Here is a 144,179-nt window from a genome sequence, read left to right on the forward strand (position 1 = left end):
TCTGTCTTAGAGTGCATTCACACCACATTTTCGCAATACAGTTCCCGTATCAGGTTTTTGATGAAAAACGGATTCCTCAAAACCTAACTATACTGTATCAAAACGTGTACAAATTTTAACCCGTATACAGTTAAATAAACGTATACGGTTTAAAAAATTATGTCCGGTTGCATCTGTTTTTTAAGAAAAAAAGTATATGTTTTTAACTTTTCACTCCATTATGAATAAAGTTTCACTTGTTTGAGATTCCAAGAAAAAAAACTGTGCAGTCAAAAACCGTATGGTGTAAACCAGATGGAACCGTACACACATACAGTTCTGTACAGTTCCCATTGACTCCCATGTTAAAAAAAACATATACGATTTAGTAATGTTTATCACCCGGACCAAAAACCGTGGTAGGCTACGGTTTTGGGTACGGCAAAAAACTGACAAAAACGTACAGGATGCAAAACGGACACAACCTGATGCCTCTTTTGGCTTACAGTTTTCAATGTAGAGTCAATGCATGCAGTTTTCAATATGGTTCCATATGGTTTTCACATAGAAAACGTATACAGGAACTGTTTTGCAAAAATGTGGTGTGAAAGCACCCTTAGGGTCTGGACTGCTGTGCTGACATTCTACCTTGTCTGTTTGGTGTATTTCCTATTACATGGCAAATGCAAACCTTACTCCTTCCAGCTATGTCATTTTTCTATCGGCTTTGGCCCTGCAGGAGCTGGTTTGCACTGCTGCCTAATATTTGGCTTTAGGTTGCAAGGGCAGCTGGGTTTCCTACATGACAATGGATCTGGTGTTCTATTTAAATAAGACCCTTGCCTATCCACCTAGTCTGAAGGTAAAGTTCTATGTTTTGTCTCAAAATGATTCCTCTATATTTTGACCCTGTTCCTGTCCTGTCACCGTGTTTCTAACTCTGTCCTAACCTTGGCATTAGACCGTGACCTAGGAATCTAACTGGGAAAGTCCATACCTCCATCTAGGTGTTTAAGGTAAAGTCATATCTTTAGTGCATAACATATCCAATAATATTCCAACAACTTTAAAAGCAATATCATAATAAAATATGCTAATGTTTGTTATGGTAACACATTTCATAAAAGAAGTTTTGATTATGTATTTAAGATATGCATTGCTTGCATAGCATTTAAATGAAACATTAAATATAATTTAAACATAAGTCATAAAACTTGTCTGACATTAAATAAATTCATCAAATACAAACAAGGTAACAGGATATATATCTGTAGTGTTTGAATGTGTTTCTTGAAGCAATAATGCACAAAGACACCAAATGTGTTCAAACGTGAATTAAAATATCTAGATTGGTGTGGGCCCTTCAGGTATAGGCCTACTAGAAAAGCCACCAGTAGGCAGGAATGACTGAACGAGACATAGGCTGGTGTCATATCAGGAACCCGAACACTGTAGAGCAGGGGACTTAGCTAAAATATATGTATATGTGTAAATGCAATGGGATAACCTAAAACACCAGAAATGTTATTATTATTACTATTAATATTATAAATATTATTTTAACCCCTTAAAGGGGTACCCCACTGAAAACATCTTATCCCCTATCCAAAGAATAGGGGATAATATGTTAGATCACACAGGTCCGCTGGGGACTCCCACAATTTCGGCTGCGGCACCCCTGTCATTCGGTGAACAGAGCGAATTCCACTCTGTGTCAGATGACTTGCGATGCCAGCCACCATGCCCCCTCCATTCATGTCTATGGGAGGAGGCGATGCCAGCCACCATGCCCCCTCCATTCACATCCCCTCCCATAGACATGAATTGAGGGGGTGTGGCGTGACATCACAAACGCCGAAGCTGCAGGCCCAGAGATCGTGGGGGTCCCCAGCAGCAGGACCCCCACAATCTAACATCTTATCTTCAATCTGCACTGGTTGGAAAACGGGTTTACCATATGCCTGGAATTAAATGCCTAGAATTAAATTTAACTAAATACCCCTAACTCCCAAAAGGTCTTGTTGGTTCATAATTCATGCTGGGAGTTGTATTTCCATAAATGAGCACTTTAAATGTGGGGCTTAAACTGAGAGACAACAACCTCCAACATAGCCAAGCAAATATATACCTTCATGACAGCTTGAAAGCAGTGCATGCCTCACACATGACCTCTAGAAACCTGGATGACCACCAGGGAATAATGTCTGCAGCTCAGCGGCACATACTACTTTTCCATTTATATCCATTTAGATTAAGAGGTTAAATTAAGTATAAACATCATGTTTTGTTGTGGCCCTGAACAGCAGAGGTATGTGGTACTAAATTGTCAATCTGTAAGAAACTACAAAAAATCATGTTTTCTTCAAATTGAAAGGTACTTTATATTCCCATAGCACAATTTTATCTGAAGTTATTCAAAGTGAGTATTTTATGTACAGTGCAGGGGAAGACGTATCTTCAACAATTTGCTGCTTCCTTGACATTTGTTTTAAGTAACTGAATAGAAAGCAAGGTGCCTGCATGAAGACCTTGTGTTACTTGCCATTTGAAAAAAGCATGCAAAATTGTGTTGTTGTTTTTTTCCGAAAAACCCTTTAAGACCATAAGCTTTAATAGGTATAATACAAGCCAATGGTGTAAACAGTAAATAGTTTCCCCTGTGAAAACTCCTTTTTCATTTTATCAACCTGTCAATCAAACAGGTTGTAAAAGTATGGCTGAGGTTTTTCTTTTTTTCTCCGTTATCATAAAAAAACCTGTACGCAGTTCCAATTTACAGATGGAGAGCAGCAGGACCCACAGCATACTTAGGCTATGATCACAAAGCATAAAAGTTGCTGCGGAATAACAAAAAATTTTTTTACAAAGTGTGACCATACTCTAAGGCTAGGTTTCCACTTGTTTTTGTTTCTGCCAGTTTTTGGAAAACTGCCACTGCAGTATTTGAGCCAAAGCCAGAAGTGTATTCAAAATAAATAGGACATATAAAGGAAGGACTTACACTTCTCCTCCCTTATGGATCCACTTTTGACTTTGGCTCAAAAACTGCAGTGACGGTACTCCAAAAACTGCCAGAAAAAAAAAACAAGGGAAACTTAGCCTAAAGCTGAATTTACACATGGTATTTCAGCTCTTATTTCACAAGCCTCATACTCAAAAATGAGCTCAAAATGTTTTGTAGTGGGTGCACCATTACTTTCAATGGTAATACATGGCACAGCTCACATTGGGAATTGGGGCAAAAATGTGTCAGAATATGCGACATTCCGAGAGTTTTCCCTTAAGAATGTATAGAGAGGTTGCGCCATGAAAAATAAGGTCCAACTTATAAAAGTGTGCAGAATAAGGTTCAACTCAGAAAGGTATGCAGCAGAAATCAGAGGCTACTTTGGCCACACACTACACACCAGCTTAAGGAAGCGCAAAGAGCGTGAAAAGGCCCGTCCCGTTCCGGTCCATGTTTGAATAAAACTAAATTGGATGGTGAGTGCTTTCCTGTCTTCTGTCTCTATTAAATCACTGTTTTCCAGGGGTTGTGTGGTTTCAGAGGATAATAAGATCCTTGTGGACTGGTTGCCTTGTTCTGGGCCCTTTTAGGAGGAGGAAGAGTCAGACAATATAACGTTTCCCCTACTAGTGCTAAACAACAAACACAAGAAGGTGAATTAGTCTTTGGAGAGTGTTGTAAAGGTGGTGGAGGTGGAAGCAGTGGTGAAGCATAGCACTAGTGAGACTGGTGGTGATAAGCATTGTGGGAATACTGTAAAGCATCATGATGATTTTGCTGAAAGGGAGCAAAAAAAAAAAAAAACAAGATCAGCAATCAGAAGTCCATACTGAGAGGAGTGGTAAGGACAATGAGGAGGAGCTTGATGATGATGATGTCATGGTGCTGTTTCTGCAAAAAGAAAGTAAGGCATAGCCACGGTCTGAGTTAGGAATTACCCCTCTACATAAGCACATGGAGCAGGCTCATAGGGCCTGGCTACAACTACCACTAGTACACCACTACCTGTTGTTTGCTGGAAACTACAACTACCACTGGTCCACCACAACATGTGAGGTTTAAAAAATTACTGTATGTAAACTGTCAAACATTTACCCACTGAATTGTTGGGCCATTTAGTGAGTGGAACCCAGTGGAAAAATTCTACTCGGAAATTCTGGTGCAGCAGTCTCCAATTGGAATTCTGGACTTATTCTCATTCTTTCAGCTTAGTCTGCTTGGACATGCATTGCCATCTATGGAGATGGAGCATGTCCAAGCAGTCCAACACTAGCTAATTGAGTTGGTCCAGAACTTTTCTGGATGGATATACTGCCATCTGAATGGGCCCTCATTTAATGAAAAATAAGTGGATATAATGTGGACATCATTTTGCAGATTTAAAAACTATGTGAATATAGCCTGAATGTTTTATTTCCCAATGATTAAAATGTGACCCATGGGTTTGATGGACTTATAATTCTAAAAGGGTCCATTTAAAAATAAAATAAAATTGTAAAATGGCATAAATCCATGTAACACATTAATTCCTCACTATGAGTATTGTTACGCCGAGCGCTCCAGGTCCTCCCCGGAGCGCTCACAGTGTTCTCCTATTTGCAGCGCCCCGGTCAGACCTGCTGACCGGGTGCGCTGCGATAATGTTCCCAGCCGGGATGCGATTCGCGATGCGGGACGCGCCCGCTCGCGATGCGCATCCCAACCCGCTTACCAGACTCGTTCCCCGTCTGTGCTGTCCCGGCGCGCGCGGCCCCACTCCCTAGGGCGCGCGCGCGCCGGGTCTTTGCGATTTAAAGGGCCGGTGCGCCACTGATTGGCGCATGGGTTTTAATCAGTACCTTCACCTGTGCACTTCCCTATTTATACCTCACTTCCCCTGCACTCCCTTTCCGGATCTTGTTGCCATTGTGCCAGTGAAAGCGTTTCCTTGTGTGTTCCTAGCCTGTGTTCCAGACCTCCTGACTACGATCCTTGCTGCCTGCCCTGACCTTCTGCTACGTCCGACCTTGCTCTTGTCTACTCCCTTGTACCGCGCTTATCTCAGCAGTCAGAGAGGTTGAGCCGTTGCCGGTGGATACGACCTGGTTGCTACCGCCGCTGCAAGACCATCCCGCTTTGCGGCGGGCTCTGGTGAAAACCAGTAGCAACTTAGAACCGGTCCACCGACACGGTCCACGCCAATCCCTCTCTGGCACAGAGGATCCACCTCCAGCCTGCCGAATCGTGACAAGTATGTTGAAGGTTGTCATGAGATTTTACTTCTGCATTCTCCTCTCTCTCTCTGAGATTTAATACAGAAAATAGTTGTCCGGGCACAGCTCTTCTACCTAGATAAAGCCGCACTCGTGAATAGAGATTTCAGGAACTAATTCACACCGCTCCGCAATGACAACCCCATGTGGTGCTCACTAACAGTGAAACTACTCAGCAAACAGTCTCTGCATAAAGAACAGATGTAGGGCACTCCCCAAGCTGGTCGTACAGCGGATAACTTTATTGAAGATTTTTTATAAGCAACTTACAGAACTTTGGTGCAGGATGGACAGGTGAGCAGCAGCAGGGCTACAAAAGTACTGTACTTGTTCTTAAGTTAAATAATAAAGAGGTACAATTGTTCTTGTAAAAAGTATAGTAACACGTAGTGAAAATTCCTACAATGATGCAGCCGAGAAATCTGAATATTAAAAAGTAATTTCAATTTCTTAATGACTGTCAATATGCCCTTTTATGGCACTCAGTGGTCGCTGAATATAAAGCAGTTTAGGAGCTGTGAGTGCTGGCTGTAGATTTATGTGGTGATTGCAGGCTGTATCTTAAAGCCTACACTTTCCTACAACTGCAGGCATTGCACTTAAAAGGGTACTCCGGTGGATTATTATTATTTTTTTTTTAAATCATCTGGTGCCAAAAAGTTAAACAGATTTGTAAATTACAGATTTGTAAAGTACTTATTAGCTGCTAAATACTACAGAGGAAATTATTTTCTTTTTGGAACACAGAGCTCTCTTTTTAGGAACTGTCCAGAGCAGCATATGTTTTCCATGGGGATTTTCCCCTATTCTGGACAGTTCTTAAAGTGGACAGAGATGTCAGCAGAGAGCACTGTGGTCATGATGTCAGCAGAGAGCTCTGTGTTCCAAAAAGAAAATAATTTCCTCTGTAGTATTCAGCAGCTAATAAGTACTGGAGGGATTAAGATTTTTTAATAGAAGTCATTTACAAATCTGTTTAACTTTCTGGCACCAGTTGATTTAAAAAAAAAGTTTTCCACCGGAGTACCCCTTTAAGTCAGATCCTGGCAGTTTAATTCCCTCAATAGTGATTGAGCCATGCAGAGAGTGAACTAGCAGATAATGCATCTTTTTGGGGGTTTGATTGGCACCCCTGCATTAGTATGGCAGTAAGCTGTAAAAACAATCTAATAATTGCTTCTAAAAGTCCTCTTTTCCCATTTATCAAATAAAAATAGTTGCTGCTACTACATGCTGAAAAGTCCTAACTATTATGTTATACATTCTGAATGATGGTGAGAAGTTCAGCATTTTCTCTTTTTTTCCCCCCGACTTGTGTGTCTCCATAGAAAATAGCAAGCAAGTCTAAAACTAAATTCCCCACAAACACCCCCACACACACACAAAAGAAAAACAAAAAAAAAACCTGTAAATTAGGGCCGCAGTATTTTGATCAGTATCAGTAGAACCCTTATTTGCCAATTGCACCAATAAAAAATATAAATAAAATAAACACTTTTCTATTGTTCTTAAATTAATCCCCTATTACAGATGTTCAGGAAAACAAGGATGACTGTTGGATTTCAACATCTATTAAAATAAAGATGTTGACTAACTGGAGAACACACATGCATATCGGGAAGTCGTGGGCTGTTAGCTCTCTTGTTTATTGTGTGTTTGTCCACCTTAGTTCTATATAAAACATATATTATGTCATCTCTATAAATACCAAGATGATAGAATTGATCAGAATTATCTAGACAAGTTAAGGGCTTTACTACACACAGACACAGTACAGTGCTCCCAGAAATAAGCCCCATATTGTTTAAAATATACCATGTTTTGTGTTAGCCAGTTATTTATTGTACATGTTATTATTGATTGGTGTGCTTACAGTGGGGATCAAAAGTTTGGGCACCCCAGGTAAAAATTTGTATTCATGTGCATAAAGAAGCCAAGGAAAGATGGAAACATCTCCAAAAGGCATCAAATTACAGATTATATGAAAGAAAAGAAAAGAAAACTCGGAGCGCCTCATAGGGTATTATCCTTCATTACATTAGAGATAAAAACGTATATATTCACAGGGTGCTCATCAACACTAGTGTATGCCAATCAATCCCTCTCCGGGCAGAATACCAGGGATATGCAGCAAGGAGAAGATAATCGGGTAAGGAACCACATGTGACCACCCGTCGTATATAGGCAAGAATTCAATTTAAAAAAAACATACTCCAATTGCGCCAAAAATCCCTTAAGTGCTAAAAATGAACCAGTCATCCAAATGTACTAAAGAGCTGAATTTATTTGTCCATAACTATGGACAAATAAATTAAATTACAAATTAGACATTCTTATAATATGCCAACAAAAGTTAGATTTTATTTCCATCATTTACACTTTCAAAATAACAGAAAACAAAAAAATGGCATCTGCAAAAGTTTGGGCACCCTGCAGAGTTAATATCTTGTACTGCCCCCTTTGGCAAGTATCACAGCTTATAAACGCTTTTCGTAGCCAGCCAAGAGTCTTTCAATTCTTGTTTGAGGTATCTTTGCCCATTCTTCCTTACACAAATCTTCCAGTTCTTTGAGATTTCTGGGCTGTCTATCACGCACTGCTCTTTTAAGGTCTATCCATAGATTTTCAATTATGTTGAGGTCAGGAAATTGTGAAGGCCATGGCAAAACCTTCAGTTTACATCTCTTGATGTAATGCCCCTTGGATTTCGAGGTGTGTTTAGGATCATTATCCATTTGTAGAAGCCATCCTCTCTTTAACTTCAGCTTTTTCACAGATGGCATCAAGATAGCATCCAAAATTTGCTGACATTTTATTGAATCCATTTTTCCTTCTACTCGTGAGATGTTCCCTGTGCCACTGGCTGCAATAGAACCCCAAAGCATGATTGATCTACCCCCATGCTTAACAGTTGGACAGGGGTTATTTTCTTAAAATTGTGTTCCCCTTCTTCTTCAAACATACCTTTTCTCATTCCGGCCAAAAAGTTCAATTGTAACCTTATCAGTCTCCAGAACTTGTTTCCAAAATGCATCAGGCTTGTCTATATGTTCATTTGCAAAGTTCAAACGCAGATTTTTGTGGTGAGGACGTAGAAGAGGTTTTCTTCTGATGACTCTTCCATGAAGACCATATTTGTACAAGTATCTCTTTATAGTGGAATAATGTACCACAACTTCAGTGTCTGCCAGATCTTTCTGGAGGGATTGTGCAGTCAAACGTGGGTTTTGAATAGTTTTTCTCACAATCCTGCGAGCTGCTCTGTCTGATATTTTTCTTGGTCTTCCATATCTTGCTTTAACTTCCACTGTTCCTGATGACTGTCATTTCTTAATTACATTCCGAACAGAGGATATTGACATCTGAAAACATTTTGCTATCTTCTTATAGCCTTCTCCAGCTTTGTGAGCGTCAACTATTTTCAGTTTCAGATTTCTAGACAACTGCTTAGAAGAACCCATGGTGCTGATTGTTGGGGCAAGGTCAGATGAGTCTGGGCATTTAAAACCTTTGAGACTGACATCACCTGGTCTTCCCAGAAGATGATTGAGAACAATCCATGACACTGGCAGGTCTCAGCTTTGCAAAGGGGCAGCGCATGCTATAAATTCTGCAGGGTGTCCAAACTTTTGCAGATGCCATTTTTTTCTGTTATTTCGAAAGTGTAAATGATGGAAATAAAATCTAACTTTTGTTGACATATTATAAGAATGTCTAATCTGTAATTTGATGCCTTTAGGATATTTTTCCATCTTTCCTCTGCTTTTTTTATGCACATTATTACAAATTTTTACCTGGGTTGCCCAAACTTTTGATCCCCACTGTATACTTTTCTTGATTCATTGTGATTATTATTTTTAGTATTATTAGTGTTGGTCTTTCTTTAAGATAACTATCCACTCTTTCTTGTTTCTATCTATCTAATGATCAGTTTAAATGCATGTTATGAGATGTTTATCAGCTTACATATATACAGCCTATTTTATTAAGAGGATTGATGCATTGGGTAGATTTCTATTGATCTATGTAAACTCCTGCACTAAAAATAGCAGCCCCAAAGTATTCACATAACATGGCCTAACAGAATGAAAAGAATGGTCTAACAAACCAGATTAGTACTTGGAGGGTTGTAGTCCAAGGCCTAAACCAGGAGATCATGAGGTAGTAGAATCAGTAGATGGGGGAAGTCCAAATCCAGTCTAGGGGTATGTTCACATGGGCAGATTACCTGCAGAATTTCCTCAGCAGATTTTGCTACCAATGACTTCAATTGGTCAGCAGAAAATCCAGAATAGAGCCAGATTTGCAGATTTTCCTTCGGACCCATTGAAGTCAATGGTATGAAAATCCGCTGCTGATTTTCCACAGCAAATACGCTGTGGAAAATCCGCAGGTAATCCGCCTATATGAACATATTCCAAAGTGAGACAGGTAGCCATGTTAACAGAGAGACATGCACAAGATTGTAAGCACTGGGAAGACATAGATACTGCGCCTTTTGCTGGAACGTGGCCAGGAAAGTATAATATTATACTTATTTGTTATCAGACAATCATGTACACATATAAACATTTCTTGTTAACCTTAGGCAAAGCTCTCATGTATCAATGTAATGGGTAGAGCTTTACTAATAGATATGAGAATATCTAGCTTAACTTTGTGATTACTTGTGAACATCAAACTCTAATCTTGTGCTCTTGGATCTTCCAGACCCAAGACGTGAGCCTGCTAAAGCAGCCTATTGTTTTTGTTTTTATAATTCCCATTTTCCAAAACATGTTAGCCACAAGAATTATCTATTCAATTGCTGTCTAATATATCTAATCCTTTGACATGCTGTTTTCACAAGATGTTTCATGGATATATTATCGGTGAAAAGATAAAGGATGGATAGATAAATAGATAGATAGAAAGAAGAACAGATTTGCTGCAGCACACGAGGTAGTGACAAGTGGTTTATTTCATTCCAATTGCTACGTTTCAGCCGCGCATGCGGCCTTTTTCAAGCACGCATGCGGCCTTTTTCAAGCACGCATGCGCGGCTGAAACGTAGCAATTGGAATGAAATAAACCACTTGTCACTACCTCGTGTGCTGCAGCAAATCTGTTCTTCTAGCATTACGGACCCGGGACCTGGGACCAGCTGCTGCGTGCACCCACTTCTTCATATTTCTGAGGTGCAGCCCACCCTGTATTTTCTAGATAAATAGAAAGATAGATCATTTCTATGTGAGGAGCTCTATGTATCACATTAATTTAATTTATTTGTGCTGTTCATAAGGTAGGTTCAGGGACTAGGGGCTTGTAGTGTCTTGGGTAGGAAAAAGCCATAAAGTGGTTTTCCATAATTGCAAAAACAGAACTAATGTCTTCAAAAAACAGCACTACACCAGCCCAAAGGTTGTGTGTGGTATTCCAACTCAGATCTATTCACTTCAATGGAATTGAGCTAAAATAAAACATACACCTTCGGAGGTGTGTTTTGTTTTAGGAAATCAGTTCTGTTTTTCTGGTCCTAGATAACCTCTTTAAGACCCTTGCTGCACTGTGTTAGCACTTTTTGGGAAGAAAACTGTTGCTCTGAACATGTTGCATCCAAACTTAAAGGGAAACTAGCAGCAAGTTCATCCACAATAAACCCAATACACAGCAATATAGTGAGGGGGAACCTGAGTAAAATGATGTGTTACTTACTCTGATCTGTGGTCCTATTGTAGACTTAGAGCCTTAGAGCCTTGCATACAATCCTGTGCGCAATGGAGGCAAGACCAGCTCTGTGAACTTCACTGCCTACAACCCCCCCCCCCCTTACTGCCACATGCCCACCCATCTCTAAACATCCATATCCCATTCAGAGAGGTCACGTGGGCAAAGTCTCTTATTTCATTAGGACTTGATCGTTGTGAAGAGGATATGCATATTCAGAAATGGACCAACATATGGCAACAGAACAGAAGGGACGGAGGCAGGGAAGTTTGAAGAGCCAGCACCCGCCTCTATTGCAAACAGGAGTATACTTGTATATTACCAAAAGAGGCTCTAATCTGCAATGGGACCTCACTTTAGAGTGAGTAATAGATAATTTTACTAAGGTTCACTAACAATATAATTCTGTGTACTGGGTTTAGCGTGGGTGAACTTTGCCTTTAAGGAACAAGTTGCTGCCTATTTATGATAGAGTGTAAAAACTTACTGTTTATTTATAGTTGGTAATGCATGAGTTTGTTAAAGGAGATCTGAAGCCATAGACACTTATACCCTAACCGCATGATAAAAGCCTGATCACAGGGGGTCCGAATGTTAAGAACCCCACAATCAGTTGTATGAGGCCCCTTCTGTCGCGGCTCTCCGGGGCAGGAGGTGTGCATCCCCGCCTCCCCCATAGAGCTGTATGGAGGGAGCGTGTCATTGACCTCAGTAAGGTTGACGACACGTGCATTAGCCACACAGGGCCTCGGTAATGCTGAATCCCCGTGTGGGAGATCATGGGGGTCCCAGCGGTCAGACCCCCCATGATCAGACAGTTATTCCCTATCCTGCGGATAGGGGATAAGTGTCTATGGCTGCAGTACTCCTTTAATGTTTGTTTTGTATCTAGCAACCTATATACTGTATAAATGAAAAATAATTGTACCTTTCTTTTGTTTAGACTTTAGACTAGTGTAAAATATAATACTTTAGGACTCAGTCACACATTTTGTGTGGCCGCTGAGACCAGTCGGAAATGCACCATCTCCATAAAAGGCTATGCATTCATTTCCAGGCTGTGGAAGAGAGAGGTGGTGTCTGGTAACTATAAAAGAAAGTATACTAAGCAATTGTCTGAGCTAGTGATTGTGTGTCTGAATACAAGAGTGTGAAGTATACAAGTGAGTGTAAGTATAAAAGTGAGAGGGACTTGAAATATTTTATTGTCTGTTTTTTCTACTGTTCATTTTTGCAATCTACAAATCTAGTATGGCCTCCATGTTGGAAAAGGCAGTCCAGTGTGGATCTTGCATAATGTATGCAATCCTTGAACAGCAGTTTTAGAGTGCATATTGTTGTGCAAGATGTGTGCGAGTTGTTCATTTGGAAGCCTAGATCCTGGATCTAGAGGAGCAACTGGTAACACTGAGACGCATTGACAAATTGGAGAGGAGTCTCCTGCTCACTGAGCAAGTACTCTCTGGGGTAGAGGTGGGGGAGGATAGTGAGATGGAGGTGCAGGACAGTCAGGCAGCTAGCTGGGTTACAGTTAGAAAATGGGTTAGAGGGAAAAGTGTCAGGGAGGCTAGTCCTGAACTAGCACACCCCAACAAGTTTGCTTGGTTGGCAGATGAGGGGGATGCCATCTCAGAGCTAGCAGTACTGCAGCAGGACTCTGACCACAAAAAGGAGGGAAGGAGGAGTGCAGGGCAGGCCAGACAGGTACTGGTAGTGGGGGACTCAATAATTAGGGGGACAGATAGGGCGATCTGTCACAAAGACCGGGATCACCAAACAGTGTGTTGTCTTCCTGATGGTACATATTGGCACCAATGGCAAAGTAAGAGGTAGGTTGAGTGTCCTTAAAAATTATTTCAGGGACTTAGGCCACAAGCTTGAGGCAAGGATCTCCTATGGAGATAAAAAAAAAAAAATTCTGATAGGGGTTTGCTATAAGCCACCAAACATAATGGAAGAGGTAGAAGATCAATGATCAATTATTGAGGCAAATAAATAAGGCAACAAATCAGAATGAGGTGATAATAATGGGGGACTTTAACTATCCTGATATAAATTGGGAGACTGAGACCTGTTAATCTCATAAAGGAAACAGGTTTCTGACTATAGCTAAAGACAATTATCTGTCCCAAATGGTACAGGGCCCGACCAGACGGGGTGCCCTACTGGACTTAATATTAAACAGACCTGACAGAGTAACTAATGTGCAAGTAGAAGGACGCCTAGGAAATTGTTCTTCAATAAGGGAATCTCTCGAGGGGCCACAAAAACATTGAACTTTAGGAAGGCAAAGTTTGATCAATTCAGAGAAGCCCTTAACAATATAAAATGGGATAATGTCCTCAAAAACAAGAATACTGACATGGGAACAAAAGGGTCAGAAATAATGGATGAATAGAAATGTTAAGGGGGCATGAAATGACAAAAATAAAGCATTTAAACTACTTAAACAAGACGGCAGTGAAGAAGCATCAAAAAGCTTTAGAGAAAAATGTAAAATATGTAAAAAAAACTGATAAAAGCATCAAAAATAGAGACAGGAACACTTATTGTCAAAGAACTTAAAACTAACCACAAAATGCTCTCTAACTATGTAAATAGCAAAAGGTTAAAAATGAAAGTATAGGCCCTTTAAAAAATGATATGGAAGAAATTATAAACAGGGATTAGGAAAGAGCAAATATATTAAACAAATTCTTCTCCACAATATTCACCGAGTAAAATGAAATGCCAGGTGAAATACAGCAAGATAAGGTAAACTCCACAGTACAGGTCACCTGTCTAACCCAGGAAGAAGTACAGTGCCGCCTACAAAAATCTAAATAGACAAATCACCAGGTCCAGATGGCTTTCACCCCCGTGTTCTAAAGGAATTAAGTAATTTTTTAAAGAATTTTTAATATTCAGGGACTCTATAGTGACAGGGACTGTTCCCCAGGACTCATGCATGGTACATGTGGTGCCAGCATTTAAAAAGGGGTCAAAAGGTGACCCTGGGAATTATAGGCCTGTTAGTTTAACCTAATTGTTTGAGGATTTTCTAAGATATGTTATTTTGGAGAATAAATGTATGACCCCATATCATCATGGCTTTATGAGGGATCAGTCCTTTCAAACTAACCTGATCAGCTTTTATGAGGATGTGAGCTCCAGGCTGAACCAGGGGCAATTGCTGTATGTTATTTATCTGGATTTTTCCAAAGCATTTCACATGATGCCACATAAAAGGTTGCTGCATAAAATGAGAATGCTTGGACTGGGGGAAAATGTGTGTAAGTGGGTAAGTAACTCGCTCAGTGATAGGAAACAGATGGTGGTTATTAATGGTACTTATTCTGATTGGGTGACTGTTACTAGTGGGGTACCACAGGGGTCAGTCTTGGGTGCTTTCCTATTTAATATATTTATTAATGATCTTGTAGGTTGGTTGAATAGTAAAGTAGCAATCTTTGCAGATGATACTAAACTCTGTAAAGTGGTAAACACGATAGAGGATAGTGCACTGTTACAAATGAATCTTGATAGGTTGGAGGTTTGGGCTGGGAAGTGGAAGATGAGGCTCAACGCAGATAAATGTAAGGTAATGCACATGGGGAGGAAAAATCTGGGCTGGGATTATGTATTAAATGGGAGAACACTTGGGACAACTGACATGGAAAAGGACTTGGGAGTCTTAGTTAATAGTAAATTTAGCTGTAGGGACCAGTGTCGGGAAGCTGCTGCCAAGGCAAATAAAATCATGGGGTGCATCAATAGGGGCATAGATGCCCACGACAAGGAAATAATTCTACCATTGCACAAATCATTAGTCAGACCACACATAGAATACTGTGTACAGTACTGGGCACCAGTGTACAAGAAAGATATAGTGGAGCTGGAAAGGGTTCAAAGACAGGCAACCAGAGTAATACGGGGAATGGGAGGACTACAGTACCCAGAAAGATTATCAGAATTAGGGTTATTTAGTTTAGAAAAAATAAGCTTAGGGGAGACCTAATAACTATGTATAAATATATCAGGGGACCGTACAGAGATCTCTCCCATGATCTATTTATACCCAGTACTGTATCCATAACAAGGGGGCATCCTCTATGTATTGAGGAAATAAGGTTTCTACACCAGCAGAAGGTTCTTTATTGTAAGAGCAGTGAACATGTAGAATGCTCTGCCTGAGGAGGTGGTCATGGTTAACTCAGTAACATAAATTAAAAGGGGTCTAGATGCATTTTTGGAGAATAATAACATTACAAGTTATGGATGCTAGATCTATTGGGACAGAAGGTTGATCCAGGGATCTATTCTGATTGCCATGTTTATAGTCGGGAATGAATTTTTTCACCTCTAGTATGAGGGTTTTTTGCCTTCCTCTGGATCAACTCAGTAAAGACTCATTAGGGTTATATGTTGAACTTGATGGACTCTGGTCATTTTTCAACCTTATGAACTATGGGGGACATTTATCATTGCAAAAACCAATAAAATCACTTTTGAATACCATTTTCTTAGCACACATAAGCAAAAATGTATGTTGTGTTTATTAAAATTTTTTTTTACCAATTTTCCCCCCCTAAATTTACTTACCCATTTTTTTTTCTTCTCATTTCAGATCCGTCTATCCTGTGGGCTACTTCAGATTTGGTGGACTGCGATGAACAGCATATATTTTTTTGTTTAATATTAACAACATTTTGTAATATGGGCTTGTTGCTGGAGTGTTTTTTTTAAAAGTTTTTAAATGTGTTTTTTGTATTTACTTTACAGGCTTAGTAGTGGAAGCTACTTTATTGACGGAGTCCGTTATTATGCCGGGGCAAAGTGTTAGCTCCAAAAACAGCTAGCGCTAACCCCCTATTATTACCCCGGTGCCCACCGTCACAGGGGTGTCAGGAAGAGCCTGTATCAACAGGCCCGGAGCTCAAAAATGGCACTCCAGGGCCTAGGCGGTAAAAGGCTGGCTTTATTTAGGCTGGGGAGGGCCAGTAACATTGGTCCTCGCCCATACTGGTAACATTAGGCTGTTGCTGCTTGGTTGGTATCTGGCTGAGAATAAAAAAATACAGGGAACCCTATGCATTTTTTTTATTATTATTTAATTATTTATGAAAAAATGCATAGGGTTCCCCATATTTTCATTCTCAGCCAAATACCAACCAAGCAGCAACAGCCTGACATTACCAGGGTGGGCGAGGACCATTGTTGCTGGCCCTCCCCAGCCTAAATAATGGCATCATGTTACCACCTGGGCCCAGGAGTGCCATATTTGAAGCTCCGGGCCTGTTGGTAGAGGCTCTTCCCGGCACCCATGTGGTGGTGGGTACCAGTGTAATAATCGGAGGGTTACCACTAGCTGTTTTTGGTGCTAACACTAAGCCCTAGCTTAGTAATGGATTCCGTCTATAAGCCACTACTAAGCCTGTCAAGTAAATAAAAATAAATAAAAAAAAACATGTTTAAAAAACTTTTATTCCAAAAAACACTGCATGCAGCAGTGCTGGGGGGAGATGTGCAAGCAGGTGACAAGCTTGTCACCTGCCCCCACTGCATGACTACAACTCCAAGCATGCCCTTACAGTAAGGACATGCTGGGAGTTGTAGTCATGAAGCGCTGCCGGGTGACAAGCTTGTCATCTGCCCGCCCATCTAACACACTCCCTCCATGCCGCACAATTACAATTCCCAGCATGTCCTTACAGTAAGGACATGGTGGGAGTTATAGTAGATTTGTGTGGGTGGGAGATGTGCGGGCAAGTGACAAGCTTGCCACCTCCCTGTATATCTCCTACCCGCTCCTCCCAACGTGTCTGTGAAAATAAAGGTAAAAAAAGTCACCTGCCATTTTTTGTGCAACTTTTTGCACAGCTTCGCTCCCCGACCACCTGCCCACATCTACCACCCACCCGCTAGCTATTGCAGGACTACAACTTCCAGCATGCCCTTACAGTGTGGACATGCTGGGAGTTGTAGTCTCAACACCTTGCAGGCAGGTGGTAGATGTGAGTGGGTGCCAGGGAGCGGAGCTATGCAAAAAGTCTCACAAAAAGTCTCAAGTTTGTAAGCCAGGTCTAACCTTGCTTACACTTGCGGCTTTTTAAAGGGGGTTTTGCGACTTTTATTTACTTACGTGTGATTCTCGCAATGATAAATCCTGGACCACTGCAAAATAAAAACTGAAAATTACTTAGGTAGGGCAGATTGGTATTTTTTGCTTACCCACAAAAGTCGCACAAACAATTGTTTAGGCGCACGGGCGGCTTTTTGTGTGACTTTTGTAAGCAGACAAAGCTGCTTAAATCCCTTGATAAATCTCCCTCTCTGTTACTATGTTACCTTTCCGAGAAAATTCTGCTTAAAGAATTCACATCTTCGCTCTTTCTGAAAAGTCAGGAATTTGAAATTCCATGGCAGATTCCACCTTGGAAATTGACCCGTGTGCACAGTGTAGCAGAATGCCATGGAAAGCAACGGAAGGCTGCTGCTTTGGAATTTCCAAGTGGCATTGTTGCACTGGGTTCCGCTCTGAAATTCTGCTGTGTGAATGGGCTCTAACCTTGAAATTACTCTATCATTTTCCACATGAACCCTAGAAACAGGCTTCATTGCATTTGTGCCAGATATAAATGTGAGAAACCATCGGGCAAATGTTTAACAATGTAGATGATCCGGCATTCGTATGTCAGTAAAGAAACTCTTGCTTTGTTGAGCTTTCCTAAAAATGTCTTCATAAGATACACACACTAATATGTTTTAAGCCTCAGTGGCCCTTAATCATGGTCACATTACACAGAAAACAACTAAAGTGTTTAGATCTCATTGTAATATGATCACTAGTAAGGTCAACAGTGGCCTGAAACATGTTCATATGTCTCCTGTTAAGACATTATCTTTACAAGAATCAATAAAGCCAGAATGTTTCTACTAAAATATGGATTCTGAAACAAATAATTTTTGTCTAGCAATGTGGTTCAAAAATATATTACCCCCATCCTCCACAAGATGTCTCTGTAACACATAAAGTAAGCAAGCATTCCCAAAATACCATACAAATAAGTAAAACATTATATAGGAGTCATAATTTTTTTTGAGCTCTATTCTTTATTATATTAGCACACATAATCACTACTAAGAACCTTTTTTTTTTAGAGAAGTTCATCAGAAAAAGCACAGTAAAGTACATTGTATAAAAATAATTATAGGCATAAAGATTACTGTACTGAGTTTTTTTTGGTACAGGCTATTCTTTATTTAATGGAATCACTGAACAGACATAACCTAAAGATACAAGTAATGAATTAAGTAAATTAATATGCAGTACAAAAACAAAACAATAAAGATGACAAAACGTTTGCAAATATTATGTTCGAGGGCACAAGTTTAGTATGAAATGCACAATTATAGATTACAGAACAGAACCTAAGGCTGTATTCACATGCTGTGACTAATTAGTGGTACCACAAATTAATACCAAGTGCTCAAATTGCCATAATTGTGGTAAAAATTTTATTAGCGTAATTAGCCTAATTGCTAAGAACATGCAATTTTTACTGCAATTTTGGTCATTTGCAGCCAAAAAAAATGCACACTGTAATTAATTGTGGTACTGCCAATAAACTGCACTGTGTGAACACAGCTACAGGCTACATTCACACTACCGTTTGTCTCTGGGCAGTGTAAAGCCAGTTATTTTAGGATCGTGAATAGCGGGAGAAAAAAATAGTGCTTGCATTGACTATAATGGGATCCATCGGGACCCGTAATTACCTGTTATGACCCGTCAAACTCCAAAAAGAGTTTGACGGCCGTTATTGGGGCAGAACGGTAGTGTGAAAGGGGCCTTGGATAGGATAACACCACCTTTTCTTTATTTATCCAAACTTTAGTTCACATAATAAACATACAAAAATAAATATGATGAGCCAGTAAATAAATCCAAGGTTAAAATAACTGAGTAAGATAAAACAGCTTTCTATGTCCTACAAATTATTTGATATTCACCTTGTGACTTTAGCTATCCTACATTTGCCAAATCACTCTTTCACTTTAAGGGTCCGTTCACACAGAAAATCTAGTGAGGAAAATGTCCTGACTGAATTTCTGTTTTGATTTGTGATCTACTGCATTGAGCAGAAATGTACCTAAATTGTGGCAATTTGCCACAGACATAAGTGTTGTTCCCTTGGCAAATGATACCCTCCTGATAGATTATTGCAGAAGAGAAAGGCTGTGTCTCCACTTGGCAGTTTTTTGGGAAAATTGACACTGCAGTTTTTAAGCCAAAACAAGAAGTGGACGAATGAGGAAGGAGAGGAATAAGTCCTTCCTTTATATTTCTCATTCCTTTTGAATCCACTTGTGGTTTTGGGTTCAGTGACGGCAGTGTCAGTCGTCCCCCCCCCCCCCCCAAAAAAAAAAGACAAGTGGAAATGCAGCTTGAACACATTCAGTGTTCTGCCAGAATCCAAATCCTTGTTGGAAGTTCCATCAGGGAACTTCCGATGTGTGAACTGAGTGCAAAAAAAAAGCCTTTGAAATCAATGGGCGTGTTGTGCAGTCTCCACACAATGGCCCTCATTTACTATTCTAAACCCGACTTGTTTTGTCGGGTTTTTTTGGCGCATCTTTGTCTGCGACATGTTGCAGACATCGTGCGCCAGTCTGCGACATGATGTGACATTTTTTTCCCAACGGACCCGATGTGGATTCTCCCAAAACCAAAAAAGGGGCGTAACCCGACATTTCTGAGCTTTCCCACGTATTTATAAAGGTTTCCAACCCGAATATGTTGAATTGTTGTGGATTTTTCCCCGACAACTCAGAGGAGTTGGAAACCAAAACCAACAAAACCCACGTGCGACAAACAGGATGCAACATAATAATAAATACCAGGGGAAAAAAGCAGTCGGGTAAGAAAGCAAGATAGACTTACAACCCGATTTTCTAAGTAAATGAGGGCCAATGTCTATGAGGAAATTCCACACTGATTCTCCTTAATGGTACGTTCACATGAGCGGATTTACAGCGTATTTTACGCTGCAGATCCGCTGGTGAAGGCCCACTCTGTGCTGTCTTTACATGTGCCTGCTCGTAGTGGCAATACGCCGCGACGAGCAGACACACTGCAGCGATGTCTGCGGCGTACTCACACATCGTGGCCACTCTCCCTGCTCTGAGCTAAGCAGAGAGCTCCTGCGATGTGCGAGTATACTGCGACTCGCAAATCACGTGGGTCTATTCACAAGTATAGTATTCTGCGCAGATTTGATGCGCAGGATTTGAAGCTGTGTACAGAATAGCATTACAACTAGTCAACTAATCCGCCTCAAAAGAATTAATAACACAAAAGAGGCGTACATAAAACAAGCTTCAGAATTGGAGACCCGTCTCCTACAACGTGGTTATCCATCTAAGGTCTTAAAAACAGCAATTCCAAGAGCCCAGTTATTAAGAAAAAACCTGAAAAATTCCAACAAATCACAAAGATTCACGTTCACATTCAAAAATACCTCAATGAACAATAATATAAGACAAGCCATTGACAATAATTGGTATATACTTCAACAGGATTCAGATTTAGAAACATAACAGAAAAAAAAAACTATAATCACATATTGAAAAAATACTACAATACATAATTACATAAATAAACTGAAAATAAAAAAATCTAAAGCAAACAATTGGTTGAGTGACACCCGCCCAAAGGACAATTTTTGTTGCGGTTCATGAAATTTTTGTAAATGCAAGAGCAAAATTAACTCCCTCAATTTAGTGGGCCACTACATACAAATCCAACAGTTCGCTACTTGCCCCACGCTATATGTGGTTTACTGTCTAGTTTGCAGATGTGGTTGTTTTTACATAGGCAAAACAATTGGACCCCTGTTCCATAGGATTAGGGAACATATTCGTTCTCTCCAAACAGGTATAGGAGCGAACAGCTGGAATTCCCATATGCAAAGCCATCATAACAATGACCCCAATGCATTCACATTTGCAGCTATAGAAATATTTGAATAAACTGAACGCAGCTTGAATAAATATCAATTACTTAGAAACAAAGTCAGATGGATAACCCGTACAAATGCTACAGGCCCGCTTGGCCTGAATGACAAAAACGAACTAGGGGCCCTTTTATCATGACCTCCAGCCTTTCTTGCAGCAACATCACTAAAGAGTTTGTTTATAACCACAACATAATGTGTATAACCCATTATGTGTTTTTGTTTACCCGTGTAACCATAGCAATCTGTTCATGTTAAAAACATACCTTTTTCTGTAGGTCATCTTACCTGGCCTGACGAAGTGCCTCGGCGCAATAATGATCCGTCGCCAGCTCCATACCACCACGTCTTCTCCACCTGCTCCCTTCCACGATGTACCCCGCATGTTCATGTGAACAATAAAGAAGCAATTGCAAGCAAGTCTGGGTGAGCGCTCCACATTTCTATTTCTTTTAAATATGCTCTCCTCCTTTACCATGTTGATTTCCCTTATGTATTTAAATGTTTCTGTCATATCCCCTCTGTCACTTCTTTCTTCCAAGGTATACATGTTAAGGTCCTTTAACCTTTCCTGGTAAGTTTTATCCTGCAATCCATGTACTAGTTTAGTAGCTCTTCTCTGAACTCACTCTAGAGTATCTATATCCTTCTGGAGATATGGCCTCTAGTACTGTGCACAATACTCCAAGTAAGGCCTCACCAATGTTCTGTACAGCGGCATGAGCACTTCTCTCTTTCTACTGCTTATACCTTTCCCTATATATCCAAGCATTCTGCTAGCATTTCCTGCTGCTCTATTACATTGTCTTCCTACCTTTAAGTCTTCTGAAATAATGACCCCTAAATTCCTTTCCTCAGATACTGAGGCCAGGACTGTGTCAAAAAATCTATATTCTGCCCGAGGGTTTTTACGTCCCAGGTGCATTATCTTGCACTTGTCCACATTAAATTTTGGTTGCCAGAGTTCTTACCATTCTTCTAGTTTTCCTAAATCCTTTTCCATTTGGCGTATACCTCCAGGAACATCAACCCTGTTACATATCTTTGTGTCATCAGCAAAACGACATACCTTACCATCCAGACCTTTTTCAATTTCACTAATGAAGATATTAAACAAAATTGGTCCCAGTACAGATCCCTGGGGTACCCCACTGGTGACAAGACCTTGCTCTGAATATTCTCCATTGACTACAACCCTCTGTTGTCTGTCACTCAGCCACTGCCTAATCCACTCAACAATATGAGAGTCCAAGCTCAATGACTGTAGTTTGTTGATAAGTCTTCTATGTGGGACAGTGTCAAAAGCCTTACTAAAATCTAGATATGCAATGTCTACCGCCCCTCCGCCATCTATTATTTTAGTCACTCAGTCAAAAAAAATCAATAAGATTTGTTAGACATGATCTCCCTGAAGTAAACCCATCTTGTTTTTCATCTTGCAATCCATGAGATTTTAGATGTTCGATAATCCTATCCTTTAGTAGGGTTTATATTAATTTCCCCACTATTGATGTCAGACTTACTGGCCTATAGTTGCTTGATTCCTCCCTATTACCTTTCTTGTGAATGGGCACAACAATTGCTAATTTCCAATTTTCTGGGATGACTTCTGTTACCAATGATTGGTTAAATAAATATGTTAACAGTTTTGCTAGCTCACCACTAAGCTCTTTTAGATTTAGATTTGAGTGTATTTCTTGAGGTCCCTGTGACTTATTTGTCTTCACTTTAGACAGCAAACATCCTCTGTAAAGACACATGCATCAAATGATTCATTAGTCTTCCTCACTAATTGAGGTCCTTTTCCTTCTTTTGCTTCTGTAAAAACTGAACAGAAGTATTCATTAAGGCAGTTGGCTAGCCCTTTATTCCTTCTACATACCTTCCGCCTTTGGTTTTAATTTAGTTATTCTTTGTTTTAGTTTCATTTTTTCATTTATATATCTGAAGAATGTCTTATCCCCTTTTTTCACAGACTGAGCTATTTTATTCTTCTGCCTGTGCTTTAGAAGTTCTTATAGCTTTCTTGGCCTCTTTCTGCCTAGTCTTGTAGATTTCCCAATTTTCATTGCTCTGGGTTGTTTTATAATTACTAAATGTTAGCTTTTTGTTTTTTATGATTTTGTCCACTTCTGCCAGTACCACAGTGGTCTATTCCTTTTTCGTCTTTTACTGACAAGTCTAATGCAATTTTCTGTTGCCTTCAATTATGTGTCTGTTAAGTAGTCCCATTTCTCCTGGACTCCATGTAATCCGTTCGTCTCTGATAGGGACTCATTGATGACTAATCTGATTTTTGAAAAGTCTGTTTTTCTAAAATCTAAAACCTTTGTTTTTGTGTGGTGTGACGCCTTCACTGTTCTTATATTAAACCACAATGACTGGTGATCACTAGATCCCAAGCTTTTGCCTATAATAACATTATATACCAAATCCCCATTTGTGAATACCAAATCTAAAATGGCCTCCCTCCGGGTTGCCTCCTCAACCACTTGTTGTAGAGATAATCCCAGTAGGGAATTTAGAATACAGTATCTGTACTCCTGGCAGAACTAGCTATTTTGGCTATGACCTATGTTAAACAGATCTGGCAGCTACATACGATATGATTACAGAGTTACATAGTAACATAGCTCCAGTAGTCCGGTGACGTTTCAGAGATTTGAGAAAAGGAGGTAACTCTCCAGAAAAGTCACCAATTACTGGAGCTCATTGCTTGTGAGCAATCCAACTTTACCCAGAGGAAAGGAAAAAAGACAGCCAGGAAAGATACACCTCTGATGGGGTGATTAAAGTCCTAAATACTCTGTTTCCTTAAGGACTTCCGAAGACTTTAGCATCAGGTGAATATAAATGTTTGTATCCTGTTTAAAGCTTTTCTTTGAAATACAAGGAATCTTTGGATAAAAGACAAGCATAAAATGCAATCTCAGTTATACGTGTTTACTTTGTTGTGTGAACTTGGTGATTTCTATTTAAAGCACAACAGACTGTTCACCTACACTGTAAATACGCTGGGTTACAGTACAGGTCAACAGGAGTATAATTATATTTTACTTACCAAAATCAATCCAGCCATTTTCTAGACATTGCCCCCATTGCTAAACTGCAATTATGGGGGAAGACAGCCTATCAAGTTTTCCTGCATCTGCCCTGTGTGCCGCACTATGTCCGCCCATGTTCTGCATATTCATAATTCTTCTCTCTGACTTCCTATCTCTATACCCTCCTTATCTCTTTACAACTCCTTAACTACTTTATGTCATAACTGTACCTTATGAGATGTTAATAGTATAAAGATATGTCTGATCGCAGGGGTCCCGCCGCTGGGAACCCTCACGATCTCAGTGCAGCACCCTGCATTCTAAACAGTATGTTTATAACATACTTTAGAAAACAATGCTATGGAGATGAGCAGCAGAGAATAGACATTTCCCGGCGGTGCACTGATTGCTCTAGGAGCAGGGCAGCAGTGAGGACATGTCAGGCAGGGTCTTTGAATGAATGAAGCCTAAATGTGGGATATACTGGCTTCATTCATTCACCGCACTGTGTTTAATAAAGTGTGTGTATTTGTGTTTCCCTTTTTTTTCTCATTTTTTTTTTTTTACATTTTTTGGGAAGTACTATTACTCCCAGCATGGAACAGACTGTTCAATGATGGAATCTGTAGTACCTGTACTAACAGACAGATCGCCCTGGGTGTCACTCCTTATACCCAATGCGATCGTCCTATCTATTGCAGAGATGGTGCAGCTTTCTCCTGCGCTCGCATCTTTGCACTATGCTCCGGCTGGCCAGTGATGTGAATATAATTCACATCACTTATTCATATTTCCAGCAGAGAGCATATACTCATATTACAGTGGGACCAGAGAAGAGTGGCCGGCCGCCCGCATCTAAACATTATACAGGATGATTGTAGCGGGTGTCAGAAGTAACACCGCTGCGATCTGTCTATTAATGCAGGTATTACAGCTCCCAGCATGGAGCAGAATGTGTTCCATGTTGAGAGCAGTAGTATCTGCAGTTAAGGACAGACACAGCAGGTGTCCCTCCTGACACGCAATACGATCATCCTATCTAGATGCGAGAAAGCTGCCTGAATCTATACATTATACAGGGCGATCGCAGCAGGTGTCAGGAGTGACACCCAGGGTGATCTGTCTATTAGAAAAGGTACTACTACTCCCATCATGGAACAGTCTGTTCCATGCTGAGAGTAGTACTACTACCTAAAAAAATTAAAAAGTAGAGAAAGAAAAGTGAAACACACACACTTTATTAAACACGTGATTAAAATACATTACTAATAAAAAGAATCGTCCAAATCACAATTTTCTAAAATTCACTCATCTCTAGTATTCATTGTTGGGATAGATGAGACATTACATACAGTATATTGATTAAGTTGTATTTTCACTTGATTGGGGTAAGGATGTCTCTACGGAGCTTACAGAAAAATTAAACAATCCGAAATGAAAATTTGTAGGGGGAAGCTTGGACATGAATATAATAAGCTAATCTTTGTGCATATGATATATCCTTTGTATAAAGAGAAAATGATTGTTACGGGTCTGTGCCTAGGGCAGTAGTGTTGAGGGGGTAGCATTTCAGTGTTTAAATAAAATAATGGTGTCCTTGCTGCTGCTGCTGCTGCCATGCTATGGACTGGAGAAAAAAAACTATATTTTCCTGCCAATTTTCAGCGGCTGCATGATCATTATGTGATGAATTTGTGGTGGTGTTATGGGTGAGATCAACAGTAACTCTGCAACAAAATCCACATGTAACTTATACACCTTCTGCTGTGTATTTGTGACAGATCTGCATGAGAACATTCCAAAGCTTGTGAAATCCCCCTAATGGGGTATATTCAGTCCAGGTGCAGCATAAGCTGTAAACACGGCCCTTTCTATAAGAGAAAGGATTAAGATGGAGGTTCAATGGCCTGTCCTCCATTCATGAACTGTTCCAGGCTTTGTATTAAATTATTGCAAATAATAATACCCGGGGGCAGCCCTCTCTATTTGTTTATGCAGCGAACCTTCTATCTCTTTAGTGATATTAGGGGGTCTGTAGATTACACCAAGTATTATTTTTTCAGTATTTCCCTCCTTTTGTAATTCTACCCACAGTGATTCCACATCCTCAGAATCATCACACACTATGGCATCGTTCACACTGACTTTCATACCACTTCTAACATACAGACAGACTCCACCACCTTTTTTGTTCATTCTATCTTTGCAAAACAATGTAAACCCCTGCAGATTGACAGCCCAGTCATGCGAGGAGTCCAGCCATGTCTCAGTGACCCCAACTATATCAATATGTTCCTACAGTATCAAGGCCTCAAGCTCCCCTATTTTATTTGCTAGGCTTCTGGCATTTGTGAACATACACTTTAAATTTCCATCCTTTATGTTATTGGGGTTAATGGGATTCAAGGGTGTAAGTTTTATTTTCCTATTAAGCCTATTCCTATTAACTATTCTAACCCCTCCCTCCGCTCCACCCCCAGGTACATTTATAATTCCCACCTCTCTATCTACACTATCTTCCCCTTCTTTGCTGTAGGTTCCCTCCCCCCAAGTCCCTAGTTTAAACACTCCTCCACCCTTCCAGCCATCTTCTCCCCAAGCACAGCTGCACCCTCCCCATTGAGGTGCAGCCCGTCCCTACAGTAGAGCCGGTAACCAACATCGATGTCAGCCCAGTTCTCCATGAACCCAAACCCTTCCTTCCTACACCAGCTTCTGAGCCACTTGTTTACCTCCCTGATCTCCCGCTGCCTCTCTGGTGCGGCTCGTGGTACTGGTAGTATTTCAGAAAATACTACCTTGGAGGTCCTTGCCTTGAGCTTGCGGCCTAAGTCCCTGAAATCATTTTTAAGGACACTCCACCTATCTCTTACTTTGTCATTGGTGCCAATATGTATCATTACTGCTGGGTCCTCTCCAGCCCCGCCCAGCAACGTGTCAACCCGATCCATGATGTGCCAAACTCGTACACCAGGCAGACAACACACTGTTCGGCGATCCCGGTCTTTGTGACAGATCGCCCTGTCTGTCCCCCTAATAATTGAGTCCCCCACCACTAGTACCTGTCTGGCCTGCCCTGTACTCCTCCCTCCCTCCTTACTGGCGCAGACACCCCCCTGGCGGTCAGAGGCAGTATCCTGCTGCAGTTCTGCTAGCTCTGTAATGGCATCCCCCTCATCTGCCAAGCGGGCAAACTTGTTAGGGTGTGCCAGTTCAGGACTAGCCTCCCTGACACTTTTTCCGCTACCCCGCTTTCTAACTGTAACCCAGCTAACTGCATGACTGTCCTGCAACACCGTCCCACTGTCCTCCCCCACCTCTACTCCCGAGAGGAGTGCCTGCTCAGTGAGCAGGAGACTCCTCTCCATGTTGTTAATGCTTCTCATTGTTGCCAGTCGCCCCTCTAGATGCAGGATCTGGGCTTCCAAACAGACAACTAGCACACATCTCGCACAACAATATGCACCCTCAAACTGTTGTTCAAGGATTGCATACATTGAACAGGATGTACATTGGACTGCACTTTCCAACATGGAGGCCATTTAGTTATGGGGATTTCACAAATGTATAGGCAAAAACAGACAGTCAAAATTACACTTCAAATTTTTTGTAGACCTTGTGGGTTCAGAAATTAACACTCACAGCGATCTCAACCTCCTGCTTTCAAACTCCTCTTTCACGCCCCCTCTTACACAGCAACATGCAGAAGAGCAAGCTCTCAATAAGAGTCCCAAGCTAAGATTTATACACCTGTGCCTAATCTACTCCTCCTCCCCCTAGAGGTGGAACAGAGAAAAAAAAAAAAAAAAAAAAAAAAAGAGGATGTGTATAGGTTACAAGATGACTTGGATAGACTAAGTGTCTGGGCATCCACTTGGCAAATGAGGTTCAATGTGGATAAATGTAAAGTTATGCATCTGGGTACTAATAACCTGCATGCGTCGTATGTCTTAGGGGAGATTAAACTGGCAGAGTCACTGGTAGAGAAGGATCTGGGTGTACTTGTAGATCACAGACTACAGAATAGCATGCAATGTCAGGCTGCTGCTTCCAAAGCCAGCAGGATATTGTCATGTATCAAAAGAGGCATGGACTCAAGGGACAGGGACATAATACTCCCCCTTTATAAAGCATTGGTACGGCCTAACCTGGAATATGCTGTTCAGTTTTGGTCACCTGTCCATAAAAGGGACACTTTGGAGCTGGAAAGGGTGGAGAGACGCGCGACTAAACTAATATGGGGCATGGAACATCTTAGCTATGAGGAGCAATTAGAGGAGTTACAATTGTTTAGTCTTGAGAAGAGACGTTTAAGGGGGGATATGATAAACGTATATAAGTATATTAATGACCCATACAAAAAAGGACGAGGGGGCACTCCCTCCGTCTGGAGAAGAAAAAGTTTAGTCTCAAGGGGCGACACGCCTTCTTTACCATGAGAACTGTGAACTTATGGAACAGTCTACCTCAGGAACTGATCACAGCAGGAAAAATTAACAGCTTTAAAACAGGATTAGATACATTCCTGGAACAAAATAACATTAATGCTTATGAAGAAATATAAAATCCCATCCCTTCCCCCATATCGCGCCACACCCCTACCCTTCAATTTCCTGGTTGAACTTGATGGACATATGTCTTTTTTCGACCGTACTAACTATGTAACTATGTAAAATATCTGATTGTGTGCACACTCTCAATGTTGTTGCTGATCTTGGAGCATTGCACTGCCTGATGACTTTATTAATAAAGAATAAATTAGAACTTTGTCCTCCATTGAACCCTCCAGTGGCCATCATTTGACTGGTTAACTACCGTGATCTAAACAGTCAGTAGTCAAGTCTAGTAGTCTAGTGGTCAGATCGCCCCAAGACAATTGTGGGGCAATGTAATTGTGGGGAGATGATAAGTTGCTAGGGAAGCTTGGGGTCTTACATCTGTTCCTTAGGCTTTACTGGTTCTGTGATTGCTTTGATATCGCCACATGTGTAATTGTCCGAACTGTTATACAAAGACGTTACTGATCCTTCACAGTAAAAGGTGTAAATGAAAAAAAATTCTAAACATCAAAATTGCTGATTTCTGGTCACATCACATCACAGAAAAAATGCTATAAAAAGTGATCACATATACACAAAAGTGGTACGAAAAAAAATGAAAGCTCATGGAGCAAACAAATGTACCCTAACACATCTCTATAGGTGAAAAAAAATTGCTAGGTAATGAAGGAGTTAAAAGCACTTTTTTTTCTATCCCAGCTTAGTTATATCCACATTTTGAACCATTTTATTAGAAGCAACTGTGTCTTGTGATTGTAATCTGACTATCAGTCCAGAACGTGGGCTCCTTCAGACTTCAGAATCCATTAATTCCCTCTTGGCATGTCTCAAAGACGATCCCCTCCCACCAAGCTCCGCCTGCAGATCTTTTTAAAAAATATAAAACATTACAATAATAATAAACAACACCATAACAATTATACAAAGAACACGCACCTGTACAATATACAGCAATGAGTCCATATTAGTCCATGAATGACCATCAATGTGTTTTCTGGTCCCACCTCTCTCTCACCAAGCACACCACTATAATAATTATCCCACACATGTAAACTAAACACTACTTTCTCCTAATAAAATAATAACCCTACTCATAATAGCAACAAAAAGATGACATAGAGAAACCCATCAATGACCAACAGCAAATAGAGGAGAACATGGAGAAGCAACATCTTAATGGAATACACGAGTGTCTGAAGCTTGGGTTAGGCTACAGAAGTTCTATAATACTGAATTGTATTACGTGTTGCTCATAAATAAGACTCAGCATTGTAGCTGCAGTGGGATAAGAGGTGTAATTGAAAATTCACTGTTAATTAGGGAAACCATATCAAAGGAGAAGATGAAGTAAAGATGGCAGAACAACAACTAAAACAGGTGTATACAAGGCATAATACAAAGGCCAGGACAATTTTCTTGTTCCTAATTTAGTTTTGCCTCCACGCATTCTAAGTGTCATAACTTTTATATTTTTCCATCTACAGGACAATATGGAGATTATTTTTATATTTTCTTTTTTTTTTTAAGCTGTAATCCTCTGGTAAAACATGATAAATAAATATTCTTCAGATCGGTACAGTTACAAAATTATTCAATTTATTTGGTTCATTTTTTACTTCTATTTAAAAATTGAAATCCTTTGATTTCCTTTGATTATATTGTCTTCCTAAATCTTATTTTTTCTGTTTATAGAGCTGACTTAGGACTCATTTTTTATATCTGTGGTCTATATTTTTATTGGTACCATTTTGGCAAAAAGTTTTTGGGAATAATACTGGATTTTTTAAATATATTTTTACCATTCACTGTTTTAGATTAGTAACATATTTTTATAGTTCTGACATTTCAATATTTTCATATTTAAAAAATGGAAAAAGGGGGAGGAAATTTTATATATATATATATATATATATATATATATATATATATATATGTTACGCCGAGCGCTCCGGGTCCCTGCTCCTCCCCGGTGCGCTCGCGGCGTTCCTCTCTCTGCAGCGCCCCGGTCAGACCCGCTGACCGGGAGCGCTTCACTGACATTCCTGGCGGGGATGCGATTCGCATAGCGGGACGCGCCCGCTCGCGAATCGCATCCCAAGTCACTCACCTGTCCCGGCCCCCGGCTGTCATGTCCTGGCGCGCGCGGCTCCGCTCCTTAGGGCGCGCGCGCCAGCTCTCTAAGACTTAAAGGGCCAGTGCACCAATGATTGGTACCTGGCCCAATTAGCCTAATTAGCTCCCACCTGCTCCCTGGCTATATTACCTCACTTCCCCTGCACTTCCTTGCTGGATCTTGTTGCCTTGTGCCAGTGAAAGCGTTTACTGTTGTCCAAAGCCTGTGTTTCCAGATCTTCTGCTATCCACATTGACTACGAACCTTGCCGCCTGCCCCGACCTTCTGCTACGTCTGACCTTGCCTCTGCCTAGTCCTTCTGTCCCACGCCTTCTCAGCAGTCAGCGAGGTTGAGCCGTTGCCGGTGGATACGACCTGGTTGCTACCACCGCAGCAAGACCATCCCGCTTTGCGGTGGGCTCTGGTGAATACTAGTAGCATCTTAGAACCGGTCCACCGACACGGTCCACGCCAATCCCTCGCTGACACAGAGGATCCACATCCAGCTAGCCGAATCGTGACAGTAGATCCGGCCATGGATCCCGCTGAGGTGCCGCTGCCAAGTCTCGCTGACCTACCCACGGTGGTCTCCCAGCAATCGCAGCAAATTGCCCAACAAGGACAGCAGATGTCGCAGCTGACCGCCACGTTACAGCAACTTCTGACACTGCTACAGCAGCAACCATCTCCTCCGCCAGCTCCTGCACCTCCTCCGCAGCGAGTGGCCGCTCCTAGCCTCCACTTGTCCCTGCCGGACAAGTTTGATGGGGACTCCCGACTCTGCCATGGCTTCTTGTCTCAATGTTCCCTGCATATGGAGATGTTGTCGGACCAATTTCCTTCTGAACGGTCTAAGGTGGTGTTCGTAGTGAGTCTTCTATCTGGAAAGGCTTTGTCTTGGGCCACACCGCTCTGGGACCGCAATGATCCTGCCACAGCCACAGTCCAGTCCTTCTTCGCTGAAGTCCGTAGTGTCTTCGAGGAACCAGCCCGAGCTTCTTCTTCCAAGACTGCCCTGCTGAACCTGGTCCAGGGTAATTCTTCAGTAGGCGAGTACGCCATCCAATTTCATACTCTCGTTTCCGAATTATCTTGGAATAACGAGGCTCTCTGCACGACCTTTAAAAAAGGCCTATCCAGTAACATCAAGGATGTGCTGGCCGCACGAGAGATTCCTGCCAACCTGCAAGAACTTATCCATTTGGCCACCCGTATTGACATGCGTTTCTCTGAGAGACACCAGGAGCTCCGCCAGGAAAAAGACCTAGATCTCTGGGCACCTCTCCCACAGTATCCTTTGCAATCTACGCCTGTGCCTCCCGCAGAGGAGGCTATGCAAGTGGATCGGTCTCGCCTGACCCAGGAAGAGAGGACTGGCCGTAGGGAAGAAAATCTTTGTCTGTACTGCGCCAGTACCGAACATTTCTTGGTGGATTGCCCTATTCGTCCTCCACGTCTGGGAAACGCACGCGCGCACCCAGCTCACGTGGGTGTGGTGTCTCTTGGTACGAAGTCTGCTTCTCCACGTCTCACGGTGCCCGTGCGGATTTCTCCTTCTGCCAACTCCTCCCTCTCAGCCGTGGCCTGCTTGGACTCTGGTGCCTCTGGAAATTTTATTCTGGACTCTTTGGTGAATAAGTTCTGCATCCCGGTGACCCGTCTCGTCAAGCCGCTCTACATTTCCTCGGTCAACAGAGTTAAATTGGATTGCACCGTGCGTTACCGCACAAAACCCCTCTTAATGTGCATTGGACCCCATCACAAAAAGATTGAATTGTTCGTCCTTCCCAACTACACCTCTGAAGTCCTCCTCGGTCTGCCATGGCTCCAGCATCATTCTCCCACCCTTGACTGGACCACCGGGGAGATCAAGAATTGGGGCCCTGCTTGCCGCAAGAAATGCCTCACGTCTCCTCCCAGTTCTGTCAGGCAAGCCTCAGTGCCTCCTCCTACACCTAGTCTCCCCAAAGCCTATAAGAACTATGCTTTGCCTCATCAGAGCCCCTGTCCTGGTAACACTCTGCCCCGTGCCAAGCTTCACCCTCTGCCCTCCCTCCCCATTCCCACTCCTGCTGAACTGCCTGCATTTGATGAGGAAACCCTACAATCGCTCCCAGTGTCCTCGTCCCACGTGAAGCTATTGCCGGACAAAAAAAGGGGGAGACCTAAGGGGGGGTACTGTTACGCAGAGCGCTCCGGGACGCGCCCGCTCGCGAATCGCATCCCAAGTCACTCACCTGTCCCGGCCCCCGGCTGTCATGTCCTGGCGCGCGCGGCTCCGCTCCCTAGGGTGCTCGCGCGCCAGCTCTCTAAGATTTAAAGGGCCAGTGCACCAATGGGCCAGTGCCTGGCCCAATTAGCCTAATTAGCTCCCACCTGCTCCCTGGCTATATTACCTCACTTCCCCTGCACTTCCTTGCCGGATCTTGTTGCCTTGTGCCAGTAAAAGCGTTTACTGTTGTCCAAAGCCTGTGTTTCCAGATCTTCTGCTATCCACATTGACTACGAACCTTGCCGCATGCCCCGACCTTCTGCTACGTCTGACCTTGCCTCTGCCTAGTCCTTCTGTCCCACGCCTTCTCAGCAGTCAGCGAGGTTGAGCCGTTGCCGGTGGATACGACCTGGTTGCTACCGCCGCAGCAAGACCATCCCGCTTTGCGGCGGGCTCTGGTGAATACCAATAGCATCTTAGAACCGGTCCACCGACACGGTCCACGCCAATCCCTCGCTGACACAGAGGATCCACATCCAGCTAGCCAAATCGTGACAATATATATATATATATATATATATATATATTTTTTTTTTTTTATATTTTTTTTAATACTTTTTGGATAATTGCATTGATACATTTTATCCGTGATCTACTGTTTTAGCCTGTAACGACAGCCACAGGGGTCTGGTAAAGGCCTCAAGCTGCTGTGAGTGTCCTAAAGCACCAAATAAATGCTTTATAGCTGTTTATTTGCTGCTATCAATGGGTGGGGCTGCTGATGTGTGGGAGGGAGGAAAGAGACCTCATACTTACAAGCATGGAACTATGGCATGTGTAGTTTAGAGTATGAAATTCAACAGGAAATACCCAGTTCTGGCAGGTATGTACTACTAAAATCACCTTATGGCGGATAATCCCTTTAAATAGCCAACATCAGAGATCACTTCATGCTGGCCATTGACAGTGGCTGTCAGTTGCCAAACGCAGCTGACAGCCACTAGGTATGGAGACAGCTTGGATCCCGAGTTCACTTCATATCTCCTTAACCCCTTAAGGGCGCAGGATGTAAATGTACGTCCTGGTGCGGTGGTACTTAACGCACCAGGACGTACACTTACGTCCTGTGCATAACCGCGGGCATCGGAGCGATGCCCGTGTCATGCGCGGCTGATCCCAGCTGCTGATCGCAGCCAGGGACCCGCCGGCAAAGGCCGACGCCATTAACCCCTCAGGTGCCGGGATCAATCCCGGCATCTGCGGCAGTGCGCGATTTCAATGAATGATCGGATCGCCCGCAGCGCTGCTGCGGGGATCCGATCATTCAGAACACCGCACGGAGGTCCCCTCACTTTCCTCCTTCCGGCTCCCGGCGTCTCCTTCTCTGGTCTGAGATCGAGCAGACCAGAGCAGAAGATTGCCGATAACACTGATCTGTTCTATGTCCTATACATAGAACAGATCAGTATTAGCAATCATGGTATTGCTATGAATAGTCCCCTATGGGGACTATTCAAGTGTAAAAAAATGTAGAAAAATGTAAAAGTAAAAGTTAAAAAAGTGAAAAATCCCCTCCCCCAATAAAAAAAAGTAAAACCTCCGTTTTTTCCTACTTTACCGCCAAAAAGCGTAAAAAAAATAAATTTTATAGACATATTTGGTATCTCCGTGTAAATGTCCGAACTATTAAAATAAAATGTTAATGATCCCGTACTGTGAACGGCGTGAACGAAAAAAAAAAAGTCCAAAATTGCTACTTTTTTAATACATTTTATTTTTAAAAAAATTATAAAAAATGTATTAAAAGTTTTTTATATGCAAATGTGGTATATAAAAAAAAGTAAAGATCATGGCGCAAAAAATTTGCCCTCATACCGCCACTTATACGGAAAAATAAAAAAGTTAGAGGTCATCAAAATAAAGGGATTATAAACGTACTCATTTGGTTAAAAAGTTTGTGATTTTTTTTAAGCACAACAATAATAGAAAAGTATGTAATAATGGGTATCATTTTAATCGTATTGACCCTGTTTTTTGGTTGCGCCATACATTTTATGATATAATGAGTTATGTAATTACAAAGGACAACTGGTCGCGCAAAAAACAAGCCCTCATACTAGTCTGTGGATGAAAATATAAAAGAGTTATGATTTTTAGAAGGCGAGGAGGAAAAAATGAAAACGTAAAAATTAAATTGTCTGAGTCCTTAAGGCCAAAATGGGCTGAGTCCTTAAGGGGTTAAAGGGGTACTCTGCCCCTAGACATCTTATTCCCTATCAAAAGGATAGGGAATAAGATGTCTGATTGCGGGGGTCCAGCTGCTGGGACCCCCCCCCCCCGCATTCTCTGTAAAGCACTCCGCATTCTAGGCAGAATGTTTAGAACGCTGGGTTGCCACAGCGGGAAATGTGGTGTAATGCCATGGCCCCTCATGGCATCATACTATGCTCCCTCAATTCATGTCTATAGGAGGGGACGTGGTGGCCTTCACACACTTTCCCATAGACTTGAATCTAGGGGGCATGACGTGATGTCACAAGGGGGGCGTGGCATGATGTCACGTCTCCCGGAGCTGGAATCCAGCATTCTAAACATACTGCTTAAAATGCCGGGTGCTACACGGAGATTAAGGTGGGTCCCAACAGCGGTACGGGACCCCTGCAGTCAGACATCTTATCCCCTATGCTTTGGATAGGGGATAAGATGTCTAGGGGCAGAGAACCCTTTTTTTTTTTATAGCACCATGATGTTTAGTTACATCATGAGTTGTTCAGAGGTTAATAATAGCTTGTGCTGCCGTATAGTGGAAAAAAAAGCTGCTCTCAAGAATAGATTTTACCATCTTAAAGATGAGATCTGGGAAATAGGCAACACATTTCACCTTTCCTTAATTTATTATAAGTAGTAAAGTGTCATCATTTATTTATAAATACAATAATTATTTTCTTGAGGAATAAAAGCTAATAAAAGTATCATGTTAATAGTTTTATTTTTCATTTAAGGTATTGAATGTTGTATGAAGTAATATGATCATCTTTGTTTCTCACCAAAAATATGCCCAAATAGCATCAGAGCCACAAATGGAAAGGATTTTAGTGAGTGCTGCCAAAAGAATGTCAGATTGTAATGTCAAATAACTAAATCTTTTCTTCAAAGTGTTGAATAAACGCACCTGTCATAAAACTTTACCTGACAAATCCATGTAACTGCACTTTTACAACTACATCCTTTCAAGAATATCACTTTACTAAATAATCTAAATATACTTTTCAGAATTTGTGTGGGGAAACATGATAAGAAGCATTCACTCTTAGAAATACAATTGTTTACCATATTCTGGCTTACTGTTTTAAACCAGTATTACCCTTCATGCCACTATGAGAATGGGATGCTGAGTTCCATGATACCATGTGAATGCTGAAAGTGATCACAGAGGCTTATAACTGGATAAATAAGTCCATCATGTTGTTTTCCAGGGAGTACTATATGTTAGAGGCTAATCGTCAGTTGTCTTATAGTACAGTTTATGAAAGATTAAAAACAGACCCACACCTCAAACTATTAGGATTAAATCAGATCCCTACTGCGTAGGGGAGTTGAAACAGCGATTTTATGCTAATTATGCACCGCCCAAAGGGTATACTGGTACTGGCTCCCCTAAGTACATAAAAATAAAGAAAGACCACTATTGTTGTGGGCAGGGGCTTAGTTACTGAGCCCCTGTCCCAATATTTAGATTGGGTCCTACATCCACTGTTACAATCCATACCTTTATTTGAGAAAGATATGAACCACCTATTGGAAATACTGGCAGATTTTGGTTGGCAACCACATTTTTCTTTAGCCAGCATAGATGTGGAGAGCCTGTACACCCACAGCCCACAAGATGCGGGTGTACAGGCAGTCCGACTCCGGTTGAGCTTTCTTCCACAACATGATGTCCAATTTACAGAGCATATATGTAAAATGTTAATGCTAGTATTAAATTATAATTAGTTCCAGTTTAACAATAGGTGATATTGTCAAAAAGACGGGACAGCGATGGGACGCAAGTTTTGCTAATATCTTTTTGGGGGTGCTAGAAGAAAAATGTTTTTTTCCTGTTTAAACCGTTTTAAGCACTGTACGTTCGTTACATGGATGACATCCTGATTGTGTTGTCTGGCTCACAGGATCAGTACAATGAGTTGATAATATACATGAATAGCAACTCTGACAACATGACATTTACAAGTAATTTTGGTAACAGCAAGATTGAATTTCTGGATGTCAGATTAGTGGTGCAAAAAGAAGTACTGGAAATAGAAGGATATAGAAAGCCCACGACAGCAAACTCTTTGCTAAGAGATGACAGTTACCACCAACGTCAAGTAAAGAGTTTGTTGTTGTATGGGCAATTTTTAAGATCACGCTGGACCAATTCAAAAGGTGTTACTTTTACCCTGCAGGCTCGAGTATTATGGACCTGATTAACCCCTTAAGGACGCAGGACGTAAATGTACGTCCTGGTGAGGTGGTACTTAACGCACCAGGATGTACATTTACGTCCTGTGCATAACCGCGGGCATCGGAGCGATGCCCGTGTCATGCGCGGCTGATCCCGGCTGCTGATCGCAGCCAGGGACCCGCCGGCAATGGCCGACGCCCGCGATCTCGCGGGCGTCCGCCATTAACCCCTCAGGTGCCGGGATCAATACAGATCCCGGCATCTGCGGGAGTTCGCGATTAAAATGAACGATCGGATCGCCCGCAGCGCTGCTGCGGGGATCCGATCATTCATAACGCCGCACGGAGGTCCCCTCACCTTCCTCCGTGCGGCTCCCGGCGTCTCCTGCTCTGGTCTGAGATCGAGCAGACCAGAGCAGGAGATGACCGATAATACTGATCTGTTCTATGTCCTATACATAGAACAGATCAGTATTAGCAATCATGGTATTGCTATGAATAGTCCCCTATGGGGACTATTCAAGTGTAAAAAAAAATGTAAAAAAATGTAAAAGTAAAAGTAAAAAAAAAGTGAAAAATCCCCTCCCCCAATAAAAAAGTAAAACGTCCGTTTTTTCCTATTTTACCCCCAAAAAGCGTAAAAAACATTTTTTATAGACATATTTGGTATCGCCGCGTGCGTAAATGTCCGAACTATTAAAATAAAATGTTAATGATCCCGTACGGTGAACGGCGTGAACGAAAAAAATTTTAAAAAGTCCAAAATTCCTACTTTTTTAATACATTTTATTAAAAAAAAAATTATAAAAAAATGTATTAAAAGTTTTTTATATACAAATGTGGTATCAAAAAAAAGTACAGATCATGGCGCATAAAATGAGCCCCCATACCGCCACTTATACTGAAAAATAAAAAAGTTATAGGTCATCAAAATAAAGGGATTATAAACGTACTAATTTGGTTAAAAAGTTTGTGATTTTTTTTAAGCGCAACAATAATATAAAAGTATATAATAATGGGTATCATTTTAATCGTATTGACCCTCACAATAAAGAACACATGTCATTTTTACCAGAAATTGTACGGCGTGAAAACAAAACCTTCCAAAATTAGCAAAATTGCGTTTTTCGTTTTAATTTCCCCACAAAAATAGTGTTTTTTGGTTGCGCCATACATTTTATGATATAATGAGTGATGTCATTACAAAGGACAACTGGTTGCGCAAAAAACAAGCCCTCATTCTAGTCTGTGGATGAAAATATAAAAGAGTTATGATTTTTAGAAGGCGAGGAGGAAAAAATGAAAACGTAAAAATTAAATTGTCTGAGTCCTTAAGGCCAAAATGGGCTGAGTCCTTAAGGGGTTAAAGGAGCGAGGTTACCCAAAGACTGTTCTGCAAAATGCATTAGATATACCCAGAAATCAGTTACTATGCAAACATAAAGATAAAAGGTCTTACAATAAAAATCAAGAAGGGGAAAGAAAATATGGAGGAGAAGAAGGTTATACTACTAGTTCAAAAACATTAACTTTCTTGTTTAAGTAACCTCATGGAACAGACAGTAAAAAAAAGCTATGAATAAAAATTGGCCTATATTACAAAACAATTACTTACTTGGAAAAGAACCCCTGAATAAACCACTAATTTATCTCCAAAGAACCAAAAATATACATTAAAGGCAGGTTGAATAGTGAAGAGGAGGAATCTAACTGGTTATAAAAACAAGTACAAACAGGAAACAGGAAAATTGCGGCCTGCAGTACATTGGGCGGACTACTCAAAAGTTGCGCAGCAGGATCAATAAGCACAGATTTAACATAAGGACAGGATTCCTTTTACATGGACTTTCCAGGCACTGTGCCCTGGCCCACAAAGGGATTGCTAAACCTTTCAATGTTACCCCTGTTGATCATGTTCCTAAATTCCGTTCGGATAGATTTGAAATACTGAAGAGACTAGAGATCTTCTGGATTTTCAAGTGTGGATCTCTCCAGCCTACTGGACTCAACGAAGTCTCTGAAACTATCCTTGTGTAATCTCTATTACACACCCTAAATATTTTAAAATACTGCCTGCTCCTTCAATTCCAACTTTCACACATCACCAGTATGCCACACCAAATACTGACAGTCCTACATACCTCACACGGTATACTGTACATACTGTATTATATGCCAACAGCCCTACATACGGCATACCTGGGTATACCTGGGACATTACCATTCCCACCCTCCCCTATCCCTGGCAATAATAGGATTTCTTCCCAATAGGAAAAAATTGTCCCCATCTCTACCACACCACACACTTCATACGGCTGCTGTATACCCTACACAGTATATTCGGTTATAGCTCCTTATATGTTACTTTACCCCTTGTCCACCTAGCAAGGTGCCTCACAGCACATCTAGCCGGTCACACTACCCTCCTACCCAAATCTGTGTCAGTTCTTCTAATACAGGTCCGCCCCCTTTCTCTGTGTCAGTTCTTCTAATATAGGTCCGCCCCTTTTCAACTCTGCCACCGCCGCATATCGCCCCGCTTCTAATACAGCTGCATATCGGCCCGCTGCATATCGGCCCGCTGCATATCGCCCGCTTCCAACACAGGTCCGCCCCCTTTCAACTCTGTCACTGCTGCATATCGCCCCTCTGTGCGATAGCAGACCCACCCGCATTGGTACAATACCTTTGTAGGTCCGCCCCTTCTCAACTCTGCCACCGCTCCATAGCGCTAAGGGATCTGACAGCTCCGTAGTCAGAGTGATACGCACGGAACATAGGTCTCCGCCCCCTGACCTATCAGGAGCATCTCCAGCTCCACTTACCCAATCAGCCTTGTTTTCCCTCGGCTGCAGTAACAACGACGATATCACTCTCCGGCCGATATTGTTTCCCAGTAAGGCAATCCCTGCACATACCTGCATCAGATTGCCCTTACCTCACATTCCCTTGCAAGCTGCTGACTTCCCGGCCGTCTAGTGCAGATACAGGAATGCACTCGTACGGCATCGGGTTCCAGCTACAGATGTTCTACTTACCCACGCTACTTGCGTAAACCATGTTTGTGAATTGCCAAATGAACGTAACCTTTAAGGTTGCGTAAGGAATGTATTTTAACCGCATCTGTTCACTATGTTGTATGCACACTGCCAGACGAAGGGTCCAGTTCGGACCAGAAACGCGTTGCTTTCTGTGCTAATAAAACCACGTTTAGACACTGAGAAGGGTCTACAGAGCTTTCTTTACATCAGGACCAGCGCCACCAACGGCCCAACTTTGCTTTTTTCTTGTTACTTACACTGCTGGGACATCACCTTTGCTCCAGAGGACCGTGGCTGCAGACCTGAGATATCACCTAAGGCTATCACAGATGTTGTGCTCTCAGCACAACGAAAATAGGTGAGTGTTACAACTTAACCTGTTTTCATCTCACCTATAAACATCCTTCACTAGGGGCGCATATCCCTGTTTTTTTCTTCTATCTTTTCTATACTACAGTCTTCTGTGAATGTGCCCAGGCCTACTCCTGTGGTCGAGGAGGTTTGGCCTAATCAGTGGGCACCAACTGAAGTGCCTCGGCCTACTGCCCAACAGGCACCAACCAATGTTCCCCCAGTGACAAAAGCCGCTGCAGTGCAAATGGTGATCACCATCAGCCCCACCATTACAGAGTCCACTTTGTCCCGGGTGAACTGGAACACCTGAGTGAGTCCATTAGAGGGGGCACAGTCCCGTGGACTCTGTTACATGTACCAGGCTCGAAAGCAGTCCGACCAGCGAGGCTGGGATTGCAAGTTCCCAAGTTAGGTAAGTCTACCCGTGATAATTCTGATATGTATCATTAACTTTCTTTGTGAAGAACTTTTGTTCTCCACAGGTTTTGCAACGTTTAAGAAAAGTGCCTGACAAACTTGTCAAGAAGTTTATTTGTAACTAATTGAGTAAGTGTACGTGCCCGGCTTGCCGTGATTCTTTACTAAGAACTCTAAAATGTACCAGGACTGTGGAGCGGTATAATGAAAATATGTATATACCATTAGAGTTATATATTTCTGCTCATTACCTTATATATTTCTGCTCATTACCTTTGCACAAGTAAATACTTATATTTGTGTACTATAACGGTTATGGTGTGCTGTAATAAAATGTGTATAATATGTTTGTACAGAGATATCTAAGGGTATAATGTCCTTTATTCATGGCGATCTATCTGGGATGTATCCTGACCCAATCAGGAGAACCGTAGCCACTATCTCACCCCCAGGTACAAAGATTAACTTTTAATGTTGCTCGCAAATATTCCCAAATTGAATTTTAATCGTGAATATTGCATATTTGCGAATTCACGAATATTGCGAATATAGCACTATATATTCGCAATTACGAATATTCGCTTTTTTTTTACAGTACACATCACAGTGATCACTGATCATCCCTCTCTGCTCTTCGAATAGGCGCATATTCGCGAATATTGAGCCCTCCCTTCTTAAAAGGGATATTCCAGGATTTTTTTTATATGACTATGCTACAGGGGCTGTAAAGTTAGTGTAGTTCATAATATAGTGTCTGTATCTGTGTGTGACGGTTTTCTCACAATTCTTATGTAATTTTCACTCCAATATTTATTTTTAAGAGCATACAAAATGACTAGTGTTGCTCGCGAATATTCGCAATGTGAATTTTATTCGCTAATATCGCATATTCGCGAATTCGCGAATATTCACGAATATAGCACTATATATTCGCAATTACGAATATTTTTTTTTTTCACAGTACACATCACAGTAATCATCCCTCTCTGCTTCCAGCTTGTGTGGTGTAAAGAAGGCTCTAATACTACTGTAATAAAAAAGCACAAACGGATGCGTTCCGTAGTGTAACACCAAAGGTGAGTTGGTAACGCTAAGTGTGAATTGCGCTTACCACATGAAGTTGTACTCCAACCAAGTACAACAATGGAACAGGGCGTATCATCAAAGGGTCTCTGCAGCTTCGTCCCGCTGAAATAGAATCACGATAAAAACAAGCAATTTCCAGGTAGCAGAGTGGGATCAATGGAAGCGCTGAGACCAGATAAGAAGTTAAAAGGATTTATTTCCTATAATACAATGCGTTTCACGGTCACCCACTTCCTCAGGCAGCGGGAAGCGGGTGACTGTGAAATGCGTTGCATTATGGGAAATAAATCCTTTTAACTTCTTATCTGGTCTCAGCGCTTTCATTGATCCCGCTCTGCTACCTGGAGATTGCTTGCTTTTATCCTAATACTACTGTGTGAAACTGGCGTACGAATTTCCGCATATGTGAAAATTTGCATATGTAAAATTTCACATATGCAAATTTTCGTTTATGCAAATTTTCGCATATGCTAATTTTTTGCATATGCGAATTTTCGCTTATGCAAATTTTTGCATATGCGAAAATAAAACGCAAATATTATTACGCGAATATGCAAATTTAGTGAACATTTGACGAATATTCGGCCATATATTCTCAAAATATCTCAAATTCGAATATGGCCTATGCCGCTCAACACTAAAAATAACGGCTGTCTCGGATTTTTCCCAGCTTGCAATGCGGTCGAGACCTGACTCACTAGTAAGCTGATGACACGGAGCCTGTCTGCTTCAATGGGTGGAAAGAGCAATCTGCAAGTAATGCAACAGCTAGAGGCACCCTGATTGAAAACCACAGGTCTGCAGCTAGTTTATGTTTCAATGGGTGGGGTGGCTGATGTGTGGGAAGGAGGAAAATGGAATCATGGGATTTGTAGGCAAACAAGAAAACTGAAATCAGGAAATACAAGTTCACAAAAAGCTAGCCACAGTGTTATGGTAATCTCACAGCATAGCCATTTAGCCCAAGACAAGCGCAGATCCTTCCTAAGCATGTCCATTACTGCCTGCCAGGGACGTACTAAAATCTCCTTATGCTGGATAATCCCTTTAATGGTATACAGAACAAATAGGCTAGTGCATTGACTCTGTGATTTTTTGCCCTCAGCAACCAATAGGCCCGTTGTGGTCTATGGGGATCTCATGGAATGTAAAACTGTAAGGTAAGCAGGAGGGACTTGGCAGTATAGTTTGGGAGACCCGTGCGGTGTTTGCGTCCCGGGTGGGAGGGAGTGTTACAGTGTTGTGGTTTAACATTTTTACTCGTGATTGACGAATGTAGGTCAATTGGTAATTAAGAAAGCCTTTGAACCGTGGGAACTTTTTCAATTGGCAATTAACTGAATGTTTGAACCGTGGGAACTAGGTTAATGGGGTAAATATGGGTATTGGGGTTAATTGAAACTGGATGTAATGTGTAAGGCTGGGTATGAATGAATGATTCATCAAAACCAGTGTAGAGGAAGAGTGGTGCAGTTGCCCATAGCAGCCAATCAGATTGCTTCTTTCATTTTTATCAAGGCCTTTGAAAAATGAAAGAAGCAATCTGATTGATTGCTATGGGCAACTGGGCAACCTTTATTCTGCACAGATATTGATAAATATCCCATTTAGAGGGAAATTTATCAAAACCTGTCCAGATGAAAAGTTTCTGAGTTGCCCAGAGCAACCAATCAGATTGCTTTCTTCATTTTTCAGAGGCCTTTTCAAAATTGAAAGAAGCAATCTGATTGGTTGCTATGGACAACTCAGAAACTTTTCCTCTGGACAGGTTTTGATAAATCTCCCCCTATGGGGAGATTCATCAAAACCAGTGTAGAGGAAGAGTGGTGCTGTTGCACAGAGCAACCAATCAGATTTCTTCTTTCATTTTTAACAAGGCCTTTGAAAAATGAAAGACGCAATCTGATTGGTTGCTAGGGGCAACTGGGCAACCTTTACTCTGCACAGGTATTGATAAATATCCCATTTAGAGGGAGATTTATCAAAACCTGTCAAGAGGAAAGGTTTCTGAGTTGCCCATCAGATAGCTTCCTTCATTTTTCAGAGGCCTTTTAAAGCCCAATTTGATGGAGTACTACAGTGATGGCTGACCTAATGAAACATAGCACTATGAAAATACAAAATACCTTTTGTTGTGATAAAATTTAGATCTGGGATTTCGCTGGGATATTAACATTCTTAAATTTAAACAATTCCATTGTAGCTCTGGCTGTATGGTTTGGGCCATTGTCCTGCTGAAAGATGAACCTCCATCCCAGTTTTCCATTTTAAGTCTGCATTGACTTGGATTTGGCTCCATCCACCTTTTCATCAATTCTAACCATTTTCCCTTTACCTGCTGAGGAGCAACCCCACAGCATGATGTACCAACCACCATGTTTCCCTTTGGTGTGTTCAGGGTGGTGGGTTCAGGGTGATGGGGAGTGTTAGGTTTCCGCCACACGTAGAAATTTGCACCGTTCAATTTTGGTCTCATCTGACCAGAGCACATGCTTGCTCTAACTCCCAAATGGCTTGTGGAAAACTTCAAATTTGATTTCTTGTGGTTCACTTTCAACAATTGCTTTCTTCATGCCAATCTTTCAAAAAAGACCAGACTTGTAGAGTAAATGACTAACAGTTTTCCTGTGGGCAGATTCCCCAAGCTGTTTACTTTTGCAGCTCCTCCAGAGTTACTATGGGCCTATTTGTTATGTCACTGATTAAAGGAGTACTCCACTGTCTCAGCGTTTGGAACATTTTGTTTCGAACGCTGAGTGTAGGAGCTGGGGCCTGTGATGACACGACTATGTCCCCTCGTGACATCACACCACGCCCCTCAATGCAAGACTGATGAGACTCAAATGCCCATTTTTGTAACTACAATAACCTAGGCCCCTCCCCTTATGAATAAAAAGGCCAGACAGCAAATTAACTTTTCTTAAATGGGTGGGGTAGGCCACAGCATTTATTTCTTCTTTTTTTATAAATATAAACAAAATAATAAGGCCACACCATTGTACCGGTGCACAGGTCCAGACTGAAAACCTGACAACTTTTCAAACCGCCACTGTGACTTCACTATCAGGAACACCAGCTGCAATGAGAAGAAAATACAAACATCAAAAAACAAGCAAACAAACAAACAGGGAGGGAGGGACAAAACCTCCAGGTCCCAAACGGGGAGTGCAAATCACCTCAGACGGGGGATATATATAAAAGAGGAGGAGGGGGAAAATACCAGCAGCTCAGGAAAACAATAGCAGCCCTTGATTGGCTGAGCTCCTAACTCTCATCCTCTCCCCACCAGAAACAGCAGCAAGAGGAGGGGGGGGGAGCAGACCTGCTGGAGCCTAGAATTTAAAGGAGAAACAGCTCATCAGTCGGTAGACAATCTGGATGAACCACCGCTTGCCAATTCAGTCAATTGTAGGGGGTGTGATGCCCACCATGCCCCCGCCAATAGACTTGAATTGAGGGGGCATGACCGTGATGTCATGAGCCCCGATACCCACCCTTGGCGTTCAGAACAAAAGTAAATGGGCACTGTAAGATACAAAAACTTTTGATATATCGTAAGGCGTGCAAAATCAATAGGTTTTGCAACTGTTTTCATTAGAAATTTTTCAGTATTTCATACTGAAAAAGCCAGTCAAACAACTGCCCCCCTGCCTGCTTGGACACATACTAGTCCTGCTGTGTCCATGCGTCATGGACACACTTCCTTGATTGACAGCTGTGAGCGCAGGGCTCACAGTTGGAGGAAAAATCCTCCCACTTTCAGCTTGTGTCCCGCTACTGTCAGTGAGGGCAAGCTGGGAGTTGTAGTTTTGCTAATGCTAGGGGAGATGTGAGCAGACAGCATACTGAGGGAGGGAGCGGAGACCTGCACAGTGAGGCCACACCCCCTCGCTTTGAGAGGAATTCAGACTAGTGAGGTAAATTAAAAGTGTAATAAAAAAATAAATAAAGGTGCTAGACACATAAAAATTAGATGTGCATGGTCAGCATTAGGCACTGAGTGATATATAAAAAAAAATTTGTTGGATCTGACGGGTAGGCTTTAAGTTTGTCCAGTCTGTCAGTTTGACAGACTGAGCCTTGTCTTGGTAGGTATGTGTCTTGGTAGGTTTTACTGCTGTTCGTTCAATAATGTTCTCTAACAAATTTGGTGGCCTTTACAGAGATTAAATTACAGATTTACTAATAATGTGACTAGCAAATGTCTGAGCCTGAGTGTTTTCTGTTTTAATTATTTAACCCCTTAAAGATCAAGAAACATCGGAGCGATGCTTGGATCATGCGCGGCTGTGTCCCGACTGCTGATTGAAGCCAGGGATCCGCTGGTAATAACCGACATCCTCTCTCACGCAGATGTCTGCCATTAACCTTCTCAGATGCCGTGATCAATACAGATCACGGCATCTGCAGCAGTGCGGTCAGAAATATGGATGATCGGATTGCCCGCAGCGCTGCAGCGGCAATCTGATCGTCCAGAATGGCGCACGGAGGTCCCCTCACCTGCCTCTGCCGCCTTTCATGGGTCTTTTGCTCTGGTCTGAGATTGAGCAGACCAGAGCAGAAAATCACCTCTAATACTGACCAGTGCTATGCCCTATGCATAGCACTGGACAGTATTAGCAATCAAAGAATTGCTATAAATAGTCCCCTATGGGAACTATTAAAGTGTAAAAAAAAGAAGTAAAAAAAGAAAAAAAAATTGAAAAATCCCCTTCCCAATAAAAATGTAAAGTGTCCTTTTTTTCCCCATTTTACCCCCATAAAGTGTAAAAAAACAATATTAATACACATATTTGGTATTGCCACGTGTGTGAATGTTTGAAATATTAACCCCTTCATGACGAGCGACGTACATGTACGGCGCCGCGAAGTGTCACTTGGCGCGCGGCGCCGTACATGTACGTCGCGGGAGCTCCGCGTCACCGGTAGCGGTGATCGGGCCAGGATGACTGCTGAGAACCCCCCATGACCGCGATGCGCGCAAATCGCAGGTCAATTCAGACCTGCGATCTGCGTGATTCCGGGTCATACGGGTCACTGGTGACCCGGTAAATAAGGGATCGGGGGTGTCCGAGACACCCTTGATCCCCCAGAAGGGATAGGAGTTTGGTGGCAGGGGTGCCACCCCTCCTATCCCTGCTATTGGTCGGCCGAGCGACCGACCGATAGCAGACCGGGGAGGGGGGGTTAAAGTTCGGTTCCCCCGCTTTGCCCACCTATCGGTGTCCAGGCAAAACGGGGGAACCGTCCAGGGAAGGTGGGCGCCGAAGGTCCCTTACCTGGATCCCGGATCCCCGTTCGCAATCCTCCCCCATGTGCGGCAGCGGCGGCAGCACTACTTCCGGGTCCTGGTAGGTGAGTTGTTGCCTAGCAACATCCGGAGGGCCACAGTTTACAGTGGTCTCTAAACCGTGGCCCTCCAGATGTTGCAAAACTACAACTCCCAGCATGCCCAGACAGCTGTTTGCTGTGTGGGCATGCTGGGACTTTTAGTTTTGCAATATTTAGAGGGGTTCAGGTTGTAGATCACTAAGTGGTTTCAAACTGTAGCCGTCCAGATGTTGCAAAACTACAACTCTCAGCATGCCCAGACAGCAGTTTGCTGTCTGGGCATGCTGAGAGTTGTAGTTTTGCAACATCTGAAGGGCCACAGTTTTGAGACCACTGGACAGTGATTTACAACCTGAACCCCTCTAAATCTTGCAAAACTACAACTCCCAGCATTCAGGAACAGCATAAGGCTGTCTTGGCATGCTGGGAGTTGTACTTGCGTGCCTCCAGCCATTGCATAACTACATCTCCCAGCATGCCCTTCCGCAATCAGTACATGCTGGGAGTTGTAGTTTTGCAACAGCTGGAGGCACACTGGTTGGAAAATATTGAGTTAGGTCATAGAACCTAACTCAAGGTTTTCCAGCCAGTGTGCCTCCAGCTGTTGCAAAACTACAACTCCCAGCATACATGGTCTGTCAGTGCATGCTGGGAGTTGTAGTTTTGACCCCCCTCCCATGTGAATGTACAGGCTACATTCACACTGGCGGCAGATTACAGTGAGTTCCCCACTAAAAAATTTGAGCTGTGGCAAATTTTCCGCCGCAGCTCAAACTCCTAGCGGGAGACTCAGTGTAATCTGCCGCCAGTGTGAATGTAACCTAAAAACACTACACTACACTAACATAAAATAAAGAGTAAAACACTATGTATACACACGTACACTGCCCCCCCTACCACCCCCCTCCCCTATAAAAATGAAAAACGTATTGTACGGCAGTGTTTCTAAGATGGAGCCTCCAGCTGTTGCAAAGCAAAAACTCCCAGCATTTCTGGACAGCAATTGACTGCCCAAGCATGCTGGGAGTTTAGCAACAGCTGGAGGCACCCTGTTTGGGAATCACTGGCGTAGAATACCCCTATGTCCACCCCTATGCAAGTCCCTAATTCAGGCCTCAAATGCGCATGGCGCTCTCACTTTGGAGCCCTGTCGTATTTCAAGGCAACAGAATAGGGCCACATATGGGATATCGTCAAACTCGGGAGAAATTGCCTAACAAATTTTGGGGGATTTTTCTCCTTTTACATCTTATGAAAAGGAACAGTTGGGGTCTACACCAGCATGATAGTGTAAAAAAATTAAAATTTTACACTAACATGCTGGTGTTGCCCTATACTTTTCATTTTCACAAGAGGTAAAAGGGAAAAATGCCCCCCAAAATTTGTAACGCAATTTCTCGGAGTACGGAGATACCCCATATGTGGGCGCAAAGTGCTCTGGGGGCGCACAACAAGGCCCAGAAGGGAGAGTGCGCCATGTACATTTGAGGTGATTTGCACAGGGGTGGCTGATTGTTACAGCGGTTCTGACAAACGCAAAAAAAAAAAACACACCCACATGTGACCCCATTTTGGAAACTACACCCCTCACAGAATGTAATAAGGGGTTCAGTGAGAATTTACACCCAACTGGTGTCTGACGGATCTTTGGAACAGTGGTCCGTGAAAATGAAAAATTTTGCACAGCCCACTGTTCCAAAGATCTGTCAGACACCAGTGGGGGGTAATTGCTCACTGTACCCCTCATTACATTCTGTGAGGGATCTAGTTTCCAAAATGGTATGCCATGTGGGTTTTTTTCTGCTGTTCTGGCACCATTGGGGTTTCCTTAATGCGACATGCCCCCCGAGCAAAATTTGCTCACAAAAAGCCAAATATGACACCTTCTCTTCTGAGCATTGTAGTTCGCCCGCAGTGCACTTCAGGTCCACTTATGGGGTACTTCCATACTCAGAAGAGATGGGGTTACAAATTTTGGGGGGTCTTTTCTGCTATTAACCCTTTAAAAATGTGAAATTTGGGGGAAAAGCAACATTTTAGTGCATTTTTTTTTATTTTACATATGCAAAAGTGGTGAAACACCTGTGGGGTATTAAGGCTCACTTTATTCCTTGTTATGTTCCTCAAGGGGTCTAGTTTCCAAAATGGTATGCCATGTGTTTTTTTCTTGCTGTTCTGGCACCATAGGGACTTCCTAAATGCGACATGCCCCCCAAAAACCATTTCAGAAAAACATACTTTCTAAAATCCCCTTGTCGCTCCTTCGCTTCTGAGCCCTCTACTGCGCCCACCGAACACTTTACATAGGCATATGAGGTATGTGCTTAGTTGAGAGAAATATAAGTATACATTTTCTCCTTTTACCCCTTGTAAAAATTCAAAAATTGGGTCTACAAGAACATGCGAGTGTAAAAAATGAAGATTTTGAATTTTCTCCTTCACTTTGCTGCTTTTCCTGTGAAACACCTAAAGGGTTAAAACATTTATTGAATGTCATTTTGAATACTTTGGGGGGTGCAGTTTTTATAATGGGGTCATTTATGGGGTATTTCTAATATGAAGACCCTTCAAATCCACTTCAAACCTGTTCCTGAAAAATTGTGAGTTTGAAAATTTTGTGAAAAATTGGAAAATTGCTGCTGAACTTTGAAGCCCTCTGGTGTCTTCCAAAAGTAAAAACTCGTCAATTTTATGATGCAAACATAAAGTAGACATATTGTATATGTGAATCCCAAAAAAATAATTATTTGGAATATCCATTTTCCTTACAAGCAGAGAGCTTCAAAGTTAGAAAAATGCAACATTTTAAATGTTTTCATCAAATTTTGGGATTTTTCACCAAGAAAGGATGCAAGTTACCACAAAAATTTACCACTATGTTAGAGTACAATATATCACGAAAAAACAATCTCAGAACCAGAATGATAAGTAAAAGCATTCCAGAGTTATTAATGTTTAAAGTGACAGTGGTCAGATTTGCAAAAAAGGGCTTCGTCCTAGAGGTGAAAATGGGCTCCGTCCTTAAGGGGTTAAAATATAATGTTATTGATCCCGTACGGTGAACGGCGTGTACGTAAAGAAAAATGGTGCTTTTTTGTCAAATTTTATTGAAAAATTTATTATAAAAAAATGAATACAAGTTTTATATACACAACTGTGGCATCAATAAAAAGTAAAGATCATGGTGCAAAAAATGGGCTCTCATACCGCTGAAAAATTAAAAAGTTATAGGTCATCAATATAGAAGGATTTTAAACATACTAATTTGGTTAAAAAGTTAGCGATTTTTTTTTAGCGCAGCAATAATAGAAAAGTGTGTAATCATGGATAACATTTTAATCATATTGACCCACAAAATAAAGAACACATGTCATTTTTACCGTAAGTTGTACGACATGAAAGCGAAACCTTCCAAAATTTGCAAAATTGCCGTTTTCTTTTTAATTTACCCACAAAAATTAGAATTTTTCTGGTTGTGCCATACATTGGTCCACAAAAAAAAAAAATCATACTGGTCTGTGGATGGAAATACAAAAGAGTTACAATTTTTAGTGAGTGAGTAATATTTCTTTGCTAAGCATTAGAATACATTATTTGCTTCTCTTTTTTTCTCCTTTTAGATGTTCATAATTGAAGTGGTGTGTTACCACTTTAAAACAAACTCCCACATGCAGACTCTAATCAGTAGCAAAGCCCAGCAGCTGTGTAGGTCTAGCAAAGGCCTTACGCTGCCATGACAATGGATCTAGCTGTTTAAATGCCACTATAAGGTTAAACCCTGAAGGACCCAGACAATTTTTACTGTATGACCCGGCCATGTTTTGCACATCTGACCACTGTCACTTTAAGCATGAATAACTCTGGGATGCTTTTACCTTTCATTCTGATTCCGAGATTGTTCTTTCGTGACATATTCTACTTTATGCTGCTGGTAAAATTTTGTCGATACTTGCATCATTTCTTGATGAAAAATTAAAAAATTGGATGAAAAAATTGAAAATGTTGCATTTTTTTTTACTTTGAAGCTCCCTGCTTATAAGGAAAATGGACATTCCAAATAAATTATATATTGATTAAAATATACAATATGTTTGCATCATAAAGTTGAAATTTTTTTAACTTTTGGAAGACATCAGAACGCTTCAAAGTTTTTTTCACAAAATTTTCAAATTGAAATTTTTCAGGAACCAGTTCAGTTTTGAAGTGGATTTGAAGGAACTTCTTATTAGAAATATCCTATAAATGACCCCATTATAAAAACTGCACCCCTCAAAGTATTCAAAATGACATTCAAAAGGTTTGTTAACCCTTTAGGTGTTTCACAGGAATAGCAGCAAAGTGAAGGTGAAAATTTAAAATCTTTATTTTTTACTCTGGCATATTCTTGTAGACCCAGTTTTTGAATTTTTACAAGGGGTAAAAGGAGAAATCTTCCTAAAATGTGTAACCCAATTTCTCTTGAGTAAGGAAATACCTTATATGTGTATGTCAAGTGCTAGAGGGTCACTAGAGGGCTCAGGAGGGAAGGAGCTACAGTGGGATTTTGAGGGTGAGTTTTTCTGAAATGGTTTTTGGTGGGCATATCACATTTAGAAGCCCCTATGGTGCCAGAACAGCAATAAAAAAAAAATACAAAAAACACATGGCATACTATTTTGGAAACTACACCCCTCAAGCTACATAACAAAGGGTACAGTGAGCCTTAACACCCCACAGGTAATTGACGACTTTTCATTAAAGTTGGATGTGTAAATGAATTTTTTTTCCACTAAAATGCAGTTTTTCCCCCAAATTTTACATTTGGGCAAGGGGTAATAGGAGAAAATGCCCCTCAAAATTTGTAACCCCATCTCTTCTGAGAATGGAAATACCCCATATGTGGATGTCAAGTGCACTGCAGGTGCACTACAATGCTCAGAAGAGAAGGAGTCACATTTGGCTTTTTGAAAGCAAACTTTGCTGAAATGGTTTTTGGGAGGCATGTTGCAGTTAGAAAGCCCCTATGGTGCCAGAAGAGCAAAAAAAAAACAAAAAAAAACACATGGCATACTATTTTGGAAACTACACCCCACAAGGAGTGTAATAAGGGGTACACCCCACAGGTGTTCATTAAGTGGGATGCGTAAGGTCAAAATCTGATTTTTTTACACTAAAATGCTGGGGGTACTCCAAATTTTTCATTTTCACAAGTGGTATTAGGAGAAAATGTCACCATAAATTTGTAAGTACATTTCTTTGGTATAAGGACATACCTCATATCTGGGCGTAAACAGCACTGCGGGTGAACACCGGTCACGGAAGAGCAGGAGCTCGGTCAGGGGCCTTGAGCTTCTACATAGCGGCCTATGGAGCCAGAACAGTGGGACCCCGCCTCAAGGAGCGTTACATGGGGTAAACTAAGTTACTAAAGTGGGGTACAGTAGGACATGAAATCATAAAAAGGTTGTGTTCCCAGAATGATGACCCAGAGCATAGCCAAAACTTAAAAAAATTTGCCCACCCCAAACCCTATGCTCTGAATCATCATTCTGGGAATGTGATGTGTGTGGCTGTCCTTAACCTGTTGCCTCAAATGTGCACCCGCTCAGGTGGAGAGAGAGCGTTGCACATTTGAAGCAACATAAAAAAGTCCACGATGATAGTGACACAGTGACCCATGACCCATTCTTGGAAAAATTCCCCCAGAGATCTCATATATTTTTTTTAATTTTTATAAAATAGTTTTTTTGGGCAATTTAGTGGTTTTATGGGGTTACAATTTGGAATGTACTCTGGACTTGGTACATTGGGGTCAAATTATGGAAAATTAAAATGAAAAGGGAAAATTTTGTACTGCATGGAAGTGTGATACTCCCTGAAGCAGTTTTTAATGCAGAGGTCCGGATCATCGGGGCAAGTGTAACATTGTGACACACTCTGCATCTTTTCTGGGATCGTGTACCTATATCTTCAGTTCCTTGGGAACTCTGGCCTGCTCTTTCCCGATTGTCAAACAGCATGAGGCCCCAAAATGTCCACATTTCTGCTGCATCAATGGTGTACCATTCATTGGACCTGGCCAAAAAAGTGTCTGGGTGGTGGGCAATGAAAAGCTGGGCGTACAGATTTGTCTGCTCCTCCATTAGATTGACAAAGCTGTCACTGAAAAAATAACTAAAATAGTCAATTTCAGTGAATCCAGCAGTGTCAATCCTGGATTCCTGAGTCACCAACAAACTCAGGAATCCATGGCTGATAACCCTCTGGGGGTCTCCAGACAGGTTCACCGGAAGGGGGCTGCGGTACACTTGTTTGCGGGGTCGTACTAGTGTCAGCCACTGGGTCACTTTTATGGGGGGTGCGTTACCTCACCTGACGGCGTCTCCGCCGCCGTAAAGGGGACTCAACATCAGTACAAGATGATGAGGAGGACAAGGAAGAACACAGGAATGTAGGATCTTCCTCATCCTCACTGGCAGATTCAGAGTCGGAGGCAAGCAAGGCGTATGCCTCCACCCCCGAAAATGCCCAGCAAGCCATCACCTTTTTTCTACAGTGGTGGGGGCGGTGGCAGGGGGGGAAAGTATGTAGTGTGTGCTTGGTGTAACTTTAGATATAACAGCGTGTGATTATAAATCACACACTGTTGTATGGGGGAAAAAAAACTGCTGTGGCCCGAAAAAAAATGGGGGGGGGGGCCAAATACAGCACCCAGAAACCCTAATAGGGCCCGGGTCATGCTGAAAAAACTGCGGCAGACCCTTGAAAACCTATTAGGGGGCCGGGGGGGGCGGGGTTTGGGAATTGCTTTTTTTTTTTTTACCTCCCTGGCGGTATGATTCTGTCTGGAAATTTGTACCAAAAGCGGTACAATTTTTTGCATTGAAATTCCACACCTCCCCCCGTCACATTCCCCCTCCCTTGTCACATTTCCCCCCCCCCCCATATCACATTCTCCCCCTCCTTGTCACATTCTCCCCCTCCTTGTCACATCCCCCCCCCCCTTGTCACATTCTCCCCCTCCTTGTCACATTCTCCCCCCTGTCACATTCATCCCCCCCTGTCACATTCTCCCCCCTTGTTACATTCTTCCCCACCCCCTGTCAAATTCATCCCCCCCCGTCACATTCTCCCCCCTTGTTACATCCCCCCCTGTCACATTCATCCCCCCTGTCACATTCCCCTCCTTGTTACATTCTCCCCCCCCCTTGTTACATTCTCCCCCCTCCATGTTACATTCCACTCCCCCCCCTGTCACATCCCCCCCTTGTCACATTCCTCCCCCCTGTCACATCCCCCCTTGTCACATTCCCCCCTCTGTCACATTCCCCCCCCTTGTCACATTCCCCCCTATGTCACATCCCCCCCCTATGTCACATCCCCCCCCCCTTGTCACATTCTCCCCTGTGTCACATTCCCCCCTCTGTCACCTTCTTGTCCTGCAGCAGTATACACTGGGTTTGCCGGGCAGATTTCAAACCTAGTGTATTTGCTGCAGAACAAGCCCTTTCCCCTTCAGCCAATCACAGGCTTTACACCACTGCGGTCTGTGATTGGCTGAAAAGTGAAAGGTCCTGTAAAGATGCATAGTGAAGAGAGCAGGGACCAGAACGCACGGAGGGGAACGACATCTGCAGGAACCGGGATTAGGTGAGCAAAAGTTTTTTTTTTTTTTTCTACCTTTTTACTTTTACACTTAGCTCAGTGTTTTTCCACCAGGGGCCCTCCAGCTGTTGTGAAACTACTGCTCTTAGCATGCCCGGACAGACTTTGGCTGTCCGGACATGCTGAGAGTTGCAGTTTTGCAACATCTGGAGGCCCCCTGGTTGAGAAACACTGACTTTTAGTATATGTCTTTACCTGCTCTGGCCGGCCCCCGCCACGGGAGCCGACCCGAGCAGATAATCACATATTTTCCCGGGGGCTGCATCACTATATTGCAAAAAGCAAAAATCGCGATTTGATTGCTTTTGCGATATACTGTGCAGCCCGCACAGCAACTCTGCAATTCTACCCCGAGCGTGACTCAGGGTTACCGCTTCTAGCAGCGAAAATTAACCCCGAGTCACGCTCGGGAATACCGCTAGGCTGGTTAAACTTTTTTTTACTTTTTTTTTTTTTTACAGTCCTACCTGTCCCTTTAGTGTATTATTTCCCTGCACTACACAGATGTCTTCTGCCCTGTGGGGCTCCGATCTGGCTCCGATCTGGCTCCGATCTGGCAGAGGGTGGGGGGTCCCTGGCTCCTTGTAGCTCTGCCAGCTGACTGAACTCAGTAAGCTGGCAGAGCGGCGAGTGATGAGAAGAGGTCATTAACCACTCCCCTGCCGGCCAATAGCAGTGATCCTGGGGGGGGGTGATGAAATCACCACCTCCCTAAAGATACAGGAGGTGATTGAGGGTGTATCTCACATCACTGGAATCACCGCAAATTGCCAGTGTGAATTCACTGGCGATTTGTGGTGATCGCCGACATGGGGGGGGGGGGGTCTGATGATCCCCCCTGGGCATTTGTGCGGGATGCCTGCTGATAAATATCAGCAGTCACCCCGGTCCCTGCACGGCGGGGATCGAAATTCCAACGCGCAGACCCGTACTTCATGGGTCCTTAACCCCTTAAGGACCAGGCCATTTTATACCTTAAGGACCGGAGCGTTTTTTGCAATTCTGACCACTGTCACTTTAAACATTAATAACTCTGGAATGCTTTTAGTTATCATTCTGATTCCGAGAATGTTTTTTCGTGACATATTCTACTTTAACTTAGTGGTAAAATTTTATGGTAACTTGCATCCTTTCTTGGTGAAAAATCCCAAATTTGATGAAAAAAAATGAAAATTTTGCATTTTTCTAACTTTGAAGCTCTCTGCTTGTAAGGAAAATGGATATTCAAAATATATTTTTTTAGGTTCACATATACAATATGTCTACTTTATGTTTGCATCATAAAATTTATGAGTTTTTACTTTTGGAAGACACCATAGGGCTTCAAAGTTCAGTAGCAATTTTGAAATTTTTCACAAAATTTTCAAACTCACTATTTTTCAGGGACCAGTTCAGTTTTGAAGTGGATTTGAAGGGTCTTCATATTAGAAATACCCCATAAAAGACCCCATTATAAAAACTACACCCCCTAAAGTATTCAAAAAAACATTCAGTAAGTGTATTAACCCTTTAGGTGTTTCACAGGAATAGCAGCAAAGTGAAGGAGAAAATTCAAAATCTTCATTTTTTTACACTCGCATGTTCTTGTAGACCCAATTTTTGAATTTTTGCAAGGGATAAAAAGGAGAAAATTTTTACTTGTATTTGAAACCCAATTTCTTTCGAGTAAGCACATACCTCATATGTCTATGTTAATTGTTCGGTGGGCGCAGTAGAGGGCTCAGAAGGGAAGGAGCGACAAATGGTTTTTGGGGGCCATGCCGCATTTAGGAAGCCCCTATGGTGCCAGGACAGCAAAAAAAAAAACACATGGCATACCATTTTGGAAACTAGACCCCTCAGGGAACGTAACAAGGGGTAAAGTGAACCTTAATACCCTACAGGTGATTCACGACTTTTGCATATGTAAAAAAAATATATATTTTTTTTTACCTAAAATGCTTGGTTTCCCAAAAATTTTACATTTTTAAAAAGGGTAATAGCAGAAAATACCCCCCAAAATTTGAAGCCCAATTTCTCCCGATACAGAAAACACCTCGCATGGGGGTGAAAAGTGCTCTGCTGGTGCACTACAGGTCTCAGAAGAGAAGGAGTCACATTTGGCTTTTTGAAAGCAAATTTTGCTCTGGGGGCATGCCGCATTTAGGAAGCCCCTATGGTGCCAGAACAGCAAAAAAAAACACATGGCATACCATTTTGGAAACTAGACCCCTCGGGGAACGTAACAAGGGGTAACGTGAACCTTAATGCCCTACAGGTGTTTCACGACTTTTGCATATGTAAAAAAAATTTTTTTTTTTACCTAAAATGCTTGTTTTCCCAAAATGTTTACATTTTTAAAAAGGGTAATAGCGGAAAATACCCCCCCCAAAATTTGAAGCCCAATTTCTCCCGATTCAGAAAACACCCCATATGGGGGTGAAAAGTGCTCTGCTGGCGCACTACAGGTCTCAGAAGAGAAGGAGTAACATTTGGCTTTTTGAAAGCAAATTTTGCTCTGGGGGCATGCCGCATTTAGGAATCCCCTATGGTGCCAGAACAGCAAAAAAAGAAACACATGGCATACCATTTTGGAAACTAGACCCCTCGGGGAACGTAACGAGGGGTAATGTGAACCTTAATACCCTACAGGTGTTTCACGACTTTTGCATATGTAAAAAAATATATATTTTTTTTAACCTAAAATGCTTGGTTTCCCAAAATTTTTACAATTTTAAAAAGGGTAATAGCAGAAAATACCCCCCAAAATTTGAAGCCCAATTTCTCCCGATTCAGAAAACACCCCATATGGGTGTGAAAAGTGCTCTGCTGGCGCACTACAGGTCTCAGAAGAGAAGGAGTCACATTTGGCTTTTTGAAAGCGAATTTTGCTCTGGGGGCATGCCGCATTTAGGAAGCCCTATGGTGCCAGGACAGCAAAAAAAAAACACATGGCATACCATTTTGGAAACTAGACCCCTCGGGGAACGTAACAAGGGGTAGTTTGAACCTTAATACCCTACAGGTGTTTCACGACTTTTGCATATGTAAAAAAATATATATTTTTTTTACCTAAAATGCTTGTTTTTCCAAAAATTTTACATTTTTTAAAAGGGTAATAGCAGAAAATACCCCCCAAAATTTGAAGCCCAATTTCTCCCGAGTACGGCGATACCCCATATGTGGCCCTAAACTGTTGCCTTGAAATACGACAGGGCTCCAAAGTGAGAGCGCCATGCGCATTTGAGGCCTAAATTAGGGACTTGCATAGGGGTGGACATAGGGGTATTCTACGCCAGTGATTCCCAAACAGGGTGCCTCCAGCTGTTGTAAAACTCCCAGCATGCCTGGACAGTCAACGGCTATCTGGCAATACTGGGAGTAGTTGTTTTGCAACAGCTGTAGGCTCCGTTTTGGAAACAGTGGGGTACCAGACGTTTTTCATTTTTATTGGGGAGGGGGGTTGTATAGGGGTATGTGTATATGTAGTGTTTTTTACTTTTTATTTTATTTTGTGTTAGTGTAGTGTAGTGTTTTTAGGGTACAGTCACACGGGCGGGGGTTCACAGTAGTTTCTCGCTGGCAGTTTGAGCTACGGCAGAAAATTTGACGCAGCTCAAACTTGCAGCCGGATACTTACTGTAATCCTCCGCCCATGTGAGTGTACCCTGTACGTTCACATTGGGGGGGGGGGGAATCCAGCTGTTGCAAAACTACAACTCCCAGCATGTACGGTCTATCAGTGCATGCTGGGAGTTGTAGTTTTGCAACCGCTGGAGGCTCCGTTTTGGAAACAGTGGCGTACCAGACGTTTTTCATTTTTATTGGGGAGGGGAGAGGGGTTGTATAGGGGTATGTGTATATGTAGTGTTTTTTACTTTTTATTTTATTGTGTGTTAGTGTAGTGTAATGTTTTTAGGGTACAGTCACACGGGCGGGGGGTTCACAGTAGTTTCTCGCTGGCAGTTTGAGCTGCGGCAGAAATTTTTCCGCACCTCAAACTTGTAGCCGGATACTTACTGTAATCCTCCGCCCATCTGAGTGTACCCTGTACGTTCACATTGGGGGGGGAACATCCAGCTGTTGCAAAACTACAACTCCCAGCATGTACGGTCTATCAGTGCATGCTGGGAGTTGTAGTTTTGCAACAGCTGGAGGCACACTGGTTGTGAAACACCGAGTTTGGTAACAAGCTCAGTGTTTTGCAACCAGTGTGCCTTCAGCTGTTGCAAAAGCTACAACCCCCAGCATGTACGGACAGCGGAAGGGCATGCTGGGTGTTGTAGTTATGCAACAGCTGGAGGCATACTACTTTGGCTGGGGATGCTGGGGATTGTAGTTATGCAACAGCTGGAGACACACTGGTTTGCTACTTAACTCAGTGTGCCTTCAGCTGTTGCAAAACTACAACTCTCAGCAGTCACCGACAGCCAACGGGCATGCTGGGAGTTGTAGTTATGCAACCACCAGATGCACCACTACAACTCCCAGCATGCACTTTAGCTGATTGTGCGAGCTGGGAGTTGTAGTTACACAACAGCTGAAGGTACACTTTTCCATAGAAAGAATGTGCCTCCAGCGGTTGCAAAACTACAAGTCCCAGCATGCCCATAAGGGCATGCTGGGAGTTGTGGTGGTCTGCCTCCTGCTGTTGCATAACTACAGCTCCCAGCATGCCCTTTTTGCATGCTGGGAGCTGTTGCTAAGCAACAGCAGGAGGCTGTCACTCACCTCCAACGATCCTCGCTGCACCAGGTCAGTCCCTCGTCGTCTCCGCCGCCGCCGCTGCTCCTGGGGCCCCGATCCCAACAGGGGCGCCAGGGATCGGGGTCCCCAGCACCCGGGGTGCACGTCCCGCACCCGCTCACGTCCTCCGGAAGAGGGGCGGAGCGGGTTGCGGGAGTGACACCCGCAGCAGGCGCCCTGATTGGTCGGCCGGTAATCCGGCCGACGAATCAGGGCGATCGTGAGGTGGCACTAGTGCCACCTCACCCCTGCTGGCTCTGGCTGTTCGGGGCCGTCTCTGACGGCCCCGATCAGCCAATAATTCCGGGTCACCGGGTCACTGGAGACCCGATTGACCCGGAATCCGCCGCAGATCGCTGGACTGAATTGTCCAGCGATCTGCGGCCATCGCCGACATGGGGGATCATAATGACCCCCCTGGGCGATATGCCCCGATGCCTGCTAAACGATTTCAGCAGGCATCGGGGACCGGCTCCGCTCCAGATGGTTGCGGGGGGCCGGTAAAACACATGACGTTCTCATACGTCATGTGTCCTTAAGGACTCGGAAATGGAGACGTATGAGAACGTCATGTGTCCTTAAGGGGTTAAGTACCAGGGCGTCATGACGTGGGTCATTGCATGGGATGGGTCCTTAACAGGTTAATAGATGGTTAGGGTTAATAGTTGGCTGTTGCCAGGTATGGTGCACGCTGAGTCCACAGCCCGCTCCATGCTAATGGCCCCATTATGTAAATAAACATTGTTGGTTGTTAGAGTTTCTTTGCATTTTATGATATATCTATAAAGTAACAACATTTAAAGTTTTCATTTTATTTACTTTTATTAGAAATGACAGATATGTCTCCTTTGAAGTATTTTGCATGCCATTGAGGCTGCTGTATTTAAAGGGGTTATCCAGGAAAAAACTTTTTTTATATATATATATATCAACTGGCTCTAGAAAGTTAAACAGATTTGAAATTACTTCTATTAAAAAATCTTAATCCTTTCAGTACTTATGAGCTTCTGAAGTTAAGGTTGTTCTTTTCTGTCTAAGACCTCTCTGATGACACGTGTATCGGGAAACGCCCAGTTTAGAAGCAAATCCCCACAGCAAACCTCTTCTAAACTGGGCGTTTCCCGAGACACGTGTCATCAGAGAGGTCTTAGACAGAAAAGAACAACCTTAAATGGGCACTGTCACCAACTTTATTTTTTGATATGTTGTAGTACTTATGTACTACAACATATCTCTAATATACTTTTATTATTTTTTTTTTCATTAAAAAGGTTTAATTTACATTTAAAAACCGGCTACTGAAAAAGGACTGATTTTGGAGTGGCAATCAGTCCTTTTTCAGTTAAGCTGCACTCGCTCCCTGCCTGTCAATCAGACAGGCGGGAGCGAGTGCATTGGCTCCCCGGCCACTGGCTGGGAGGCCACTCCTCCCGCACATCGCCGCCGCCTCGTTGCCGCCGCTGTCCCTGCACGCCCGCTGCCGGACTCTGCAGTAACTGCAAGTGTACTGAGGGAACGGGGTATGCGGGGCGGGGGGGGGGAGGAGGGAACGGGCTAGTGCCGTAGCGGGGGGGGGGGGGAGAACGGGCAAACAAAAAAAAAATAGGATGGTGGGAGCTACCCTTTAACTTCAGAAGCTCATAAGTACTGAAAGGATTAAGATTTTTTTAATAGCAGTAATTTACAAATCTGTTTAACTTTCTGGAGCCAATTGATATATAAAAACATTTTTTTTCCTGGAATACCCCTTTAATCAACAAACAAAGGATTGTCCACTGTGTAGTAAAGCTGTAGTCTAAGCATTGAATCTGCTGATACTGGGCATTAGTGTTGCTCGCGATTATTCGCGAATATCGCATATTCGCGAATATTCACGAATATAGCACTATATATTTGTAATTACGAATATTGTCTTTCTTATTTTTTTTCACAGTACACATCACAGTGATCACCCCTCTCTGCTTCCAGCTTGTGTGGTGTAAAGAAGGCTCTAATACTACTGTGTGAGACTGGCGTGTGAATTTTCGCATATGCAAATTTCAGGTTATGGTAATTTTTGTATATACTAATCTTTGCATATGCTAATTTTCGCATACGCAAATTTTCGCATATGCGCAAAATAAACGTGAATATTACAAATATGTGAATTTAGCGAATATATGACGAATATTCATCCATATATTCGCGAAATATCGCAAATTCGAATATGGCCTATGCCGCTCAACACTACTGTGCATAACAAAGTCTTAAATATAAACAAGAAAGTCATCCTGTGGCAAATAACATAATTCTTATTTTATCAGCAGCTTAATGAACACTTTGAAAATGTTGGTTAAATAGATTTTTTTTTACAACTTACTCACATTTGTAGCGCATTCAAAAAAGTCTTCAGACCCTTTCACTTTTTTCACATTTTGTTATGTTGCAGCCTTGTACTGAAAAAAAAAAAAAAAAAGATCATGTTTTTATTTAAAATATCGCTGTACTTTGCTCTATTCAGCTTTCCCACATCCCAGACCAGTCTCCATCAACAGCATGATGCTGTCATCAAGATGCTTTCCTGTACAGATGGTATTAGGAAGATTGATGCTGCAGTGATAGCTGACCTGAAAGTTTCTCCTCCTGCACTCAAGATCTTGGAAGCTCAACTAGAGTGACCATTGTGTTCTTGGTCACCTCTCTTACCAATTACTTAGTCTCTTCAATTACTTAGTGTTGTGGAGTGGCAAGCTCTAGAAAGAGTCCTAGCCCTAATCTTCTATTTAAGAATTGTGGAGACCACTGTGCTTTTGCAGAAATGTAGCAGAATTTTCAGGCAGTTTCTTTCCCGCCTCATTGCTTGGTGTGTGCTCTGAAATGCATTGTCAGCTGTGAGCCCCTTTATAGACATGAATGTATATTTCCATTGTAATGTCCCGGTACTGTACTCGTACTGTACCTTGTGTTATAAGTCCCCAAAGTCAGAGTTCCTCCATACTGATAGGATGCTCTTAGTGGGATAACCCCTAGTCACCTCTTCCTCCTTTAATTTTATGTACATATTATATTTAATGTATAGTGTAAATATTGCTTCCAGGACCTTAGGTCACATGATTGATAATGTTAAGGTTAAGGACCTTCCAGGTCAGGTGCTCATGTCACGTGGTGCACCACAATGCTTTGTATTAGGACTGACAGGTCTGGGGACCAATAAGCTTGAAGCCTGCCCCTTGAGATATAAGGGCGCTGTTATCCAATCCTCGCTCTTTTGTTCGGTTCTTTCCCTTGGGATATGACAGCGAGCGGAGCTCTGTGTATACCTGCAAGACAAATCTAGGCCTGAAGCCTGCTATCTTCAGCCGAATACAAAACCGTGAGTTCAATCTAACTTAATCCTAATCCTACATGACTGCTGGACCTAAACAATTCCCCTAAATCCAGTGGAACAGCGTAAAGCAAATACGCTGCTACAAGCTAATTCCCTATACTGTCCCAATCAAACCTGTGAGGAACCTAAAGTCTAGTCCTCTGTAAAGATTGTTACTATGTTTAAACTGCATAAAATCTGCAGTAAAGTTATCTTCAGTTTACTAAAACTACGGTTGTGGACAATCCTTTATTCCTCCCTATCGTTCCTGGGACGGGTGGCGGTAGGATATATAGACTGAGAGGAACCCGCTCCCAGGCGTCACAACAGTTAAGGGTTAATCCAACACCCTTACATCACTGCACAGCTACACCCTACCTACCCTACACCCCCAAGCTACCACACTATAACACGCTCTGAATGTTCCACAAGTGACTCAGATAAATGGGGAAAAACATCTGAAAGATAATAAAGAAAAATGTGAGGTCCCAGAGCAAAATTTCAAGTGTCATAGCCTACGTTTGAATCCTTTGTTTTCACATTCTGTTCTTTTCTGTCTGACCACAGTGCTCTCTGCTGACACCTCTGTCTGTCTCAGGAACTATCCAGAGTAGGAGCAAATCCCCTTAGCAAACCTCTCCTGCTCTCGACAGTTCCTAAGACAGACAGAGGTGTCAGTAGAGAGTAATTGTGTTCAATTTAAGCACAAGGCCCAAACATGACAAAATGTGAGAAAATATTTGGGTCAGGTTAACTTTTTGAGACATTACAGGGTCATTTCTTAAAAGGCAATTCTGTTTTGAGCAAATTGAGGCTTCTGGTATTACTTTATCAGGCTTCAGTTGTAGTCCAACTGTCTTGATTCCAGTGGGACATCGGAGAACAAGGAGACTTGGTGCCAAAGGAGGATGTTGGACCAGGCAGACTGTTTAAAGGGATCTTCTGCTGTTGGACAGTGTCTTGTGTTTAAGTTACTTTATTCCTAGGTATTGTTATTTTGTGGCTATTTATTTCATGTAGTTTCCTACCTGGCTCATCCCTGACCAGTCTTCTCTTTAGCTCTACATTAGCTCTACATATTCTTGTCTTGTACTTTGGTACTTCTTTGGTTCTTTACCTCAGCCTTGTCCCTGACTTCATTTTTCGCTGTGATGTTACCGTTTACTCGTATATTCTTATAATTCATATAATCTAGCCTGTTCTTGACCACTTTTTATTTATGGTACATTAGTCCAGGGCAGTTTTTTCAAGCTCAGTCCTCAAGAACCCCCCCCCTGGTCATGTTTTCTGGATTTCCTTAGTCTTTCACAGGTGATATAATTATGGTCAGAAAATCAGGCGTCACCACAGTTATATCACCTGAGAAAGACTAAGGAAATCCTGAAAACATGACCTGTAGTGTCAAGGGCCAGGAGAGTGACCTTGGTAATTTTCAACAATAAAGTCAACATGTCCATATAGAGGTTAAATGGAGAAAAAACATCTCTCTATGTTTTAAGAAATAACAAAATATAACTGCAGAACAAGCCCACATAAGCTATCACATTACAATACCAAGCAAATTGAGCAAAGCCATGGGCTGTCCTCAGACAGTGACCTGTCACCCACATTACTATGTCCAGTTGCAGCATTTGTGGATGGACATAAAAGCTATCACACTACAATTACTAGCAAGCTGAGCAAAGCATTGAGCACTGACCTGTTACCTGCATTGTTGTGTCCAGTTGACATATTACAAATCCTAGTAGTGTCACTGTAGAATGAGCACATAAAAGCTATCACATTACAATACCCAGGAAGTATACTGACATGTATTTTAAAATAAATACGAAATATGCATTGAAAGTAAATGCGGAATATGCATCTAAGGCAAAGTTACATGTATTTTCTAGGTTTACTTAAACATACAGCAGTTATACCTGGGTTTAACATAAATATGCATTAAAAGAGTTAAAAGTGAACACAAATATAGGCATCTAAACCCAAGTTATGTGCATTTTCTGGGTTTAATTAAACATATAGCATTTGTACCTTGATTTAACATAAATACACATTTGGTGAGTGCCAATCCCCCCCCCCCCCCCCCCATAAAAGAAAAAAAAAACAAAAAACACAACAATAACCATTAAATCTTTTTCAACTAGAAAACAATGTCTCTTAATGGAATGGTTGGCAGAGGAATCAGTAAAGGAGCACCACTGCAATGTCCTCTGCCAGTAAGCATGTTGGTGACAGTAGCAGCTCTGGAAGCAAAACCCTTTTGTCTGGGCCAAATACAGGTAGCAAGAGCAGCTTGGTGCCTGGTGGTAGTAGTATCAGCAGCATCAGCAAGGGAAATCACTGTCTTCCAGGGGTTTGTGTGGTTTTGGAGGATAATATAGTCCTTGTGGACTGGTTGATTCATTCTTTGTTATGTCAGGAGGAGGAAAGGTTTACCGTAATGACATTGATCAAGGTTTCAAAGGATTCCTAATTATCTACTGTTACATGGCACAATGGAAATGTCCATCCTAGTCTTTTTCATTAACTCTGTTTATGCTTTTCCCTTAGTGCTAAGCAGAAAGTTGTGTGAGTACACTCAGCCTTTGGCGTGTGTTACAGAGGTGGTAAAGCAGTGGCCAAATATAGCAATAGTAAGATTGGTGGCGGTAGGCATGGTGGAAATGCGGTAAGGCATCATGGGGAATATGCTGAGGGGGTCAAGGAGTCCATGATCAGACATTAGAATTTCATGCTGAGAGGAGTGGTTGGGACAATAAGGAGAAGTTTGATAATGATGGTAGTGTTAGTCTGGATGTGGGAACCAGGTGAGGAGATGTCCTGTTCAGAGCAGGAGGGTAATCATAGTGTCAACGAAGAAATGTATTGTTACGCCGAGCGCTCCGGGTCCCCGCTCCTCCCCGGAGCGCTCGCAACATCCTCGCTACTGCAGCGCCCCGGTCAGATCCACTGACCGGGTGCGCTGCGATACCGCCTCCAGCCGGGATGCGATTCGCGATGCGGGTGGCGCCCGCTCGCGATGCGCACCCCGGCTCCCGTACCTGACTCGCTCTCCGTCGGTCCTGTCCCGGCGCGCGCGGCCCCGCTCCCTAGGGCGCGCGCGCGCCGGGTCTCTGCGATTTAAAGGGCCACTGCGCCCCTGATTGGCGCAGTTGTTCTAATTAGTGTGTTCACCTGTGCACTCCCTATGTATACCTCACTTCCCCTGCACTCCCTCGCCGGATCTTGTTGCCATCGTGCCAGTGAAAGCGTTTCCTTGTGTGTTCCTAGCCTGTGTTCCAGACCTCCTGCCGTTGCCCCTGACTACGATCCTTGCTGCCTGCCCCGACCTTCTGCTACGTCCGACCTTGCTCTTGTCTACTCCCTTGTACCGCGCCTATCTTCAGCAGTCAGAGAGGTTGAGCCGTTGCTAGTGGATACGACCTGGTTACTACCGCCGCTGCAAGACCATCCCGCTTTGCGGCGGGCTCTGGTGAATACCAGTAGTAACTTAGAACCAGTCCACTAGCACGGTCCACGCCAATCCCTCTCTGGCACAGAGGATCCACCTCCTGCCAGCCGAATCGTGACAGTAGATCCGGCCATGGATCCCGCTGAAGTTCCACTGCCAGTTGTCGCCGACCTCACCACGGTGGTCGCCCAGCAGTCACAACAGATAGCGCAACAAGGCCATCAGCTGTCTCAACTGACCGTGATGCTACAGCAGCTACTACCACAGCTTCAGCAATCATCTCCTCCGCCAGCTCCTGCACCTCCTCCGCAGCGAGTGGCCGCTTCCGGCCTACGACTTTCCTTGCCGGATAAATTTGATGGGGACTCTAAGTTTTGCCGTGGCTTTCTTTCACAATGTTCCCTGCACTTGGAGATGATGTCGGACCAGTTTCCTACTGAAAGGTCTAAGGTGGCTTTCGTAGTCCGCCTTCTGTCTGGGAAAGCTCTGTCATGGGCCACACCGCTCTGGGACCGCAATGACCCCGTCACTGCCTCTGTACACTCCTTCTTCTCGGAAATTCGAAGTGTCTTTGAGGAACCTGCCCGAGCCTCTTCTGCTGAGACTGCCCTGCTGAACCTGGTCCAGGGTAATTCTTCCGTTGGCGAGTACGCCGTACAATTCCGTACTCTTGCTTCCGAACTATCCTGGAATAATGAGGCCCTCTGCGCGACCTTTAAAAAAGGCCTATCCAGCAACATTAAAGATGTTCTGGCCGCACGAGAAATTCCTGCTAACCTACATGAACTCATTCATCTAGCCACTCGCATTGACATGCGTTTTTCCGAAAGGCGTCAGGAGCTCTGCCAGGATATGGACTTTGTTCGCACGAGGCGTTTTTTCTCCCCGGCTCCTCTCTCCTCTGGTCCTCTGCAATCCGTTCCTGTGCCTCCCGCCGTGGAGGCTATGCAAGTTGACCGGTCTCGCTTGACACCTCAAGAGAGGACACGACGCCGCATGGAGAATCTTTGCCTGTACTGTGCCGGTACCGAACACTTCCTGAAGGATTGTCCTATCCGTCCTTCCCGCCTGGAAAGACGTACGCTGACTCCGCACAAAGGTGAGACAGTCCTTGATGTCAACTCTGCTTCTCCACGTCTTACTGTGCCTGTGCGGATATCTGCCTCTACCTTCTCCTTCTCTACTATGGCCTTCTTGGATTCCGGATCTGCAGGAAATTTTATTTTGGCCTCTCTCATCAACAGGTTCAACATCCCGGTGACCAGTCTCGCCAGACCCCTCTACATCAATTGTGTTAACAATGAAAGATTGGACTGTACCGTACGTTACCGCACGGAGCCCCTCTTAATGTGCATCGGACCTCATCACGAAAAAATTGAGTTTTTGGTCCTCTCCAATTGCACTTCCGAAATTCTCCTTGGACTACCATGGCTTCAACGCCATTCCCCAACCCTTGATTGGTCCACAGGAGAGATCAAGAGCTGGGGTACTTCTTGTTTCAAGGACTGTCTTAAACCGGTTCCCAGTACTCCCTGCCGTGACCCTGTGGTTCCTCCTGTAACCGGTCTCCCTAAGGCTTATATGGACTATGCTGACGTATTTTGCAAAAAACAAGCTGAGACTTTACCTCCTCACAGGCCTTATGACTGTCCTATTGACCTCCTCCCGGGCACTACTCCACCCCGGGGCAGAATTTATCCTCTGTCCGCCCCAGAGACTCTTGCTATGTCTGAATACATCCAGGAAAATTTAAAAAAGGGGTTTATCCGCAAATCCTCCTCTCCTGCCGGAGCTGGATTTTTCTTTGTGTCCAAAAAAGATGGCTCCCTACGTCCTTGCATTGACTACCGCGGACTTAATAAAATCACGGTAAAGAACCGCTACCCCCTACCTCTTATCTCAGAACTCTTTGATCGCCTTCAAGGTGCCCACATCTTTACCAAACTGGACTTAAGAGGTGCTTATAATCTCATCCGCATCAGGGAGGGGGACGAATGGAAAACGGCATTTAACACTAGAGATGGACAATTTGAGTATCTGGTCATGCCCTTTGGCCTGTGCAACGCCCCTGCCGTCTTCCAAGACTTTGTTAATGAAATTTTTCGTGATCTCTTATATTCCTGTGTTGTTGTGTATCTGGACGATATTCTGATTTTTTCTGCCAACTTAGAAGAACACCGCCAGCATGTCCGCATGGTTCTTCAGAGACTTCGAGACAATCAACTTTATGCCAAAATGGAGAAATGTCTGTTTGAATGTCAATCTCTTCCTTTCCTAGGATACTTGGTCTCTGGCCAGGGACTACAAATGGACCCAGATAAACTCTCTGCCGTCTTAGATTGGCCACGCCCCTCCGGACTCCGTGCTATCCAACGTTTTTTGGGGTTCGCCAATTATTACAGACAATTTATTCCACATTTTTCCACCATTGTGGCTCCTATCGTGGCTTTAACCAAGAAGAATGCCAATCCTAAGTCCTGGCCTTCTCAAGCGGAAGACGCATTTAAACGGCTCAAGTCTGCCTTTTCTTCTGCTCCCGTGCTCTCCAGACCTGACCCATCTAAACCCTTCCTATTGGAGGTTGATGCCTCCTCAGTGGGAGCTGGAGCGGTCCTTCTACAAAAAAATTCTTCCGGGCATGCTGTTACTTGTGGTTTTTTTTCTAGGACCTTCTCTCCGGCGGAGAGGAACTACTCCATCGGGGATCGAGAGCTACTGGCCATTAAATTAGCACTTGAGGAATGGAGGCATCTGCTGGAGGGATCAAAATTTCCAGTTATCATTTACACCGATCACAAGAATCTCTCCTATCTCCAGTCTGCCCAACGGCTGAATCCTCGCCAGGCCAGATGGTCTCTGTTCTTTGCACGTTTTAATTTTGAAATTCACTTTCGCCCTGCCGACAAGAACATTAGGGCCGATGCTCTCTCTCGTTCCTCGGATGCCTCGGAAGTAGAGCTCTCTCCGCAACACATCATTCCTCCTGACTGCCTGATCTCCACTTCTCCAGCCTCCATCAGGAAAACTCCTCCAGGGAAGACCTTCGTTTCTCCACGCCAACGCCTCGGAATCCTCAAATGGGGTCACTCCTCCCACCTCGCTGGCCATGCGGGCATCAAAAAGTCCTTGCAACTCATCTCTCGTTTCTATTGGTGGCCGACTCTGGAGACGGATGTTGTTGATTTTGTGCGGGCCTGCACTGTCTGTGCCCGGGATAAGACTCCTCGCCAGAAGCCTGCTGGTCTCCTTCATCCTCTGCCTGTCCCCGAACAGCCTTGGTCTCTGATTGGTATGGACTTTATTACAGACTTACCCCCATCCCGTGGCAACACTGTTGTTTGGGTGGTCGTTGATCGATTTTCCAAGATGGCACATTTTATTCCTCTTCCTGGTCTTCCTTCAGCGCCTCAGTTGGCAAAACAATTTTTTGTACACATTTTTCGTCTTCACGGTTTGCCCACGCAGATCGTCTCGGATAGAGGCGTCCAATTCGTGTCAAAATTCTGGAGGGCTCTCTGTAAACAACTCAAGATTAAATTAAACTTCTCTTCTGCTTATCATCCTCAATCCAATGGGCAAGTAGAAAGAATTAACCAGGTCCTGGGTGACTATTTACGGCATTTTGTTTCCTCCCGCCAGGATGACTGGGCAGATCTTCTACCATGGGCCGAATTCTCGTACAACTTCAGAGTCTCTGAATCTTCTTCCAAATCCCCATTTTTCGTGGTGTACGGCCGTCACCCTCTTCCTCCCCTCCCTACTCCCTTGCCCTCTGGTTTGCCCGCTGTGGATGAAATACCACCATATGGAAAGAGACCCAAAATTCTCTCTTACAGGCTTCATCTCGCATGAAAAAGTTTGCCGATAAGAAAAGAAGAGCTCCCCCCATTTTTTCTCCCGGAGACAAGGTATGGCTCTCCGCTAAATATGTCCGCTTCCGTGTCCCCAGCTACAAATTGGGACCACGCTATCTTGGTCCTTTCAAAATCTTGTGCCAAATTAATCCTGTCTCTTACAAACTTCTTCTTCCTCCTTCTCATCGTATTCCTAATTCCTTTCATGTCTCTCTTCTTAAACCACTCATCATCAACCGTTTCTCTCCCAAACTTGTTTCTCCCACTCCTGTTTCCGGTTCTTCTGACATCTTCTCCGTAAAGGAGATACTGGCCTCCAAGAAGGTCAGAGGGAAAACTTTTTTTTTGGTTGACTGGGAGGGCTGTGGTCCTGAAGAGAGATCCTGGGAACCTGAGGACAATATCCTAGACAAAAGTCTGGTCCTCAGGTTCTCAGGCTCCAAGAAGAAGGGGAGACCCAAGGGGGGGGGTACTGTTACGCCGAGCGCTCCGGGTCCCCGCTCCTCCCCGGAGCGCTCGCAACATCCTCGCTACTGCAGCACCCCGGTCAGATCCACTGACCGGGTGCGCTGCGATACCGCCTCCAGCCGGGATGCGATTCGCGATGCGGGTGGCGCCCGCTCGCGATGCGCACCCCGGCTCCCGTACCTGACTCGCTCTCCGTCGGTCCTGTCCCGGCGCGCGCGGCCCCGCTCCCTAGGGCGCGCGCGCGCGCGCCGGGTCTCTGCGATTTAAAGGGCCACTGCGCCCCTGATTGGCGCAGTTGTTCTAATTAGTGTGTTCACCTGTGCACTCCCTATGTATACCTCACTTCCCCTGCACTCCCTCACCGGATCTTGTTGCCATCGTGCCAGTGAAAGCGTTTCCTTGTGTGTTCCTAGCCTGTGTTCCAGACCTCCTGCCGTTGCCCCTGACTACGATCCTTGCTGCCTGCCCCGACCTTCTGCTACGTCCGACCTTGCTCTTGTCTACTCCCTTGTACCGCGCCTATCTTCAGCAGTCAGAGAGGTTGAGCCGTTGCTAGTGGATACGACCTGGTTACTACCGCCGCTGCAAGACCATCCCGCTTTGCGGCGGGCTCTGGTGAATACCAGTAGTAACTTAGAACCGGTCCACTAGCACGGTCCACGCCAATCCCTCTCTGGCACAGAGGATCCACCTCCTGCCAGCCGAATCGTGACATGTATAACCAAGGTGGGGCAAGGTGGGGCACCAAATTTAGGTCTGTTGGTCTTAAAAGCTCAGGTGATGGTGATGCTCTTGCATCTTTAGGCTTTTGAAAAAAAAACTTCCAGAGGAGAGGTACAATCAGATGGTGGTTTTCCCTGTCCAATATTCTGCCATGTGGAAATTCTTTTCTACCAGGAGCAGAAAATGTGCCACTGTGCCATCTCTGCAAACAGAAAGTAGGACATGGCTAGAAACTACAGTAAGTCTCTACAAATGCACATGTAGCGGGCGGAATCAAAAGGCTGCTTGGGGCAGTGAAGACACCCCACAACGTAAGGAAAACCTTATCCATACTTCTGCTTTAGCTTCCCATCTGTCTAGCAGCCAGGCCCTGTCCACAGTTAAAGCATTCTCTGTCTTGTCCTCATCTGTCATGTCCACCTCCTCAATCCTGTCAGTTATCTATTAAGAAATCTATATCATAAAGACAACAGTATTCACCCGGTCACCCTGTGAGCCACAATTCACAACTGGCCAAGCAGTGGGGTTATAATTAATTTGGGTGCGGGAGGGGGGGGGGGGATTTTGGGTGTCCCTAGGCCTGCTGGTAACAGTATATAAAAAAATGCCAGTATTTTTTTATATAGAATGCAACATCTAAATTGAGTGCTGCTGCCACCTGTCTGATCCTGCAGATAGCAGGGACTTCTGGTCACTGTTCTTTAAAACAGTGTGGTGCGGTGGGTGCCAGGACTGTGTCTCCAGTGGGCTTAGGTGCAGGCAGCGTCTCAGCAGCGGGTCTGAGGCTTGGTGACACTGATGAGTGACGCCACTGACATCCTCCTGCATGGCTCTTCAGCACAACATCAGTGTCACGTGTCAGTCCCAGCAGCCACCGCTGTTCACTGAATTAAAGTGACCATGGCGCCGGCTGCGCGCTGGCACTCTAGAACAGCGACCAGCAGCGGCAGCACACAACTTGGATGCAGCATCCTATATTAAAAATACCATACAATAGCCATTACATTGCCGGTATTTTTTATATATCAATATCAACACACAGGGATGTTGCTAGGTCTCCAGAAGACTGAGGCCTAGAGCCCAAAGCCCAAGTCATGCTTCTAACCACACTTTCATTCATGCCCAATCGCACACAGCCTCCTCCCTAAATATACTCCCAACTATCAGTGGGCAACTGTACAGTGTAGTATCAGCAATAACACTCCTATCAAAATCATACTGAGACCAATATTACCAATAATTCCAGTATACAAGGAGGGGAGTATTGTCACTATACACACTACAGTAGGTTGTTAGGCAGTCAAGTATGTAGTCAGATAGCCAACTATATAGTTCGGTCACAGTTTGTCAACCAGGGTACATTCAGCTGTAGCAAAACTACAACTTCCTGCATGCACAGATAGCCTATTTAGGTAGCCAGTATGGAAGTAGCCAGGTATATAGTTAGCCGAGTATTTAGGTGGCCAGGTCTTGGCCAGGTAGCCCCCTCCTCCCCCTCTTCTCCCTCCCTACCTACAAGTTGTGCAAGGTTGAAAAAAAAAAACTAAACAATAAAAAACTAAGCAAAAAAATATACAGATACTCACCTAGCAATTAGTCCCTCACAGTGATTAGAAGTAGAGCCTTCCTCTCCCTCCACAGTTTATCATGCCTGTACTGCGTGGGGGCAGAGGTCACGCTTGCCTGTCAATGTAAGCTGCAGGCTTACACTGAGAGGGAGCTTTCTGCTGTATGCATGTCTACGTGCATACAGATGAAAGAGGCATTCTCTTATGGGGATCCAGGTCAAGTGTCCTGGGTCCCCATAAGCGAGCGAGAGGGAGCCAGACTCCGGCCTAAGGGTACCCTTACCTAGACAGGGCCACGCGCTGCGGAGGTCCTCGCTATGCCAGTGTGGCCAAGGTGGCATTAAAAAGTCCACCTTGTCCTGCAAAACACAAGCCCTCATATGGTTTTATTGAAAAAATAAAAAATTTAGGGCACTAAGAAGGTGAAAAATCAATGGAAAAAAAAGTGTGGACATTAAAGCCCGCAAGACATGCCAGGAAAAAGAGTTTACCTTTATTTCTTTCAATATTGTTCAACTTGTTGAGCTGTTAATAAAAAGTGCAGAAAGAGTAAGTTTGCATCTCGTAGTATATTATAGTAATTTTATCAGTGCAGCAAGTCATATTTTCTAGAAACAAACATCATTCACAATCCTACAAACTAACAATGACAGTGTTTGACAATTAATGAGAACACAGAATTTATCAACACTGTCCAGGTGGTATTTTTCTTATAACAGCTGCCTCCTAATATAAAATCAACCCACTCACTTTTCGCTCTCTCACTCAACAGCAATACCATATACTGTAAGCTATCTAAAAGGATTAAGTATTTATTCTGACTGTGAAAAACAGACCAAGGTTACTTTGAATATATTTGTATACATCACATTTCATTCCAGTAGAAATTTACAGTTATTTACTGTTATGGTGACACAATCTATGCGTGATTATGCATTTGTGTTTCCATTTGCCTCTCCTCGCATTCTGGGAGTTGCAGTGTTGCAAAAGCTGGTTAGGAAACACTGCATTAAGGTCACAAGCCAGAAATGTATCAAAATACCTTTGGCAAAGTCTAGACTGGAGTGCAGAGTCTAACTAAACCAAGTCTATTTAACTGTGCTACAGGGGTTGTAAAGTTAGTGTAGTTCCTAATATAGTGTCTGTACCTGTGCTTGATGGCTGGTCTTGCAATTCTTATGTGATCCTTGCCCCAATATTAAAGGGGTATTACGGGCAAAACATCTTATCCCCTATCGAAAGGATAGGGGATAAGATGTCTGATCGCGGGGGGCCCGCCACTGGGATCCCCCGCGATCTCCCTGCAGCAGCCCGCACACTATGTGTAGCTGCGTCTGCAGTTTCGGAAACCGCCGGGTTTCCAAGACGGGGATGTGATGTCATGCCACGCCCACTCCAGTCATGTCTATGGGAGGGGGCGTTGCGGTTGTTACGCCCCCTCCCATAAAAATGAATGGAGGGGGCGTGGCGTGACATAATGTCCCGTTCTCGGAAGCCCAGCAGTTTCCGAAACTGCAGACTCAGATATGCATAGAATGCGGGCTGCTGCAGAGAGATCGGGGGGGGGGGGGGGGGCTGTGATCAGACATCTTATCCCCTATCCTTTCGATAGGGGATAAGATGTTTTTGTCCGGAATACCCGTTTAATTTTTAGAAGCATATAAAATTAGTGGTGTTTCATCTTTTCCCATGTTGCAGTATGGCCCTGAGACATCGCTAGTCAGGTTTGAAAGGGAGCCTGTGGATAGGAGGGAGATCATTCTGCACAAGGCTGCATGGAATTGTACTTTTAAGCACAACACAGCAAGAAAGGCAGCTCAGCTGTGTTGCAATAGGTGGATGACTGAAATGTGGGCGGAAAAAAAGTTATATCACACTTACAAACAAGTTATCCTGGGACTTGTAGGGAGGACATTTCAACAAGAAATAGATGTTCCACAAAAAGAAAGCAGCAGTTTGATGGGGATTGAAAACATAACATTTAGCTCCAAGACAAGCATGGATCCTTCATAGGCATGTACATTACTGTCTGACAGGTAAGTACTAAAGTCCCCTTATGTTGGATAACCTCTTAAAAAAACAGCCCCCACAAGGAGGTACGGACATTGCACCAGTAGGATTTCCAAAATAATCAAACACTGGCTTCAATAGTGACAATGCAGAGGTAGTTCTTAGTTAGGATTTGAGTCAAGAGTTGGAGAGCAGTCAGAATGTGGCAGGTTAACAACAAAATTAGTTTAGTCAGAAACTAAGCTAAGAGTTAAAGCCAGGAGTAGGACATTGGGAACCCGATAAACAGTCCAATGGGTGAGGCAGAGTTAATATCCAAGAACAAGGCAGAGGTCAAGATCAATTGGTGGACAGAAGCAGTAAAAATAACACATTAACCTCAGTCAGCAGAAAAGGCATGGCAGGACGATTGTCCTTTAAAAAGGTGGCAGGGATGATGTTCTTTATAGATGCTGTTACATTGCCACCCTCATACTGCTATGTGAAGTTCATGTTGTTATTTGTTCACTAATGCTCTCTAACAAACTCTGAGGGCTTTACAATCAGTTGTATTTGTACTGAGGTTATAATTGTAAACAGGTGGATCCTCTTTACTTTTGTCTAACCAGATTTTTGATTCACAGTGATGGGGGGAAATACATATGTGCTCAATACTTTTCAGATTTTTATTAATTTTGAAATTCATGTAATATTTCCCCCACTTCCAATATCATGTATTGGTATATAATATAAAATCATACAAAATCCCGCATTTACAATAGTGATTTTAGAGAAATGTTTTTTGTTCAATGGAAGTTTGTTACAGAAATAATAATTTGTTATTTTTTAACCTGATGCACATTTTTTAACCCCATAAGGGATTTTTCCATTTTTGCACTTTCGTTTTTTCCTCCTTACTTTTAAAAAATCATAATTCTTTCAACTTTGGACCAAAAAATCCATGTGATGGCTTATTTTTTGCGCCACCAATTTTAATTTCTAATGACATCAGTCATTTTACCCAAAAATCTACAGTACATTTTTCGGTAAAAATGACACCTTCTCTTTATTTTGTAGGTCCATACGATTAAAATGATACCCTACTTATGTATTTTTGATTTTGTCGTACTTCTGAAAAAAATCATAACTACATGCAAGAAAGTGTATACGTTTAAAATGATGACCCCTATAACTTTTTTATTTTTCTGCATGTGGAGCGGTATGAGGGCTCATTTTTTCTGCCATTTTTAGCAGTACTATTTTTGTATTGATCGGACTTATTGATTGCTTTTTATAAATTTTTTCATAATATACAAAGTGACCAAAAATACACTATTTTGGACTTTTGAAGTTTTTTGCGCGTACGCCATTGACCATGCGGTTTAATTAACGATATATTTTTTATAATTTGGACATTTCTACACGTGACAATACCACATATGTTTATTTTAATTCAGTTGTTTTTTTAAAATGGCAAAAGGGGGGGGGGGTGATTCAAACTTTTATTAGGTAAGCGGTTAAATGATCTTTATTAACTTTTTTTCACTTTTTTTTTTGCAATGTTTCTCATAGGAAACCATTAGTCAATGATTCTGCCACTTGACTGCTCATACCTTGATCTCAGGCACTGAGCAGTCATTTGGCAATCAGACACCAGGAGGCAGGTAGGAAGAAAGTCCTACAGCTGTTTGGGAAGCCGTGATTCCCGAACAGCCCCCTGAGCTAACCGGCTGCAGTTTAGTTTCACTTTAGACGCGGCTATCAACTTTGAACATCGCGTCTAAAGGGTTAATTGTGCATGGTACTGTGATCAGTGCCACGCGCTATTAGCCACGGGTCCCGGCCGTTGTAAGAGGCCGAGCCCGACCCGCTATGACATGGCCCCGCGTTATAGAAAGGGAGCGGACTCAGTGCATAGAGGTACGTGATGGGTCCTTAAGAGGTTAAGTAACAATTTTTATTGTTTATCAAAACATACAATAAATATTGGAGCAATGAGACAAGTCAGGGGATACAAGATGAAACAAAGAACATAACAGAAAATCTTGTACAAAATTTGCCCACACAAACTAGACTGCAAATACTAGCAGCTGGAGACACACCATCAGGAGAAAGTGAGGCCATATCAGCAACCAATAGCCCAAGTGCCATACCGAGTTAATTCTGGTGAGCCTATTGTACACCAAACTAAGTCTCTGGCACAGAAGCTTGGTTTATCATCGAGGGCATGCATAGCCCCAATATCAAAACATGAACACACATACAAAAAGACAGCAAACTGACAAAAACGAACAAGCATACAAACATACAGAAAGACCTACAGCTGCCACAAAGAAGAACCAGGATGCACACTCCCCTAGGGATCAGGGGGATGTTCAATGGACATCACATGGAATCCACCACAAGAGATTTTTGGTTTGTCTCCCGTCTTCCCCTCCCTGCTAAAACAAAAAAAGGGAAAGACAGAGGAGGGATTGCCGAGTGGTCCGAGTATACATGACCAGCCTGTACAGATATGATCCCTCCACATGATCTTGTAGAGCGCTCCATGAACCGTATGCACATTTTTACAACACATATTTAACCACCAACCTAGAAAAAATTTACAGAAAAATACAACAGAAGCACTAGCTGTCCAGCTAGTAGAAGCAAGCCACTGATGTCTGTCATCTTCTTAAAGGAAGCAGATGACAATGTAAACTGGATAGATTTAAAGCTATCAAAGTCATAGAAGGATAATGATATCTCAGCAACATGACTTGAGCCAGTATCAAGTCGATTCCTCCTCCTCAATAGTTAATTTGCCAATACTATAAAAAAAAAGTGTTTTTATGCAAGTGTGAGATTTTCATTGGGGTTACCTCTAGAGATGAGTGAATTTCTTAAAAAAATTAATTCGGACAATTAACAAAAAAATATGGTTTGGTCTGAATTTATTTGCGGTGAATCCCTATTAAAAACTGCTATTTCTGGTCTACAGAGAGCCTCAATAGGGGTGGAGAACACTTGTCTTAACACGCATAGGGAGTGTGCTGTGTTAGTGAAATAACACTGTTATTCAGTATAAAATGCAGTTTACAGGCATCTCTATTAGAATCACTGCCGTAGAGTGTCTGGATGTGACATGAAATTTTTTGATTACCCATTCTGGTGAGCATTGAGCTGGCGGTCCTCCGCCAGGCGAGATACCACCTGTTCCAGCCCCTGCCTCTCAGTGCCCCCCTGACTGTGAAAGTGTGAATGTTTCCTTTAATCAGTTATGATTCATTGTTATCGCTCCAAGTTGTTTCATTAAATTCTTGTGATAATTCCACGGGTAATATGTCGACGACCACAGGGCCTCAGTCTTGAAAAAATGTCATCGATTTTTTTTAAATTTAGCTTTAAGATTTATATTAGATTCTCAAGTTAACTGTGCCTGCGTTTACTTTGAACTAATACTGTATGACCACAAAACACAAGGAGTCCCATGGTGGCACCATGACAGAGTCTAGAGGTTGGCCGCAGCATGAGGAGACCATCATCGAGCAGAATGACATAGTCTGGAATTGGTGGCAGCAAGAAGAGACTATATAGTGGCTGAATGACACAGCCTAGAGTTGGCAGCAGCATGAGGAGACCATAGGGCCTCACAATCCCTAAGATTAAAATACCAATTTTCTAATTTAAATTGAAGATTTATGGTAGCTATTGCTACCATAAACTATTTAGGTAATATCCCAGCAGCAAGTGGAGACCATTAGGGCCTCACAATCCCTAAGATTAAAAGATGAATCTTCAAATTTAAAATGAAGATTTATGGTAGCTAATGTTACCATAAAAATGTTTAGGTAATGTCCCAGCAGCATGAGTAGACCATATAGTAGCTGAATGACACAGCCTGGAGCTGGCGGTAGCATAGGGGGACAATAGGACTTCACAACCCCAAAGATTAAAGATACATTTTCAAATTTAAATTGAAGATTTATGGTTGTTAGAGCTACCATAACATTTTTTTAGGTAATATCCCAGCAGCATAAGGAGAACATATAGTGGCTGAATGACACAGCGTGGAAGTGCCGGCAGCATGAGGAGAACATATAGTGGCTGAATGACACAGAGTGGAGGTGGGGCAGCATGAGGAGAACATATAGTGGCTGAATGACACAGCCTGGAGTTTTCGTCAGCAAGAGGAGACGATATAGTTGCAAAATTAAATAGCATGGAGGTGGCGGAACCATGAGGAGACCATATTGTGGCTGAATGGCACAGCCTGGAGTTGGCGGCAGCATGAGGAGAAAATATAGTGGATGAATGACACAGTGTGGAGGTGGCGAAAGCATGAGGAGAATATGTAGTGGCAGAATGAGACATCCTGAAGGGGGCAGCAGCATCATCAGGAGTCCTGAAAGTGACCCAGTGAAAGAGTGGTGCTGTGGGTGGTAATTCCAGTACCCGGTGACAAATGTGGGTGAAAAAATGTCTGATGCGTAGGAATGTTTGTAAATAGGGAGCTGCGCCTTAAATCTGTTTGGCACTATCCATATTTAGGAAGTGTTGATGTGACACCATGGTCAATCTACTCTGATGCATCAGGCATTGGTGGGTGGAAATCCTGGCTGATCCATGCCTGATTCATCTTCACAAAGGTAATTCTCTCCACATTTTTCGGGCGCAGATGAGTTCTCCTTGCGGCAGGGCTCATGTCCTGCAGGAACGCGTGGGAACTGAGTTCTTGCACTTTTTCCACAGCAGGAACACCGTTCCCATTAGCAGAAGTCCTGCAGCAGCAGCCCTTGAGTGGAAATCTTGGGTGATTTACCACACATTTTTTCTCAGGACTTGACCCCTGCCTTGGGGTGACTTTGGCCCCCGCCACAATAAACACCCGCTCTGATGGCACACTACTGCCCATGCAGGACGGCTTTTCCAGGGCAAACTCTGCTAGTTGTGGCCACAAATCAAGTTTGGCTGCCCAGAAGTCCAGCGGATCTTCAAGTTTCGTTTGCATGGGCATGTCAAGGTATGCCACCACCCTCTGGTTCAGGTCCTGCTCCAGGTCTACCTGCTACTGATGAATTACTTCACAATGCTGGTGAAGAAAGGTACTCATCGGCGACTGTAGACTCAGGCTGCTGCTGCTGGAGCTTGTTCTGCTCCTGCAACCCCACCTCTCCCCAGCAGCCATGGCAGTGGATGGTGAGCACATAGGGCCCCCCGAGTCAGACCTGCGAGAGGATAGACGATGGTGCACATAGGCATCGGCCAACTGACTATGTAGGATGTCTCTGTAGTAGATCAATTTGTCCTCCCCCTCAGTGGATGTAAAAAAAAGGCCCCCATTTTGTGCTGGAAGCGAGGGTCCAATAAAGTGGAGAGCCAGAAGTCATCTCTCTGCGGAATGGTGACAATTCAGCGGTCACTATGCAAGCAACTAATTATGCATTGAGCAATTTGAGCAAATGACTCGGAGCGACTCCCTGCCTCCATCTCCACTGCATCCTGCCACGGTGTGTCTGGGTCCTATGTCTCGCCTTCCTCATAACCCTCTGGCTGCTCTTGCTCCTTCTCTCTCCTGTCAGTTTACTAGAGAAACTGCCCATTTTGTGAAACCTAAACTGTGCTCCACTGTTCCCCTCCCCTTCTTCTCCTCCAGTTCAGCCCCCACAGGGTTAATGTGGCGGTGAGATATAGGCGCCACGTCTCCAGTGCCCTCACCAGCCATTGTTTCACCCACTTGTGGGAAATGAAGCAGTGTAATGATGTTCATCCCATAATGTGGCTTCCTCAAAGGGGCTGAGCAAACGGCTGGTGTTACGTATGAGCTGCCACTGGTTGACATTGAAGTTACACAGGGGAATACACCTATCCGCTTGGATCATCAAGAATTATGTGATGGATTTTCTCTGTTCGTATAGTCGGTCCAAAATATGGAGGGTGGAATTCCAACGTGCTGAAAAGTCGCAAATCAGACTATGTTGGGGGATACTGTTCTGACGCTGCAGCTCAAAGAGGGTATGCTTTGCGTTGTATTAGTTGCTGAAGTGCATTTAAAGTTTCCTTTCATTTGTTAGGATGTCTTGCAAATGGGGGGAAGACTTCAGGAACCAGATTGAACACGTGTGCCATGCAGGGCGCTTGGCTCAGCCTTCCTTGTTGCAGCGCAGGCAAGATGTTCTTCCCATAGTCAGTCATAATGATTCCCATTTTCAGTTTTCGTGGAGTAAGCCATGCTCCGATTTCTTTATGAATAACTTTTAGCAGTTCCTCCCTGTGTGACTCCGTTCGCCAAGGCAAACCATGTGAAGAACAACGTGACACCGCCGTGCCCTGCACACATGGTATGCTGAAGGGGCACTGAGCCAGGAGGACACGGTGGAAGATGAGGAGGTGGAGTCGCACCCTGTCACAGGACCAACGGCCTGAGACCGTGGAGGAGGAAGCGGCGTGACCTGTCCAAGTTTGTGTTGTGGCTGTGCAGGCACCACATTCACCCAGTGGGCCGTAAAGGACATGTATTGTCCCTGACCGTAGTAACCGCACCAGACGTTAGCACTGTCATGCACTTTGGTACACAACGACAGGCTCAAGGACTTGCACACCTTCTCTTCCACAAAATTGTGCAGGGCTGGTACTGCCTTCTTCGCAAAGAAATGACGGCTTGGGACTCTCCGCCTCGGCTCGGCACAAGTTCTCTGAAAGGTGCAGAGTCCACCACTTGAAAAGGAAGGGACTGCAGCTCCAGCAACTTGGACAGGAGCACATTCACATCAGAGTTCTATTGCAGAGAGAGAGGGACAGAGAGCAGTGTGTTGCACAGAAAAGCTTTTTTTTACAGCAGCGATTCACCTCAAGCCCAGATCCAGCCTAGAAGCACTGATAGGGAAGGGAAAGAGATTGAGAGAGAAAGCGCAATTGTGGGTGTCTTAAAGCAGCGATTCACCTGAAGCCCAAATCCAGCCTAAAAGCAATGACAGGGAAGGGAGTGAGATTGAGAGAGAAAGTGCATTTTTGGGTGTAGTACACAGCGACTTTGTGCTGCAGTACTGGTGTGTACAAAAACTGAAAAGCTAACAGTAGCCAGCCAGGTAATTAAACTCTTCAATTTAAATTTGAAAATATATCTTTAATGTTTTCAATTGTGAGGCGCTCTGGTCTCCTCTTGCTGCTGCCACCTCCCAGCTTGGTCATTCTGACACTATATGGTCTCCTTACGCTCCTGTGACCTCCAGGCTGTCATTGTGCCCCATGTGGTCTCCTCATGCTGCTGCCACATTGCATAAACATTTGAAAAAATTATTTTAATAAATACATTTTAATAAAAATGCCCCTCCAGCATACCATGTGTGCAGGGCACGGCGGTGTCACGCTGTTCTTCACATGGTTTGCCTTGGTGAATGGAGCCACACAGAGAAGGAACTGCTAAAAGTCATTTATCAAGAAATTGAATCATGGCTTACCCCACGAAAAATGGAAATGGGAACCATAGTGACCAACAATGGGAAGAACATATAGTCTGAGCTGCGACATGGAAGCTTGAGCCATGAGCCCAAAATTGGACCCAAAATTTTATGGAAATCTAACAAAAGGACAGGTTTGCAAAAAAACAGCATGTGCCACCTACACCACCAAGTATTGATGCAATGCAAAGACTTTTAAAAGGTGGAAGGGAACAATGTATGGTCCATTGTAACAGGTTGGGGTAAAAACTTCCCCTGTAAGGCCCTACTCTCGCTCTATTAATTCCCTTCTTGGCAATTGTTACTCGTCTTAAAAAGGGCAGCCCCCCACACAGGAACCTCTCCCTATTTCCAACTGAAAACCCTGGGAAATGGCAGTGTTTGTAGGGGGAAATGGGGAGAGGTTCCTGTGTGGGGCCGCCCTTTAGGGTGAGTAATACTTGCCAATAAGGGAATTAATAGTGTGAGAGTAGGGCCTTACAGGAGAAGTTTTTTCCCCCACCAGTAACAATGGACCATTCATTGTTCCCTTCCACCTTTTAGAGGTCTTTGCATCAAATCAAGACGTGGTGGTGTAGGTGGCACATGGTGTTTTTTGCACACCTTTCCTTTTGTTAGATTTAAAAAAAATGTCAACCAGTTGCAGCTCATACATGACACCTGGCATTTGCTCAGACCCTTTGTGGAAGCCACATTATTAGTCGGTAACCAGGATTACGGAATGAACTGCGTCATTCCACTGCTTCATTTCCCACACGTGTTGAGGGGGACAATGGAGCACAGGCAAGGTTTTGCAAAATGGGTGGTTTTTATAGTCATCTGACAGGAGTGGAGGAGCAGGCTGTGGAGCAACAGGGTGATGAGCAAGACAAGACAGAGGACCGCTATTTGGTCTTCTCTTGCTGCCGCCATTACCAGACTGTGTCATTCTGCCACATTATTATCTCCTCATGCTGCTGCCACCTCCAGGCTGTGTCATGGTCTCCTTATCCTGTTGGTACCTTAAATTAAACTTTTAAATTTTTAATCTATCTAAAATCTTCAATTAACATTTTCAAAAATATCTGTAATCTTGTCTATTGTGAGGCCCTATGGTCTCATTGGGCTGCTGCCACCTCTAGGTGCTGTCATTGTGTCGCCATGTGACTCCTTGTTATATCCGGGGAACATTAAACTTGTGAATCTAATCGAAATCTTAAATTTAAAAAAATCTATGTCATCTTTTCAAGACTGAGGCCCTATGATCATCAATGTCATATATTCACACTCTCACATCTGGGGAGGGGGGGGGCACCGAGAGGCAGGGTCTGGAACAAGTGGTAGCTCGCCTGGCATAGGACCGCCAGCTCGATTTTCAGATACAAGTACAAACTTTTTCACTGCAGCCACTTCTAGCTTTATGCACTAAATGAGCTCCGGTCTAAGTTGCTGGTACTGCAGTCACTCCCTTTGGAAGTGGACACTCAGTCATGAGCATAGGGGTGCGCTGAGAGGCAGGGGCTGGGACAGGCAGCAGCTGACTTCGCGGCAGACCGCTAGCTCAATTTTAAGATACAAGTACAAGCTTTTTGATTGCAGCAACTTATATACTGCACCAAATTTTACACTATTGGAGCTGGAATTACCGCAGTTGCTGGCACCAAACTTACCCTTCAATGAGTCCTCAATAGAGATGAGTGAATCAAATTAGACAAATCTAATTTTTTTTTTAATTCACTCCTTTCTAGTCGTCATCATGTATTACTTCTGGAATTACCACAAGAATTCAATGAAACAGGTTGGAGTGATAACAATAAACCATAACTGATTAAATGAAACATTTGCAGTCCCACACAGTGTAAGACATAAGAAGCAGGTAAGAGGCAGGTCTGGAATAGATGGTAGCTCACCTCACAGCAGACCACCAGCTCAGTGCTAACCAAAATGGGTGTTCGAAAAATGTAAATAAATTCAAATTAAATGAAATAAAAACTACATTAAAAAATATTTTTAATCTTTTCAATTTTAATGCAATATGGTCTCCCTGCTGCCACATCCAGATGCTCTCCGGCAGTGATTCTAATAGTGATGCCTGTAATCTGCATGTCATACTGAATAACAGTATTATTTCACTAACACTGCACACTCCCTATGCGTGTTAGGACAAGGCAAAGTGTTCTACACCCCAATTGAGGCTCTCTGTATGCCAGAAATAGCCATTTTTAAAAGCGATTCACCACAAATAAATTCAGACCAAAAAATTTTTTGGGGAAAATGTGGTGAATCAGCCGAATAGAAGTTTTCAAAAATGTGCTCATCTCTAGTAGTGGTGTTGGTAGGGGCACAGGTGACAGTGGCATTCAACAGTAATCTAGAGGTGGGAATTATGAGAGTGGGCAGGGAGCCCACAATACATCCAAGTGTGAGAAAAGTTTTACATCAACAAGTAGTACATGGTCATTATTATCATCATTACTAAACAATCATCATGTTTAGCTTTTCTTTCTCCTCCTAGTCGTCCTCCTACTTCTCCTTTCCAGCATCTGTCCTCTTTTCAGAATGTATGAGCAAAAAAAACTCTGTTTCAGATTTATCAATTTGCCTGAAATCAAAACTGTCTGGTTTTGCCCATCACAGCTGTTTCAGGCAGATTGATGAACATGGCCCTAAATGCCCACTCATCTGCTTGTGTTGAAAGTCAACTCTCACCTGGCCAAGTTGCTGGCAGTCCTGTGGGTGCCATAGTAAATTCCTCTGCCATTGGGCCACTCTGCTGTGGTGGAGGATAGCTAGAAAGGGAGACAGTTGACAGTGATACGGAGGACATTGGCTGGAATTACTTTGGCTCTTGAGCGTCATTTGTATATTAACAAAAAAACTAGGTTCACACTATGAAATTTCCAACAGAATTTCGGTGCAGCAGATTTCCATTTCTGGTAATGGGAGTCTGCTGCACAATGAACACTGTGGAATTTCAGCGACAGATGTTCCTAGGCTGAAATTCCGCCACCAAAGCATGTTTACATGCTTTTTTATTATGGTACTACATAAAAAAAATAGTTATTCTTAAAACTGCCCTATTGATATGACTTTTTTTTAAATACATTTTCATTCCATTTTTTTATGTGACCTAAAGTCAACAATTTTGGACTTTAGTATTGTTTTGAGGTTTACATTGTTATAGGATCATTGAAAGGGGTACTCTGCTGGAAAACATGTTATTCCCTTTCCAAAAGGAAAGGGGTAAAGATGTCTGACCTGGGAACCACAATGAAGGATCATATTATGGCACTCTATTCCCAGATCCGCCTGAATGGTCAACTTTCCCATCCTTACAACATTTGTAATAGCATGAAGCAAGGATGCCCCTTGTCCCTGCTATTGTATATTGTATGCATGGAACACCTTTTCATAGACATCTGACAGAATCCAGATATAAAGAGTCTTGATGTCCCCTCGAGCCATTACAAATGTTCTGCCTATGCAGACAACCTTCTCTTCTATCTCTCGTCCCCTCTATAAATATATTAGCCAACTTAGGTGGGGCTTGTAACCTGCTTCCCTCCTCCCATTGTATTTGTGTGCTTGCAGCCACACTGGAGGGTACCTGGGAGGAGGCTGTGAGTCAGCCTAATACTGCTGTAATTGCCCACTGGCCCCTGGTATTGCCCATACTGCACAGGTAGGTTTAGTGTTAGGTCCCGTGCCACTTGAAAAACCTTGGCGTTGGTGTGCAGGCTCAGGTATGTCCTTCATACAAGGATTTACTGGCTAATGTCTCAATTTTAACATCAGTGTTGAGGGTTAGCCAATGTCATTGTTTACATCTACCACAGCAGTGCCCCTAAATTCCTGTATTATTCTAATTGTTACACATCCACACTGGTTATCTGGTGTAGGATTCTATTGTGGCACTTGTTGTCCGCTGCAGGCATCCTCCATTGTATGCATTTTTATGCTGGGGATCGCCCCTAGCAACAGATCACAAGGGCAGGATCTGCTCCCCCAGTATATATGCACAACTGCATTTGGGGCTGAGCACCTCTAGCCCTTTGAGACCACATCTTTGTTGTTGTTTAAACTTTATACCTGGAGGTGTGTAAACTCTATATGTTATGCGCCTTGAACATCTTCCAGACAGCATTAAGGAGCACCTGTGAGGCCAGCAACTATATTAGCCAACTTAGGTGGGGCTTGTAACCTGCTCTCCCGTTCCAAAACAACTAGCCTTTTAAGTGGCAAACCAAATCCCTTAAAGGAAAATGGTCATCACTTTCCCCGAACTATAACCTGATACACTGGGTTATAGTGTGGGTGAACAGGAGACCGATGCAGGGTCTCGGCGGACTGCTATACCTACCTGCAGTCTGGAGCCCCGATCCTCCAATTGTCCCCTTGACCAAAGTGAATCTGCACCTCGATCTGGGTCCTTTCCTTAACATTCTGCCCGGCCCAATCTCCAAGTGGTCCAAATCTGGTTATCCCCAGGCTGTGGAAGTCCACCCCTCCACCCTTTTTTTCATCTTGGCTTATGGAAGGCTTATGGAAGTGACCCACCTCCATAGAATAGAAGACCTTATGGCAGACTCTTGTAGGCAATTGTCCAAACATCAGGCACTCTGGTATCCATGGACAGAATTTACTTCTTCTTCCGAATTTAGAGACCTTCACCCGCAAACTTCGACTCCTGCCTGATAGCTCTCACACACATCTACCTTCAACCACCGCATACACACCCTGCCCCCTTCTTCCTCTTCTCTACCATTCCGATCTGTTACTACCAGTTCGGGGAGTGAGTACACCCTGCGAGGTAAGCACCCTTATATAGAGGTTGTTCTGCTTTTCCTCTTTTTTCTTCCTCCTCTCTCCTTCCCCTTTCCTACTTTCCCTTGCTCTACCCTTCTTGGAGCTTGGAACTTCTGTGTTTGTGATGTCATGCCATGTCCCCTTCATTCATGTCTATAGAAGGGGGCGTGATGGCTAGTACGTAGCCATCACGCCTCCTCCCATAGCCATGAATGTAAGGGGTTTGGCGGCTGTGGCTGAGTTCGCTCCATGCATCAGATGACTGGGATGCTGCATTGGAGATCACAGGGATCCTCTGAGGCTGGACCCCTATGATTAAACATCTTATCCCTTATCCTTTGGATAGTGGATAAGATGTTTTCCGGCAAAGTAATAGTATAGTGTTTTTCAGTTTGATCAGTAATCAGCTGGCAGAGTCAGGCTTTAAAAGCAGATCACCCTCGGACCTGCACAGAACTAAGGCTGTGAGATAAAAAATCAGACCCCATGCACAGCTCCTGCACTTGCTTCATAGACTCAATGTACAATGCATGTCACTGTGTCAAATCTATGTCACTGTGCGCTAAGGACCAGGCAGCAGCAAAGTACATGTACATTGCATGTCCTTTAGAGGTTAATTAGTTTAAAAGGGGTTGGACACAGTCCTAGGGGACTTGAGAGTGTCATATAGTAAACATACAAAACTTTTTTGGGCATTTCAGATTCCAAAATGGCCTTTGAGGCTGAAAGTAAATTAATTTTTCAAACAAATTGCTTATCCATCACTACTGCTCACCATGTCTGGCAAATAAAATGATAATTTCAGTGGAAAATAATTAAGATCTATATTAGTCAGAAAGAGTTGCTGGAAGATGTACAGTAAATCACTTTCTGTGTAGAATATAGGGTTTCCTTCAAGGTACTGTACAGTATAAATGGTGTACAAAAAAATAACATGTAGCTGCCCTCTCACAGTGTCCAAAGGACCAGCTTATCCTGGCACAGGTAAAGAGAACAGCATACGTAGTACTGTACTGTAATATAGAGAGGCACCAATCAGGACTTGTACCTTTCTAGTCCAGGTGTTTCATCAATAAAATGCCTACATTTAAGGGTCTATTTTTACACATTGCAGATAGGTGGTCTGGCTATTGTCCCCTGTACAACATCTAGTGATCAGAGAAGGAACAAGTAAATGATAAATAAGTGGCTGACTAAAAAGCATTATTTGTTGGCTGCACAACCAACAATGATGTACTGTAGGCAAATGGCCACATGAATGATTCAGTGATCGTTCATGTGGCTCTGCCCACACAATAATTGAGCCATGTTAAAGGTTTTTCTAAGGAACACAGATCTACAAGATGAGTGCTTGCATAGGGCAGCCATTTTTCTTTGTAAAAGACCTTAAAGGGGTTGTGAGCTGCCCTGAATTTCGGAGCGTCGCCGGAGCTCCCATAGACCAAAGTCTATGGGAAGGGGGCGTGACAGTGGTTGCGCCCCCTTCCCCTAGACTTTCGTTGAGGGGGCGGGCGAGACGTCACGAGGGGGCAGGCGAGACGTTGCAAGGGGCCGGGCGTGACGTCACGCCCGGCGGCTGCGAACACGGAAGCCCGCACACAGCGCTCGGAGTAATGAACTTCCGGACGCTGTGAGCTGAGCTCCGAAATTCAGGGCAGCGCACAACCCCTTTAACTGGTTGACTCTTCCAGCCATTCACACATGCCACAGATCCAAACTTTGTGGCATTTTTGTTGACTTGAGTATAGTCTTTTTTAGTGACAATGTTCCTTAAAGACTATTGTATGTTGAAAATATTGTAACCTTAGGTCACTGTGACTTGATGTGTCTCTGTTTAACCCATTTTTGCTTATTTTGGGTACATGCCATAGTGTTAACATTTAGTTTTCTACTATGCCTCTCATGTTTCTGAATTTTAAGACATAATATGCCTATGATGTTTTACATGACCAAAAGAGGATTGAAAAATAAGCCACCAAACGGCAATACAGTTTAGAGACTTTTTTGTATTGATTGAAAAAATATATATATAAATTAATTTAAAATCTGTAATGTATCCAGCAATACAACCTCTTTTACCCCTTATTATATACTTATGGAGTAGCAAATGCTGTACTTAGGTGGTGCTCTAACTCCCAGAAATCAAGTCTTTGTAATGCGTCCAACTAAAGAAAATAAGAATTATAAGAGTATATAAGAAAAGTACTTTGGTGCCTCTCTTATTTCTATAGTTGGTTAGTTTACAGAATTATTTTTCATTGTTTAAATTAGGCATTAAATATAAAACTTTAAAAATCCATTTTACTTGACAAGAGATTTTAAATGTATTTTTGTCTGTTACAAAACTTCCAAATCACTGAAATTTTAATTTACATATATTCTGATAACAGGTCCTTGAATACTTGAAATACTCAATAATTACTGCAATAAATGCTATTACATCTAGATTATAGTTCAAGTACTGCAGCAGAGTATTTGTTAATTTATTAGGTCCTTCAAAATGTATATCAGTTAAGAGAAAATTATAAAACAGATTTGTACATTCTCATCTGATATCACCCATAAATTATACACAGTTTTCTTGAAAGTTAGCCCTAAGCTAATAGAATATTGAAAGCACAATAAATAATATAACTAGGATAAATAATGCACCCTACATAATAAAGTGGAATAAGTGAAACAATAAAACTTTGTCTTCTGCTTTTGGAATTGTTCTGTGGAAGTACTTCCACAAAACAACCCCCCCAACCCCCCCACCCCGACATGACTCTGTCTATTGCATTAAGGTAGACCTATGTTTACTTTTGTTTCTTTTCCCACAGATCACCCTTTTTTTTTTGCATGTTAGAGGTACTTATTTAATTAACATTGACCAAGACCTTTAAAGTTAATTATGGTTGTCTTTAACATACGGTGTCGAAAGTATATTTAAATAGCCATGGTTGTTTCAAACAACCTATATTTAATAGCCTATGTCACCTGTAACATATTTTTAAACCTCTTCATGTAGCACTTACCCCAGAAAAAAGCTCTGATCACTGGGTATATCACTTCTCTGCAATTTGCTGTTCACCGCCTCTTCTAGAAGATCCAGCATTGTACTTAAAAGGTAAATCAAGGCTTCCCTCTCACATAAGCACCAGCAGATTAGTAGAAAACTGCTTTCCTTACTGTGCTCTTTTATTTCTGCTCACATAGCACCATTTAAATGCATTGCATCAGAAACCCTATTCCCCCTCTACATACCATCTTTAGTGTTGTACTTTAAATTTAAAGTGTCAGCCTGTTCAGTTCAGTGCACATTCACAATCATTGTTATGGCATAACAGTAAGGAGTTGGTATTGTTATAATAGGCTAGACAACTAAAGTGACTATATGTGTGTTTGTGTGTTCATTCTACAGGCAAAAAGCCCAGCTCTCAACGTTACACCATGGGGTGGGTTTTCAGGGTTTCATAAAAAGCAGTAAGAGGACAGAAACATATAATTTTTTACTCTGAATGGTTAATCCAGTATTTCCAAACCGGTGTGCCTCCAACTGTTGCCAAACTGCTCCAGGTCCCTGCTGCTCATCGCCATCTTGATACTGACTTCTGATGTTTTGTTCCTCCAAGAAATACACACTAAGCCAATCACTAGTCGAAGATACCGCTATGTTCACTAATTGGCTGAGAAAACATTTCCTGCAGCAACAAAACATCAGAGTAGAGATAAGCAAATTTTTGAAAAATTTGATTTGCTATTAAAAACTGCTATTTCTGGGCTACAGAGAGTCTCAATAGGAGTGTAGACCACTTTGCCTTGTCATAACAAGCATAGGGAGTGTGCTGTGTTAGTGAAATAACACTGTTATTCAGTATCACAAGCAGATTACAGGCATCGCTATTAGACTCACTGCCGCACAGTGTCCGGATGTGGCAGCTGGGTCGGGAGACCATATGGCATCACAATTGAAGAGATTAAAGAGATTTTTTAATGTCATTTTTATTTAATTTAATTTACATTTATTTTAATTTTTTTATAATGCTTTTTTGAGGATCCATTCTGGTGAGCATCGAGCTGGCGGTCTGCTGCGAGGCGAGCTACCACCTGTTCCAGCCCCTGCCACTTAGTGCACTCCCTGCTCTGAGTGTCCACTTGAAAAGGGAGGGATTGCAGTACCAGCAACTGTGCCGCTGGATAAGTGGACGCATAAATCTAGAAGTGGCTGCAGTGAAAAAGCTTGTACTTGTACCTTAAAATTGAGCTGGCGGTCCCCCGCGAGGCAAGCTACCACCTGTTCCAGACCCTGCCTCTAAGCGCCCCCCCCCCCCCCCCCGACTGTGAAAATGTGAATGTTTCATTTAATCAGTTATGGTTCATTGTTATCCCTCCAAACTGTTTCTTTGGATTCTTGTGGTAATTTCACAGGTAATATATGACGTCGACTACCATAGGGCCTCACAATTGAAAAGATTAAAGAGATTTTTTTAAATTTTAATTGAAGATTTTGATTAGTGTTAGGGGCAGCACTCCAGTTATTCATTCTGGCTGTAAGCACCCCCTTTCCCCTGTCATACTTGGTCCCGGAACTCGAGGTGTGGAACGTTCCTGCACATGTGTCCCGGGCGTTGCTAGGGGCAGCGCTCCGGACATTCTGTCCGGCCATGAGTGAGGTCCCCCCCCCCCGTGTCCCGGGTGTCTCATCACCTCCTGCTGTGCCCGGTCTTTCTGTTTCTCTGCTTCGCCGGGGTCTACATACCCTTCCCTTAGGGCCGGAGTTGCTAGATTTAAAGGGCCATAATTGGTTGCCTGCTGGGCAGACTCCATATTAGTTCGGCACCTACCCATCATGGGGCCGGATCTTTGCGCCTTGTGCCTAAGAGTAAGCATTATGTTTAGTGTGCCATATTAGTGTTCCTGACCTCCAGCCTGTGACCTGACCTTTCTCCTCTGCCGCCTGCCTCCTGGCCTAGTGCCTGTGACCTGACCTTGCTCCTTTGCCACCTGCCACCTGACCTTGTGCCCGTGACTCAACTACGCTCCTTTGCCACCTGCATTCTGACTTTCGCTTCATCCAGACTATGCTAACCATCTGTGCCAAGTTCCATCTGGGACACCTGTGTGGACGGATCGTGCCAGGGGTAGCGACCTGGGTGCTGTCTGCCGCTGCAAGTCCATCTCGCTTTGTGGCGGGCTTTGGTGAAAACCAGTGGCACCTTAGACTCTGCTCCATGGTGCAGTTTTGCCATTATTCACACAGGTCAGCGGATCCACTACTAAGCCGTCACGGTAAGACCGTTACAATTAGATTCACAAATGTTATGTTCCAGGTGCTGAAGCATTTACTTGAACTAATACTGTATGACCACAAAACCCAATATAACAAGGAGTCACATGGCGGCACAATGACAGAGCCTAGAGGTGACAGCAGCCCAATGAGACCATAGGGCCTCACAATTTAAAATATTAAAGATATTTTGTAAAATTTAAAATGAAAATTTTATATAGATTAAAATTGTAAACCTTTAATTTAATGTGCCAACAGCATGAGGAGACCATATGGTGGCACGATGACACAGCCAGGAGGTGGCAGTAGCATGAGGAGACCATAATGTGGCAGAAAGAGCCAGCCAGGAGGTGACAACAGCTTGACGAGGCCATAGGGACTCAAAATTGTTGTGGCTGTGCAGGAACCACATTCACCCAGTGGGCCGTAAAGAACATGCTTTGTCCCTGACCCTAGTTACAGCCCCACACGTTGACAGTGCCGTGCTCTTTGGTACACTTTGGTAGAGTGGGGTTGTAGGTGTCAATACCAGTACCCGGTGACGAAGGTGGGTGAATGAAAGAGAACTTGGCATCAGATGTGTGGCATCAAGCAGGTGGCAGGATTAGAAAAGTAGCTTAGGAAGGTAGACAGAAGAAAATGGTCTCTTTTGTCAAAGTGTTGGTGTGCACAAGTAAGTTTTGAGGATATGCATTACGTAAAACCTAACTTTTAATATTATTCTTAGGATGAAATATATGGACCCACATTTTTTTTTTAAATCTAACAAAAGGAAAGGTGTGCATAAACACCATGTGCCACCTATACTACCAGGTATAAAAGGTGGAAGGGACCAATGAATGGTCCATTGTAACAGGTGGGGGTAAAATCTTCCCCTGTAAGGCCCTACTCTCATACTATTAATTCCCTTATTGGCAAGTGTTACTCGCCCTAAAAAGGGTGGCCCCACAAAGGAACCTCTGCCTATTTCCACTTAAAAGCACTGCCATTTCCCAGGGTTTTGAGTTGGAAATAGGGAGATATCCCTTTGTGGGGCTGCCCTTTTTAGGACCATACATTAATCCCTTCCACCTTTTAGAGGTCATTGCATTGCATCAATACTTGGTGGTGTAGGTGGCACAGGGTGTTTTTTTGCACGCCTTTCCTTTTGTTAGATTAAAAAAAAAAATTGGGTCCATATATTTTATCCTAAGAAAAGCTAAGTTTTAGCTAATGCATATCCTCAATTCTTGCTTGTGGTCTAATGCGCAGGAATTTCTGTAAATGGGGACCAGCACCTTAATTATGTTTTGCAGTATCCATGGCAGCACAATTAGAGAGCCTGGAGGTGGTAGCATCAGCATGAAGAGACCATATGGTGGCACAATGACAGAGCCTGGAGGTGGCAGCATCAGCATGAGGAGACCATATGGCGGCACAATGAGAGAACCTGGATGTGACAGTATCAGCATGAGAAAACCATATGGTTGCATAATGACAGAGCCTGGAGGTGGCAGCAGCAGCATGAGGGCCATACCAACAGATGATTGAGTCTGAGGAACCCACCAACTGTTGACTGGGGGGTGTCTGATGTCACTTGGGTTGAAGTGGATGACCTAGTGAACCAATCAATCATGGCTGTTGGGTTGCAAGTCATGACAGGACTGCTAGTGGACACCGGGAGCTCAGACTTCTCGCTGCGACTCCTGTTGCCACATGCCCCTACTCTGTTGCAACCATCACCTGATGAATTTAGGCCTCTGTGACTTCTCGGCCTGACATACTTATACACCAGCTGAGTGCATATATGTTAAACTTATGAGAGGAGGACATTGCGCTCCACTACACTTAAAACTTTATAAGACTACAGAAACAAGTGGATAGCTTTGGCTGGCCTTTCACAGTAACTAGGCCCAAATTAGTTTTTCAGGGAAAAAAAACGTACATTACGTAGGTGTACAGTTTACACTTATGAGAGCTGGACAATATACTCCGCTTAAAACTGTATAAGACTACAGAAACAAGGGTGTAGCTTTGGCTGGCCTTTCACAGTAACTAGGCCTAAATTAGTTTTTCAGGGGAAAAAAACGACACCACATAGGTGTACATACAGTTTAAACTTATGAGAGGAGGACTATGCGCTCCACTTCAAACTGAATAAGGGTATAGAAACAAGTGGGTATCTTTTGCTGGCCTTTCACAGTAACTAGGCCAAAATTTGGTGTAGCTTTGGCTGACTTTTAAAAGTAACTAGGCCCAAATTAGTTTTTCGGGAAAAAAATGTAAACCACCTACGTACACACAGGTTACACATATGAGGGGACAATAAGCTCCACTACGCAACCTATATTAGGCACCGTAAGTAGATGACTATGGCTTTCCGTGCTAACCCTAACTGGCCTCTGTTAGCTTTACAGTTGTTATACACCCAACTGCAGCAGTACAGAATCGCTGTGTAGTACAGCCCAGTACAGTATTTTTAGGCACTAATAGCAGGTGACAATGGCTTTTAGTGCTCTGCCTAACTGGCCCCTATGAGCTTTAGCGTTGCTACATACCCCACTGCAGCAGTGGAATCGCTGAGTATTACACCCAAAAGTGTACTTTCTCTCTCTCACTGTCAGTGCTTTCATGCAGTGATCTGGGCTTGTGGTGGATCGCTGCTGTAAAGCAGTTTTCCTGTGCAATGCACACCCTGCTCTATCTCTCCCTGCAATGAAACGCTCTCTCTGAAATAAAATGCTGAAGTGACTGGCCGCAAGATGGCTGCTGATTATATTGGGCTGTGACATCACAGGGGTGGCTGGCTGCTGATAGGCTGCATGCTACATGTGAATCAGGGTCATCCAGCCTTCCCAGAGTTCCTTGCCCCATGTGCTCACCATTTTAGATGCTCTGAAGCCTGGACCACACTAAATGGAGTTTAATGAAACTATTTGTGTGGTTGAGTCGTTGCGATATTTGGATTAGTTGCAAAGCAAATTTTTCCTGAAATTCATAACGAATTCGGATTAATCAGATTTGCTCATCCCTACATCAGAGATAGTGGAGAACACAGGGAACAGGAGTGAGTAACGCAGACCAGATGCAGTTGGAATGGTAGTGAGTATGCTTTTTTTTCCTGTTTTTTTTTTTTTGTTTTACACTCCCACCACATTTTAACCTGTTCAGGAAGCAGGGCGTATGCATACGCCCTGCATCCTGAGTCCTTAAAGGGGTACTCCGGTGGTCAACGTGTTTTTCCGTTTTTGACTTACCCTATTTGTTTTGTTTCATTTCTATTCTTGTTGTTTAGCCTACTCTATTTCCATTCTTTGCTGTCTTTTTATCCCCCACTTTGTTTTCCTATCTTTGCTTTTATTTCCTGTTTCTTGCTATGCTGAAAACTACAAATCCCAGCATGCCACATGCCTTGCTGGTTTGGGGCGGCTCCTTTTTCTTTCTGTTTGTTTGTTCCGCCCTTTACCCACCCTACTATTTTCCCGGGTCAGTCCCCTTATACACAGCACACTAATATAATCAGCCTTGGTTAAGATACACTGGCATACACACACAAAAGGGACTACAACTCCCAGCATGTGTCATTCAGGAGTCTTCAGTCTGTGGTATAACACCAGCATGCTGCCTCTGTAGTCTCCTGGGGGTTGTAGTTCACCACACCTCTGTAGGGCATACACGAGTGTTTCCCAACCAGGGTGCCTCCAGGTGTTGCAAAACTACAACTCCCAGCATGGCCTGACAGCCTTTGAGCATGCTAGGAGTTGTAGTTTTGCAACAGCTGGAGGCACACTGGTTGGGAAACACTGGTGTAACATGATGTGTATACTGAATAGGCTAGAACAGTGTTTCCCAACCAGTGTACCTCCAGCTGTTGCAAACCTACAACTTCCAGCATGCCCAAAGTCTGTCAGGGCATGCTGGGAGTTGTAGTTTTGCAACAGCTGGAGGCACACTGGTTTGTATGCGCTAGCATACATGCACACACACAACAGGGACTACAACTCCCAGCATGTGTCATTCAGGAGTGTCCCCCCCCCCTTCACATATAGGGGGAGATTTATCAAAACCTGTGCAGAGGAAAACTTGCCCAGTTGCCCATAGCAACCAATCAGATTGCTGCTTTCATTTTTATGAAGGCCTGTGAAAAATAAAAGAAGCAATCTGATTGGTTGCTATGGGCAACTGGGCAAGTTTTCCTCTGCACAGGTTTTGATAAATCTCCCCCATAGAGATCATTCCCAGTATGAGATTTATTCCCCTGCAGTCCATACATCCCCAGCCCGTGCACCTTCTCATCTTCCCCTTCAGATAACACTTATCTTCTCTGTGAGGTCCTTCTCCTGTGCAGACCTGTGTCCTTAGAATACAGAGCAGGGGGAGGGGAAGTGAGGAGCTGTGTACTCAGCTAGATGAGATGAGGGGGCGTGGCTTATTCCTATCATGCAGACAGAGAAAAAAAAATAAGCTGTGACATCTTGTCCACAACAGACTCAGAACTGTGGAAAACAGTAAAAGAAAACCCTTAGAACTACAGAACTTCCTGCCCAACAAACAGGTAAGAAAAAGACATACATGCTGCCAAAACATATAGCACATGTATATTGCAAAAAAACAAAACTTACAAAGAAGATGCCATATAGTAAAAAAAAAAAATTACCTCCAGAGTACCCCTTGGACGTAGGGTTTATAGATAAGCCCATGGGAATTCTGGTTCCCACCGCTAGCCGGTTGGGACCGGACCAGGATGCCTGCTGAAATCATTCAGCAGGCATCCCGGCACATTGCCGAGGGGGGTCCTGAGACCCCCTCATGTCGGCGAATGGAGAAAATCACATGTCAGTTAAGACATGCGATTTTCTACTATTCCGGGCTGATCGGGTCTCTGGTGACCCGATTGCCCGGAAAATAGGGATGATCGGAGCTGTCAGTGACAGCCCCGATCATCCTAAGGGATAGGAGCGAGGTTGCAGTGCTGCTCTGCCAGCCCCTGGATGTCGGGCAGAACGGGGGGGAGAAGATGGTGGCCGATACCTGTGGAGAAGATGCCGTGGGGACTGCCGATCATCGGTGACATCACCGGAGATCAGCGGCGCAGGTAGGGAGGCGGCGGCATGGAGCATGAAGGGAGGTGGCAGTAAAGCGATCTTTACTGCTGCCTTCCTAGTGGAAGCCAAACTGCAACTCCCAGCATGCCCAGACAGACAAAGGCTGTCTGGACATGCTGGGAGTTGTAGCTTTGCAACATCTGGAGGGTTACAGTTTGGAGACCACTATTACAGTGGTGCCCAAAGGGTAGCCCTCCAGATGTTGAAAAGACTACAACTCTCAGCATGCCTAGACTGCCCAGGAATGCTGGGAGTTGTAGTTCTGTAACATCTGTCCCATTTTGCAATTTTCATGAAAATGTAGAAAATTGCTGCTATACTTTGAAGCCCTCTAATTTTTTCAAAAAGAAAAAATATGTCCATTTTATGATACCAACATAAAGTAGACATATTGTATTTGTGAATCAATATAAAATGTATTTGGATTATCAATTTTCCTTACAAACAGAGAGTTTCAAAGTCAGAAAAATGCAAAATTTTCATCATTTTCAAGAATTTGTGGGATTTTTCACCAAGAAAGGATGCAAGTAACAATGAAAATTTATCACTAAAATAAAGTAGAATATGTCACGAAAAAACTGTCTCAGAATCAGAATAATCAGTAAAAGCATCCCAGATTTATTAATGCTTAAAGAAGATATCCCATGCAGCAAAGAAAAAAAAAAATACCTAGCCATTCCATAGTATATTCACCTACCACCTCTCTGACATGTTTGTGATTTTTTTTCCGGCCCCCATTCACCGGCTATTCAGCTCATAAATTCCAGTTACTTCCTGGTTATGGTGGCTATGCCTGTGATCTCAAAGACTACATTTCCCTGCATGCACTGCTCACATTTCCTGCTCTCAGCTGCCTGAGCAGAGAACTTGTTACCACCCCTAACTTATGTTAGTCACTCCCACATAACACTGAGCTCCAATCATAGCCCTATACAGCAGGGTGGCCACGAGGAAACAAAATGTAATCTCAGTGCTCAGAGAGAGGGACCCTGGAGTGGAAGCTGCAGTTTTACACTGTAAAATCACTCCCTCCCCCTCCTCCTCTCAGTGAAATAGCTTTACACTGGCCCAATAACCTCCCCCCTTCTCTGCCCTGCACTTCTCTCTCCCCAGTGCTCAGTGTGACAGCTCCCTCCCCTCCCCCCTCTCCTCCGTTCTCAGTGTAAAAACATTAGCAAGGAGAGGGGAGAGAACTATGATCTGAATCAGCCGACATATAGGCAGTGCTGCTCAGCCAATCACTGCAGAACAGAGGGAGGACAGTGTGAATATTCATCAGATGGGAGGGGCTAAGCCCGAGCTCAGGCAGTTCTCTGCAGCACAGGGGTTTTCTGGGTAATTGTCACGTCACGGCCCCTGGATGCTGCTGATAACAGTCTGAATAGGGGGTCGAAAGTCATGAAAACCTGGAACAGCTGATTTTCCTGTCAGACAGAAGAATGCAGATAAAGCTTGTTTCTAAGCTGCATTGGTAATGGAAGTGATTTACAAACCTATATAACTTTACCTTCTGCACTAGAAGCTGAACAATTGTTTACTGTGAGACTTGTCCTTTAAAGTGACAGTGGTCAGAATTGCAAAAGATGGCTTTGTCCTTAAGGTGAAAAATGAGCTGCGTCCTTAAGGGGTTAACATTTTGAATGATTGGAATACCCCTTTATGGTTTAAAAAAATACTTCAATTTGGTTACACTCAGTATCTATGTTTACACTGAGGGTATGTAAACACAGATGGGGACATTTATCATTGTTTGCTTTGGTAAGCGAGTTCTATAGTCTTTTTTTTTCTGCTTTAGTTTTGCTTATGTGTTCCATATTTATCATACTATCACAGGGTGTTGATAAATTTGGAGCACATAAGCAAAACAAAAAATGTTGCAGCTGAGATTTTTGTGAGACTTTGTTGCAAATTTTTAAATGTGCTCACATATGAGAGTTTTGTACACCAGGTCAGACCTGGAGCAGATATGCGACTTTTTGTAAGGGTTTTGTGACTTTTTTTGAACGTGCAACTTTCGCACATCATAAATACCTGACCATTGCAAAGTTAAAACTGGACTTTGCTTAGGTAATGCTGTTTGTTACTTTTTGCTTACCCACAGAAGTTAAACAAAAAAAAAGTGAAGACTCACATGCGCCTTTTTTGGGCACCCAGATTAAGCAAAAAAAAAGGCTCTAAATATCTTGATAAATGTCCCCCATCGTGAGACATTTACAAGGCAATGTGCAACAGTGAACTTGCAGTTTTTGACTGGAGTATGTGACAACATTACTGTTATTCTGTAACTTTCACTTGCACATCTGTAATTTGTGCCATCTATGCCAGCAACCTGGTGAAGTTTGTAAAATGGACATGTGTGGTAGCCCTTGGGGGGTGTATGGTAGTGGTGGTAAGACAACAGAAAAAGAGATTGGAGACACTTAGAAATGATAAAAATTATATAATTCTATTAGTTATGCATTAAAAAGTTAATTTTAAAATTACATATAGGGAGAAACATCCACAAAGTGGAGAGACAAAGGCATTGCTCACAGACAGATCCACATTAGTAAATTACATAAGGAAAAGTGACATGGTGCATAGTCACACATGTGTGCATGTAACAGCACATATATAGGCAATAATGCTCTAACTGTCATTCAGTACAATGCACACAGTGAAGACAATAGGCATACCAGGCTATAACATCCAATTCCTATCAGGGTCTGCTGGAGCAACGCCACCCCAACGCACGTTTCGGCGAGTTCTTCGTCCTGGGGGTGGCGTTTACTCAGCAAGCAATCATATTTAAGGTGATGTCCACCAATCAAAATGTGTCATAAAATTACCTTGAGGGGAACACCTGTCTGTCTGCCATAATCTGCGCATGAAGTGCAGCCTCAGCCGTGGTGTTACATAGGACTGCAGGTCACATCAACTCCATTATCTGTACTCAGAGAGTTATCACTGTGTTATCGGTAGTGTTACATAGGACTGCAGGTCACATCTACTCCATTATCTGTACTAAGAGAGTTATCACTGTGTTATCGGTGGTGTTACATAGGACTGCAGGTTACATCAACTCCATTATCTGTACTCAGAGAGTTATCACTGTGTTATCGGTGTTACATAGGACTGCAGGTCACATCTACTACATAATCTTTACTCAGGGAGTTATCACTGTGTTATCGCCTTGTTAATCACTGAAATCTAACCCTAATCTACACTAACCTAGACAAAAAAACAAAGATATGTGCTTTGAAAAAAGCAGTTGGGGCTTTTGCTTTGAAAAAAGCAGTTGGGTCTTTTGCTTTGAAAAAAGCAGTTGGGTCTAAGGTAGTACTATTAAGCACAAAGCTCAAAGCTCAAAGGACGCTGGGAAAATGACAGAAGCACTCCACTCTCAAAACCACCATGTGAACTTGCAAGCAAATACTGCTGGGAGTGATCTTTTATACTGGTCGTGCCAGCAAGTTTCCATTGGTTGCTAGGGAGGTTGCTAACCTCTGACAACTGTGGTTGCAGAACTATCATTGGCTCAGAGGCATAAGAAGGGTGTGGAAAATATTCGCGAATATTTGCAATACGAATATTCGCAATACGAATATTCGCATGCACAAACTAATCGCCTTAGATTCTCCCCCCATGGTCTCTAATCATACCAGCAATGCAATTATCCGTCGATGGAGATTACTATAATGTGATCTGTGTTTAAACAAGTTTGGGAAAAAAACGAATATTCGTTTATATATGTGCTATATTCGCTAAGAATATTCGCATTGCGAATATTCGTGAGCAACACTAATCAAGAAATCGGTGATGGCTTTTCTCTGTTTGTACAGTCGTTCCAACATATGGAGGGGGGAATTCCAACGTGTGGGAACGTCACAAATCAGACTATGTTGGGGGATACCGTTCTGACACTGCAGCTCAAGAAGGGTGTGCTTCTCTGTGTACGGTTGGCTGAAGTGCATGCAAAGTTTCCTTCCCATTATTAGGATGTCTTGAAAATGGTAGGAACACTTTAGGAACTGTTTGACAACCAGATTGAATACATGTGCCATGCAGGGCACATCGCTCAGCCTTCCCAGTCGTAGCACAGACAAGATGTTCTTCCCATTGTCAGTCACCATGGTTCCCATTTCCAGTTTTCCTTTATTAAGCCATGCTCCGATTTCTTCGCAAATGACTTTTAGCAGTTCCTCCCCTGTGTGACTCTGTTCTCCAAGCCAAACCAAGTGAAGAACAGTGTGACACCACCCTGCCCTGTACACATGGTATGCTGAAGGGGCACTGAGATATGTCTGGGCAGTGGAGGCTGAGGACACGGTGGAGGATGAGGAGGCGGAGTCGCCACTGTCACAGGACCAACGGCGTGAGAGCGTGGAGGACGAAGTGGAGTGACCTGTCCAAGTTGGTGTTGTGGCTGTGCAGGAACCATGTTAACCCAGTGAGCCGTAAATGACATGTATTGTCCCTGACCATAGTTACAGCTCCAGACGTCAACGCTGCCGTGCACTTTGGTACACACCGACAGGCTCAAGGACTGGCACACATTCTCTTCCACAAAATTGTGCAGTGCTGGTACTGCCTTCTTCACAAAGAAATGACGGCTTGGCACTCTCCACCTCAGCTCGGCACAGGCCATCAGTTCTCTGAAAGGTGCAGAGTCCACCACTTGAAAAGGGAGGGACTGCAGCACCAGCAACTTAGACAGGAGCACATTCAGCTTCTGCACCGTTGGATGAGTGGGCGCATACTGTTGTTCTTTTGGACATTGCTTCGCCGTTGGATTTTTGGCAGAATGACTGACTAAAAGTAGGAAGAGCAAGAGTATCTGGAGCGATAGAAGGAGGGTATGACACACAGTTCTTTTCGGCTGATGCGGTGAAGCCTTGCCTGGCTGAAAGAGGGAGAGGCATGCCACTGGGTGATGCAGCAGGCTGGATCACTATATCAGAGCCACGGTTCTCCCAGGCCGCTTTATGGTGGTGAAGGATATGTTGACACAGGACCGTGGTGCCCACATTGGAACCCTTGCCACCTTTCATCTTCTGCCGACATATCTTGCATGTGGGTTAACCTCCACCGGATGCTTGATGAAAAACTGCCACACCGCCAAGTAGCTGATTTTCCCAGAAACAGTCCACACTAATTGACCGCTACTTTCGCCGTCTCCAGGAACCCCTGTTCCACTACCTCCCGGGAAGGTAGGCTGCCGCGAAGCAGGTGGTCTCCCCTGGGCACGTCTCCACTTCTGCCACCATGCTGACTGTCAACCATGCTACCACCTTGCTGTCTCAGCTGCTGCCTCATTGGCAACCTGCAACCCTCTTCTCCTGATGATGATGAAGCTCCTTCTGCACCCAGCTCCCAAGTACGAATGGCTTCATCATCATCGAGTTGTGTCTGCACGTCACTGATGTCCTCCTCAGGTTCCTCAACAGTGTCTGCTTCAGGACCCTGAATGCTGGCAGCACCGCCTCCCACATCACTCTCCTCATCACTACTTGCCTGCCTAGCGGAGGAAGGGGCAGATGTCTTCTTCACTTCTTGGCTGGGCAGCAGCTGCTGACTGTCCTCTACTAGATCGTCCTCACTGAATAGTGGAGCTGAACCCACAGCATAACATACTGCTGTGGGGGAGGGAATAGCATCAGACAGAGGCGATGGGAGGACAGGGACTGTTCCCGGGCCATGCCAACTGAGGGTTGTGTCTGAGGAACTCACCGACTGTTGACTGGGGGTATCAGATGTCACTTGTGATGAAGTGGATGACTGTGTTTACCAATCGATGACAGCAGATGGTTTGATGGTCGAGACACGACTGCTAGCTGATACCAGGAGTGCAGGACTCTCACTGCAACTCCTGCTGCCACTGACCACTAGTCTGCTGCGACCTCTGCCTGATGAATTTAGGCCTCTGCCACTCCTCTGTGCACATCCTGGCACTTTTCTGCCTGACATACTTAGTACTTATATGAGGGGAGTACAATACGCTTCACCACACTTAAAACAGTATTTGTCTAGCACAGCAGCAGGTGTGTACTTTTGGCTGTCCTTTCACATTATCTAGGACCTAATTAGATGTAGGTATACATAGTTACATAGTTACATAGTTACATAGTTAGTATGGTCGAAAAAAGACATATGTCCATCAAGTTCAACCAGGGAATTAAGGGGTAGGGGTATGTGGTATGTGGTATGCACTTATGAGAGCATAATAAAAATGTGCTACAGTACACTTTAAAAAAAGTATATATGTACAACTCCAGCCGGTGAGTACTTTTGCCTGGCCTTTCACAGTATCTAGGCCCTTGACTAATTAACATGTACAAAATAGTACACTACTTAGATGTAGGTATGTGGTTTGCACTTATGTGGGAAGAAAAATGCATACAGTACAGTTAAAAAAGTAATTGAGTAAAAACACAAGCCCGTGAGTAATTTTGCCTGGCCTTTCAAAGTATCTAGGCCCTTGACAGATTAACAGGTAAAAAATAGTACAATACATAGATGTAGGTATGTGGTATGCACTTATGAGGGCATAAAAAATCCGCTACAGTACACTTAAAAAAGTATTTGAGTACAACACCAGCTGGTGAGTACTTTTGCCTGGCATTTCACAGTATCTAGGCCCTTGACAGATTAACAGGTACCAAATAGTACACTACTTAGATGTTCGTATGTGGTATGCACTTATGAGGGCAGAAAAATGCGCTACAGTAAACTTAATTTATTTTTATTTTTGCACAACACCAGCAGTACACAACAATGCTAGAGCACACCAAAGCTGTGTACTAAACCAAAATTGCACTCTGTCAAAGACTATTAGGAATGGACTACTGGGTATTATACCGTCTACAGACTAGTATAACTAGCAGATAATTTGTTGTGGAACAAAGACACAAAATAGCACAGAAAAATGATTCCTGCCTCCTCTGCTAAGGTTTATGAAATTGAGGCAGCTTGTTGAAATGTATGAGGCAACACATAGCTCTCTGCCCCTCTCTGTAATACAATACTGTAGTAAAAATCCTTTTCAGTGGAAAAAAGCACTGCGCTCTGTCCACCAGAACGCTGATGTAACTAGGATGTGAAATGCTGCTGGAATGAGCTTTTCTGTGTAACACACACACAGGCTGTCCACCCTATATTTCTGCAGTGTAATGAATGAAGTGACTGGCCGCAATATGGCTGACAATTATATAGGGCTGACTGACTGCTGATAGGCTACATCCTGCATGTGATTCAGGGTTATTCTGCCTACCCGCCTTCCTGCCTTGCCTTCCCAGCTTCCCAGAGTTCCTTGCCCCATGTCCTCACATGTGGATCTGACATTTTAGATGCTCTGGAGCCTGGACTGCACTAAATGGAGTTTAATGAAGCGATTTGCGCAATAGAATCGCGGCGATATTCACATTTATTGAGAATCACATTTTTAAAGAAATTTGTTATGAATTCAGATTTGTCAGCTTTGATTCGCTCATCTCTAATTCCTACACATCAGATCACAAGTAGGTATTGATGATATGCATTAGCTAAAACTTAACTTTTCTAGTGGTAAAATATGTTTTTTTTTATATCTAACAAAATGAAAGGTTTGCAAAAAAAAAACACCATGTGCCACCTACACCACCAAGTATTCATGTAATCCAAAGACCTCTAAAAGGTGGAAGGGAACAATGTATGGTCCATTATAACAGGTGGGGGTAAAAACTTCCCCTGTAAGGCCTACTCTCGCTTTATTAATTCCCTTCTTGGCCCCACACAGGAATCTCTCCCTCCAAGGTTTTTAGGTGGAAATATGGAGATTTCCTGTGTGGGGCCAGCCCTTTTTAGGGAGAGTAACACTTGCCAAGAAGGGAATTCAGAGAGCCAGAGTAGGGCCTTACAGGGGAAGTTTTTACCCCCACCTGCTACAATGGACAATACGTTATTCCTGTACATCTTTTCGAAGAAAGTGTTACTCGTCTTAAAAAGGGCGGCCTCACACAGGAACCTCTCCCTATTTCCACCTAAAACCCTAGGAAATGGCAATGCTTGTAGATGGAAATAGGCAGAGGTTCCCATGTGGGGCCGCCCTTTTTAAGACAAGTAACACGTGCCAAGAAGGGAATTAATAATGCGAGAGTAGAGCCTTACAGAGGAAGTTTTTACCCCCACTGGTTACAATGAACCATTCATTGTTCCCTTCCACCTTTTAGAGGTCTTTGCATCACATCAATACTTGGTGGTGTAGGTGGCACATGGTGTTTTTTGCACATCTTTCCTTTTGTTGTATTTAAAAAAAATTTGGGTACATATATTTTATGCTAAGAATATTATTATTAAAAGTTAAGGTTTGCATAATGCATATCCTCAATACTTACTTGTGCACACTAACACTTTTACAAAAGAGAGACCGTTTTCTTCTGCCTACGTGCCTCAGCTACTATTCTGATCCTGCCACCTGCCTGATGCCACACATCTGATGCCAAGTTCTCCTTTTTCCACCCACCTTCGTCTCCGGATATTGGTTTGGCCACCCACCGCCATGTCACCAGGTCACTTTCAGGACCCTTGATGCTGCTGATGCCACCTCCAGGCTGTCTCATTCTGACACCATATGTTCTCCTCATGCTGTTGCCACGTCCACGCTGTCTCATTCTGCCACTATATGGTCTACTTATGCTTCTGCCACCTCCAGGCTGTGTCATTCAGCCACTATATGGTCTCCTCATGCTACCGCCAACTCCAGGCTGTGTCATCCAGCCACTATATGGTCTCCTCTTGCTGCTGCTAAATCCAGGCTGTGCCATTCAGCCACAATATGTTCTCCTCATGATTCCGCCGCCACCAGGCTGTGTCATTCAGCCACTTTATGGTCTCATCTTGCTGCCACCAACTCCAGACTGTGCCATTCAGCTACTAAATGGTCTCCCCATGATTCATCCACCTCCAGGCTGTCATTCAGCCACTATATGGTTTTCTCATGCTTCCGCCACCTCCAGGCTGTGTCACTGTACCACCATGTTGTCTCCTCATGCTGCTTTCACATTAAATAACACTTTTTAGGTTAATCTATTTGAAATCTTCAATTTAAATGTTAAAAAGTATCTTTCATAATTTTAGTTGTGAGGCCATATAGTCTCTTCAGGCTGTTGCCACCTCCAGGCTGGGTCATTCAGGCACTATATGGTCTTCTTATGCTGCCGCCACCTCCACGCTGTGTCATTCAGCCACTATATGGTCTCCTCATGCTGATGCCAACTCCACGCTGTGTCATTCAGCCACTTTATTGTCTCCTCATACTGATACCACCTCCAGGCTCTGTCATTGCGCTGATCTGCAACAGTGATTCTAATAGCGACGCCTCTAATCTGCATGTCACACTGAATTTAAGTATTATTTCTCTAACCCAGCACCAACCTATGCGTTACAGCAAGCCAAAGCGTTGTACACCCCTATTGATGCTCTCTGTAGGCCAGAAATAACCGAGATTTGCCGTGAATAAATTCGGACCGAACCAAATTTTTGGGAAAATTTGGCGAATCGGCCGAATAGAATTTTTCAAAAATCCGTTCATTTCTAGTCTCTATGACTTTGACACATTTTTTTGACATTTTTTTTGACAGTAACATTGTATGTTTTGTGATTAAATTATCCAGTGGTGTACCTTAAAATTTGTTACCTTTTGTTATTACTTTATGAACATTACATTTGGCATCCAAAGCACATTTTTAATAAAAAAAAAAAGTTTTATTATACAATAATTTTCTGAACTATTTCCAGTAAAGTGTTGACGTCGTGGATATAAAATGTATTATACAGTAAGCACTAACTATAAAGAACATGTAATGGAAGTAGTGAATGTAACACTCTCCAAATTCTCCTATAGTATACAAATATTTAAAAGCATCACAACAATTTTCTTATAGCTGTGTATACATGCTTTTTTTAACTTTATACAGCATAACAATTAAACAATTAATAAAATTTTTACAGGAATACTGATTATAATTGAAAAATGTTGCTAATACAGCACTGCACAACTAACATTACAGGGAGAATTTCTCACATTCATCTTTTTCACTCAACTTTTCTTGTTTTCACTCTTTTCTTTGTGCTAATGTTAATGTGCCAAATGTATCTAATCTGCACAACATATGAGGAATTTGGTTCATTTTAATGCAATTTTCTGCTTTTTGGGTTTCTACATCACCCATTAAGTGTGTTGAGACTGCACAAAAATGTTGTGATTATAACATAATTATAATAAATGCATTTTAAAGTCAAAGGCACTTAACCATGCTCCTTTTTCACAAACTACACCCCTTAACCCCAAAGCCATATCACTTTGTATAAAATGGTAAAAAAAAAAAAAGGTGTTAATCTTTAAATCTCCTCCCTTCCCATTTGTTTATGAGTTTTTAGTATCACAATGAGGTTTCTACATATTTAAAAAAAAACTGTAAAGAGGTTATCACTTTGAACAATGTTTTTTGGTGGAAGGCACCCTCTCAATTGTGAATTGATCAACTGGATGCTCCATTGATTGACGGTTAACTGCACAAAAAACCATAAGCAGGTGTTTAATTTTATTGCAGCTCCACCACAGGTGAAATGAAGCATTACACTGTTACTCTTAAAATCAGTGGGATGCAGGGTTTATGAGAGTGAGAGAAGCTTTTTTTTTATCATTAAAAGGGCATTCCAACCTCTATACCTTATTAGTGATCAAAAGTGTGCATGTGCTAGAAACTTGTTTGATCTGATTGATTTGTACAGTGGTGTGTTGTCTTTGTATTGTAAAATAATCCAATAAAATCTGTGTTTTAAGGAGTGCTGGATTGAGTATTTTTTCTTTTCTGTTGCATTAACCGCCTAGCACTTGACCCTATACGGCTCTGTGAACACTACAAAACACTTATCCCCTGACTTCAGAATAGGTGATAAGTGTCTGAGCTTGGAGGTCTTGTGAACACAATACAAGTCTCCAATCAATCTGAAGCAACAGGTCTATGAAAGCTGATAAGATGCTTTGTTATCTCTGGCACTTCCAAAGACAAAAAGTGGAGTGGTCATATGCATGTGTGAACCACCACTCCTTTTTGATGGGAGACTAAGGTACCTGCTCTTGATATTGTGGGGAATCCGAGAAATCAAACCCCTGAGATAAGACTCTTATTGCTTATCCTGTAAATAGGAGCTAAGTTTTAAAGGCTGGAATACACTTTTTAAACTTAATACATTTCTATCATTTACATGAGGTTACTATCAGTGGTAAAATGCATGCAAAATCATATAGCATGTAACTCAAACACCTAAACTTAAAGGAGTACTCCGGTGGGAAACAAGTGGGAAACAAATATTTTCTAATCAACTGATGCCAGAAAGTTAAACAGATTTGTAAATGACTTCTATTTTAAAAATCGCAATCCTTTCAGTACTTATCAGCTTGTCACGATGCCGGCTGGCAGGAGGTGGATCCTCTGTGCCAGAGAGGGATTGGCGTGGACCGTGCTAATGGACCGGTTCTAAGTCACTACTGGTGTTCACCAGAGCCCGCCGCAAAGCGGGATGGTCTTGCTGCGGCGGTAGTAACCAGGTCGTATCCACTAGCAACGGCTCAACCTCTCTGACTGCTGAAGATAGGCGCGGTACAAGGGAGTAGACAAAAGCAAGGTCGGACGTAGCAGAAGGTCGGGGCAGGCAGCAAGGATCGTAGTCAGGGGCAACGGCAGGAGGTCTGGAACACAGGCTAGGAACACACAAGGAAACGCTTTCACTGGCATGATGGCAACAAGATCCGGCGAGGGAGTGCAGGGGAAGTGAGGTATACATAGGGAGTGCACAGGTGAACACACTGATTAGAACCACTGCGCCAATCAGCGGCGCAGTGGCCCTTTAAATCGCAGAGACCCGGCGCGCGCGCGCCCTAGGGAGCGGGGCCGCGCGCGCCGGGACAGGACCGACGGAGAGCGAGTCAGGTACGGGGGCCGGGGTGCGCATCGCGAGCGGGCGCCACCCGCATCGCGAATCGCATCCCGGCTGGAGGCGGTATCGCAGCGCACCCGGTCAGTGGATCTGACCGGGGCGCTGCAGTAGCGAGAGTGTAGCGAGCGCTCCGGGGAGGAGCGGGGACCCGGAGCGCTCGGCGTAACAGTACCCCCCCCCCCTTGGGTCTCCCCCTCTTCTTGGAGCCTGAGAACCTGAGGACCAGACTTTTGTTTAGGATATTGTCCTCAGGTTCCCAGGATCTCTCTTCAGGACCACAGCCCTCCCAATCGACCAAAAAAAAGGTTTTCCCTCTGACCTTCTTGGAGGCCAATATCTCCTTTACGGAGAAGATGTCCGAAGAGCCGGAAACAGGAGTGGGAGAAACGAGTTTGGGAGAGAAACGGTTGATGATGAGTGGTTTAAGAAGAGAAACGTGAAAGGCATTAGGAATACGAAGAGAATGAGGAAGAAGAAGTTTGTAAGAGACAGGATTAATCTGGCACAAAACTTTGAAAGGACCAAGATAGCGTGGTCCCAATTTGTAGCTGGGAACACAGAAGCGGACATATTTAGCGGAGAGCCATACCTTGTCTCCGGGAGAAAAAATGGGGGGAGCTCTTCTTTTCTTATCAGCAAACTTCTTCATGCGTGATGAAGCCTGTAAGAGAGAATTTTGGGTCTCTTTCCATATGGTGGAAAGATCACGAGTTATTTCATCCACAGCGGGCAAACCAGAGGGCAAGGGGGTAGGGAGGGGGGGAAGAGGGTGACGGCCGTACACCACGAAAAATGGGGATTTGGAAGAAGATTCAGAGACTCTGAAGTTGTACGAGAATTCGGCCCATGGTAGAAGATCTGCCCAGTCATCCTGGCGGGAGGAAACAAAATGCCGTAAATAGTCACCCAGGACCTGATGAATTCTTTCTACTTGCCCATTGGATTGAGGATGATAAGCAGAAGAAAAGTTTAATTTGATCTTGAGTTGTTTACAGAGAGCCCTCCAGAATTTTGACACGATTTGGACGCCTCTATCCGAGACGATCTGCGTGGGCAACCCGTGAAGACGAAAAATGTGTACAAAAAATTGTTTTGCCAACTGAGGCGCTGAAGGAAGACCAGGAAGAGGAATAAAATGTGCCATCTTGGAAAATCGATCAACGACCACCCAAACAACGGTGTTGCCACGGGATGGGGGTAAGTCTGTAATAAAGTCCATACCAATCAGAGACCAAGGCTGTTCGGGGACAGGCAGAGGATGAAGAAGACCAGCGGGCTTCTGGCGAGGAGTCTTATCCCGGGCACAGACAGTGCAGGCCCGCACAAAATCAGCAACATCCGTCTACAGAGTCGGCCACCAATAGAAACGAGAGATGAGTTGCACGGATTTCTTGATGCCCGCATGGCCTGCGAGATGGGAGGAGTGACCCCATTTGAGGATTCCGAGGCGTTGGCGTGGAGAGACGAAGGTCTTCCCTGGAGGAGTTTGCCTGATGGAGGCTGGAGAAGTGGAGATCAGGCAGTCAGGAGGAATGATGTGTTGCGGAGAGAGCTCTACTTCCGAGGCATCCGAGGAACGAGAGAGAGCATCGGCCCTAAAGTTCTTATCGGCAGGGCGAAAGTGAATTTCAAAATTAAACCGGGCAAAGAACAGAGACCACCTGGCCTGGCGAGGATTCAGCCGTTGGGCAGACTGGAGATAGGAGAGATTCTTGTGATCGGTGTAAATAATAACTGGAAATTTTGATCCCTCCAGCAGATGCCTCCATTCCTCAAGTGCTAATTTAATGGCCAGTAGCTCTCGATCCCCGATGGAGTAGTTCCTCTCCGCCGGAGAGAAGGTCCTAGAAAAAAAACCACAAGTAACAGAATGCCCGGAAGAATTTTTTTGTAGAAGAACCGCTCCAGCTCCTACTGAGGAGGCATCAACCTCCAATAGGAAGGGTTTAGATGGGTCAGGTCTGGAGAGCACGGGAGCAGAAGAAAAGGCAGACTTGAGCCGTTTAAAGGCGTCTTCCGCTTGAGGAGGCCATGACTTAGGATTGGCATTCTTTTTGGTTAAAGCCACGATAGGAGCCACAATGGTGGAAAAATGTGGAATAAATTGTCTGTAATAATTGGCGAACCCCAAAAAACGTTGGATAGCACGGAGTCCGGAGGGGCGTGGCCAATCTAAGACGGCAGAAAGTTTGTCTGGATCCATTTGTAGTCCCTGGCCAGAGACCAAGTATCCTAGAAAAGGAAGAGATTGACATTCAAACAGACATTTCTCCATTTTGGCGTAAAGTTGATTGTCACGAAGTCTCTGAAGAACCATGCGGACTTGCTGGCGGTGTTCTTCTAGGTTGGCAGAAAAAATCAGAATATCGTCCAGATACACAACAACACAGGAATATAAGAGATCACGAAAAATTTCATTAACAAAGTCTTGGAAGACGGCAGGGGCGTTGCACAGGCCAAAGGGCATGACCAGATACTCAAAGTGTCCATCTCTAGTGTTAAATGCCGTTTTCCATTCATCCCCCTCCCTGATGCGGATGAGATTATAAGCACCTCTTAAGTCCAGTTTGGTAAAGATGTGGGCACCTTGGAGGCGATCAAAGAGTTCAGAGATAAGAGGTAGGGGGTAGCGGTTCTTTACCGTGATTTTATTAAGACCGCGGTAGTCAATGCAAGGACGTAGGGAGCCATCTTTTTTGGACACAAAGAAAAATCCAGCTCCGGCAGGAGAGGAGGATTTGCGGATAAAGCCCTTTTTTAAATTTTCCTGGATGTACTCAGACATAGCAAGAGTCTCTGGGGCGGACAGAGGATAAATTCTGCCCCGGGGTGGAGTAGTGCCCGGGAGGAGGTCAATAGGACAGTCATAAGGCCTGTGAGGAGGTAGAGTCTCAGCTTGTTTTTTGCAAAATACGTCAGCAAAGTCCATATAGGCCTTAGGGAGACCGGTTACAGGGGGAACCACAGGGTCACGGCAGGGAGTACTGGGAACCGGTTTAAGGCAGTCCTTGAAACAAGAGGTACCCCAGCTCTTGATCTCCCCTGTGGACCAATCCAGGGTTGGGGAATGGTGTTGAAGCCATGGTAGTCCAAGGAGAATTTCGGAAGTGCAATTAGGGAGGACCAAAAACTCAATTTTTTTGTGATGAGGTCCGATACACATTAGGAGGGGCTCCGTGCGGTAACGTATGGTACAGTCCAATCTTTCATTGTTAACACAATTGATGTAGAGGGGTCTGGTGAGACTGGTCACCGGAATGTTGAACCTGTTGATGAGAGAGGCCAAAATAAAATTTCCTGCAGATCCGGAATCCAGGAAGGCCATAGTAGAGAAGGAGAAGGTAGAGGCAGATATCCGCACAGGCACAGTAAGACGTGGAGAAGCAGAGTTGACATCAAGGACTGTCTCACCTTTGTGCGGAGTCAGCGTACGTCTTTCCAGGCGGGGAGGACGGATAGGACAATCCTTCAGGAAGTGTTCGGTACCGGCACAGTACAGGCAGAGATTCTCCATGCGGCGTCGTGTCCTCTCTTGAGGTGTCAGGCGAGACCGGTCAACTTGCATAGCCTCCACGGCGGGAGGCACAGGAACGGATTGCAGAGGACCAGAGGAGAGAGGTGCCGGGGAGAAAAAACGCCTCGTGCGAACAAAGTCCATATCCTGGTGGAGCTCTTGACGCCTTTCGGAAAAACGCATGTCAATGCGAGTGGCTAGATGGATGATTTCATGTAGGTTAGCAGGGATTTCTCGTGCGGCCAGAACATCTTTAATGTTGCTGGATAGGCCTTTTTTTAAAGGTCGCGCAGAGGGCCTCATTATTCCAGGATAGTTCTGAAGCAAGAGTACGGAATTGTACGGCGTACTCGCCAATGGAAGAATTACCCTGGACCAGGTTCAGCAGGGCAGTCTCAGCAGAAGAGGCTCGGGCAGGTTCCTCAAAGACACTTCGAATTTCCGAGAAGAAGGAGTGTACAGAGGCAGTGACGGGGTCATTGCGGTCCCAGAGCGGTGTGGCCCATGACAGAGCTTTTCCAGACAGAAGGCTGACTACGAAAGCAACCTTAGACCTTTCAGTAGGAAATTGGTCCGACATCATCTCCAAGTGCAGGGAACATTGTGAAAGAAAGCCACGGCAAAACTTTGAGTCCCCATCAAATTTATCCGGCAAGGATAGTCGTAGGCCTGAAGCGGCCACTCGCTGTGGAGGAGGTGCAGGAGCTGGCGGAGGAGATGATTGCTGAAGCTGTGGTAGTAGCTGCTGTAGCATCACGGTCAGTTGAGACAGCTGGTGGCCTTGTTGCGCTATCTGTTGTGACTGCTGGGCGACCACCGTGGTGAGGTCGGCGACAACTGGCAGAGGAACTTCAGCGGGATCCATGGCCGGATCTACTGTCACGATGCCGGCTGGCAGGAGGTGGATCCTCTGTGCCAGAGAGGGATTGGCGTGGACCGTGCAAGTGGACCGGTTCTAAGTCACTACTGGTGTTCACCAGAGCCCGCCGCAAAGCGGGATGGTCTTGCTGCGGCGGTAGTAACCAGGTCGTATCCACTAGCAACGGCTCAACCTCTCTGACTGCTGAAGATAGGCGCGGTACAAGGGAGTAGACAAAAGCAAGGTCGGACGTAGCAGAAGGTCGGGGCAGGCAGCAAGGATCGTAGTCAGGGGCAACGGCAGGAGGTCTGGAACACAGGCTAGGAACACACAAGGAAACGCTTTCACTGGCACGATGGCAACAAAATCCGGCGAGGGAGTGCAGGGGAAGTGAGGTATACATAGGGAGTGCACAGGTGAACACACTGATTAGAACCACTGCGCCAATCAGCGGCGCAGTGGCCCTTTAAATCGCAGAGACCCGGCGCGCGCGCCCTAGGGAGCGGGGCCGCGCGCGCCGGGACAGGACCGACGGAGAGCGAGTCAGGTACGGGGGCCGGGGTGCGCATCGCGAGCGGGCGCCACCCGCATCGCAAATCGCATCCCGGCTGGAGGCGGTATCGCAGCGCACCCGGTCAGTGGATCTGACCGGGGTGCTGCAGTAGCGAGAGTGTAGCGAGCGCTCCGGGGAGGAGCGGGGACCCGGAGCGCTCGGCGTAACACAGCTGCTGTATCTTCCAGAGAAAGTTGTGTAGTTTTTTCCAGTCTGACCACAGTGCTCTCTGCTGACATCTCTGTCCGTGTCAGGATATGTCCACAGTAGAAAAAAATTCCCTGCTCTTAACAATTCCTAACACGGACAGAGGTGTCAGCAAAGAGCACTGTGGTCAGACTGGAAAGAACTACACAACTTTCTCTGTAGTATACAGCAGCTGATAAATACTGGAAGGGTTAAGATTTTGAAATAGAAGTAATTCACAAATTTGTGAATAACTTTCTGGCACCAGTTGATTTGAAAACATTTGTTTTTCATTAAAGTACTCCTTATTATGCTTATTGTATTTTTACATAAAGCTTTGCACACCATAAGAGTTTACAATTTCTTTCTGATATTCAGTACACTTCCTACAGTAATATTTAGAAATAATAATATTGATCCTAGATTGACATGTGTGGCTACATTTTTGGAAAGTAATAAGCATATACATAAAAAAAGATTCATATGCTTGCTTTGTGTATTATTTAGAGTAGTATGCATTTTACCTACTTGTGCTGAATAAACTTAGATAATACTTCATCAAGAGAAAAAAAAAACTTCCACAATCTGCAAATGCCTCTTGTTAATTCTGTTAATTAGCACATATGTATGGTAATTAGAGATATTTTTACAGTAGGTTAAATTATAGGATTCACATGTGTTATTCCAAAATGAGTTGTAGCTACACAACCCATTTGTAAACATTTCCTGGGGGTTTCCATATGACAAAGCAGATGTTTTAGCACTAGATATTTCAGGTACGTAAAATCTTAAAAGGACAATGACAGAAAAACTGTAATATACTTCTGAAAAGAAAATGGCCTTTCAATTAAATGTGTTCTTGAATGTTGCAATATTTACAATTACCTATGTGGCAACACAACAATCCGTTTTGAAGGAGATAAACACAAAACACTTTAAAAAAAATAAAAAATAAAACATGTCAATTAAAAAAAAAAAATTCAATTAAAATCATACAAAAACCTCCCCCCCCCCCCCCCCCCCTATATATCATTGTGGCTGATCTGCATCATAATGGGAATGGGTGCCTAGCCTGTCCTTGTATCAGTAACCAGTAAGTTGCCCATTTTTCTGGGATTTGTTTTCAATAGTTCACCCTACTATTTTTACCTACCCCCAGTATCCACCATAATTTCCTAGCAGCAGTGGATACTGTCAACAGCAGAAGGGAGGGGTTGTTGCTAAGGGCAGTATAGTCCTTGAGCTATGTGAGGGGGCAGAACTGTTTGATAGAGACAGAAAACTAGTTGCTGCTAAATAGAAAAATGAATAAAAATAAATACAATTACCCAAATTCCCTATTGAAAAATTTGCCAGAATGTGACTTAGCACCACTTTTTTGATAATTTTTAAAATTTTTTTAACAGCTGCATAAGGGTCAGAAAAACATCTGACGCAGTTCCAGAATTGCACTATAAGGCTGGGTTTACATATGTCCGGCATTGGTGAACCCAGCCTAGATCTCGTCGCAACTGATGCCACAACTGATGACAAGTTGTCATCAGCTATATGTCATCCAGCATAAATTTTTTTCTGCATGGTGGAAAGGGGAAAGCAGCAAGCTGCGTTTCCCTGTCCGATGCCCTACATCGTGTCCAACCATCCCGCGTCAAAATTGAGACACTAGAAATGTGATAATAAAACAATTGTACCACATAATTTCTCATGGTCCTAAGTCCCAAAAGTCCTCAATAAATATGTATCAAATCTTTTCTTTTTTTCTTCTTTTTTCTCAGTTCAATTCTTAAGAATTTAGGTGTTTAACACCTTAAGGTCGAGCCAATTTTGGCCTTAAGGACCAGACCAATTTTATTTTAGCATTTCAATTTTTTCCTCCTCGCCTTCTAAAAATCATAACTCTTTTAAATTTTCATCCACAGACGAGTAGGAGGCTTGTCTCAAACTTTTTAACCAAACTAGTACGTTTGAAATCCTTCTATTTTGACGACCTAAAACTTAAAAAATAAAAATAAAAAATGTTCGCTGTTCCCCATATGGAATAATTAAGATTATGTTTTAATAGTTTGGACATTTATACATTTATAATTTTTTTCTTTTTGGGGTAAAATGGGAAAAATTGACATTTTACCTTTTTATTTGGGAAGGGGATTTTTCAAATTTTTGTAACTTTTTTTTAAATTTTTTAACTTTTTTTACACTTGATTGTTAATACTGTTCAGTGCTATGCATAGGGCATAGCACTGATCAGTATTATGGGTCATCTTTTGCTCTGGTCTGCTCAATCTCAGACCAGAGCAGAAGACCCCCGGAGATGGCCAGAGGCAGGAGAGGGGACCTCTGGCCGCCATTACAGATGATCGCGGCATATGAGGAGTTAATGACGGACATCAGCGTGATCACTGATATCCGCCATTACCGGCGGGTCCCCGTCTGCTGAAAATTCCAGTACTCGGGGCCATGTTCATGACGTAAATGAACGTCTTGGTGAGTTAAGTACCACCGCACCTTGACATCCAATGACGTTAAGGGGTTAGGTGTCCAAAAAGCCACTCTAGATCGCAAGAGGAATTACCAAACTCCCCATCCCCCTTCTTTCTGCTAATCAGAACTAGTTAACTCCGTGGAGATGGGGGGATGCAGTATACAGTCATCTATATGTGGCTATATATTGTATACTGTGAACTGAAGATCTCATTTACCTACCTTATTCCCTCACTGGAGGCGGAACTACACAAGAGGATCACAGACAGGAACAAGAATGATAAGTATGGATCTGTTCACATTATGCATTTTAGCATGTCATTTGTTTTAAAAAGGCATGCTAAAAATGTATACTAGGAACATACCCTTTCTGGCAGTGTGCCTCTGGCAGTGTGCCAGGGAGCCTCCAGCATTTGCTAAACTACAACTCCCATCATTCCCAGACAGCCAAAGGCTGTCAAGGAAAGATGAGAGGTGTAGTTTAGCAACACACAGAGGCTCCCTGTTTGGTTACACAATGCTTCATTGGTGACTTCTCCAATGAAGAGAGACCAAAATGTACTAGCCCATTTTGGGTGCTTTTCTTTTACCTTCAGATATGTGTATGTTGAGGATTATGTGAGAACGGTTGGACTATGTTGATGACCTGCATTTTTTTTTAATATAAATAAAATGGTTAATGAGGGCTTGTAGGGGAGTGTTCTTTGCAGTCATTTTTTATTTACTTTTAAACTTAGTGGTGGAAGCCAGAAAAGAATGTGTGGGGTTCCACTTTTTCTGTTCTCAGCCAGATACCAGCCAAACAGCAACAGCCTGGCATTACCATTGTTATTGGCCCTCCCCAGCCTAAATAAAGCCAGCCTGTTACCGCCTCTTGGTACTGGCTCTTACGGTTACCCCTGTGGCAGCGAGTGTTACGCCGAGCGCTCCGGGTCCCTGCTCCTCCCCGGAGCGCTCACAGCGTTCTCCTGTTCGCAGCGCCCCGGTCAGCCCTGCTGACCGGGTGCGCTGCGATAATGTCCCCAGCCGGGATGCGGTTCGCGATGCGCTTACCAGACTCGCTCCCCGTCTGTGCTGCCCCGGCGTGCGCGGCCCCGCTCTCTAGGGCGCGCGCGCGCCGAGTCTTTGCGATTTAAAGGGCCGGTGCGCCACTGATTGGCGCATGGGTTTTAATTAGTGTCTTCACCTGTGCACTTCCCTATATTACCTCACTTCCCCTGCACTTCCTTGCCGGATCTTGTTGCCATTGTGCCAGTGAAAGCGTTTCCTTGTGTGTTCCTAGCCTGTGTTCCAGACCTCTTGCCATTGCCCCTGACTACGATCCTTGCTGCCTGCCCTGACCTTCTGCTACGTCCGACTCTGCTCTTGTCTACTCCTTTGTACCGCGCCTATCTCAGCAGTCAGAGAGGTTGAGCCGTTGCCGGTGGATACGACCTGGTTGCTACCACCGCTGCAAGTCCATCCCGCTTTGCGGCGGGCTCTGGTGAAAACCAGTAGCAACTTAGAACCGGTCCACCGACACGGTCCACGACAATCCCTCTCTGACACAGAGGATCCACCTCCAGCCTGCCGAATCCTGACAGTAGATCCGGCCATGGATCCCGCTGAGGTCCCGCTGCCAGTTGTCGCTGACCTTACCTCGGTGGTCGCCCAGCAGTCGCAACAGATAGCGTAACAAGGCCACCAGCTGTCTCAACTGACCGTGATGCTACAGCAGCTTCTACCACAGCTTCAGCAACCATCTCCTCCGCCAGCTCCTTCACCTCCTCCGCAGCGAGTGGCCGCATCCAGCCTCCGTTTATCATTGCCGGACAAATTTGATGGGGACTCTAAATTTTGCCGTGGTTTTCTCTCACAATGTTCCCTGTATTTGGAGATGATGTCGGACCAATTTCCAACTGAAAGGTCAAAGGTGGCTTTCGTGGTCAGCCTTCTGTCTGGGAAAGCCCTGTCATGGGCCACACCGCTCTGGGACCGCAATGATCCTGTCACTGCCTCTGTACACTCTTTCTTCACGAAGATTCGAAGTGTCTTCGAGGAACCAGCCCGAGCCTCTTCTGCCGAGACTGCCCTGCTGAACCTGGTCCAGGGTAATTCTTCTGTTGGCGAGTACGCCATCCAATTCCGTACTCTCGCCTCCGAATTGTCCTGGAATAAGGAGGCCCTCTGCGCGACCTTCAAAAAAGGCCTATCCAGTAACATCAAAGATGTGCTGGCCGCACGAGAAATCCCTGCTAACCTGCATGAACTTATTCATCTGGCCACCCGCATTGACATGCGTTTTTCCGAAAGGCGTCAGGAGCTCCACCAGGATATGGACTTTGTTTGCACGAGGCGGTCTCTCTCCCCGGATCCTCTCTTCTCTGGTCCGCTGCAATCCGTTCCTGTGCCTTCCGCCGTGGAGGCTATGCAAGTAGACCGGTCTCTCCTGACACCTCAAGAGAGGACACGCCGCCGCATTGAGAACCTATGCCTGTGCTGTGCCAGTACCGAACACTTCTTGAAGGATTTTCCTATCCGACCTCCAAGTCAGGAAAGACGCACTCCGATTCCGCACAAAGGTGAGACAGCTCTAGGTGTGAACTCTGCTTCTCCACGTCTTACTGTGCCTGTGCGGATTTCTTCTTCTACCTTCTCCTCAGCTGTGGCCTTTTTGGATTCCGGATCTGCAGGAAATTTTATTTTGGCCTCTTTCGTTAACAGGTTCAACATCCCAGTGACCAGTCTCGCCAGACCCCTCTACATCGCCTCTGTTAATGATGAAAGATTGGATTGTACTGTGAGTTACCGCACGGAACCCCTTTTAATGTGCATTGGACCCCATCATGAAAAGATTGAATTTCTGGTCCTCTCTAACTGCACTTCTGAAATTCTTCTTGGACTACCTTGGCTTCAACGCCATTCCTCAACCCTCGATTGGACCACCGGGGAGATCAAGAACTGGGGTACTACTTGCCACAAAAACTGTCTTATGTCTGCTCCCAGTCCTGTCAGTCAAAACCCTATGGCTCCTCCGATACCTGGTCTCCCCAAGGCCTATCTGGACTATGCTGATGTTTTTTGCAAAAAACAAGCAGAGACTTTGCCTCCTCACAGGCCTTATGACTGTCCTATTGACCTCCTCCCTGGTACTATTCCACCCCGGGGCAGAATCTATCTTCTGTCCGCTCCGGAAACACAAGCCATGACGGAGTACATCCAAGAAAATTTAAAAAGGGGATTTATCCGCAAGTCTTCCTCCCCTGCCGGAGCTGGATTTTTCTTCGTCTCCAAAAAAGACGGCTCCTTACGACCTTGCATTGATTACCGCGGTCTTAATAAAATCACTATAAAAAAACGCTATCCCCTACCTCTTATCTCGGAAATCTTTGACCGCCTATTTGGCGCCAACATCTTTACCAAATTGGACTTAAGAGGTGCATATAATCTCATCCGCATCAGGGAAGCGGACGAGTGGAAGACTGCATTTAACACCAGAGATGGACACTTTGAATATCTGGTTATACCTTTTGGGCTTTGCAACGCCCCTGCCGTCTTCCAAGACTTTGTAAATGAAATTTTTCGTGATCTTTTATATACATGTATTGTGGTCTACCTGGACGATATTTTGATTTTTTCTTCTAACCTAGAAGAACATCGCCGGCATGTCCCCATGGTTCTTCAGAGACTTCGGGACAATCAGTTATATGCCAAAATGGAAAAATGTCTCTTTGAATGTCAATCTCTTCCCTTCCTAGGATACTTAGTCTCTGGCCAGGGACTTCAAATGGACCTGGACAAACTATCAGCCGTATTGGATTGGCCACGCCCCTCCGGACCTTCTGGAGCTATCCAACGTTTCTTGGGGTTTGCCAATTATTACAGACAATTTATTCCACATTTTTCCACTATTGAGGCCCCAATTGTGGCCCTAACCAAGAAAAACGCAAACTCTCAGTCCTGGCCTCCTCAAGCGGAAGAAGAGGCGTTCAACCATCTCGGCCTTCGTCATCATCCAGCCCCCCCCCCCCCCTTTTTGTTTTGTACTCACCTCCCCTCGGCAGGACATTCGGATGAGCTGGTCGGGGCCATCTCTGCTGTAGGGACCGTCCGGTTTGGATGATTAGTCATTGTGGGCTGTCCATTTTCACCGGGGGGGGGGCTCTTCTCCGCACTTCGGCCCCGGCGCTCCTGAGTAGTGACGGTGCCTTGACGATGACGCACAGGGATGTTGCGCATGAACCTGCGGACCTCTAGAGGTTTCAAAACTACAGCCGATGGTTGTCCGGGCTTGCTGGGAGTTGTAGTTTTGCAACCTCTGGAGGTCCGCAGGTTGAAGACCACTGATGAAGGGAGTGACAGGGGGAGTTCACTCGAGTATAAGCCGAGGGGGGCGTTTTCAGCACCAAAAAATCGTGCTGAAAAATTTGGCTTATACTCGAGTATATACGGTATTTAATGTCCTTGTCCGCTCACAAAAACCCCTCTTATCTTCCACCTAAAATAAAATGTTGTTTTTCTACATACATAATTAGTTCCCTAGCTATCAATAAATGCCTTAGGTACCACTGCTGTTATTTTTTTTTATCTTTTTCCATAGAACTTTTTCCATAGATCCCAACAAAATTGTCACAAGATGCCTACATACATTTTTTTTTCAATCTTTTAATTACAAAAGAGAAGAAAAAATGCCAATGCAAAACCCATATGGCATTTTTATGGTGTTTTTTTTTTTTTTCCACTCCAATAGACTTCTATGGGAGAAAATTGCTAAGATTTTGCTTTAAAAAAAAAAAAAAAAAACACCATAGTTTCAATATGCTATCATTTTTTAAAAACTGCCACTGAGACCAAAACGAAACCAAAAAACTGCCAAGTGGATATAGCATTTTACAATTCCCTATTAAATTGCAGCTAACACCTGGCTGCAGCATTTTTGTCTAGAATAAACGCCATGCGGCCGATCTAGCGTTTTTTGGGGCGAAAAAAATAATAATCTAAGTGGAAACTTAGCCTGAAGGAAGCTATAAGGTTATTCATCAATCTTTAAAAAGTATTTAAAATCTGTTGTTACTAGCATAAATAAATATGTCCCTTGAAGGAATTCATGTATATTTAAACATAAACTAAACAATCCAAAATAGAAAGATTCATGATTGTGTTTTAATAAAGTAATTCATGTCAGTAATTTTTTAAATAAATTATCAAAATATGAAACTGCAAACAACATCTGGTTGAATCAGATTACCTCTAATTCAACAACCATGCCAAACACTTTATGGCTGGATTCACACAGTATAAAACAAAAACAAACAACAGTAACATAGGTATAATTTATATTATAATCCAACTTTTCTTTTTCTAATAATGTGCTCTAGTAAAGTTTATGGAAAATTATATTTAAAAAAAAAAAAACAGTTATTCCAATGAGTTCAATGACAGACACTTTTCTATACATTTTTATAGAACACATTCCTAGAAAAAAAATATAAACACATTTTATAACTATTTATTTATTTATTTATTTTTTCTTTTTTTTTTCATTTTACACTGAGTGAACTCAGTCTATAAGGGAGATTTATCAAAATCATGCAGTGAAAGTGGAACAGTTGCTCATAGCAACTATTCAGATAATGTTTATTTTCATTTCATATTTTTTTTTTTTCTGAAATAAGCTGTAATGATTACATCTGGCCAGGCTTCACATGCTGCCCTTTGGCAACTCAGGAGTTACAGGCGCATGTCAATTAGCAGCAGGGTAATCCCTGCACTGTGTCCCAGTTCTGCTCATGATTACAGCTCATTTATGTCTTACCAGCTTTATTCTGTTTTGTAAAACATAAAAAGAAAAAAGTATGTCTGCACTCAACATAAATTTGCATGTGAAAGTTCAGGCTTTATTGCAGCAAAGTCTTATAGAAAATGAACATATTCACCCGGGGTGCAGGGAGGGAAGGTAACTGACAGTTGGGAGCAGGAGCGTATCAGAAGAACAACAGCGCAGGAACCGGATGATGTGTCACTGACGCGAAACCACATTGTCGTTCTTCTGATACGCTCCTGCTGCCGGCTGACAGTTACCTTCCCTCCCGGGTGAATATGTTCATGTTCTATAAAACTTTGCTGCACAAAGCCTGAACTTTCACATGCAATTTATGGTGAGTGCAGACATACTTTTTTCTTTTTATCTTTTACATTTGCAAAATCGTCTGTTCTGCTAGTGTCTTGCACCCCATAGCAGTGTTTCACCAGGATCCTTTTTACACAGTGCTTTGGAAGATTGCAATACATACATGTTGTAGTACCCATCCCCCACTTCTCTTCTTTGGATTTTATTCTGTTTAGTCTCATATGTTTTCTCTGACATTCTGCCTTTCTTTAGTGTTGCGTTCTGTGTCCTACTGTCTGTCTGGTTTGACCCTTGCTTGTCTTTGACTACCCTTTTCCCTAGTGTTTTAGTACTGTTACTTTCTGGTTTTGACTTTGACCTGTCAGAGCAGCAGAGCAGCAAAGCACCAATAACACTGATCATTCCTATGCTATCACATATCATTGATCAGTATATGCAATAAAAAGATGGCATGGTATAGCCCCCTATGGGGGCTAAAAAAATAAAGTGTAAAAAAAAAGTTTATAAAAGTGAATTAACCCCTTCTTAATAAAAGTTTGAATCCCCCCTTTCCCATTTTTTTTTATAAAATAAAAACAATCATATATGTAAATATGTGTGTAAATGTCCAAACTAGTAACATACAAGGGTAGCTAAACCGTATGGTCGATGGCGTACACATAAAAAAAACCAAAGTCCAAAATATAGCATTTTGGTCATTTCATGTACCGTTAAAAAAAATTGATAAAAAGCGATCAAAAAGTTCCATCTAAACAAAAATGGTACCATTAAAAACTAAAGAACACAATGCAAAAATGAGGACTCGTATAGCCCTGTATGCTGAAAAAAAAATAGTAAAATAAAATAAAACTTACATAAATTGGGTATCCTTGTAACTGTATGGACCTACAGTATAAAGATAAGGTGGCATTTTTATCAAAAGGTATGCTGTGTAGAAACAGAATCCCCCAAAAGTTACAAAATGGTGTTGTTTTTTTTTTATTTCACCTCACAAATAAGTTATGTTATAAAATAGGGGATGTCCTTACAAAGTAAAATTAGTCACACAAAAATAAGCCCTTATATGGGTCTGTAGGTGCCAAATTGAATGTTTTAATCTGGGGGAAAAAAATTGGAACAAAAAATTGTGGAGTAGTTTTACAAATTGAAAATAATTTAAATACTGGATATTGGTTTCCCTATCAGGAAGAAATGAAAAAGCAATTTACTAGCTAAGCATAGAATACTCAGAATATAGGCAAACATTAGTTTTTCAGAATACCCCTTTATGACCCAGCATTATATATATTTTTTTAATTATTCACATTTTGGCTCTGCTAGGGTCCTATCAGCAAATGGCTTACATAGACCAATGTAATGCTATTGCATTACATTGATTTATGTTTTAGGCGCTGCCTAAGGCAGCTTAAAGAAATTGTTGATCCACCGAGCACCAGGAAGGACAGGTAAGTCCTCGTTCTTTCATGGCAAACCATCAGCAGCCTGTGATGTCTTCTAGACACAACGGATTACCAACATTTAATGTTTAAATGCCGTGATTGCTTTTGGTCATGGTATTTTACCATTCAAATGATGAACATCAGTGTCAGCTCCAATGTCCGTCATTACCGGCATATGTCAGCTGCTGATAGCTTGTCTATAGGTGAAACTGAAGAACTTGCAAAGATTCTTAGATATCTCTTGTGAAGGTCTATGTAGTTTGAATACCATGTTATAAATATATTATTTATTATTATAAAATATCATATTCAATACTCAAGTTTTTCAATATTTTGGGGAAAAAATTAAAACAGCTTTGGAAAAAAAAACAATTTTTATTCCTAAATTTTCAGGTTTGTTTTCTTCCTCAGGCATCTCTAATCATGATATCCATGTAATATTGCAAAGTAGATGGGATCTTGATGAAGTAAACATACTGCTTTGAAACCCAAGAATGTGTTGTCGGCATTCAATATTTATTAGATCTGTCATTACCTGGTTTTGTCTAGTTCCAAGTGGTGTCCAATTATATGTCAGCCTATAGTCACATGCCGTAAGGGGCCTATGAACTCAGCATTGATTACATTTCAAATTAAGAATCATTGAAGATGTCCATATGGAAGTTGCATGTGGGGGCTGGATTATGATTATTTGTACAACAAAACCGATTACTAAGACAAAAGACAGCATAAAATATATTGTTATCTGCAGAGAACCCCTGAAGACGCAGTGTGTAATAATAAGAAATGTCAGGTTACGTAACAGTGTTAGTATTTATTGTTTTCAAAACCTGCATCGAGTATTGTGCTTGAAAATAAATCTCCCAATGGAGTTTGAGAGGGCTTTGCATCCTGTTTTGGGGATACCTTAAAGTGTTTTTAAGGTATATAAAATATGAGATATACTGAATACAGTGGTCCCTCAACATATGATGGTAATCCATTCCAAATGAACCATCGTTTGTTGAAACCATCATATGTTGATGGATACGTGCAATGTAAAGTATAGGAGGTAATACTCACGTGTCCCCACCGCTCCAGACCCTTCACCGCTGCCCTGGATGTCATCCACCATCGCTATCGCGCGTCCCCGGGGTGTCCCTGTCGCTCCGGAATGTCTCTGCTGTTTGGGATCCTCGCTCTCCGTCGCCGCCATCACGTCGCTATGCACGACACTACTATTGGATGATGGGACAGCGTGCGCGACGACGTGATTGTGTTGAAGGAGACCGCCGGCGTAGCAGGGGACCCCGAAGAGGACGTGCCGGAACCCCGAGGACATGTAAGTGATCATCGGGACACATGGCGCACCGTAAACTGCTATCCAGCAGCAGCTGAAGCAGTCTACGCTGCTGGATAGCCGTTTATGCGATGGTCCCGACATACAAAAGCATTGTATGTTGATGCTGCCTTCAACGTGCGATGGCCTCTGAGAGGCCATCGTATGTCGGGGCCATCGTAGGTCGGGGGGGTCACTGTATATGTTTTTGGAACATTGACAATAAGTGTCATAGTAGTCCACCTAAATAAGTTCACCAAAGTATTATCACCAGGACTATTCTACCATATGTTCTTCACATCTGACACTAGCTATTTCAAGAGGTCATCCAAGATAAGGGGACTTTAGTACTTAACCCCTTAAGGACTCAGCCCATTTTGGCCTTAAGGACTCAGACAATTTAATTTTTACGTTTTCATTTTTTCTTCCTCGCCTTCTAAAATCATAACTCTTTTATATTTTCATCCACAGACTAGTATAAGGGCTTGTTTTTTGCGTGACCAGTTGTCCTTTGTAATGACATAACTCATTATATCATAAAATGTATGGCTCAACCAAAAAACACAATTTTTGTGGAGAAATTAAAAAGAAAAACGCAATTTAGCTAATTTTGGAAGGTTTCGTTCTCACACTGTACAATTTATGGTAAAAATGACATATGTTCTTTATTCTAAGGGTCAATACGATTAAAATGATACCCATTATTAAATACTTTTCTATTATTGTTGTGCTTAAAAAAAATCCCAAACTTTTTAACCAAATTAGTACGTTTATAATCCCTTTATTTTGATGACCTCTAACTTTTTTATTTTTCCGTATAATCGGTGGTATGAGGGCTCATTTTTTGCGCCATGATCTGTACTTTTTTTTATACCACAATTGCATATAAAAAACTTTTAATACATTTTTTATAATTTTTTTTTATAAAATGTATTAAAAAAGTAGCAATTTTGGACTTTTTTTTTCGTTCACGCCGTTCACCGTACAGGATCATTAACATTTTATTTTAATAGTTTGGACATTTACGCATGCGGCGATACCAAATATGTCTATAAAATTAATTTTTTACGCTTTTTGGGGGTAAAATAGGAAAAAAACGGACGTTTTACTTTTTTATTGGGGGAGGGGATTTTTCACTTCTTTTTTACTTTTACATTTTTTAACATTTTTTTTACACTTGAATAGTCCCCATAGGGGACTATTCATAACAATACCATGATTGCTAATACTGATCTGTTCTATGTATAGGACATAGAACAGATCAGTGTTATCGGCGATCTTCTGCTCTGGTCTGCTCGATCTCAGACCAGAGCAGGAGACGCCAGGAGCCGGAAGGAGGAAGGTGAGGGGACCTCCATGCGGCGTTCTGAATGATAGGATCCCCGCAGCAGCGCTGCGGGCGATCCGATCATTCATTCAAATCGCGCACCGCCGCAGATGCCGGGATCTGTATTGATCCCGGCACCTGAGGGGTTAATGGCGGACGCCCGCGATCAGCAGCCGGGATCAGCCGCGCATGACACGGGCATCGCTCCGATGCCCGCGGTTATGCACAGGACGTAAATGTACGTCCTGGTGCGTTAAGTACCACCGCACCAGGACGTACATTTACGTCCTGCGTCCTTAAGGGGTTAAAGGGGTACTCCCGTGGAAAACTTTTTTTTTTTTTATCAACTGGTGCCAGAAAGTTAAACACATTTGTAAATCACTTCTATTAAAAAATCTTAATCCTTCCAATACTTTTTAGGTACTGTATACTACAGAGGAATTTTTTTTCTTTTTTATTTCTCTTATGTCACGACCACAGTGCTCTCTGCTGACCTCTGCTGTCCATTTTAGGAACTGCCCAGAGCAGCATATGTTTGATATGGGGATTTTCTCCTGCTCTCAACAGTTCCAAAAATGGACAGCAGAGATCAGCAGAGAGCACTGTGGTCGTAACATAAGAGAAATACAAATAGATAAACATTTATTCTGTAGTATACAGCCCCTAAAAAGTACTGGAAGGATTAAGATTTTTTAATAGAAGTAAATTACAAATCTGTTTAATTTTCTGGCACCAGTTGATCTAAAAAAAAAAGTTTTCCACGGTAGTACTCCTTTAAGTATCATACAGTAATGGACATGCTTACCAAGGATCTGTATTTGTGTTGGTAGTAAATGCCATGCCCTGTGTCCACCATAATGCTGCTGGCTTGTTTTTGGGAACTGGCTACTTCCAGTTTTGGTGGCATCCCTTACACTACAATGCCCAAGATCCTTTGTTTTAGGTGGGAGGTGACTTATTTTCCTCCCACATATCTGTATTCCCACCCATTGCAGCACAGATACGCTTTCTTCTATCACATGACTTGCCCAACATCGCCTGACACACAAGCTGTGGATCTGTGTGATAATGAGTGCACCCACATATGGGCCGGTAACGTCAATCAGGGGGCTGGCTTGACACACAACAGATAAAGTAGCCAAGCCCCTTTCAGCACCTGACTTGTAATGTCTCGAGCCACACAGCAAGCTGGGATATGTATGAGATAACACTTATTTTGTAGGCTGGAGAAAATAAACTTCCAGGGAAAAGAAAGACAAATGAATTCAATACTAGCCACCAAACACAGGTAAGTGAAGTATACTGCATTAGTAACTAGTAGCACCTGTTATCACATTGAGACTACGTTGTTTTGTTTTTTTGCATTAGTAACTAGTCTAACTTTTCTGTCCCTGTGTTAAGGAACCAGAAATTCTTAGAATACCCCTTCAAACCTGAACACTAAAAGCTTTGATTCATGCTTAGACTCCAAAGGTCAGCAGAGCAAGCAGGAAGAAGTTCTTCCCACCTTGGCTTGAAACTATCTTTGACAAGTTTCTCCATATGCCACATAGAATTAAAATAGGACCACAGGACAGAAATTGTGACGTGCATTCATCAGGGTTCTGCTGATCACTGGGGGTCTCAGCACAGAGATCCAGACAAATTAAAACCTTTAATATGGTCATGTGACAAACCAAAATGTTTCTGTGTTTTAATATGACAGGTGTATTTCAAAGTAATAGGTACTTTATAAGGTGTACCTTGCTAGTTCTGGGTTGGACCCCTTTTTATCTTCATTTTTCATGACATACTTTCTACAAGGTTCTGGAAACATTTCTCAGGGATTTTTCCCCATTTGGGCATTATGGCATCACGCAGATACTGCAGATTGTTGACTGCACATCTATAATGCAAATATCCCAGTCCACCACATCCCAAAGGTGCAAAATTAGATCTGGTGACTTTGGAGGCCATTAGAGTACAGTAAAATCATTGTCATGTTTAAAAAACCTGTTTGAGATGATGGAAAGTTTGCGACATAACGCATTATCCTTCTATAGGTGTAAGGGTCACGGCAGGTGGTGGATCCTCTGGGCCTGTGTGGATAATGACATGAGCCGTACCAGGGAGCAGAGTCTAAGGTGCCACTGGTTTTCACCATAGCCCGCCGTATAACAGGATGGTCTTGCTGCGGCAGGTGGCACCCAGGTCGCTACAGGTTGCTGGGAGGTGGCGTGGCACAAAAGGAAACTGGCAAGATGTGGTCAAGGTAGCAGTAGGTCAGGGCAAGCAGCACAGGTGCAGGGTCAGGTAACGGAACAAGGATCTAGTACACAGATATCAGGAACACAGAAACACAGTAGCTTTCTCTACGGCAAAAGGCAACAAAGATCTGGCTGGAAACAAAGGGAGGAGCTGATGCCGGATGCAGGTGTAAACACTAAGTTAAATGTAAGAGCTCCAGCACGCATGCCCTAGGAGGTGGGGGCACATACGCCGGCATTGCAAGAGCAGGAAGACCAGTGAGGTGAGTGACAGGCTGGGATTTGCATGCGGGCGCGTCCCGCGATGTGAATCCCAGCCCCGCCGACAGTGGGAACATGACAAGAGAGCACTCACGGCCCACGTGTCTGTCCGGAGCGCAGATGTTGCAGTAACCCCCCCCCTTTAGTCTCCCCCTCTTCTTTGGAACTCAGAAAGCTCCCCACTACATGAAACAAAGGGGTTTCTGGAATGGGCAAAGGCTGTAAGGGACTTGCAGGCTTCTGACGTGGAGTCTTCCGTCTTCTAAGGTGACCAACTGGCAAAGAAAAATCTCCCCGATTCAAGACTTTATGTCCGAGTTTAACAGGCACAGAAGATATCACAGGAGGAACATTATGCCTTGGCGTGGAGTCAATCCTGCCACATTAGAGGATCTGGAAAGAGCGTCGGCTCTGAAACTTTTATAAGCAGGCCTAAGAGGAGGCACAAGACAGTGATCTTGGCAATATTGTCCCCAACAAGTGATTTCACTAGATTTCCAGTCAATTTGTGGAGAATGACATTGAAGCTAGTGTTGAGCGGCATAGGCCATATTCGAATTCGCGAATATTCGCGAATATATGGACGAATATTCGTCATATATTCGCGAATATTCGCATATTCGTTATATTCGCACTATATTTTCGCATATACGAAAATTCGCGTATGCGAAAATTAATATATGTGAAAATTTGCATACACAAAATAAACATACGCGAAAATTCGCATATGCGAAAATTAGCATATGCTAATTTTTGCACGTCAGTCTCACACAGTAGTATTACAGCCTTCTTTACACCACACAAGCTGGAATCAGAGAGGGGTGATCACTGTGATGTGTACTGTGAAGAAAAAAAAACAAAAAAAAAAAACGAATATTCGTAATTACGAATATATAGCGCTATATTCCCGAAATTCGCGAATATGCGATATTCGCGAATAATATTCGAATTGCGAATATTCGCGAGCAACACTAATTGAAGCCAAGGAAGACCAAGAAGAAGCTCTGAAGTACAATGTTGTAGCACATAAAACATTTTTTTTTCCTTATGCCAATCCCCTACTTGCATGACGAGGGGTTCAGTGAGGAATGGCACCTTATAGTTGAGATTTTGTCCATTAACAGAAGAAATGCAGAAGGGATTGACAAGACGCATCACTGGAAGACGGTGTTTATGGACTTGGGAGGCACCAATGAAGTTGCCACCGGAACTGGAGTCCAAAAAAGCAGAAGCGATGAAAGAATTCTTGGCAGAGGGGAAAAATTGAACCGGGGTGGTCAAGCGAGGAGAGGTAATATTCACATCTAGGGCCCATCCTTACTTTCCGGCACCCGCTCCGGCTCTCTCCTAGGCTCCCCTGTCATGTGGTTCCAGGCGTGCGCGTCCCTGCACTATAGGGCGCGCGCGCGCCGGCTGTGTTAAATTTAAAGGGCCAGTGCACCATTGATTGGTGCCTGGCCCAATCCATGTCCTCTGCTCCTATATAAGTACCCTGCCCCTTCTTGCCAGATCTTTGTGTTGCCTAAGTGCCCAAGAGAAAGCGTTCCTAGTGCATTCCTTGCCTGTTGCTGAACCCGTTGCCAATGACTACCGCCTCCGAACCTGTGCTGCATGCCCTGACCTTTTGCTACGTCTGACTACGCCTTTGCCTGTCCCTTCTGTGCTTCGTCTGTCTCAGCAGTCAGTGAGGTTGAGCCGATACCGGAGGACACGACCTGGTAGTTACCGCCGCAGCAAGACCATCCCGCTTTGTGAATACCAGTAACTACTTAGAACCGATCCTCCGGTACGGTCCACGCCACTCCCTCACTGGCACAGAGGATCCACTACCAGTACCGTTTCCAGCTACCAGTCCGGATCCTTACAGTAAGATCCAGCCATGGATCCCGCTGAGGTGCCCCTGCCTAGTGTCGCGGACCTTTCTACAGCTGTGGCCCAGCAGTCGCAGCAGATCGCCCAGCAAGGTCAACAGTTGGCACAGTTGACCGCCATGCTGCAGCAACTTCTTCCTGCGCAGCAGCAGTCGCCACCTCTGTCTGCACCAGCCGCCACCACCTCTAGAGTCCATTTGTCCATGCCGGCCAAGTATGACGGTGATCCCAAGTTGTGCCGCGGATTCCTGTCCCAATGCTCTCTTCATCTTGAGATGATGGCTGATCAGTTCCCCTTGGAGCGAGCCAGGGTGGCATTTGTCGTTAGCCTGCTTTCTGGGAAGGCCCTGACCTGGGCTACACCGCTTTGGGACCGCAACGATCCAGTCACTGCAAGTGTCCAGAGTTTCTTCCAGGAATTCCGTAGTGTCTTTGAGGAGCCAGCTCGGGTTTCTTCAGCAGAGACTGCGTTGTTGAATTTGTCCCAGGGGAGTTCTTCTGTGGGGGACTATGCTATTCGTTTCCGTACCCTTGCTTCGGAACTCTCCTGGAATACCGAGGCGCTATGTGCTACTTTTAAGAAAGGCTTGTAAAGCGCCATAAAGGATGTCCTGGCCGCATGAGAAGTACCTTCCAACCTGAGTGACCTCATTCATTTGGCCACCAGGATTGACCTGCGTTTTGCTGAGAGACGAGAGGAACTGTTACAGGAAAAGGGAAGTGCTCGTCCCAGACGCTTTCCTCGTCTGGCTCCTATCTTCCAGCATCCACCGCAACCCTCTTCTAGGCCTCCCGCCGAGGAAACCATGCAGGTAGATCGGTCTCGCTTGACCACTCAAGAAAGGAACCGCCGTAGAGACGAGAACCTCTGTTTGCACTGAGCACTTCCCAAAGGACTGTCCTCTTTGTCCACAGCGTCAGGGAAAGGCCCGCACCTAGTCAACGTTGGAGAGGCGTTGCTAGGTGTGAATACCTCCTCTCCGTGCGGATTTCAGTACCCGCCACGACCTCCTTTGTTGCCTCTGCCTTTCTGGATTCCGGTTCTGCTTCATCGTCGCCTTGCTGGTGAACAAGTTCAACATCTCTGTGGTTCGCTTGCAGAGGTCCATCTTCATCTCCACCGTCAACGGAGAGAGACTCCACGGCATGGTGCAGTTCCGTACGGAGCCCCTCCAGATGGACATCGGAGACCTGCATTCCGAGCGTTTGGAGTTTTATGTGTTACCCCATTGCACATCTAAACTTCTCTTGGGTCTGCCCTTGCTCCATCGTCATTGTCCCGTCCTGGATTGGACCTCCGGAGAGGTCCGAAGCTCGGGTCCGGCTCGTCTTGGCAGGTGTCTCAAGCCGGTACAAGCCAAGTCTGCACCTGTCATTCTTCCTCCTCCCGGTCTGCCTGAACCATATGTGTGTTTTTCGGACGTTTCGGATTTTGCAACCTGGTACCACGCCACCTAGAGGAAGAATCTATCCTCTCCTCCAGAGACTCTAGCTATGTCGGAGTATATCCAGGAGAACTTGCAGAGAGGGTTTATCAGGAAATCCTCTTCTCCTGCCGGAGCTGGATTCTTCTTTGTTTCCAAAAAGGATGGTACCCTTAGGCCTTGCATAGACTTTTGGGGTCTCAACAGCATTACTATTAAGAACCGTAACCCTCTTCCCCTGATTGCTGAACTCTTTGATCGTCTACAAGGCGCTAAGTTCTTTACCAAGTTGGACCTCAGGGGGGCCTATAACCTCATTCGTATCCGAGAGGGTGATGAGTGGAAGACGGCTTTTAATACCCGAGATGGTCATTTTGAGTACTTAGTCATTCCTTTCGGACTCTGTAACGTTCCAGCTGTCTTCCAGGAGTTTGTTAACGACATCTTCAGAGATATTGCTCTATACCTGTGTAGTAGTTTATCTGGATGATATCCTCATTTTCTCTTCAAATTTGGACCAACATTGTGCACATGTCCGCCTCGTACTCTCCCGTCTACGGAAGAACCGTCTCTATGCCAAATTTGAGAAGTGCCTGTTTGACCGCACCAGTCTAGCCTTCCTGGGCTTTATCATTTCCGCCAAGGGACTACAAATGGATCCTGCCAAGCTTTCCGCAGTCCTGGGCTGGCCTCGTCCCTCTGGCCTTAAAGCCATACAGCGGTTTCTCGGATTCGCTAATTACTATAGACAGTTCATCCCGCATTACTCTACCCTTGTTGCACCCATCGTGGCCTTGACCAAGAAGGGGCAAATCCGAAGTCCTGAACTCCTCAGGCCAAGGAGGCCTTCTGTGCTCTCATGTCTGCCTTTGCCACCGATCCAGTCCTGTCCAGGCCTGATCCTTCAAAGCCCTTCTACCTGAAGGTAGATGCCTCCTCCATGGGTGCTGGTGCCATACTCACGCAAAAGACTCTGAAAGGCAAGTCGGTTACCTGTGGATTCTTCTCTAAAACTTTCTCTCCTGCAGAGAGAAACTTTTCCATAGGAGATAGAGAACTGCTCACCATCAAGTTGGCTCTGTAGGAGTGGAGACACTTACTTGAAGGATCAGTACACCCAGTGAACATCTTTACTGACCATAAAAACCTATCCTACCTCCAGTCTGCTCAGAGACTTAACCCCCGCCAAGCTCGCTGGTCTCTATTTTTTGCCAGATTTAATTTTCTGATCCTCTTTTGCCCTGCGAGTAAGAACATCAGAGCCAACGCTCTTTCCCGCTCCTTCGATGTCTCAGGAGATTAAGTAGAGCCACAGCACATAGCACCGCCGGAACATTTGGTCACCGTGGCCCCTGTAGACCTGCGTAATCTTCCTCCAGGGAAGAACTATGTTTCTCCCCGTCTACACCTAAACATCCTTAAGTGGGGGCATTCTTCTTTGCTCGCAGGACATCCTGGAGTCCGGAAAACGGTACAACTTATCTCCAGAAGATATTGGTGGCCATCCTTTGAAAAGGACATCTCAGAATTTGTGCAGGCCTGTTCAGTATGCGCTAGAGACAAGAACCCTCGTCAGAGACCCGCTGGTTTTCTCCAGCCCCTTCCTGTACCGGAGTCCCCATGGTCCCATATCGCTATGGACTTTGTTACGGACCTGCCACCATCTCACGGCAAAACGGTAGTTTGGGTCATTGTGGACCGCTTTTCTAAGATGGCGCACTTTATCCCTTTACCAGCCTTACCTTCTGCGCCACAGTTGGCTAAGCATTTCCTATGGCACATCTTCCATTTGCATGGGCTACCCTCGCATATTGTCTCTGACAGAGGGGTACAATTTGTGTCCAAATTCTGGAGGGCCCTCTGTGGACAGCTTAAAGTCAAATTGGATTTCTCCTCGTCTTACCACCCTCAAACCACGGCCAAGTGGAGAGAACAAACCAGATTTTGGGCGACTATCTTCGTCACTTCGTCTCCTCCCGCCAGGATGACTGGGTCGACCTCCTCCCATGGGCGGAATTCTCCTATAACCACAAGGACTATTCTGCCTCCAACAGGTATCCCTTCTTCGTGGTTTATGGCCATCATCCTCTGCCGCCTCTGCCTTTGTCCTCCACCTCCGGTGTACCTGCTGTAGATGATCTTGTGCGGGACTATGCTACCATCTGGCGCGAGACGCGTCTCTCCTTACAACAGGCCTCTTGCCGCATGAAGGTTCAAGCAGACAAGAAGCGAGGGTCCCCCTCCTGTCCTGGTTCCCGGGGACAGAGTTTGGCTTTCTTCAAGGTACATCCACTTAAGGGTCCCTAGTTATAAGCTGGGTCCTCGCTACTTGGGACCCTACAGAGTCAAGAAGAGGATCAACCCAGTGTGCTACTAGCTCCATCTCCCTCCCTCCCTCCCTTAGAATTCCAAACTATTTTCACGTCACCCTCCTCAAGCCAGCAGTGTTCAATCGCTTCTCCCCAAATAATCTTCCTCTCACTCCTGTATCCGGTACCTCTGATGTCTTCTCCGTTCGGGAGATATTGGCCTCTAAGTTGGTTAGAGGGAGAAGATTTTTTCTGGTTGACTGGGAGGGTTGAGGTCCTGAGGAGAGATCATGGGAGCCAGAAGAGAACATCTTGGATCGCAATCTCATCCTCAGGTTTCTGGGTACCAAGAAGAGGGGGAGACCAAAGGGGGGGGGGTACTGTAACGCTGAGCGCTCCTGGACCGGAGCGCTCACTGTGTTTGTCCCTGCGGAGTGTCCCGGTCAGACTCTCTGACCGGGGACACTCCGCTTCTGTCACTGGCAGGGACGCGGTCCGTGCTGCGGGCTGTCCCCGCGCGCGTCCCGCGTCCCATCCTTACTTACCGGCACCCGCTCCGGCTCCCTCCTCGGCTCCCTTGTCATGTGGTCCCTGCACTATAGGGCGCGCGCGCCGGATGTGTAAAATGTAAAGGGACAGTGCACCATTGATTGGTGCCTGGCCCAATCCATGTCCTCTGCTCCTATAAAAGTACCCTGCCCCTTCTTGCCCTTGCCGGATCTTTGTGTTGCCTTAGTGCCCAAGAGAAATTGTTCTTAGTGTATTCCTTGCCTGTTGCTGAACCCATTGCCAATGACTACCGCCTCCGAACCTGTGCTGCCTGCCCTGACCTTTTGCTACGTTTGACTACGCCTCTGCCTGTCCCTTCTGTGCGTCGCCTGTCTCAGCAGTCAGTGAGGTTGAGCTGGTACCGGAGGACACGACCTGGTAGTTTCCGCCGCAGCAAGACCATCCCGCTTTGCGGCGGGCTCTGGTGAATACCAGTAACTACTGAGAACCGATCCCCCGGTACGGTCCCCGCCAATCCCTCACTGACACAGAGGATCCACTACCAGTACCGCTTCCTGCTACCAGTCCGGATCCTTACAGTACTTTTTTAAAGGTAGCACATAAGGCCTCATCGTTCCAAACAAGTTCATAGGCAAGAGTGCGGATTTGAACCGCGTAGTCGCCAACAGAGGAGTTCCCTTGGCAGAGGTTCAGAAGAGCCGTCTCGGCAGAGGAGGCTCACGTGGGTTCTTCAAATGCTTTGCAGAATTCTGGAAGGAAGACCGACAGGTTCAAAGAGACTGGATCTCTACGATCCAAGAGAGGAGTAGCCCAGGCTAAAGCTTTACCAGATAGTAAACTGGCCACAAACGCAACTTTAGCATGCTCCATCGGGAACAGATCCGTTATGAGTTCCAGATGGATAGAACACTATGTCACAAAGCCTCTACACAGCTTGGGATCTCCGTCATACTTAGAAGGCAAGGGCAAACAAAGCTTGGTCCCGGGAGAAGCTGCAGACACAGGAAGAGGCTCAGGAACAGGTAGCTGCTGCTGTTGCTGTTGCTGAGCGGCAAGAAGCTGTTGCACCATGGCTGAGAGTTGATTCAGTTGTTGCGCCTGACGGGCTAACTGTTGCAATAGCTGAGCCATGATGGTGGAAAGATCCGAGACATCTGGCAAAGGCACCCCCAGCGGGATCCATGGCCTGATCTTACTGTAAGGGTCACGGCAGGTGGTGGATCCTCTGGACCTGTGTGGATGATGACGTTAGCTGTGCCAGGGAGCAGAGTCTAAGGTGCCGCTGGTTTTCACCAGAGCCCGCCGCAAAGTGGGATGATCTTGCTGCGGCAGGCGGCACCCAGGTCCCTATCCCCGGCACTACACGTCCACACAGGTTGCTGGGATGTGGCATGGCACAAAAGGAAACTGGCAAGACGTTGTCAAGGTAGCAGTAGGTCAGGGCAGGTGGCACAGGTGCAGGGTCAGGTAACGGAACAAGGATCTGGTACACAGATATTAGGAACACAGAAACACAGTAGCTTTCTCTAGGGCACAAAGGCAACAAAGATCCGTCCAGGAACAAAGGGAGGAGCTGATACTTAAAGACAGGGTGCAGGTGTAAACACTAAATTAAATGAGTATGGGCCCTTTAAATGTAAGAGCTCATTCCCCCGCCTCCTAGGGCCCGCACGTGCCAGAGCTCATTAAGTGTTTACAACTGCACCCTGCAAAAGCAGGATGCAAAAGCAGGAGGCCTGCAAAAACAGGATGACCAGGGAGATGAGTGACGTGCTGGGATTCGCATACAGGCGTGTCCTGCGATGCGAATCCCAGCCAGGTCGTCAGCAGGGACATGACAAGAGAGCGCTCAGGGTCAGCATGTCTGGCCGGAGTGCAGATGTTACAATAGGTAGCCATTAGAAGATAGGCACACTGTGGTCATAAAGGGTTGAACATGGACAGCAACAATGCTCAGGAAGGCTGTTATATTTAAAGGATTCTTAACTGATAAACAATTGATGCTCAAGGGGCCCAAAGAGTGCCAAGAAAATGTTCCCCACACCATTACACTACCACAAGCCTAAACCATTGATACAAGGCTGGATGGATCCATGTTTTCAAATTGTTTATGCCATATTCTGACTCTGCCATATGAAGGTCAATGCAAGAATCAAGAATCAATTATGGCGAGCCTGGATGAAATGTAGCCACAGTTTCTTGATTTTAGCTGATGGGAGTGGCACCCAGCAAGGTCTTTATCTGCTGTATGCGAGGAGGTAGAGGAAGAAGGACCAACGATAATCCAGGCGCTGCTAGCTCAAAAACACCTGAGGCAATGGGTTATAGATGAAAGATCCTGGCAGGGATCATATTTATTAAAACAACAAAAGTACAGATGACGCGTTTCGAGGGTAAACCTCTCTTCATCAGATCAGCATAACATACATAGGACACATGGCAAGTTTAAATACAGTGTGAACAGGCGCCAAAACCGCAAAGTGGGCGTGGCTAGAATGGTCAAAGGTCACTACAGGTGTTGCCCTTACACACCTAGCATAGAATCAACAAACATAAAAACATGAAAATATGGTAAGGAAAGGATGCACAATTGTATAGTATGAACCATGGTAGGCTAAAGGGGTGGATGTTCTGTGATGCTGCAATGAAGCAGCGACGTATATAAGTGCAGAGCTCATCCCGAGATGGTTGTTAGGGACGCGTCGCTAACCACATGGGAAGCGGGGGGATAGAGCCAATCAGCGACGTACAGCTGCATTGGCCTATCAGCGGACTGCGCGGTCCGGCCAATCAGCTGGCATTGCCGCGCTGTTTGCAGGAAGCGATGCGTCCCTGCTGGTTGTTAGGGACGTGTTGCTATGAATGGGAGGATGGAAGCGAGGCCGTCATTTGCGAAGGCCGGAGCAAAGGGGGCGGAACATGAAAAATAGGCAGCGCGATTAGAACTGAAAGGACACTCATAGCGGTGGGCTAAAAGTTAAGGGCCTACAGCAGTTGCAAATGGACTGCCAGAAATAATGAGATGTAAAGAAAAAGAGGGGGGGGGAGGAAGGGGGGGGAATACGGAGGGCGAGAGGAAAAAGGGAGATTAATAGGAATGGATCATAGACCCATGATTATCAGATGAGGCATGTCTAGAGAGCCATAATAAATCAGGGCATAGGGGTAACATAACCAAAATGTAAAGGTATATGTGTGGTAACAGAACCATAGTTGTCTATGACAAATGTACACATAGAAGTGTAAAATAGATAAGATGGTTTTAATATAATATTTAAATAATAAAACCGGACGTAGGGGGGCAAAAACTCACCAAAAGCCTCGTCGAAAAGAGTGTGACATATAAAGCAGAAGCCCAAATGTCTATGGTGAATTAGATAAAGAATAACAATATATAGGAAAATACGGTAAAAAAATTTATAAAATATAAATGTAAATATTATATAAATCTATATATGTATATAATTCATGGATGTAAAATCAATATTAACATCAGAGAAATCAATATAAATATAAATATAATTATAAATAAATGTTATAAATATGGATAAAAATTAAGAGATAAGGAATAAGCAAACCCATAAAAAATACGCAGTGTTAGGATGTTAATAAAAACACATAGAAACACACTGTAAATAAGATACAAAATATGTTAAAATATAGACACTCGATAAATAAGTAAGTAAGTAAATATTGGACCAAAAGTAACTATGACAAATATTGAGTAATTGATACAAGAGAAACAGATAACCCTGTGGACAGATAATAATAATATTGGTGAGGATTATAGGGAGCATTCAATAAGTTCATTAATGCCTCCGGGTGCAAGAGTTTTGAGTTTATAGATCCAAAAGTTCTCTCTTTTCCTCAATGTACTGAATCTTTGCGGGTCCTCTTTTGAGATGCCTTCAATAGGTGTAACCGTAATGCATCGGAAATCTTGCTTGTGTACCTGAAGCAGGTATCTGGAGACATTGTGTAACAAAACCCATGAACGGTATTGCTACGATGTTTATTAATTCTTTCCCGTAGGCAACGGATGGTATGGCCCACATATTGGAGTTTGCAAGGGCATTCCAGTAGATATATCCCATATTGGGAGGAACAGTTTAAAAAGGTTTTGATATTAAATTGCTCGCCTGTTTTGGTGGATGTGAATTTTTTACAGTGATTATTGATACTGGCACAACATTTACATCTTGTGATGCCACATTGATAGCTACCTATGCTGGTCAAAAAATTATTAGTCTGGCCAGAGGTAGCAGCTCTCAGTCTGCTAGGGACGACTATATTGCGTAGAGTGCGCCCACGTCTAAAGGTGACCGAGGGTTTGTTGGGTAGAATGTCACATAGATAGGGATCTTTTAATGGGATCGACCAGTGTTTGGATAGAATTTCCTTAACCTTCGTATGTTCCAGTGTAAAGGTGGTAATAAAATTGGAGGACCAGTCATAGTTTTTGGAATTGTTGCGTGTTGTTTTAGACAGACATTCGGCTTGTGTCTGTAAGCTGGCCTTCTTGTATGCCGACTCTATAATGGCCTTAGGATATTTCTTCGCTTTAAAGAGAGTTTTAAGAGTGTTGCTCTGGAGTTTGAAATCTTCCAAAGAAGAGCAGTTCCGTCTAATTCGCTTGAACTGACCGTACGGGATGTTAGAAATCCATTTTTTGTAATGGGAGCTGGAAAAATCCAAATAGCTGTTGCTATCTACCTCCTTGAAAAAAGTGTGAGTGCTTAGTCTATTGGCTTTGTCATGAAATACGACAACATCTAGGAATTCTGCATTATTGTGAAAGATATTATGAGTAAAATGAAGTCCCCATGTGTTGGTATTAAGATCATTTAAAAACTATTCAAGCTGCAATTTGGAGCCTCCCCATATGATAAAAATATCGTCGATGTATCTTTTATAAAAAGCACATTTGGAAAACAGTTCATGATTGTACACTTGCTTCTCTTCGAAAAGTCCCACAAAGAGGTTTGCAAAGCTTGGTGCTACTTTCGATCCCATAGCGGTACCGGTGTGTTGGGTATAGATTTTCTTTTGAAATTCAAAATAGTTATGTGTTAAAATGAAACGCAGGCCTTTTAAAATAAAGTGACATTGTGCTTCTGGCATCTCAGGATCGTTTTGTAAAAAGTGTGCTACTGCCTCTATTCCAAGATTGTGGTCAATAACCGTATAGAGTGATGTAATGTCCATGGTGACAAATAGAAAATCATTACTCCACCCCACTTCTAATACAGACTGAATAAAGTCAGTGGTGTCCTTAAGATGAGATGTTAAACTTAATACATATTTTTGTAGTAATATATCGAGGTAATGTGCCAAGTTAGAAGAAGCAGAATTGATTCCTGACACAATCAGGCGGCCAGGAGGCTTTTCTTTGTTCTTATGGACCTTGGGCAGGTAATAAAATAATGGTAGTGCAGGTTAGGTGATAAGTATATAGTTTCTTTCTGATTTAGAGAGTATTCCCTGGTTGAAACCTTCTGTGACTAGTGATTTTAATTCTTTAGCATATTCATCCGTGGGATTGTGAGACAGAAGGCTGTAGCCCATCTGCTTCAAGGTTGGACTTGTGTGCTCAGAGATTGTATTCTGCATACCTTGGTTGTAACAAGTCGTTATTTGAGTTACTGTTGTCTTTCTGTCATATGTAACCAGTCTGCCCATTTTCCTCTGACCTCTGACATCAGCAACACACTTTCATCCACACAACTACCGCTCACAAACCATTCTCTGCAAACCTTAGAAATGATTGTGGATGAAAAATCTTAGTAGATCAGCAGTTTCAGAAATACCAATAACAGCCTGTCTGGCACCAACAACCATGCCATCTTCGAAGTCAACTAACCCCTAGGGGATACATGCTGTAAATGTATGAAAAATTTAATTTTTTTTCAAAAAACATATAAAAGATGACAATTATAAAATTAGAATCCCCCCTTTTTCCAAAATGTAAACAGTGTAAACAGTAAACAGTGTGAAGGAAATTTGTCACTAGTTTCACCTGCACTAACCTGTCAGTACCGATAGGTAGTGCAGGTGACACTGTTGACAATTGTACTTACCTTGTCCCATTCCGTGGTGGGGATCTTTGGTGATCTCCTCTGGTAGCTCGGCTCCAGGCACCCTGCTTGGTGCACGGGCAGAGCTTACTGACGTCACCGCTGCTGTTCTCTCACAGCGAGACTGAGCAGAGAGCAGCAGCGGTTTGGGGCATGGGCGGAGCTTAGTGACATCACCGCTGCTGCTCCTCACTGGGTCCTGCTGTGAGTGAACAGCAGCAATGATGTCACTAAGCTCCGCCCGTGCCCCAAGGCAGAGATTACCAAAGATCCCTGCAACGGAACGGGACAAAGTGAGTACCATTGTCATCAGTGTCACCTGCATGGTACCAACAGGTAAGTGTAGGTGACACTGGTGACAGTTTTCCTTTAAGCTCTTGGGGACATTGGGCATGGCCGATCGGGGCGTTGCCCAGCATTAACCCTTTAGACACGCAATCAAAGTTGATTACAGCATCTAAAGCGAAAGTAAAAGAATCCTGGCAGCTCAACGGAGCTGATCGCAATGTCCTGATCAGCTTACCGGACGACGGGAGGGTCCTCACCTGCCTCTCCATCGTCTGATCAGCGATCTACTGTTCCATGTCTAGAGCAGCAGAGTGCTGGTTACACTGCAATGGCATAGCATTAGTGTATAAAAAAAAAGTAAAAAAAAAAATTCATGAAAGTTCATTAACCCCTTCCCTATTAAAAGTTTAAATCACCCCCTTTTCCTATTTTTTAAATAAAATAATGTAATAAAGAAAAAAATAATCATATGTGGTACCTACCACCTCGTGCATAAATGTCCAAAAAACTTAAATATAAGGTTAGCTAAACCACACGGTCAATGGCGTACATGTAAAAAAGCAATAGCAATAGCCACAGTAATAACTATATATATATGTATATATATATATATATATATATATATATATATATATATATATATATAGAGCAGGAAAGCAGCACTCCAGGGTAAAAAAAGGTGCTCGGGTGCCTACTGTGTCGGGTCTAGGTTGGGGACCCCTCCAAACACAGAAAAATTAAATAGACAGTGGCACACCAGGTGTCAGCAAAAAAAATGTGATTTATTCCAAAGACGTGTAGGCAACGTTTCAGCTGGCTCACCCAGCCATTTTCAAGCAGGCTTGAAAATGGCTGGGTGAGCCAGCTGAAACGTTGCCTACACGTCTTTGGAATAAATCACATTTTTTTTGCTGACACCTGGTGTGCCACTGTCTGTTTAATTTTTCTATTTATATATATATATATATATATATATATATATATATATGGGACGTCTGGGGAGGAAGTGGCACTGTGTTCAGGACTCCAGGTCCAGGTGGGTGCTCTGCTGCTGGGGACAGGACTTGGTGTCCCATAAACTTCACATCAAAAAAGAAAAAGAAGTGGCACTCTGGGGTAGCATAAAAATACAGGGGTTTATTCACCCATCGTTTTACAGTGCTACGTTTCGTTCTTCACAATGAGACCTTTGGCTTGAGAAACATCTCATTGTGAAGACTAAAACGTAGCACTGTAACACGATGGGTGAATAAACCACAGTATTTTTATGCTACCTCGGAGTGCCGCTTCTTTTTCTTTTTGGATATATATATATATATATATATATATATATATATATATATAAATCAGGGACATGTATCATTGTTGCTTAGGTAAGCAAGTTCTGTAGTAATTTTTATATATCTTTTGCTTTAGTTTTGCTTATGTATGGCATATCATACTATCACAAGGGGTTGATAAATTTGGCTCACATAAGCAAAAAAAAAAAAAAAAAACACAATAAGTCGCTTTTGAATACCATTTTTTTTAGCACCCAGCCAATAAATGACTACAGAACACCACTT

The sequence above is a fragment of the Hyla sarda genome, chromosome 5 (genome assembly GCF_029499605.1).
Source record: "Hyla sarda isolate aHylSar1 chromosome 5, aHylSar1.hap1, whole genome shotgun sequence".
Classification (NCBI taxonomy): domain Eukaryota; kingdom Metazoa; phylum Chordata; class Amphibia; order Anura; family Hylidae; genus Hyla; species Hyla sarda.